This window comes from Octopus sinensis, linkage group LG14 (genome assembly GCF_006345805.1).
Source record: "Octopus sinensis linkage group LG14, ASM634580v1, whole genome shotgun sequence".
Taxonomy (NCBI): Eukaryota; Metazoa; Mollusca; class Cephalopoda; order Octopoda; family Octopodidae; genus Octopus; species Octopus sinensis.
In genome coordinates, this window is record NC_043010.1 from 38,457,290 (window position 1) to 38,596,631 (window position 139,342).

General features: G+C 37.3%; 3 protein-coding genes across 4 annotated transcripts; all 3 read left to right on the top strand.

Moving 5' to 3' along the window:
* The first annotated feature begins 1,026 nt into the window (after nucleotides 1–1,026).
* On the top strand, nucleotides 1,027–29,224 carry LOC115218809 (succinate--CoA ligase [ADP/GDP-forming] subunit alpha, mitochondrial). The gene is made up of 9 exons (XM_029788747.2): nucleotides 1,027–1,183; nucleotides 17,006–17,130; nucleotides 20,475–20,591; nucleotides 21,882–22,094; nucleotides 23,687–23,744; nucleotides 24,479–24,640; nucleotides 25,733–25,806; nucleotides 26,629–26,817; nucleotides 29,008–29,224. The coding sequence occupies exons 1-9, from the start codon at nucleotides 1,150–1,152 to the stop codon at nucleotides 29,026–29,028; spliced, it is 993 nt and encodes a 330-aa protein (XP_029644607.1). The 5' UTR covers nucleotides 1,027–1,149; the 3' UTR covers nucleotides 29,029–29,224.
* A 17,095-nt stretch (nucleotides 29,225–46,319) lies between these two features.
* Nucleotides 46,320–96,122, top strand: LOC115219111 (kinesin-like protein KIF11-B). Of its 2 annotated transcripts, XM_029789185.2 has the most exons (26): nucleotides 46,320–46,476; nucleotides 53,020–53,247; nucleotides 55,281–55,422; nucleotides 55,994–56,101; nucleotides 57,688–57,815; nucleotides 58,449–58,539; nucleotides 59,552–59,618; nucleotides 59,867–59,945; nucleotides 61,701–61,797; nucleotides 64,789–64,884; nucleotides 67,017–67,105; nucleotides 68,225–68,312; nucleotides 69,493–69,681; nucleotides 70,541–70,748; nucleotides 72,630–72,802; nucleotides 74,792–74,917; nucleotides 77,090–77,257; nucleotides 78,027–78,101; nucleotides 78,270–78,325; nucleotides 79,987–80,086; nucleotides 82,055–82,138; nucleotides 83,200–83,295; nucleotides 84,699–84,918; nucleotides 85,459–85,613; nucleotides 90,575–90,649; nucleotides 94,266–96,122. In XM_029789185.2, exons 1-26 carry the CDS (start codon nucleotides 46,424–46,426, stop codon nucleotides 94,395–94,397), a joined length of 3,123 nt encoding a protein of 1,040 aa, XP_029645045.1. In that variant the 5' UTR covers nucleotides 46,320–46,423; the 3' UTR covers nucleotides 94,398–96,122. The 2 variants fall into 2 exon arrangements, with proteins under 2 accessions (XP_029645045.1, XP_029645046.1); XM_029789186.2 differs by lacking the exon at nucleotides 90,575–90,649.
* A 7,557-nt stretch (nucleotides 96,123–103,679) lies between these two features.
* On the top strand, nucleotides 103,680–118,217 carry LOC115219055 (3'-5' exoribonuclease 1). Its single transcript, XM_029789108.2, has 6 exons — nucleotides 103,680–103,959; nucleotides 107,076–107,212; nucleotides 110,272–110,482; nucleotides 113,262–113,345; nucleotides 116,161–116,294; nucleotides 117,500–118,217. The coding sequence occupies exons 1-6, from the start codon at nucleotides 103,819–103,821 to the stop codon at nucleotides 117,903–117,905; spliced, it is 1,113 nt and encodes a 370-aa protein (XP_029644968.1). The 5' UTR covers nucleotides 103,680–103,818; the 3' UTR covers nucleotides 117,906–118,217.
* Nucleotides 118,218–139,342: the final 21,125 nt, after the last annotated feature.

A 139,342-nucleotide genomic window follows, 5' to 3' on the forward strand; every position in this document is an offset into this window, starting at 1 on the left:
TGGGTGGATATGCTTCCTGTATATAAAAGAAAAGAACACGAGTATATAATTTGGGTAACTACTAGTTGCATCTATAGTGTGATTTCGCGTGTGTGTGTGTGTGTGCGCGCGTCTGTGTGTGACCCCCACTTAACCTTTGTTGGTTTGTTTATTGGCAAAGGAGCCTGATAGAATAAGTAACGGGCCTTTAAAAAATCAGTACTAGGGTCGATTTGTTCAATTAAATCCATTGACAGAAACAATATGTATGTATGTATGTATGTGTGTGTGTGTGTGTGTGTGTAATGGATTCCCATCGATTTCGACGGTGAGAATTCAGTTCGATTAACTTAAACTACCTGCTCGAACTGAATTAGCGTAAATGACGGAACATTGTTTAGATAGGTGGGCTGTGCCTATCCTAGGATAGCCTACGGGTACCCTTAACATAAATTCCACGTAAAAAATCAACCTAAGTCTGTGACAAGATTGGACAGGCACAATCCAACAGAATAATTCTCGTATAGTTTCCGTCTTCCTAATTTCGTTCACCGTCTTTTAATATATTCTCTCTCTCTTTATGTGTGTCTATCTATTTCCTTTTATTAATTCTCTCCATTTCTGTCTCATATCTTATTGTATTTCATTTATTTTCTGCCTTTTCTCTTCCTTTTTCATAATTAAACGAATACCTTTTTTCTGTCCTCATCATTCATTAATTTTTTATCGTTATACCTTTCTGATTTTCTCTCTCTCTTTCGGTCTATTCTTTTCTAATTCTCTTTTATTCTTTCTTTCTTCTACCTATTTTCACCGGTTTATTGCGGTCTACTACCCTCCCTTTACCACCAGCCCTGCTATTGTTATCCCTCACTAACGTCCTTTATTTTTTCTTCCTCTCTCACCCTCTCTCTATTTCTCTATCTCTATTCCTTTCTAACATTCTTTTCCGATCTCTCTATCTAACACACTCTATCTCCTTTCTCACGGCTCATCGCCTCTTTACTCCCCCTCTCATCCCTCTTCTATTGATATCCTCTCTCACTCCTTCTCTTCCTTTCTTCTCTGTTACTCTTTCACTCATTCTCTCCCTCCCCCTCTCTCTATTTACCTAATAGTCATGGACTTGTTGCCATCATTTGATTGGTCGCTTCATCACATGTAACAACCATGGCTGTGTGCAGGTCTGTCGCAAGACTTCTCGGTACGTATCAAACAATTAGACGGACAACCATTTCATTTATTACTTTACAATTACCCATTTTCTGCCATGTTGCTACCTTTAACTAATTTTTTTTTTTTATATATATATCTCTATATATATATATGAGTATTATCCAAATCAGTGCCTCCATGTCACGTTGTTTTTCCCTCACATCATCGAAGCCACTACACAATCAATCATTAACTCGTGTTAATTTTACCCTGATTTACCTTTCTGTTATACGTTTGAACTAGTATGTATATATTTATATATGTAATCCATTTATTTTATTCTCTCTCAACTTAACTGTAGTTTCAATGTGATCGAATTTATATCGAGCCATTGAGGGTGTCCCTTGTACGGTTGCTGGACTCGTTAAGAAATTGTAGCTAAATCTTCCTGAAATCTTACATCTAAAAAAGGAAGAGTACATTTGAAGGTGTTCTCTGTGGACACAGACTCAGTACGTCCGAAACAATAACAAAATACGAGATGGCCACTTCTGGAACGTCTTTTATCATAGGTCTCCTCGTTCAGGCCTGACGTGGGAATCAGTGACTACGTGAAACGTTTTGATAGTCATTGATTCCGATGTTGGCATAAGACCACTGATTAAAAAGGTTGACGGAATGTTTTCGAATGAATCCCACTTCAGTATATGTTTGTCTAGTATTTCTTTATTTAATGGACTATGGAAAGATTGAATGAAAATGAGAGACAACCTCCGGCGAAATTTAAACTCGTAACTTAGTAAGATAAAATAGTAGGCGCTTACTAATTATTGTCCTTACCCTGTCATTTAAATAATCATTATAGCACCTTATAGCAGTTTTTGATTTAAGGTACAAGATCAATAGTTTTGAAAAGAGTATATTTGTCGATACCATAGATCCCCAGCACTTGACTGGTACTTTATTTTATCGAACTCGGTGGGATGAAAGGCAAAGTTGACCTCGACTGGCTTTGAACTCAGAACTATTTGTACCCTCTAACGATGTAATTAGTTACAGGTGAACGTTGGAACATTCGGACGACATGTACGCGCATACGTTTTTAGGTACAAATTAGAAATTAGTGGAGTATTTGTTTATGTGGTAGCGGTTAATGAAGAGTCAAGAAGATTCTTCCGAATGCATATGATGTATGTGATGAGAGAAACTACAGGACAAATGATGTCTCAAATTCCCTTAGAATGTAAAAACCCGAATACAGCATATATATCTAATTTCTTTCTTGCTGGACCAAGTCCCAGTTTACGTTACAAAACCCTACCTCATTTTAAACGTTGTATACGTTAGAGAAAAAAGTATTATTTTTTATTCTAGATTTAACTATAACAAAATTATTTTTATTGATATATAAAGCTTTATTACTATAAACGTCTCTGTCCGGATGACTATTTGCTATCATTTTTGTTGGCTCCGTATGAATAAATAATTTGTTTACTGTTTTGCCCTTGACCCTTGAGTTTTTGCTTTATTTCTTCATCTTTCCACTCAAATGTCTGCAACTAGACTAAACCACAACATTCACATAAACTGCTTTATTTATATATATATGGGGGAACTGTTTATTGGTCACTTCCTTTACTTCGGACTATCCCACCAGCTAATTCGGGCACCAGTTTGTTTATAATTCCGATTCGGAATCTTAGCGGAGTTGACATTGTTTTACGTCCTTCCACGTAAAAACGAAAAGGTAGGGGAGATGGAGGTCGATAAACTACAAATCTAATCAAATGTTATGTAGGAGGCGATAGACTGTCAGTATTCTTCCTCCCCCAAAACATGTGGCCTTGAGCCAATGTTAGAAATAATTAACAACTTTACTTTTTAAATCCATGCCTTGTTATCTTCTTTCAGACTATGTAGAGGTAGGACCTCATATAATAAATAGCCGTTAGCTTATCTGGAATCAACATGACCGACTACATTTATTTATCCTCTAAATCTGTGGTGTTAAAAGCAGTTTCTACTGCCATTAATAACCGGTCTCTTAAAGGTTGTATCTTTCTACTCAAATGACCTTGTCTTTCAAATTGTATCGTCCTTTTTTTTTTTTTTTACCCCCTCTCTATCTCTATTATAACTCTGGGTGTCATTGAAATCGTATTTCTCTCTCTATATGTTTGTTTGTATGTACTGATCGTATTGTTTACACTTAAAAATATTCGTCAGCTGTATGTATGGCATACTGCTTGATATATATATATATTGTGTGTGCTATGTGTACATGTAATATGTGCGTGTATAAGTAAACACATGCAACGTTTTCCCCCTTCCTTGCCATTACCTCGTCCCGGTTATTGACCGACATATTTTCCTGGGGCTTTCGTTTTTTTTTTAATTTCTTTGCACCATCGTTTTCTCTCGTTATATATATAATATATATATATATATATATATATAATGTGTGTATAACTCGACGCTAGGTCAGCGTAGATGCTTGAACTGTATAGTCAGTATCATTAATGGTTAGCCTCATGTCACGCACTTAAGCAGGTCTATGTGATCAAATACATTCCGGCGCTACCATCCCTAATGTCCAAGAGACTATGATGCCCACTATATCCTTCTTATTCTTTTTAAGACTGAAATGGAGGATATATGATTTAAGGGGCGTGAGGTTTATTGCTACGTCTAGTATGTTCAACGTCCGCGTATATTGATTTTACCGATTCTGAATTCCACTAATCAATTAATATATTGCAGCGGTCTTAAAGCGACGAAAATATTTTGACAAATTAAACTTAAATGTTGAAGTGAATCGAACGGCTTTTGTGTGTTCTTAAATGGCTTACAAACACCTTCCACGCTGCAATTGTTTTCGTATCAGCACCCGATCTCGGATCAAATCACTTGCTATGCAAGTGCATCTCCGTAATTAATATATTTTTTCACACCTACGCTTACGTGAACTGCCCGTGATCTTCAGTTCTCACATTCAACATAGAAATAGCATTTATATCTCCCCCCAAATCACATTATACCTTTAAAAAATAACGAAAGTAAACATTGTGTAATGTTATTCTGGATTTTCTAAAAGAAAATGGGACAGTCAAGGCTGGAATGTCTGTGGTCATACGCCGCGCAGCTTGACCTGAGGTTAAATAACAGTATTCTCTCTTTCACACTGTAATTATTCATTATGGTTCTTCAGTTTCTGACTGCTCTAATCATTGAAATGATGGCTAAAAAATGATTTAACGTATTTTACGAAATTGTTTCGAGCCGACGAAGTAAATTCTACATGGCTGCAGTGCTAGAAATAGCAGCCAAATCTCCATGACATAACGTCGTAAATAATGAAGTGTACATTATTATATACTGTGTGTAGTCCTAAATGCACAATGTCTGGCGGGGAGTGGAAAGTGGGGATATTCACAGCTGCTTTCAATTCTAGATTTCGACCACAGACCGAACTACAACAATAATATACGGTGTTCGCTCTAATCAGCTTTTTTTTTTTTTAACTAATCATGTGTTACTTCTTTGTATAACTGTATTTTAGCTAAAGATGCTCCAGCTTTGACTATCCCATTTTAGATAAGCTTCTTTACAAACGATATGTAAGTTTTTTTATTTCCTTCGTTGTCGGTGTCACCTCACCAAGAAACAAAACAAAACCGCGGAATGTTATAGGTTCGCTCTCACAGATAATGTCTAAGCAAAAACCATTAATTATTAAGGATGTGAGCTTGTGGGTAGAGTAAATTTGTGTAATGTTCGTTTTTAGCTCACTGGATATTTAAATTAAATCATTTAGCGTAGCACATTGTTTCGTCCCTTGGGGTTCGATAAAAAGTGCTATTATTCACCGGAACAGTTGGATCGACTATTATGGGTTCCTCGTCGGCCCCGACGATGAGCATTCAGTTTTCAACCACCTGAATTCCTTCTTGTGAAATTAATTAAGGTGTTGTAAGTGTTAGAATGTTCTGTAATAGACGCGTGTACTTTTAATGTAATTCTCAAGTACAAACAGCGTGGCACACAGCATGATAAAGCCGGCATTTAAAATAGCATTTACTAAGATTGAAGAAAAAGAATCGATCCTAATACTACTAGACTTGTACTTTATTTATCTTCCCCCGAAATGATGATGTGCAAAATTTGACTTCTACGGGATTTGAACTCAAGTTCATATTCACGCCTACAAAAAGTTGGCTTTGTACCACACACACACACCTTATGCTATAATTTCACATGTGGCCACTTGCCACACCCTCTAAGGTGTTTTTAGTTGGTTTTAACAATAAAAATTGCGGGCTTTAACAGTAAAATTTATTGTGGTTTATAATATTAGAACCGTGAATCGTTAGAAAGCCATACGAAAAGGCTTGCGTGCCTTTTCGTTCCGAGTGGGAATCCTGCCGAGAAAGACTTTGCATTTCACCCTCTCGGCTGATAAAATACAAGCTGTCGAGTGTATATGCGGGATCGTCTAGGTCAAAGGTCACCAACCACCTGGCAGTACAGAAAGAATAATTTTTTTTAATTTTATATTTTCGCATTATGTATGTATGTATCGCGTGTGTTTTATATGTAATAATTAAATTATATGTTATGCTCTTTATTGTGTTTCGAGTCGACGAAATAAATTCTATATGACCGCTATGTAGAAATAGCCATGACATCACGCCGTAAATAATAAAGTGTACATAATATAGGATAGTCCTAAATACACAATGTCTTGTGATGATCACCCGGTCCGTGGCAAAATTGTCATGCGTGAAACCGGTCCGTTTGTACCGCTGATTTAGGTTACTGTATTCCCCTGCTAACATATATACCTTCACATTGAAATGTGTGACCTTGTGGAGGCGTTTTCTGAAGCTCCCTACCAGTTTCATGTCCCTATCACTCGTGTTACTAATGCCCTTGAGAACAATCAAGAATGTTTGTACAGATTTTTCTCTCGTTCCTTCCCTGCTTCCCATGCATCCGGATTAGTGGTGGGTAGCGTTGGTAAAGCTAGTACCGGTGATATATTAGTAGTATGGAGTCGATCGCCTCCTCTTCCTATCTCTCATGTACATTTATATGACCTTGTGCTGCCGGGGAAAATCCTTACCTAGCACTTGCTAACCTTGCATATCTTATCCGTTAATTCATTTTTTGGCAGCGAGAGTTATTTTTCTTTAATTTCGTTTCTTCACTCGTTCTTCACTATTCTTTTATCAGTTTCGCTGATTGTAGTGCGGCCATGCTGGGGCACTACCTGCAATGTTTCGGTCGATCGTGTTGACCTCTGTGCTTATTTTATTTATCTATTTCGCGAACAGCTAAGTTACCAGTGCAACACGAGATAAATATAAACATGCACGCACACAGAGCGAACTGTGTGTGTGTATGTGTGAGTGTGTATGACGTGTTTCTGCAGAGATTCCGTCTACCAAATTCCACCTCGCAAAGAGTATTGCTACAGTCCGAAGCTAGAAAAGAAAACATTTGCCCCCAGTGTTCCGTACAGTGGAAGTAAATACTGATCAAGTATAAATTACATTGATATATTGTTTTAAAATACACCACTTGCACCTGATATATATATACATATCCATTTGTATTTATAAACGGTATTCATTCATTTAGATATGAAACTTTCGTCTGTTACTTGCTACTCCGAGTTCGGTGTTTGTTTTCCTCAAACGGAAAATATTTGTGCACCAGTGTTTGACCCACGAAAGAAAATATATTTGGCTGAATTGGATTTGGTTTTTGCTTTCACGAAATTGTTTGAACACTAATTTTTTGAATATGTCGTTGACTGTGTGGCTATCACCTATTTCTTGAAGAAAGGAATGTCTTTAGTATGTCACTGTCTCCAGTTGGCAGTTTGCCCACGTCGTGTAGGTCAACTATCAAAGCCATTCCAGCCGGGATTTCAAATCTGGGACAGCATTCTCTGGTGTGCCTTAGTATATTTTAAATGCGGTGTGGTTTGAAGGTGATTTCACTGCTATTTCTAGCGGATTGAAATCTCACATAGTAGCTGCCTCCGTAGTTTGTACAACTGCTGTGGTAATAATAATCTGTGGATCGGGTTTCGAATTACCCTCAGTAATTTCCCCAGTAAATGTTTTTGAATCTACTGCTTTGTTGCTTGGAATATTACAAAATGCCTCGCTGTGTGAATCGTTAGTTTAATGGGTAGATGGCAGATTAAAAAATAATCAGTGAGACTAGTGCTAGTTTGTGTTGTCATAAAATGCATTTATCTATATAATAGTGTCAGCTCGTATGTTTTTAGAAGATGAGTTACCGCCGTTTCTCCGTCCGTCACCCATGAGAGCGCAGGCGCTTCGTCCATTTCTTGAGTTGTAGCGCACCTCAGCATTGTATGAGATATCGTTTATCGAAGGAAATTTAGCTGTTACATATGAGTAAGGTCCAAGCAATTATATAGCAGTGATCGTCGTGTTATCACCTGTAGGCGGTCACTGATAGAAACGATTTATGGCGAAGTTCTGGCAATCTTTCTTATCAAATTTTTTTAAAAAACAATAAACTAAAGTTCTTGGACACTCTTGTGGAGGCATGCCAAAAATATTTCTCCAGAATATAATCAATGAGTTTTTGGATTTGTTTTGCTAGATTCTTTATCTGAGTTCGTGTGTTGAAGCATATTTTGTTCTGGGGAGAGTCATTCTCTTTTAGTGCCTTATTATTTAACTCACTCACCGGTAAAGATTCCTCTAATTTATTATTATTTTTATTTAGATAAAGTAAATGAGTGGAAACTTTACCGGTGAATGTTAAATAATAAGGCACTAAAAGAGAATGACTCTCCCCAGACACAACAAAATAATTGATGAGGTTAACTCTTCGCCATGTTAAACATTAATCACCTGGAAGATACTGTTCGCACACTGGTGTTACAGGAATCACTATCTTTAGCCATTGGTTTGCATTTCACTATAAGCAAAATATGAAAAAGAATTAGGATGGGTGGGGGTGGTTTTTGTTTAATTTCATTGTTCTGGCAGAATCCTTAGCACGCCGGGCGAAATATTTACCGATATTTCGTCTGCCGCTGTGTTCCGAGTTCAAATTCCGCCGAGGTCGACTTTGCCTTTCATCCTTTCGGGGTCGATTAAATAAGTACCAGTTACGCACTGGAGTCGATATAATCGACTTAATCCGTTTGTCTGTCCTTGTTTGTCCCTTCTGTGTTTAGCACCTTGTGGGTAGTAAAGAAATAGGTATTTCGTCTGCCGCTGTGTTTTCCTAGTTCAAATTTCGCCTAGGTCGACTTCGCCTTTCATCCTTTCGGGGACGAGTAATCAACTAGTCCCCACCCCCACCCCACTAAATTTCAGGCTTTGTACCTATAATAGAAAAGATTATTTATTTTATACACGACATCGTGGCCAAACCCTACTTCTTCTTTGTCTTCGGCCCTTGTGGCCAATAACAAAAACATTATTCTGTAGTTTAGTGTCTGTATATGCTTGCATATAGGTGTAACCGTGTTGTATGCAAAAGCTACCTGTTGTAAGTCATAGACGAACACACATTCATTCAATCTTGTTCACGCATTGATGACTCCGTTCGTTTTGCAGGATTTTTATATTATTTCGTCCTTAGTCACTACCACTTTCATATCATCCCGTGTCCTATTTTTTTCTTATTTTTTCAACCACTCCAGTCCAAGTTACCTTGGTTTCGATAAACCATTTGAATGTTGGTATATACGTTTGTTTCTGTATTTATTCATTTATCCCCCCATCTCTTCATATCGTTTACTTCTGCTTCAGGTTACCTCTTAGCTGCTCATCAGATCACTGTCTTAAAAATAATTGTTTCTGATTTTTATAATTATAGTTGTTTATGGTTGAAAATGATAATGGTGGGGAAATGACTTCGTCGGTACATATCTTATAAATAAATGCACCTCATAAACACACGTTTGGATTACAGGGAGGTGCAAAAGTAGGTATACAGTTATGAAAAAAGGAACCACGTACAATACTAATTTTTATCGAAAAAATTAAAAGTTACGATAAAAGTATTATAGTTATATGTATTATTATGATTAATAACACTGGAAATATTAACAAAAAACAATGAGGCTAACTCATTTAATGTGCTAATAATTTTAATGAATTATTATAACATTGATGTGATTTGCTTCATCTGTATACAATTAAAAGGGTGCTCGAAACAATTGTTAATCAGATACCTCCACTTTGAATGAATATACGTTGTGTCTGTGCATCTTAGCAATCTATTTATCATTGCATATGCAATTATATTCTGAGGAGGAAAAAAAGATGAAAGCAGCCATTAAATGTTATTGATAGAAGATAAGGCGCAGCACATTAAGAACCACAATTCATCATTGCTACTGAAAAATATAGAGATCTAAGTAACTTGTAATATTTGAGAGGAAAATAGGGCAAGATGGCAGATTGATTAGAAGAATTAAGCAATCTTGTTGTTTGTCTTTATTCCTATTCAATTCAGGCCTAGAATTACTGTCGATAGTGGTGTGGGAGTGTGGTATTTTTGGCATTTACCCTTCCTAAGTTGAAATTAGTACAGGTCAAATACCAAGATCAATTCATTTATATGGGTAATTTACTTCAATTGACAGCAGCTTTGCAAAATTTTATAACCTTGTAAGAAATTATTAGAGGTAAAACAAATCTCTCGGATCGCTTTGACCGGCAGATTTTTTAAATAATTTCTTTGTAACTAAACACTTTTAAACTTCGTATACTGGTGGAATGTGTTTATAAAACATCTTTTTCTCTTGGCTTTCTTGAGAAAATTCTGTAGTTTGTAAGCTGTTTGTTGTTGAATTTCTTGCATTTCGGCAATTTCAACCAATCAATGACATCTATTGAGGTGAATACAATCTCTCCGAATCTTTGGCAGACTACTTTGGATGTGTAGATATAGATGGTGATTCTGGTACTGTTAAAATAGTTGTCGTTTTAAAAGGGTGGGTATTTTATTTCTTTGTACTGGTAATTTGTTCTTCATGGTTGATTACACATGCGATTGTCCATTCAATGCTCAGACACATATACTCACACACACACACACACACACATATATATATACATACATATGCATATACTCGTATGCATATAAGTTCACATATGCCCATGTGTGCATATACACACAAACACACATATATATATGTATTATGTGGGTACTTTCATGCATTGTAAACTTGCAGACAGGCACCCTTATGTATACATATAGATACTGCTAATGATATTTTATGACATAATGGCAAGCTGGCAGAATCGTTAGCATGACAGATATAATGTTTAGCAGCATTTCATCCTTTATGTCTTGAGTTCAAATGCCACCGAGGTCGACTCTACCTTTCATCTTTTCAGGCTCAGTAATAAAATGAATACTAGTTGAGCACTGGGGTCTGTGTAATAAACTGACACCCTCCTGCAAAAGTGCTGGCCTTGAGTACTATGACATTTCTGTATCGGTTATTGCTAACAATCATTCTGCTTTCACAACAGACACTTTTTCTTTTTATCTATTTGTGGTATCTTCACTTCTGATAAATAGATTAGTAACGTTAATAATACAATGATTTCTAACATAGGCACAAGGTCACTTTTTTTTTCATTCTTTTTCGAATGGTATAACCAATTAAATTGAACCAGTATTTTGACTGATACTTTTATTTTTAATAACTTCCTTCCCTTCTCTGAAAGGAAGCATAAAGATAAAAATTAATAGCTATTCATACTTTAAAATTTAGCTATAGAATTTAGCATACTTTTCTCACAAAGCGTAAAACTGAAATAAACTATTGTTTGCTTTTATTTTTTATATTTAACATTGGTACAAAAATACAAATATGTAGGGCAGGAATTGTAACCAATGAATTAACATCAGTGAATTACTGGTACTTTATTTGGTGACTCTATGGCAAAGGGTCTCGACTAGGGTCCATACAACCCTTGGAGGTCCACATAAAATTTTGCTATTAAAATTTATTTGCAATAAATTGGTTGTACTTTTACAATACACAAAATATTGAAAGAAAAAAAAATTTATACAGTTCCTAATAATATTTAATCATAAAAATATAGAGAAATTATTATTTCTAAATCTCTCAATGAGAGATTCAGTAACAGTACTCTAAAGTAAAGATTATTTGTCAACATAATGTGGCAGTCCCAGTTGGGACAAATATTACTGTTATTTAGCCCCAGGAAACATTGTCTCCAGCTGGCTGCCAAGCAATTATTCTGTGCTGACGAAGAGAAATAACCCAGAAACTGCGGTATGCAAATATTGCTTTGTGCTGAATTGTTTGAAAATATAAGGACACAGTGTGTTGTCTAGCCAGCTGGAGACGGTTTCCTGGGGCTAAATAACAGTAACATTTGTCCCAACTGTGACTGCCACATTATGTTGGCAAATAATCTTTACTTTAGAGTACTGTTACTGAATGTCTTTCGTTGAGAGATTTAGAAATAATTTTTCTGTTTATTAGATCAGTGATGGTGTGTCACTTTGAAAATTACATATTCAAACAGGAATTTATCAGCACCATCTCTAGCCAAGCAGTTATTCTGTGCTGATGAAAGGAAATAGAAACCACGGTACGCAGATATTGCTTTGTGCTGAGTGGTGATGCTAAAACTCCCTTGTTCGAAAATATAAGGACACAGATAGTGTGTTGTATAGCCAGCTGGAGACAATGTTTCATGGGGCTAAATGACAGTAATATTCGTCCCAACTGGGATTGCCATATTATATTGGCAAATAATCTTCATAAAAATATAATGGTCTTTTAAACACTGAATGGCTAGGAGGGTCTACCCTGAGTAAAATAGGAATCAAATGGGGTCCATAGGCAAAACGTGGTTAAGAAACACTCTTAAAGTGTTAACAACAAAGGCAAGTCAACACACTTGCAACCAGCCCTTTGCACTCTTCTGCTCTGTGTATTCAACAATTAATTTTAAAACCTTTATTTTATGACGGCTAGAGTGTGGTCCAAAAAGCCTGTGATTGTTTATGTTTAGAATCCTGTTCTAGGATTGGTGTGAGAGGCTGGATCTGGCCAATCTGAACATAAAATAGGTTGTTTGACCCTTTAGCATTCAGATTACTTTGTCAAAGGTAAAGCTTATTTGTTCACGTTGTTTTTGAATTAAGCATGTATTATCTCATAGCTTCAATATTTCAATGATGATATTGTGCATTTTTAGAATGATATTTTAGGATCTGTGCGAGAAGCCAAATCTGGCCAATTTGAACATAAACCCAGTAGAATATTTTGGCCAGCGAGCCAAGGCGGCTAGCTGGCAGAAACATTAGCATGCCAGGTGAAATGCTTAGCGGTATTTCGTCTGCCATTGCATTCTGAGTTCAATTTCCGCCAAGGTCGACTTTGCCTTTCATCCTTTCAGGATCGATTAAATAAGTACCAGTTACACACTGGGGTCAATATAATCGACTTAATCCGTTTGTCTGTCCTATGTGTTTCACCCCTTGTGGGTAGTAAAGAAATAGGTATTTTATCTGCCATTACATTCTGAGTTCAAATTCCGCCAAGGTTGACTTTGTCTATCCTTGTTTGTCCCCTTTTATGTTTAGCCCCTTGTGGGCAGTAAAGAAATAAGAATATTTTGGCCAGATATGGCTGCTTTAAATGCTAAAGGGTTAAATCAGCAAAGAGTTACTCTGCCTTTTGGTGATTTTCAATTTTGCTTTACATTTATCTTAGACATCAAATCTGCTTTCCTATAAATGTGTATTACTTCCTGCATTTCAGAGTATTTTTAACCCCTTTGATGCCAACCTGCCTGGATTGCCCTTGTCCTAGGATACAAATATCCTGGTTTAAAGTGAACTAAAAATTAAAACCTTCTGTAAAAATTTTGTGTTATGTTCCGAACACCAACTTCATAATGAGTTATTTTATGAAATTCTTCATTATTTTCACAATTAATTGTAACACATGAAGTGTATTCCAACAGAGGCATGGTAATGAAGGGGTCAAGGACCATTGCCAAACTTCTCTTTTATGGTATTTATTGCATCATCAACATTATTTCATGTCTATTTTGTTCCCCTATGTGTAGAATAAAGTTTAAAGTTGTCTGCTCAGAAATATCTAATAAAGTGGATGCCTAAATGATATTGTTGTAGTCAGTCTCATACTGGACGTGTATGAAGTTCTGCACATCATCATTTAATGTCCGTTTTCCATGCTGGCATGGGTTGGACGGTTTGACTGAGGTTTGGAAAGCCAGTGGCTGCACCAAGATCCAATCTGATCCGGGTGCTTTTTATATGCCACCTGCACAGGAGCCAGTCAGGTGAGCCTGGCATTGATCATGTTCGGATAGTGCTTTTTACGTGCCACCAGCACGGGAGCCGATCATTCTTATATTCTTTTCTACTCTAGGCACAAGGCCCGAAATTTTGGGGGAGCAGGGCAGCAGTCAATTAGATCGACCCCTATAGGATGAAAGGCAAAGTCGACCTCGGCGAAATTTGAACTAAGAACGTAAAGACAGACAAAATACTGCTAAGCATTTCACCTGGCATGCTAACATTTCTGCCACCTCACCACCTTCCAATCTGATTTATATTTTAAGAAGAATGACTGGAAAAAGTCATCAAAAATGTATTGATTCTTTTACAAAGATATACAGCTAGCTGGAAGTTTAGGATCTTTTTGGTTTGCAGTGAATAATTATACACATTTTACTGCAGCTTATGAACATTCAGCACTGCCCTTACACTCCCAGGGTTTCTTTAACTGCTAGAGTGAGAACTGCTATATATTGGAGAACTGCAGTGTGGTCCTGCGATGGAGTAGAAGTTGAAATACTATATCTCTAACGAATCTGTTGACCATATCAGATCACTCAACAAACTACATTCGCGACAAATGTGTTGGATTATTTCTGACTTTGGGCTGAGCAACATACACTGAACCTGTTTAATTCCCACCCTTGCTAATATTCCCATTTTTTTTTTTTCAGTTGTCTTTTGCCATCTAATGACAACAACCACTGCCTTAACTTTGAGATCTTTGCTTCTTGAACTACCAACAAACTCTGTGGTAACCACAGTTACATCTCTCCTGGTTCTCTTGTTGATGTAGATCGTCCATAATCTATATATGGAATTTTTAATTTGTTTTTTACTTTAGATAGTTAAGTCCATAAGTCAGTGAAATGATAAGTTGTAACACTAGTGGATAAATGTCTGTAATCTGATAACAGTTCACTGCTAAGTAGGTTATACTAATGTAGAGTTTATTGTCTTCTTCAGTGGAGCTAGTTATTGTGTGTGTATGTCTGTGTGTAAAAGTATGTGTGGTGTTGTTATTTCATGTATTTTCTTGGTTTCAAGCTTCTTGTCTGTAAACATGGATGCCTGCAGCAGTCAGTGTATGAAGATGAATGTGTGTGTTTAAAGAGAGCAAGATGTGTGTATGAGTATATATGTGTGTGTGTGTGTGTGTGTGTAAATTGTGTGAGGCAACTGCTATCTCTGTGTGTTATCATTTACCTATGAACCCTCTCAATCCTTTTCAGTGTTGAATGAAAGGGAAAAACTAGGTTAATCTAGAAATGAGTTGAATTTTTAGTTTAGGTTTTAGTGATAGAAGTATTTTCATGAAATGGACTTTTTAATAGCATTGTAAGCTTCGGATCTTTTCGGGTTTGAACGGCAGTTTTTTCTAGCGGTGTCATATGAAATTGTCACCCATAATTATGACTCTAGTATCGATCTATTGTATTTCAATCTATTTTAGGGTTAGGATTAGGGGTGGGGGAAGGGTATCTTTTTTTCTTCACAAATGTAAATAAACCCAATCTGTTTCTTAAACGGGGGACATATTCATACGGCACAGAATGTTGTTTACCTCAATGGACATCAGTGATTTGTTGAAATTGCAGGAATTTAAGAAAAAAACAACAAATATCTTACAAACTATAGAATTTTCTCAATAAAGCCAAGAGAAAAAGATGTTTTGTAAACACATTCTACCAGTATACGAAGTTTAAAATTTTTTAGTTACCTAGAAATTATGTTAAAAACTGCCATTCAAACCAAAAAGATCCTAAACTTCCAGCTAGTTGTATATCTCTGTAAAAGAATCAATACATTTTTGATGACTTTTTCCAGTCATTCTTCTTAAAATATAAACCAGATTGGAAGGCGGCGAGCTAGCAGAAACGTTAGCATGCCAGGCGAAATGTTTAGTGGTATTTTGTCTGCGTTACGTTCTTAGTTCAAATTTCGCCGAGGTCGACTTTGCCTTTCATCCTTTTGGGGTCGATAAATTAAGTACCAGCGGCATATTAGGGTCAATCTAATTGACTGCTGCCCAACTCCCCCAAAATTTTGGGCCTTGTGCCTAGAGTAGAAAAGAATACAAACCAGGTTGGGATATGGGAGCGCAGAAAATTTGCTGATTATAGGTATTTTAGTTAATTTAACCCTCTTGTTACTATATATCTGCTAAGATACTGTGCATCTCTTGATTAATTTTAAAAATGATGAAAGGCTTAAAATAACTTCATCTTGGTGTTAGGTTTTTGGTTTAAATTGCTTTAAAACATCTGCATCACAGAGCTACAGACAATTGTAGTTAGGTTGGTACCCAAAGGGTTAAAAGGTGCTGAACCATCAGTCAGTGGCATTGGACAGAAATTTTTGTGGTGTTTGTTCTGGCTTTCTACATTTTGCGTTCAAGTCCTAAGAACAACTTAACACTTTGTCCTTTTCGGGAGTTCAATAAAGTACCAGTCTAGAATATGGATTAACAGCATTGTTAGAACTTTGGCTATTGGTGTTTTGGGTTGTTTTTTTTTTTTTGATAAGAAATTTAATGAAAATACTTAACAACATTGATAAAGAACAATAAAAATTGAGTTATGTAATATTCTTTTCTACTCTAAGCACAAGGCCCGAAATTTTTGGAGAGGTGGCCAGTTGATTAGATTGACCCCAGTAAGCAACTGGCACTTAATTTATTGATCCTGAAAGGATGAAAGACAAAGTCGACCTCAGCTGAATTTGAACTCAGAACGTAAAGACAGATGAAATACTGCTAAGCATTTCGCCCTGCATGCTAACATTTCTGCCAGCTCACTGCCTTTGAGTTCTATAATATTGATATAGTCGGAAGATTAAAGTGAAATGAGTTTAGGGGCTACTAGGTATTGCATCAATGTTTGGCTGGAAATTAGTTTTTGCCTCAGATTACCATGCTCTTCCTGATTCAGTTTGCTAATAATTCAGTTCCTTTAACACTCCCAATGATTTGAGGTGTATATCAGCCCCTTGGGTGACATACACCCCCCAGGAGTCAATATTGACCACTCTACCAACTTTTACCTTAGACACTAAAATGATTCTACCAATCCACTACTCCAGATACTCTCTCTCTTTTACTTGTTTCAGTCATTTGACTGTGGCCATGCTGGAGTACCGCCTTTAGTTGAGCAAATCGACCCCAGGACTTATTCTTTGTAAGCCTTGTACTTATTGACCTTACATACCTAAATCAGAAATGATTCATATTCTTTTCTACTCTAGGCACAAGGCCCGAAATTTTGGGGGAGGTTTGGGCCAGTTGATTAGGTCAACTCCAGTATGTGACTGGTACTTAATTTATCGACCTTGAAAAGATGAAAGGCAAAGCCAACCTCAGCCGAAATTGAACTCTGAATGTAGAGACAGACGAAATATCGCTAAGCATTTTGCCTGCCATGGTAAAACTCCTGCCAGCTCACTGCCTTAGAAATGATTCATATTAAAGTATTATGTGTGTTGAAAGCTAATCTCAATCAATTCTTGTTTGTTTCAGTTCCCAAAAATGTCGGGATCCCGCAGTGCTTCAATTCAGTCCGAACAAACTACTCTGGTACTCGTCCCCACTTAATGATTGGTAATGACACTAAATTGATCTGTCAGGGTTTAACTGGAAAACAGGTAATATTTCATTTTACTTTTCACTCTTTTCAAAAATTCTTTCTGTTTTTTTTTTCATTGTAATAGCTTTATTCACTTACGTACATATCATTGCAAATGTTGACAATACAAACCAACAAATAAAACTTTATTTACATGAAGAGTCAACGTCAAGGACACATTTGATTATGTAGTTCTTGATGTAAGAATAAAAAATGGGATCATAGCAGCTAGAACACATTCTACGATAGGCCTGTAGAATCAGGGATAACCTAGTAGATAGGAGTGAACAAATGCAGTTGTCAGGTTCACTCAATACCACATGGTTGGAAACGCAATTTAATTCATAATCTATTTAAGGTGAATTGACAGTCATTAGAGCACAGGACAAATGACTTGTATTTTTTTCCTCCAACTCTCTGAGTTCAAAGGTCAATTTTTCCATCCATCCTTTTTGGTCCGACAGAATTACTGTATTTTAACATATATAAGGAACCCCCTAATTTTGGGGGCTTAAAATTTGGAAAAAGGGTTTTGCAAGGGATTATAATACTATCCATATATAAAAATCTCCCGTATTTTTTTAACCTAATTCTTGACAAAAAAGGGTTCTTTATACACATTAAAATACAGTGATTACCAATCAAGGGAAATGGTTTGCTGGAATTATCAGCACATCAAACAAGGTGCCTTTTGGTATTTGTTGCAGCTCTTTGATCTCTTAGTTTCTGAGTAGTAGGACTTAATCCATTCCTCGGTGTAACACCAACACTTGGTCCATGGCTATCTTTAGAAGAGTTTACATTTTGTTGCAAGTGTTCAGGCTAAGTGTCTGCTTTGAGCATAACTTTTTTCCTTCCAATCAATGTCCCCAGAAATGACCAAGGGTTACAGGTGCTCTCTTCCTTTGCTGACCTACTGGTACAAAACTAAAAAGAGGCACTTGAGAAAGAAAAAAACATCATAACAATATTGGGGTCTCACTGAATTAAAAATCCTTAGTACTAATTCTTGACAAAAAAAAGGGTTCCTTATACACATTAAAATGCAGTGAGTACCAATCAAGGGAAATGGTTTGCTGGAATTATCAGGGCATCAGACAAGGTGCTTTTTGGTATTTGTTGCAGCTCTTTGATCTCTTAGTTTCAGAGTAGTAGGACTTAATCCATTTGCAGGAGGGGGCTCGTTGATTACATCAGCCTCAGTGTTCAACTGGTACTTAATTTATTGACCTCCAAAACAATAAAAGGCAAAGTTGACCATGGCAGCATTTGAACTCAGAGTGTAAAGACAGATGGAATGTTGCTGTGCATTTTGTCCGGTGTGCTAATGATTCTGCCAGTTCACTGCCTTGACCAAACTGAAGTTATATCTGGTTTAGCTGAGGTTGACTTTGCCTTTCATCCTCTTGGGCTCAGTAAAATTAGTACCAGTCAGAGACATGGGGCCTGATGTAATCAGCTTACCCGCTCTTCTGAAATTGTTGGCCTTGTGCCGAAATTTGAAAATATCATCTGATTTAGGTAAAGTAAAATATGCCAGGTTTGTTATGCTCAGGTAAGAATCTTCTAGTTCAATTAACAAGCAGTCACTTTTCTCTCTTTTTTCTGAGAAAACCCACCGGTAGCCAAGTTAATAGACAACCAATTGTGTTTTATATCCATGACAAAGACATGTCTGCCTAACCCGATTCCAGGCAGTGACTTGAATAATAATAATAATAATAACATCGAAAAATACTTTAGGAATGAGAACCCAGGATCAAAATTTCCCCAAGACACCTGATGAAAGCTGGAGGGTATATAAGCTGAAACATGTTTACAACAAACAAGATGAGGACAAATATCCGTCAAATGTAAATAATGTACATTATTGCATCCTAAATTAGTAAGGTGTGATTTCAGATTGATTAGTCATTGTTTTTAACTGGTCAATTAACTACATATAGGTTCTTTTGACTCTCCTTACTTAGGAGGTTGTTAACCCCAGGGTTAGTCTTTTTTATTTGAGTAATAGTTTCATAATAAAAGGTAGCCCAATCTTTATTCAGACATAGTGTATCTAGACGTACATTTTTTTTCTTTTCTTTTTAAAGATAGTAAGGTGTAGTTTATAAAAGAACGAATTCCTTTCTTGGCTCCTTTTATGTAGGAAATAATCATAGGTTTTATTATTCAGCATTATAAATAGTCCTTGCCATTTCATGGGCTCATAATTCTTTGATGGAGTTGTAGCAGAGCAGTAGAATTACTTTGCCCCAGCATATCAGTACAGTGGTGCTGCATTCCTCTGCTCTTTAAAGCTAGCGGTGGAGTAATACACTTGACGACTTCCGCCCAGAGTAACGATGCGGATTTTTCAAGAGCATTTATTCAGTCACTGTCTAAATGTCGGAACGTTAACACCTAGTTCCCTTTTGTTGCTGTTTGCTTTATTCCATTCGGATAGACACTAAACTATCCACAAGCTTGTAGCTCGTCTAGCTCGACACACTATGGATCCTCTAAGAGTTGCTGCTGAGGTATTGAATGGGGTACAACATAATTGGCCAGTCTGTCAGTGGTCTTCCTCCGCTCTTTAACCCGTTCGTTACCGTATTTATTTTGAGATGCTCTGTGTTTCATTCAATTAATTTTAATTATAACATGGAATTTAGTAAAAGAACTTAGTTATCATTAGGCTAGTGTTGGGAACATAAATTGTGACTAAGGTTTGGTGGAAGATTTTAATTCAATACTTATGAAAGTAAGACATTTGTACTACAGAGCCAGAGGCGGTTTTGGCCGGGTTGGTATCAAAAGGGTTAAAAGCTTGCAGTGGAGGAACACAGCACCACTGTGCTGCTATGCTGGGGCGGAGTAATTCTATTGCCCTGCTACAGAGTCATAGAGGCACTGTCTTGATATATATGTCTAAGGCAGTTTTAAACCTGATCAAACCCATCCCCATCCAGATCTGGCCAGAGTTGATTCCTTTCGATAGGAGAGAAGCACGAAAATAATAATAAAGAGGATTAACTCCAGTATAGAACTGTTGCTTTGCTTTTCATCCTTTCAATGTTGATAAATTCAGCATCAGCATGATTTGAATTCATATTGGCAAGTACAGGAGACCAGAAAACCATAGACTTCACCATACTTACCAAAACAATTAAACCACATTATTGAGCATAATGTCTTTTCCTCAACACAGTTCTTAAATTTTTTGTGTTCACTACATATGTTAAAACTAACTTATCAATTATTTTCATGCAGATGGCGTTCCTAAGTTCCTTTTTATCTCAAATATCAATTTTAGTTACCTGTTGTCCTGTAACCTTATTTTTCTTGAACTGTAGGCCTACATGTTTTACTCCTCTTTTACAGGGTACGTTCCACAGTGAACAATGTATTAGTTATGGAACACAAATGGTGGGAGGTGTGTCACCTGCCAAAGCTGGCACCACACATCTAGGTTTACCTGTATTTGCTTCTGTCAAGGAGGTGAGTGTAACGGATTAAACTCAGTTTGATGTCTTTATTTTATTTATTGTGATGTAGACACGGAATTTATTTTATCCTCTCCTGCACGAGATGAGAGATGGAAAGAGAGAGAGATCCTTCCCAAGTCATATAGGCTCATAGGGCAAGTTTCTGTGGCACATATACTGCCCACTGGATGGAATGCCAGTCTGCTGCAGGGTTACTGATTTTTGCCAGCTGAGTGGACTGGAGTGACATGAAATAAAGTGTTTTGATCAAGAACATAATGTATTGCTCTGTCCTGGAATCAAAACCATAATCTTAGGATCAGGACTCTAACACCCTAACTACTAAGCCATGTGCCTCCTACACAAGGTAAAAATACAAACTATACTTCTTTCAGTCTATATGGCTGGCAGCAGAACCTTCATTTCATCATCATCATCATTTAACGTCCGTTCTCCATGCTAGCATGGGTTGGACGGTTCGACCGGGGATCTGGGAAGCCAGAAGGCTGCACCAGGCTCCAGTCTGATCTGGCAGTGTTTCTACAGCTGGATGCCCTTCCTAACGCCAACCACTCCATGAGTGTAGTGGGTGCTTTTTACGTGCCACTGGCACAGGTGCCAGGCGAGGCTGGCAATGGCCACGATCGGATTGGTGCTTTTTACATGCCACTGGCACAGAAGCCAGTCAAGGCGGCACTGGCTTCGGCCACGTTTATGCCCAATAATGTCATTTCAAAAAATGCATAGCTGTGATGAGCAAGACGCAATGGCTTGATGATTAAGATATTTTGTTTTGTAATAATTTAATCACGAAAGGAGGTGCAAGATACCTATGCCCTTTACAAACCTGTCCAGACCTATGCACTTTATAGACCTTACTATAGTAAGATTGGTGTTATAGGTGCTTAGCCTAAATACATGTAACTAGAGAGTGACTATTTTTTTTATGGCTCATCGTATTGCAATCTGACCTCCTCCTGGGTCAGATACGCAATTCTGTTGTGAAAGGTGTCAGTTTCTCAACCATTCTTCTCTAAGATGTCTTGAATGAATCCTTAATAAGATTATAATATTTCTCCTCATTTGCCTGATTTTTTTAACAAAAGATTGTTTCCTTTTAATTTTGCTTTCAGTAAAGTTTTTGCTTGGAATCCAGCAAGAAACTTTACTTGTACCATGCACACATTCAGGAATAAAAGACCTGATAATAATGAGAGATTAGATTGAAAACAATCTCCTCTGTCCAAAGATTCTAATTTTAACGACTTTTCTTCATTCTCTCTTTACTCCCTGTGAATTGCAGGCCGTAAACAAGACGGGAGCAAACGCTACTGTGATATTCGTACCGCCTCCAGCGGCAGCTAAAGCAATAGATGAAGCTATCGATGCAGAAATTCCTCTCGTTGTGTGCATTACTGAAGGAATTCCACAGCAGGACATGGTGAAGGTGAAGCACAAACTAGTCCGACAGAGCAAGACCAGGTTAATTGGTCCAAACTGTCCTGGAATTATCAAGGTAAGTGTTGAGCGAGTGCTGAAGGAAAGCACAGGTTCTGTGGTGCTTTCTTTGTTGCATAATTTTTTTTTTTACTCCTGTTATTTAATGAGTTTTTATTATCACTAATGAGAGATTAGGGCAGTGAGTTGGCAGAACCATCAGTGTGTCAAACAAAATTCTTTTAGCCATTTCTTCCGGCTCTTTACATTCTAAGTTCAAATTATGCCGAGGTCAAATTTACCTTTCATCCTTTTGCGGTGGGGGGTGGGGATAAATAAGTACCAGTTAAGTACGGGAGGAAATCCATGTATCTCACTAGCTCCTTCCCCCAAAATTTCAGGCCTTGATCCTTTGGTTGAAAAAATTATTATTACTGATGAAATTTGAGAATGATGGATTGTTATTTTGTCTGACACTGTAACAAAATACCTTGTGCTATTTCTTCCAGCATTCTTTAAATTCTGCCAAGATCAACTCCACCTTTGATCCCTCCAGGTTGATAAGAAATAAATTACAAGTCAAGTACTGAGGTTGATGTAATCAACTAACCCTAACTACCCCAGCTTTCAAAATTCCTGCCCTTGTGCCTAAATTTTATATTATTTCTGATGGAATAGCAGTGGAATGGTTGATGACAAATAGGAGGGAATTGGACTAAATGGTTTTGCAGTATTTAGTTACGTCCCTTTACATCAAGAGTTTTGCTTTTCGTCCATCCATCAAAAAAGGTCAATAGAATAAATATTAGTTGAAGATTTCCTGATTTTCTCCAAAATTGCATGGTCATGTGCCATAGATTTTGGTCAGTTACACACTGGGGTCGATGTAATCGACTTAATCCCTTTGTATGTCCTTGTTTGTCCCCTCTATGTTTAGCTCCTTGTGTGCAATATTCAAATTGATTAGATGTTCACTCCTATTATAGACATCAGCAAAGTGTACAAGAGAAACAATTATAGTGATGTACATAGATGATATAACTGAAGCTAAATGCTGAGTGAAATGATGTCTTAGTGAACTTCATTGAAGAAATAATGAGGTCAAATTTAAGGGTTCAGCTAGACCTCATAAAAAAAATTGTTGAAAGACTGCAGTTAGCTGTAAAATAGAACTGATGCCCATGGCAGCATAAAAATGCAAATTTCAAAGCAATTGTGTTTGTCCCTAATGTTGTTATCATCATGATCATCATTAAGGGGATGAATTGGCAGAATTGTTACTGAAGTAATAAATGCCTTTTTATATATGTTCCAGTGTAGGTCTTTACCCTCTGAGATCAAATTCTGCCATGGTCAACTTTACCCTTCATCCTTTTGGAGCCAATAAAGTACCAGTCATGTACTAGGGTCGATATAATCAACTTGTCCCTCCACTCAAAATTTTATGTAGTTTGTTACCCGTGTTTGTTACATTTCTTCTGTTTCTTTACATTCTGAATTCAAATCCTACTGACATCTACTATGCTTTTCATCTCTTTGGGGTTGTTAAAATAAAGTACCAGTCAAGGACTGAACTCAGTGTAATTGACCTTAAAAAACTCCCCTTAAATTCACTATTCTTGTGTCAAAACATTAAATCATTATTTATTTATTTATTTATTTATTTTAAAGCCTGGAGAATGTAAAATTGGTATTATGCCAGGACATATTCACCAACAAGGTAACATTGGTAAGTATATCGCCCTTAACTATATTATATAATTTAAATTGGTGTACATTTAAGCTACACTAGGTGTTTGCACTTCAAATTTGAAGAACAGTGTAATGTTGCAGCAATACTATGACCATTTTTCTTTTTATTGCATCATGCATCAAAAGTGGCATGAATAATTACAGCATCATTATATTAATGTAGATAGACATCTTGGTAAAAAAATACTCTTGTGACAACATGTATTGTGCCAAGTGATATTTGGATGGCAGTGGTTATTTTTAGCACCAGCTCAGCCCTGATCAAACACACTTAAAAATATACTTCAGACTTACAATTTCATTTGTTTTTGTTTTTTCTCAACAATAATATTTCAAGGAATAATTTTACTTGTTTTGCTTTCTGTGATTAAAGTGGCCCACAATATAATTCGAGTTGGCCAGTCCTGGTCTAAGGAATATCATCTGTAATAGAGACTAGCATCCTATCCAAGAAAAATATTTCTCTGTTTCATGCCATGGAATTGGTGCTAAACACTGGCCCTCAAAGGCTTTTGAGTGTTTTGGAGATATTTACATTTTGCATGTTAGCATTTGTTATAGTTAATTACTTGCAGGTATGATAAACTGTCAGATTTCCTAATGAATAGATTGAGAAAAACTGATCAACGAATTCAGCATTCCCATCTAATTTTCTGTATGTTTCTATTTCTTTATTTTTTTCCTCCTTTATGAAACACTGTTACTATCAAGGAATCGTTTCACGTTCCGGCACTCTAACATACGAAGCTGTGCATCAGACAACTGCTGTAGGCCTTGGACAGACATTGTGTGTTGGTATTGGAGGGGATCCTTTCAACGGAACAGATTTCATTGATTGTTTGGAAGTCTTCATCCAAGACCCTAAAACAAAAGGTAAAAATTATTTTGTAAATGTTTCTGTTCATACTGGCATGGGTGATGCATTTATTTATTTTCAAAGATCAGGTTAATCTATAAATGTGTGGGAGTACTAAACAACTACCAGAAATCTACATTATTTACATTTGATGGATATTTGTCCTCATCTTGTTTGTTGTTAACACAATGTTTTGGCTGATATACCCTCCAGCCTTTATCGGGTGTCTTAGGAAACTTTCGAACCTGGGTTCTCATTCCTAAGGTATTTTTTTATATTATTATTATTATTATTATGCCATGGGCATATGGCGTAGTGGTTAAGAGCGCAGGCTACTAACCCCAAGATTCTGAGTTCGATTCCAGGCAGTGACCTGAATAATAATAATAATAACATCTCCAGCTTACCACCTCCACTCAAACTGTCTAACCCATACCAGATTGGAAAACCGACATTAAAGAATGATGATGATGATGGAAGGGAATAGAATGAGTGCTCAAACTCAGTACCCAGTGCAAACATTGAGCGCATAAAACTTGCTCTAAGATTTCTGGGAAACTGAGAAAACATAGATTAAAAAGTACTCGATCTAAAGGAACCAGTATCTTATGGCTTTTGAAGTTAAAGTCTATAGTTTTTCTTACCTATATACCCTAATTAGTATTGGAAAAGAAGTAGGAGTTTGGAGGTCAAATATCTACAGCAAGAAAGTTATAGAAGTTCAGGAAGCTGTTACAAGAACTGCAGAGTGAACTATTGCAATACTGATAGAGAAATGTCTGGCAAGATCTGCTGGGATTTGATCTGAGAATGTTGTGGGGTGGTTTTGAGATTAGATGACAAAGGATAGAAGTGAATGAGAGATATGTGGTACAACTGATGGCTTTTTCCAAACCGAGGGATTGGTAGTATTTCGTCTCTTCTGTAAATTTAGTCTGAGTATAAATGGCTGTATGCATGATGATTTTGCAGGGACCTGAAGATGGTGAGAGAAGGGAGGAAGAAGCTATTAATACATCTCTTGTAAAACATTGTCTTGTAATGCATTTAAGAAATCATTGTGTAAATGTACTTCATTCATTTGTTGGGTTTTGTTTTATCAATTTCAGGAATTGTTTTGATTGGTGAGATTGGTGGCCAGGCTGAGGAAAATGCTGCTGAATATTTAAAGGCGCACAATAAGGTGAGCCTGTTTATATTGTAAATGTTTTTCTTGTCATATTTTCTTTCTTGTTAAGTAAAGTAATTGCTTAGTTAATAAGGTACCAGGAAATAACCATCCAAAAGGTTGACTGTTTTTAGTTTACCAGTGTTGTTTGATGTAGCTAAGAAAATTAACATTCAAATGAATCTGTTTTGAGATCACCTAAACAAAATAGATGGCTGGGTTAAGGAGGTACCAGAAAATCTCCATCTGACCAAAAGATCAGCAGTTTTATATCTTAACATTGTTATGTTTGAACTAGCCAAAATCATTAACATTTGCTTGACACTCTATTTTGAGTCCACCTAGCTGTAAGTAAGCCTTACAGAGTAGGAACAATTGTTACTTTGGCTTGTTGTACTGAATTAATTTCTCTACAGGCATGGCTGTGTTCTCTACTTCTGCTCTTTTACAGACAGTGTGCCAGTAAGTGGTGCAATGTTTAGTAAGTCTGCTTGATACAGACTTTGTTGTTGAGGATTGTATTGTTATGGTTTTCTTGCTGGTGGCAATGGTTGTGATGGACTTTGTTGTTGACGGCAACGGTTATGGTCCCTGTTGCTGGTAGCAACGGTTGTTATGGTCTCTGTTGCTAGGGACAACAGTTATAGATATTGTTGCCAATGACAATGATTGTAACAGTCTCTATTGCTGGTAGCAACACTGTTAAAAGTTTGTTGCTAATGATAATAGTTGTTTCCAACTCTGCAAGATGCCACAGTGTATCTAACTGATATTACAGCTGCCACCGTACATCTATGTATATATATGTATATTTATGATTGTTCTCTTGTTTTTTAGGGTCCCAATGCAAAGCCTGTTGTGTCTTTTATTGCTGGCTTGACTGCTCCGCCTGGTCGACGTATGGGCCACGCTGGTGCCATCATTGCTGGCGGTAAGGGAGGTGCTAATGAGAAAATAGAAGCTTTACGGGAAGCTGGTGTTCATGTGACTGATTCTCCTGCTCAGATGGGTTCCACTATGGTTAAGGTAAGTGCAAAGTATCATAACCATCACTATATTTTGTCCTTTCGTTTTTTTAACCCTTTGATGTTAACTGTAATGCTTATTTGTTTACATTATTTTGAACTATTCAAGTTCAAGAGGGGTGACCATAATATTTACTTGGAACACATATTTATATACACAACAGGCCTCTTTGTTTTTGCCTATAAGATCCACTCGCAGGGCTCTGGTCGGCCTGAGGCTATAGTATGACACTTGCCCAAGGTGCCATGCAGTAGGATCAAACCTAGAACCATATTGTTGGTAAGCAATCTTCTTATAACACAGCCACACTTAAACATTTTGGAATACTTTGTTACATCCCTTTATACTCTTCAAATTTCTGTCGCGGAACTTTTTTCCTTTTTCTTTTTCTCCACATCATCGTTCAAGCGGACGTTAAACGTTTAACATCCGCTTGAACGATAATGATGATGTGGAGAAAAGGAAAAAGAAAAATGTTCCACAACATTTCTGCTAGGCGTAGAAGTGGCTGTGTGGTAAGTATGTTGCTTACTAACCACATGGTTCCGGGTTCAGTCCCACTGCGTGGCACCTTGGGCAAGTGTCTTCTACTATAGCTTCGAGCCGACCAAAGCTTTGTGAGTGGATTTGGTAGACAGAAACTGAAAGAAGCCCGTCGTATATATATATGTCTGGCACATGTGCAGGTGGCACGTAAAAAACACCCACTACACTCGCAGAGTGGTTGGCGTTAGGAAGGGCATCCAGCCGTAGAAACACTGCCAAATCTGACTGGGCCTGATGAAGCCTTCCGGCTTCACAGACCCCAGTTAAACCGTCCAACCCATGCTAGCATGGAAAACGGATGCTAAATGATGATGATGATGATATATGTGTGTGTGTGTGTGTGTTTACGTCCCTGTAACTTAGCGGTTCGGCAAAAGAGACTGATAGAATAAGTACTAGGCTTACAAAAAATAAGTCCTGGGGTCAATTCACTCGACTAAAGGCGGTGCTCCAGCATGGCCACTGTCAAATGACTGAAACAAGTAAAAGAGTAAAAGAACAGAAATTTGAAGATTATAAAGGGATGTAACAAAGTATTGAAAAATTTTTAGGTGTGGCTGTGTGGTAAGAAGATTGCTTCCCGACAATATGGTTCTATTTAACGAAATATATACTTGTGAACTATTTGAATCACTTTCATCCAAATTAACACACACATAATGAGACCTAATGTTCGAAGCACAACCTTCGAACATTAGGTCTCACCGAGGCAATGAGTAGTGACCAAGACCATTGGAAGTATGCTGTGCGTGAGAAGATCCCGCAGGACAAGTGAGGCCATAACCTGTGGCCTCTACCTGGGATATGTAGCCAGCCAACTTATGCATACCTTTCCTTCTTGGGACACAAAACTCTGCTTGCGAAAACCTGTTGAGGCAAGTGAATTGGAATCGCTCAAAATCAATGGAAATTGTAGTTGTGATACCAGTGCCAGTGGCACGTAAAAGAACCATCCAAACATGGCCATTGCCAGCCTCGCCTGGCAACGTGCCGGTGGCACGTAAAAAGCACCCACTACATTCACGGAGTGGTTGGCTTTATGAAGGGCATCCAGCTGTAGAAACACTGCCAGATCAGACTGGGCCTGGTGCAACCTCCTGGCCCCAGTCGAACCGTCCAGCCCATGCTAGCATGGTAAGTGGACGTTAAACGATGATGATGATGATGATATATATACTCTTTTACTTGTTTCAGTCATTTGACTGCGGCCATGCTGGAGCACCGCCTTTAGTCGGGCAAATCGCCCCCGGGACTTATTCTTTGTAAGCCCAGTACTTATTCTATCGGTCTCTTTTGCCGAACGATGGGAACGTAAACACACCAGCATCGGTTGTCAAGCAATGCTAGGGGGACAAACACAGACACACAAACACACACACACATATATATATACATATACGACAGGCTTCTTTCAGTTTCTGTCTACCAAATCCACTCGTAAGGCATTGGTCGGCCCGGGGCTATAGCAGAAGACACTTGCCCAAGATGCCACGCAGTGGGACTGAACCCGCAACCATGTGGTTGGTTAGCAAGCTACTTAACACACAGCCACTCCTGCGCCTATAATTTATAATTATAATTTGTAATTTATAATAAATATAATTTATTTTCTTTAGTAATCTTTTCTTTGTATATTTATTGCAGGCCATGCAAATGCGTTCTTGAAATACCAGATACATGCCATCTTTTGCTGCCATTTGAATCATGTGCTGTCTCTGTTGATGGGAGTGTGTATTTCCAGCAGTGGTTAGCAGCTATCAGTGATCCAGCAAATTAAAATTTCTTTTTTCCTATCCATCCTATCGTGGATCAGTGTTTTTCGTTTTGTTTTTTTTTAATACAAAATATTGATGATGATGATGATGGTGCTTTTTCTTCTTTTTTTTGTTTGTTTAATTTAAACAATGTGTTTTTTTGTTTGTCCAATGATCACAATGAAGCTAAGGAGAGAATAACTAACACAAATATATATATATATATATATATATATATATATACAGACATATATATATGTATATACACCCACACAAAAAAAATAATGTTAAAAGTATTATTGCTGTCGATTTAATTTAAGCCAATATTAATTTAGTAAAAGAAGGCAGCAAGCTGGCAAACTGGTTAGCGTGTTGAACAAAATACTTTGCGGTATTTTGTCTGTCTTCACATTCTGAGGTCGACTTTGCCTTTCATCCTTTCAGGATTGATAAAATAAGTACCAGTTAAGCTTTGAGGGTCGATGTAATCAGCTTACCCACTTCCCCTGAAGTTGCTGGCCTTTTTCCGAAATTTGAAACCAATATTAGTTTAGTAAAAGACTAACCTGCTTTGTACTGAACATAAATTTGGGTGATTGGATTGGAGAGAGAAGAGAGAGGGAGCAGGAAGAAACTTAAGCCAAACAACCATAAACTTTTTAAGATTTGTTATGAAAGCCTCATGTAACAGAGACAATCAGAACCTAAAACGTCAGGTTAATAGTAATCAACTGTTGTTGATTGGAAAATGTGCAGGAAGAAACATCATTTATTTCATTGACCATTTATTGTTTGAAGGGAAAAACAATCAATAAAAAATGTATTGATGATGCTTAATAGGATATTTATGTGTTGTGTGTCTGTGTTGGCTTTCTGTCACAACCAGAACTTGGAATCATTTGTTTCTTTCTGTTTCTCTTTCAGTACTGACTCACATTCAAGTTGCCAGTCAATATAGAAAGATCAAGGCTGTAGTAAATTGGCAGAACTATTAGACTGGTGAATACAACACCTTGCTGTGTTTTAATTCCAGCTCTTTATGCTCTGGGTTCAAATCCTGCCATGGTCAATTTTACCTTTCATTCTTTCACTGTCTATTTAAGTACATGTCAAGTACTGCAGCCAGTTCTCTCTCTCTCTCTCTCCTCTCTCTGAATGGTACCTGTAATTCAAAAGATCCAGGCTTATCATATTATGTCACACCTGTGCCAGTGTAACAGTTATGTTAAGTATATTTGTGTCGGAGGTGTACTTACCTGCTTATGCTTTCATTCATTTCATGTGTAGGAATTCTGTTGGGCAAAATAATTAAACGCTCGTCATTAACACTAATGAAGAAACCACCACCATGTAATAAAGATCTCTTTTTTTTTTTTTTTTTAAATTTTCTTTTCCCACTTGAGTAACTGGAGTAGCAACTCGAAACAGTCACTAAATCCTTTTATATATATTTCTATCTATATATAAATATATATATAATATATATATATATATATATACAGACATATATATATGTATATACACCCACACAAAAAAAATAATGTTAAAAGTATTATTGCTGTCGATTTAATTTAAGCCAATATTAATTTAGTAAAAGAAGGCAGCAAGCTGGCAAACTGGTTAGCGTGTTGAACAAAATACTTTGCGGTATTTTGTCTGTCTTCACATTCTGAGTTCAAATTCTTCTGAGGTCGACTTTGCCTTTCATCCTTTCAGGATTGATAAAATAAGTACCAGTTAAGCTTTGAGGGTCGATGTAATCAGCTTACCCACTTCCATTGAAGTTGCTGGCCTTTTTCTGAAATTTGAAACCAATATTAGTTTAGTAAAAGACTAACCTGCTTTGTACTGAACATAAATTTGGGTGATTGGATTGGAGAGAGAAGAGAGAGGGAGCAGGAAGAAACTTAAGCCAAACAACCATAAACTTTTTAAGATTTGTTATGAAAGCCTCATGTAACAGAGACAATCAGAACCTAAAACGTCAGGTTAATAGTAATCAACTGTTGTTGATTGGAAAATGTGCAGGAAGAAACATCATTTATTTCATTGACCATTTATTGTTTGAAGGGAAAAACAATCAATAAAAAATGTATTGATGATGCTTAATAGGATATTTATGTGTTGTGTGTCTGTGTTGGCTTTCTGTCACAACCAGAACTTGGAATCATTTGTTTCTTTCTGTTTCTCTTTCAGTACTGACTCACATTCAAGTTGCCAGTCAATATAGAAAGATCAAGGCTGTAGTAAATTGGCAGAACTATTAGACTGGTGAATACAACACCTTGCTGTGTTTTAATTCCAGCTCTTTATGCTCTGGGTTCAAATCCTGCCATGGTCAATTTTACCTTTCATTCTTTCACTGTCTATTTAAGTACATGTCAAGTACTGCAGCCAGTTCTCTCTCTCTCTCTCTCTCTCCTCTCTCTGAATGGTACCTGTAATTCAAAAGATCCAGGCTTATCATATTATGTCACACCTGTGCCAGTGTAACAGTTATGTTAAATATATTTGTGTCGGAGGTGTACTTACCTGCTTATGCTTTCATTCATTTCATGTGTAGGAATTCTGTTGGGCAAAATAATTAAACGCTCGTCATTAACACTAATGAAGAAACCACCACCATGTAATAAAGATCTCTTTTTTTTTTTTTTTTAAATTTTCTTTTCCCACTTGAGTAACTGGAGTAGCAACTCGAAACAGTCACTAAATCCTTTTATATATATTTCTATCTATATATAAATATATATATATATATATATTTTTAAAGCTCTTCCCTGTTGAGATCTCTCTCTTCCCCCCTCCCCCACCTTTCTCTGCTATCAAAAGAAAAAGTGATTTCAAAGTCTTCTGTAAAAATAGACACTTAACATTAGCAATAATAATAATAATAATAATTTGGTACATTTTTAATTCCATGTTTTATGGTGACTCAGCTCCTCTTCCTCCTACACTCCCCATAAGGAAGGAAACCAATCCCACACCCCCACTATATAATATCAAGTCTTTCATGATGCAGATTCTCTGTAGCTGCCTTTCCTTCTCCCTGTCTCCAAAATATGCTTGATGCATTTATTACAAATGGTAGCTACACTTTTTTTTTTTTTTTTTAATTAACTCTTCTTTGTGGTGCATTCTCTAACTTCTTTTAATTTGATGTCATGCTTCTTAGCATTTTTTTTTTTTTTTACAAAAGAATTTGCTGAATTAATTCAATATCAAAACTAGTTGAAAATGTAGTCGAGTATTCTCACCCCCAACTTCTCCATTCACTCTCTCTCGCTCGCTCTCTCTATCTCTTCATGTCCCTCAGTTTGTTTCGGGAATTGGGAATGAATTTGACTGTAGTTTGACTGCAACACTGTCTAAATAGAGGCAGTTGTAATATTTTCAGAAATAATTATGTATTGGAAAAATATAAATAAAAAAAATATATTATGTATACATATATATAAAATTTTCTCATATTTTCTTTTTTTTTTTTTATTGTAAATCGTGGTAATTAATCATGATGGTTCTGATTGAAAATGGATTTTTTTTTTTTTTTCAAATATTATTTTGGCATTAGAAAGGACATCCAGCCATAGAAATACATGCCAAAGCAGACACTAGAGTTCAGTACAGCCCTTTGGTTCACCAGATCCTATCACAGTCCAACCCATGCCAGCACAGAAAACAGACATTAAGTGATGATTTTGCTAATGTAGTTTCAGCATTTTATTTGTTTTCTTTAGTTTTCAACTTGCAATAGTGATGAAGATAATTTCTAGCATTGTGAGATCATACATTTTAAAAAGAGGATGAGTCATTCAGTACATTGACCCTGTGCCTCCCTGCTTTCCTCTCACATACTGTTAATACTCAGTTTTAACTTTCTTCTTTTGTTGACCACAGAAGGATAAAAATAAATATCCAAGCATAAAGCAGTGTAATTTTATATGCTACAGTGCATTTTCTCTTTTGTTTAGAATGAGAACAGTACTCCAGCATGGCCTTGATCGTACTGGCTAAAACAAACTAAAGATCTACAACTTTTGATGCTGCAATAATTACTTACATTGGCATGGAGCCACAGGTTTGAAGGTCACCACGTAGTAAATTTTGTAGTCGGTGTGTAGTAAATTGAATTAATTCCAGTACATAAAAAGTTCTTATTTTATCAACCTCAGTTTGATGGAAAGTAAAGTCAGTTATAACAGGATTTGATCCCAGATTGTTGAGGATTGACACTATTGTAAGATATTTACTCTGGTACTATATTATTTTAGAGACAATATTGGCTACTTGCTTAGCTACCTGATTACAAATTAGAACGAGGAGTGCTGGTGTCACATAAAAAGCAGTTAGGAAGAGCATCTGGCCACAGAAACTGTACCAAAAAGGATAAGGCAACTTCCTGGTTGGCCAACTCCAATCAAACTATCCACCTCATACCAGTATGGACATTAAATAAGGAGGAGGATGAATGGGGTAATACTGGGATTTGTAAATTGTTTATCATAAAGGGGAGTTGCATGGATTAAAAGGGGGACAGGTAAATTGCCATGCTTAATAAAATTCTTCATTGCAATATGTTAAAATATAATGCCATTGTTTCTATGGATTTTGTGAAATTATCTTTATTAAAATGGGGTTTGGACCATAAATAAAAATAGCATTTTGATGGAAATGTTTTAATTCAGATAACTTTAAAAATAAGTTTGTATCATAGAACTGAGGTCATTTCAACGGGTTGGTATTAAAATGAGTTTCCAATTTTTCAGTTAACCCTCTCGGCACTGGGCCCATGTGTCTAACTTTATCCTCCGCTTGGGCTCCTGAGCAAAATAATAAATAGTTGCCTATACAGCTCAAGGGTAATAACTGCATGCAAACTAATTGACAGAATCGGTTGCGTTTTTTTCTATGCTTGTTGTTCATTACCACTTAACTGGAAATCCAGTGTGATGGTATTAAACCTATTCCTGCTATAGGAGGAACATGGTGTGACAGGGTTAAAATAGAATTTTGATGGAAGGTTTTAATTTAGATTCTGTTGAAACAAGAAATATCATAAAACAGATGGGTTGACATCCAGTTACAATGGTTTCCAAAGTTTTAAACTTTCCCAACACTGAAGAAAGAAAAATTATATTAGATCAAAAAGGGTGGTGGGGTGGAAGAATCTTCAGTGTTACGCAGCATGCATTGTGGTATTTGTTCAAATTCTTTACTTTCTGAGTTCAAATCCTTCCAAGGTCAGCTATGCTTTATCCATCATTACAGAGTTTGATGAAGTATAGTACCATTCAAGTACTGGAGTTGATGGTATCAGTTAGCTTCCCCCCACAGTTTCTGAATTGTTTAATAAGAAAGGAACCAAACATTTTCATTAATATTTTATGTGAAAGGTAAGGTGGCAAACTGATTAACAGTTTTCCATCAGTCTAAATTCTGAGTTAAAATATCACCGGTGACGACTTTGCATTTCATTCTTCCTGAGTCAATAAAATAATTACCAGTTGGACACTGGAGTCAATGGAATCGACTTCCTCCTTCCTCTGAAATTACTGGCCTTGTGCCAAAATCTGATGGGTAAGGTGCCATTTGGTAGTTGTGGGTGGGTATTAAATTAGACAATAAATAAATAAAAAAAATTTTGTTTTTGTCAAGAATGTAAGTAGGAAAACAGTGTTATGAAGGATGTTGTTAGCACTTGAACCAAAAATAATGTCCAACCCTGTTGGTTTCATTCTCTGCTTGAAATTCATTTCGCTTTTGTCTTCAGAGATGAAACATTTGACAATATTAGCATCTCTCTTATATTTCAAGCACCTTGATCTCAACATTTATTTCTTTATTGCCCACAAGGGGCTAAGCATAGAGGGAACAAACAAGGAATTAAGTGGATTACATTGACCTCAGTGTGTAACTGGTTCTTATTTAATCAACCCCAAAAGGATGAAAGGCTAAGTCAACCTCGGCGGAATTTGAACTTAGAACGTAGCAACAGACGAAATATCACTAAACATTTCACCAGGAGTGCTAATGTTTCTGCCAGCTCGCCACCTTATTTAATCTCAACAGTCACTTATTTCTTGGTGTGAATATAGTGTCAGACTACATTTGAACAAGAATTTTTATTGTATCCACAAATGTCAATGGTTTAACAGTTTAGAACAGTGATTGCCAATCGTTTTTTGCCTATGGACCGCTTTGATTCTTGTTTTGTTCTACTGGACCCCATGTTAAAAATAATCATTATATTTTCATGATTAAATATTAAGAATTGAATAAAGAATTGTTAAAATATTTCTTGTATCATAGAAGTATCACTGATTTATTGCTCATAAACTCTGACAACAAATTCTTATATGGACCCTGGTTTAGAGCATTACTAAATTATATGCAATTTTATTAAGGAATATAATTTCTTGGACTAGTAATGTTTTTAGAGAGAAGGAAATTTTCAATATTTATGTCAACACAAAGCTTAGAATGGTTTGATATCTGATCATTATTGAGTGTCATATTCCTTGGACCCTTAGCTCCTGATAAAGTCATGAGTTGCTCTTGTGACATGCAGTGTCTTGTACATTTTTAGATCTGGTAGAGCCATTCTGTTTCCAAGTTTGACCACAGATGGGATTTTTTTCTGTAAAGAGAGAGAAGTATTGACTTGTCCCCCCACCCCTAACATGGGACTGCTATTTAATCAATTGACTCCCCACTGCTACTACCAAAGAATGAATGGAAAATTTGAGCTCAGAGTGCAAAGACCTGGAATAATATACTCCAATGCTCTTATCAGCTCAACCAATTTGCCACACATATATTGTACCAGAATGGATTCAAACTTCTTTGTTCCGTCAGATTAACAATCAGCCCCTGGGGATTTACTCATCAAATTCCACATGTTTGTCATGGAATCATAGGTGGATTCAAAGATGGTCTTGTGTGTGCTGCTGTCCTTTGCATATATTTTTTCAAAAAGATTAACCATCTTTTTTTGGCTAGATAAAGATTAGTTTGCCATTCCTGCCAGGGTATTCAGAAAGTAAAAAACCAGAACAAATACTGCAAAGCATTTTGTCCAACATTGACTTTGGAATGCCAAGAACCAGAATAAATGCTACAAGATTTTTGATCTAACATCATGGACCGATACTTTATTTTTGTGTCACCCCTAGATGGATGAAAGGTAAATTTGACCCCCATGGGATTTAAACTTAGAATGCAAAGAGCTAGAATAAATATTGTAGGGTATTTGTCTAATGCCCCAACAATTCTTCCAATCTGCTTCACTAGGTTCAAACAAGCAACCTTTCCTTTCTGCATATGTACAATTAATGTTATGTTATTTGTAAAAGCAGAATTGTCATCATGTCAGGCAAAATGCTTAGTGGTGTTTTGTCCATCTTTATGTCCTGAGTTCAAATTCCACCAAGGTTGACTCTGCCTTTCATCCTTTCAGAGTTATTAAAATGCATCAATTCCAGTGTTCAACTGAAGTCAATATAATTAACTTACCCATTCTTCCGAAGTTGCTGGCCTTGTCCCAAAATATGAAGCCATTATTCTTTTCTACTCTTGGCACAAGGCCTGAAATTTTGGTGAGAAGGGCCAGTTGATTAGATCGACTCCAGTATGCAACTGGCACTTAATTTATCGACCCTGAAAGGATGAAAGGCAAGGTTGAACTCAGAACATAAAGACATGAAATACTGCTCAGCATTTCACCTGGCATGCTAACATTTCTGCCAGATCACCACCTTAAATTTGAAGAAAGCACATAGTTTCAGGTTTAGTCTCACTGCGTTGCACCTTGAGCATATGTCATCTATTATAAACCCAGGCTGGCCTAAGCATAATGATTGAATTTGGTTGATGGAAACTGAAAGAAGCCCATTATATGTGTGTATTTGTATCTCTGTCTTAACATCAGATGGTAGTTGTAAATCAGCATCATCACCATACAAATGGTATCAATTGTTTCCAGTTTTTGAAAACATGTCAAGCTATCGGAAAATAGTACCTTGCTTGCAAACACGTGATGGGTGGCAACAGGAAGAGCATCCAGCCATAGAAAATCTGCCTTAGAAAATTCTGTCCAGCCCATGCAAGCATAGAAAAGTTTCCATAGATATTGGAACTGTCATGATGAAATAAAAGAATTCAATTTAGTATTATGTACACCAAGGGCTACAACATCGGATGATGACCATAAGAGATGGATCCAATCAAATGTAATGTAGACAAAAACATTTAGCTGTTTCATCTCTGAATATGAGGTTAATCATCTGAAATATAATCATATTAACAACAAACAGTCCTAGTCACTTTACTGTACTTATGCCTGTAAGAAAGACATGCACATCATGACATCCATTTCCTTTAAATCAAAATAAAGGATCTTTTCTGCTCAATCAAAAAATGAAATATTAATTTCTTTTTGGGAGGTTTTTTTTTTTTTTTTAATGAGAGAGAGACATTATGGAGGCTCAAAATCTATGAACGTAAGATTAATCTACTGCTCCATTGACTGAATCAAACTTGATAACAGATTTTTTAGAAGCATAATTACATATGGCAAAGAGCGTGAGTATGCCTGTGTGGTAAGAAGTTTGCTTCCCAACCACATGGTTTTGAGTTCAGTTCCACTACATGGCACTGTGAGCAAGTGCTTTTTTTTTTTTACTATAGCCCCAGGCCAACCAAATCTATAGGAATAAATTTAATAGATGGGAACTAGAAGAAGTCTGTCATATTATCTACTATATATTTGTGAAAAGGGTGTACGTTGTCTCACAAGCAAAAGTGTTAGTAAATATGATCGGATTGACCTGAAAATTTGCACACCTGTGTTAAAAGTGCTGGGGAGTTTGCATGGCAACTTTGAGTTTGCTCAATTGAAAAGTGTGGCCTCTAGGGTAAAATTCCTCATCTTTAAAATGTGGCCCGAGTAGACCCGAATGAAATCGGGTTATAATACTAGTATATATATGTGTGTGTATGTGTCACAATATCACTTGACAACCAGTGTTGCTTTGTTTATATCCCCATAACTTAGCAGTTCAGTAGAAAGTGACTGATAGAATAAGTACCAAGTTGATTTGTTTAACTATGCCCTTCAAGACGGTTCCCATAGCATGGCTGCACTCCTAGGACCGAAGTAAGTAAAAAGTAAAAGATATGGCATTAAGACTTCCAGAAAGAACCTATATTATTAAAACATTTCAAGTTGGAAGAAACTGAAAAAATATTGTAATTATTTTTATTTAGTTAGAGAAAGAAGAATGACATCCATGGAATTTGAAGATTGATGAGATGATGCGATGTGGTGAACGTTTTTGGCGGTCTTCTGAAAAATCGTGAGTTGGCTGTTATTTCTAGCATGTGGAGAGACCTCTTAGACTTAACTCTGTGCTGGTTGAAAATCACCTAAAAAAGATTCTAGGGTCGATACATTCGATTAAAACTTCTTGAGGGTAGGTGCCCCAGCATGGCTGCAGTCTTATGACTGCAAAAGTAAAACAAAACAAAAAAAAAGAAAGGAAAATATTACAGAAGTGGTTTTGATCAGGCTTTAAAAAAAATTCTGGGTTCCATAAAACCATCTAAAAATTCTTCAAGGTGATGCCCCAGCATGGCCGGCCGCAGTCTAATAACTGCAACAAGTAAGAAAAAAAAACAATTCTGGGATCGATACGTTCAACTAAAAATTCTTCAAGGCGGTACCCCAGCATGACTACAATCAAGTAAAAGGTGAAAGAAACGAAAAATATAACCGTGTGGCTTTTGTCCACTTACACACTTTAACTATGGGGCTTTTGTCCGAATCCCCATTCTAGCAGTGAGTAGGGAGTCTAGTAGGCCCACATTATCCGAATCTTTGTTTTTTAAGATGGAAGTATATGATTTGAGTAATATTTGGCTGCTGATTCTAACATGTTGTACGATGGAGGTTCGCTTATCGGTTCGTCTGTGAGTGATTGCGATATCTGAGGATGTTTGGGCGTGTAATAAAAACATCAGCACCAACCCAAATATCCCCAGAGTAAGACAGCAAATCTTTATATATAAAAGAGAGGTTGTGTGCTGTCTGTCTCCTACGATTTAGATTCCTAACTACTCCCACATTTTGCGGTGCAGTTTAACCAAAACCGGGTATCTTATAGTCGTGGTTCATATCGAGCCCTTCTGGGTATTAGCGCGCGTCTACGATGAGTCTACGATTTAAAAAAAAATTTACCATCAATTTTCCCATTTTTAATGCATTTTTGGCATATATAAGGGAAGTAACTCTCTAAAAATTTATTATTAAATCTCAGAACGTAAAAAGCTACAGTAACACCCGCCCCCCTTTGTGGTTAGCCATATTGAGATGGCTATTATACTTTACATCTCTAAAAATGCTTATATAGTTATTTCCCTTACAAACCGGAGCAACGCCGGGCGATACTGCTAGTAAATAATGTTTAGCCTCAGGCCAGCCTGGGAGAAAGCATTTATGATCAAAAACGTTCCAGGCGTGACCCTCTATGTTTTTGTACATTGTTCAATGTATGTGTGTGTGGTCTTTTTCGTTCATGGGGTCCAATTTCTTTCAGATTTTCTACACTCATGTAAATTTGCATGCTAATTGCGAAAATCACATTCATTTTTGTCACAAATTATTAAGTTGTGATTTTGGTGATTTAGCTGTTATTTCTAGCATGTTGATCGGCTCCCGTGTTGACTAAGTCAGTTGTACAAAAGAACCATTACAGATGTCGTCGGCAATAGTCGAACTAGAAGTATATAGTAAATAGATATGGGTTTGTACATTAGGAAGGCTGCATCTACCATCACTGTTGGGTGCTGGAGATGAGAAGGAAGAGAGGAGAGCAGAAAACAATGAAATGTTTGTCTTCACCATAGCAATTAAACGTTAAAATTTCGTCCGTTTTCAACCGCCGATCACAGAAATATTACCAGCATGAAGGGAATCAGCTCAGGCACAGCTATGTGTTTAAGCCGTTCGCTTTGCAACCACATGGTTTCGTATTCAATCCCACCGTGCGGCACTTTGAGTAGGTGTCTTCTACTATAACCCCAGGTTGATGAAAGCCTTTTGAGCGAATTTGGTAGACAGAAATTTAAAGAAGCTCGTTATATATATATATACATATATATGTATATATGTATATGTTTAACAATGAAGTCAAACCAAGTAATGATATCTTGAAAGCATTTATTACGCATGTTTCAGATCATTGCGTAATAGATAATAGAAACTTCAACTTTGAAGACTTTCCTCAGTAAAGACATATCAAAATATAAACCAAAACAGGTAATTTATTCTATTCATGGCCGGGGCAGTTGAAGTCAGCTACTATATGAGGAGGGTGGAAGGGTATGTATAGAGGGAGAAGAAAGAGAGGATGAAAGAGATAGTAAAAAGAAGTGACAGGTAGGAATGAGAGAAAAGGAATTGGTAGTGTAGGTTGTGTGAACAGACAAAACTTGAAGAGTAAGGGACTATAAGGTAGGGTGATGTGGGGGAGAATTGAAAGTGTCACTAACAATATAGGCGAAATAAAATATGACTGAAGGCAAGTGCAAAAGAACAACAATAATAAGGATTTATTATTATTATTATTATTCACTTAAATATTTTGATAAACAAACTGAATATTGACTATTATATAAAGACCAACTACGAATTCTTACATTCTCTAGATTTTCTGTAGTTCAGACCACCTGATGGTCCGAGCTGACAAAATGGAAACGGCGTTGTCTCGGAGGATGGCGAGGAAGTTGTGCTGGAACATCCGCTCTGACTTACGGGACTCACGTTTGCGGATAACCATCTCTGTTCCGATAGCAGTGGGCAGGGATATAGTCCGGGGACCGAGAACGCCAGAGGTTTTCACTGTTACAGGCTCGACCATAAACCTGTCAGAGAGCGAACAATACTTTGATAGTTTGCCTTTCTCATCCTGACGAGCAGCGGAACCTGAAATGGTAGCTGAACACGCCAAGTTGCCACTGGAGAAGGTCTCACAATATGTGACATCCCAGATAAGGGGTCTATTACCACGGAACAGGAAAACTGTTACACCGTCCCTTCAGTCTAACCCCGTTGGTTAGAGCTGGAAAGGGAAGACTGGAATCTCGATCATGCTTTATAAATTTGTTAAGGGCGGCATGGAGAAGAAGTCGGCCAACACTATAATGGCATGGAAATAGGTGGAGGCCGAAACAACTCACAGTGGGCCCGCAGCGGCATTTGTGAGGCTCACAGATTTGGAGGCCAAGCCTTAGGGAAATGCCGATGCGTAGACAGTCGCTATCAAGCAGAGTGCCATTCAGGAGCGATGGCACCGCATTGAACCAGGTTCTACTGTTAGGCTCGGAGACTGAGCGGGAACATGGCAGACAGTGCTCATCATCACCATCACCATCATCATCATCGCCGTCGTTGTTGTTATTTTGCTTTTGCTTTCATTCATTGCATTTATTCACTTAGTTGACCATTCAGTTATCTTCCCTCAATATAGTATCGTTTTCTATTTCCATATACCAACATTACCAGTCCCCTTTCTTTTTCTCTCATTCCTTCTTCCCCTCTCTATCTCTTTCCCTTTCTGTCCACCTTTCTTCCTACTCCCTCTCTATACACACACCTTTCTCCCTGATATAGTTGCTGACTTCAACCGTCCTGATAATATATATAAAAATTTTCATTTGGTTTATATTTTGAAATATCCTGAGGAAGATCTCACGCAAGGGATGAATTCTTTATTATCTATTATGTAATGACTTGAGACGTGCGTACTAAATACTTTCAACCTATAAATATTTGACTTGACTTTATCACACACACACACGTCAAACCAAAGGCGTATGACCTTGTGGCTATGGTGTTGCCCTCATGACCGCTAGATCATAGGTCTAATTCCAGGACAGGGCGGCACGTTGTGTTCTTAAGCAAAACACGTCATTTCACATCACTCATGTTCACTGAGCTGTGAATTGGTAACCCTAGGACAGAATAAGCTTTCGATCAGGGTGACTGTTGGCCTGCTCCCCTAGCCAGCCGGGTGGCATCATTCAAAGGCGAAGAGCATTGTGACTCGAGATGTATAACATCTGATAGTCTGGTCAATACCTTAATATCATGATACGACTGCTTCTCTTGTTTAAAGTTCCACGTAGGTTTTCATAATTTAGTTATGAATTACAGAGCACGATGTATGAGAGAGAAAGGGAGAGAGAGAGAGAGAGAGAGAGAGAGAGAGAGAGAGAAGCCAAGCACAGGCTTATGTGACAGTTCTTACGCACATTTCCCTATTATTGTTACGTGAAGCTCTACAATTGGTGTTCCAAATGTCCAACTACAACGGATCACCAGGGAACACAGACGCACGTGTATATCTATGTGTATTTGTGTTCGGGCTCCACCACCGCTCGACAACCAGTGATGGTTTGTTTACGACCGCGTAACTTAGCGATTCGGTTAAAAGAAAGTCTGGTAGAATAAGTACCAGACTTTAAAATAAGTATTGGGATTGATGTGTTCAGCGAAATCCTTCAAGGTATGGCTCTAGTATGTCCGCAGTCCGAGAAAGTCTATGTGGTTGCTGCTTGCTTGAGCTCTCACAAATCGCAAGGCATTCGTGTAGTATAGAGTCAGGAATTATGCGCGCCAAAGGCTGTCATTTCTTATGTACTTTTTAAGTATCGTAGATAAATAGAAAAAAAAATATCACCTTTCTTTTCCTGTAATTTTTCAGTTTTGACACCTTTTTTCTTCCTAGATTTATGTTTTAAACATTTGAGGTTATGATTCCAGAAAATTATACTTAACTTGTAGCCAATAAAAATTTTCGAAAGAAGTCAAAACTGAAAATTTATGGAAAAAGCTAGCGTGGAAACTTTATGCCTCACTCCGCCGTTTTTTCAATACAGATTCGTAATCTATGATTTTTATAACACACAGACCGAAGAAATTACAGATTTTGTCCGACACTGTTTTATAGGAAAGCCCATATATGATAAATTAGTCCAGATACTCAGTCTGAAGAAAAAAGACGACGGGATGGTCACGGCTGGAACAGATTTGATCATAAGTCTACTTGATAAGGCAACAAGCAGGTTAAATCACATTAACATGAACAAAACAAGAGGGCCTCTACAACAGCCTGGACAAAAATACCTATGCCTGCTCCACAAGATCACTCAACTTACCAGAAATAGCAGCCAAACTCATTCAACTCAAACCCTGTCATCTTAGCACATACTGAACAATAAGGTCATAGATACACAAAAAAAGGCGGGATGGTCAACAGCAACTCAGGTCTTCTCAATGTGACCTGATCAGGTCCTAAACTTTAAACAACAAAACGCGTAAGTCTGCTGTCACGACTGACTTGGAAGTAAACAACCACTATATGAGCAAATAAGGGTGCAGATGTCTCGACATCGCCAACTCGAGTTACTAGAAATAGCAGTCAAATCTAACTCAAATCACACCGAATTGTCTTTAAATAAAAAGGACCACAATTCGATAATCCAGGTCCGAGATATACTCTGAAGGAATATAAAAAAGGTTATGCCCTCTCCGTCACGGTTGACTTGCACGGAGTAAACAACCACTGCAGGAGCCAACAAACGACGGATATATAAGTCTCGACATAAGATAGCCAGCAGCGGCATACCTACCCAACTGTATCTGCCCTACGACTTTGTTTCCTTACAACTTTCAGAAAAATACATATATCTTTAGTGAATGTTTCTACAAACACCTTACAAACGATGTAGATCACTATTATATTCAGAATTTGATGCGAAAAATATTTCGGAAGGGGCAGATCCAGAAGAGTTTTGGATAATTCACACGAATCAATTTTGTTTTGTCCTAGCCTTTCAGATAGTGTGGATTATAATTATATAGAAATTTAATGTTAAAAAAAAAAAATAATAATAATAATAATTAGCGGGCTGAGTGTACAGACACATACTGACATACAAAATGAGATTATTATAAGCGTCTGTGGTCAATTAACGTACTAGCAATACAAACAAAATTCGATTGTATTAATAAAGAGGAAGAATTCACTGGATAATTTATCAAGTCTTAATTACCATTAATTAATTTAAAAAAGAAACAAAAATTAACAGGCGTAGGTGGCGTGACTGTGTGGTAAGAAGTTTGTTTCTCAACCACATGGTTTTGCGTTCAGTCCCATTGCGTAGAGTCTTGGACAAGTGTCTCCTACTATATACTCGGGCCGCTTAAAGCCTTGTGAGTGGATTCTGTAGCCGGAAACTGAAAGAAGCCTGTCATAACAATGATGTGACGGGGGTGGGGTACAATTACGATTTTTTAATAAGATTTTGAGTTTGAGGAAAAAAATTTACGTGGTACCTTGAGCAAGTGTCTTCTATAGCCTCGGGCCTTGTGAGTGGATTTGGTAGACGGAAACTGAAAGAAGCCCGTCGTATGTGTGTGTGTATATATATATATATATATATATATATGCGTGTTTGTGTGTCTGTGTTTGTCCCCCTAGCATTGATTGACAACCGATACTGGTGTTTTTATGTCCTCGTTACCTAGCGGTTCGGCAAAAGAAACCGATAGAATAAGTACTGGGCTTACAAAAGAATAAGTCCCGGGGTCGAGTTGCTCGACTAAAGGCGGTGCTCCAGCATGGCCGCAGTCAAATGACTGAAACAAGTAAAAGAGTAAATGTTCACTACCTTACAAAAACTATATCAGCTAAGCAAATGTCCTTCTCCAAATGCATTTAAAACATTATTTCAGAATAATTATTGAGTAATTCCCCAGAATTACATTTGAAAACAGGCTCATATACATCAATATCCATCCTTAGATATCAGAAAGATCAGAAATGTATCAAAAACTTAAAACATGAAAGAGAATCATGGAAAAATGGTATATGATATGAAATTAACGAAACTCCATTAAGTCAAAAAGTTCGACTTTAAATATTCTCAAAAACTTTTTCACAATCTTCTGGAGTGGCTTTCTTTTCGGTATATATACGCAATATTCAATTAAAGAGAGAAATTATTGAAATTAGTCATGACTCATTTTACCCCATTTTAGGCATCGTTTTTGAAACTTGATAAATGATCAAATTAGATATAAGTGTGGAGAAAAAGTGACTTGAACTTCAAAAGAGAAAAGAATGTTGATTGTCAAACACCAAAAATTATCCAGATATTTTATTAACAACCTCAGTTACAATCGGGTTAAAGTTGAGAAGAAATTTCTTGAAAAAAAAGTACCTGTCACCTATGTTTCAAACTCTTAAATTCATGAATTTTTATTCCTAGAGTTACTGTAATAGTACAAAACAACGATGGCAAGCTTGCAATGTAATGATTTAAAACAGACAGGTAGAAATTAGAGAGAAATCAGAAATTACTAATTTTGCCCCAGTTACTAATTTTAATCACCCCCTCCCCCCATCATGTGTGTGTGTGTTTGTATCTGTGTTTGTCCTGCACTACCGCCTGACGATTGATGCTGGTTTGTTTACGTCCCCGTAACAGCCGTTCAGCAAAAGACCGATAAAATAAGTATCAGGCTTAAAAAAAATCAAATAAGTAGGTACTACTTGAGAACAGTGGTCCCGGTGCGCTCTTGCGCATCCGCGCCAGCTAGTCATGACTAGTCGATCCTTATTTTGTGTTATTTACTTTGTTTAAAAAAATTATTTACTTTGTGTTTTGGTATTTTATTTACTTTGTTTAACAAAAGTTATTTACTTTGTGTAAAAAAATCATTTATTTTGTGTTTTATTTACTTTGCGAGGGAGTCGTTGTAGGATCGACTACTTACGACAAGCTAGCGCGGATGCGCGACTACGCGTGTGCGCGCACCTGGACCACTGTTCGCTAGTAGTACCAAATAAGTATTGGGGTCGATTCGTTCGACTAAAATTCTTCAAGGCAGTGGTCCAGCACGACTGTAGTCTAATGAACGAAACGTAGTTTAATAATACAAAACAAAATAAGATAACCCCACTCCACGCACATTGTCACCTAGCTTCTCCAGAAAAACGTTTTATTTGACATTTTAGCTAGTCTGAAAGATTAACTCCCCTTGATTTCTCCCTCGTGCAATAATAATAATTCGAACGGCAACATCGAAATTCAGCCAATCAGCAATCGCCTTGATTCTGATTGGCTTAATTTGAAATTGTACCAAATACGAAAAATTTAAATCCAACAAGGCGAACTGGTCTTACTGTTATTGTACGTGTGTGTGATTGTTTGTTGAAAGTTATTTACTGTACGACAGTAGTGAAAAAATGGCACCCAAGAAAAATGGTAATCAGAATATTAAGGTGGCGGTACGATGCAGGTGAGTTGGATGTTTTGCCTTTTAAAAAATTGTCTTTATTTTCCCACTGTCATGTATTTCTCGCGAGCACTTTCTTATAATTTGTTTTTCGAGAAGGGAAAATAATGATAAGCATATGATTTTGGTTTACATAAGCTGTTGCGCATAATTTATACCTTCTAATACTATATTTATTGCTGCTTCTAATACTGTATTTATTATGTTCTTATATACACTGACATTTTGTTACTATACTTTGTCAATACCAGTTGCTATCATCAGTCTAACTCGAGTCGTGATAGCTATAACAAACTTACTCTTGACCATATATATTTCTTGAGGATATTCGTTAATTAACTTCATTTTAGTAAATCAACTTCTTCCTCAAACTACGTCAAGCACCCTTATATCTCCTCGAATTCAAACTTAACATGTATTTACAAACACACTCACACATAATAGCTAATTCTTGTTATTTGGATTCTTCGTTTTCGCCGGAATTGACAAACCTTTTGCAGCACATACTTCAAAATGATGGAAAGCCCTTTAATATAGAAAAATACTTTGAAAATCCTTAAGGTTTTTTTTAGATGTCATCACTCCTGTAGCATCACTACACTCCCATACGTTCACGACATCCCCCAAATTTTAAATGTTTATTTTAAACATCGCCCCCCTTCCTCCTAAAAAAACCAGTACTCACCACTAAAATGATTTTTTTGTTCGTTCGTTAATTTTTGCCTGAAGCATTCGGAATTCACATTTTAAACAAAGCAAACATTCTTACACCCCTCTTCACCATTTCTGTTTACATGATTTTACTTTTGCTTTAATCTTGCCATACTTTTTTTCTTTAAAAAAAATCTCTTTTCTTTACGACATAAAAATTAAATCAGGAGGGAAACAAACACTGTTTACACTTATTTACTCTGACAATTCCCATCAAATTTAATTATGCTATTTCTTTTTCAAAAATAAACGGAAATAAATATAAGATGCAGCTGTGACACACTTTTGCTATTTGATGGAGAAAATAGATGTTTTTTGGTTTCGTTAGTCTTGAATTAAAAAATATTTTCTACTCTTTAAACGACTGAAATTATTGTTGAATATTTCAAAATTCTAATTTCGGTTTTTCACGCACCAACTTACGTTTGATCGTTTTGCTTCTAATTGTGAAAGGTGCTATGAAGATAGGGCTTAGGAATTTAAATTTTAAATGTGAATACCAAATATTTCGGAATGTGGAATATAATATATTGACTAAAACTGAGGAAAAGAAAAGGGGAAAATCATTTGAAAAATCGGCAACATCGCCGAAAAATCTTAGCAAAAAAAGGAGAAAATCCATCTTTGGTGGGTGAGCTATTCCGAAACTCCATCTATATGAACTTGTGGTTTATATAGATACTTGTGCTTTGTGGTTGAAAATAAAGGGGAAGTGTTACCTTGAGTGATCAAGGTGTTCGCTTTGCAACCACGTGATTAGGGGTTCGATACTACTACTACTTATCGCCAAGTATCCTCTGTCATAGCCACTACTTAACTAATACTTTATAGGTGGAGTTCACTTGAGGAAATATAACCGTTGTACTTTTTTTTTCTAAATGCCAATCCGAATTACATTCTTGTGGCTAAATGTATACACCCAAATTAAGAAATATAGCTTTTTAGAACGAAATTTAACAATCTGCTTCTGTTACATATAATTTTGTTTACAAATTTCAAACCGATAAAAATACTGGTACTTGTTTCGAAGAATCAAGAAAACTGGCATGGTTATGACCTATCAGGCGTGAATTTAAATAAAATAAATGTAAAATGTTAGTTTGGAAAGACTGAGAAAAAAATTGCTTATAAAGACAATTCATTCTGCTTATTCATTTGAAAGAACTTTTACATCCAAAGATTTTTACCAGAACTAGAGAAGTTTCAGGTGTGGAAACAAGGTCTAAAATTGAAGGGCCTTAGAGTTAACCTAGCAAAAACCAATCTTAGTAAGTTGGAAAGCAGACAAACCAGAAATCCCATCAGATAGATGGCCCTGCTCAATCTGGATGCATAAGAGGCGCAGTAATATCAGAGAGAGGTTAACTGGGAAAATAGGTCCTGTGTGTGGAAGTGCACAGGTACAATAAATACTAAAAATGTACAGAAAATAGATTCTAACAAATGCCAGTGGGGTAAGCTAGAGGTGGTTGATAGCTTCCGTTTTCTAGGTGATCAAGTCAGTAGCAGTGGTGGATGTTCCGAGAGTGTAGCTGTAAGAATAAGAATAGGCTGGGCAAAGTTCAGAGAGCTCCTACCTCTGTTGGTGACACAGAGCCTCTCCCTTGGAGTGAAAGGCAGACTGTATGATGCCTGTGTGTGAACAGCTGTGAAACATGGGTTGTGATTACTGAGTACATGTGTAAGTTGGAAAGAAATGAAGCTAGCATGCTTCGCTGGATGTGCAATGTCAGTGTGCATGTATGCTTGAGTGTAAGAGTCTTGAGAAAAGTTGGGTATAGGAGGCATCAGATGTGGTGCACAAGAGAGATAACTGCACTGGTATAGTCATGTGATGCACATGGATGAGGACAGCTGTATAAAGAAGTACTGATCACTAACTGTGGAGGTAGTCTGAGGAAAAGGTAGACATGGGATGAGGTGGTGAAGTATGATCTTCAAATGTTGGGCCTCATGGAGGCAGTGACTAGTGACTGAGACTTTTGGCAATCTGCTGTGCTTGAGAAGACTTTTCAAGTTAATTGAAATAGTAGTTGTGATCAGTGCTGGTGTCACATACCTGATACCCATGTCAGTGGCACATAAAAAGCACCTGTTGACCATTGGACCACACGAAGACAATGTGGTTGTTGCTAGTGGAATACAATTGGCAGTGGCACATAAAAAGCACCTTTTAAGTGTTGGGCTTCATGGAGGTAATGTGGCTGATGCCAGTGCCGCATAACTGGCACTTGTGCCAGTCGTCATCATCATCATCATCGTTTAGCGTCCGTTTTCCATGCTAGCATGGGTTGGACGGTTCTACTGGGGTCTGTGAAGCCAGAAGGCTTCATCAGGCCCAGTCAAATCTGGCAATGTTTCTACGGCTGGATGCCCTTCCTAACGCCAACCACTCCGAGAGTGTAGTGGGTGCTTTTTACGTGCCACCCGCACAGGTGCCAGACAGAGCTGGCAAACGGCCACGAACGGATGGTGCTTTTTATGTGCCACCGTCACGAGGGCCAGGACGTGTAAAAAGCATCTTTTGAGCATTGGGCCTCATGGAGGCAATGACAAATGACTGAGACCATTGGCAATATGCCGTGCTTAAAAAAACCCATCAAGCCAAGTGAAATTATAGTCGTGGCAGATACTGGTGTCATGCAAGTGCACCCATTACACTCTAGGAGCGGTTGGCGTTAGGAAGGACATCCAGCTGTAGAAACCATGCCAAATCAGACTGGAGTCTGGTGCATCTGCTCAGCTTAACATCCTTGGTCAAACTGTCCAACCTATGCTAGCATGGACAGCGGACATTAAAAGATGATGATGATGTAATCCATGCCACATATGTAGCCAAATGCCCTTACATACCACGCTATTTTCTAGTTAACAATTTGGTTTGTTTTTATTTATAAAGCCCTTCTTTTGTGTGATTCTTTTAGGAACCCTAAAGAGTTGATTGATGTAGAGTGCTGAAAACTTTTTCTTAAATCATTAAGATCTAATTTAGTCTTTAAAAGCTTAAGAACTGTTGGATAGTTGGTGGTGAAGGGATATGAGCATGACGACTGCAGAGATGCTATGACATGCATTATGTATATGTGTGGGGGGCTGTGATTTTGGGTTCAATCCTGTTATGTGACGCCTTGGGTAAATGTCTTTACTCTAGACTCTGGCCAACCAAAGCTTTCTGAATGTATTTGGTAGATGGAGCTTTCTGAGTGTATTTGGTAGATGGAAACTGAAAGCAGCCCATCACATACATGTGTTTCTGTTTCCTTCTCTTGGTAGTTGTAGTTGTAAATGTGCATTGCTGTTGTATAATTACAATCTTCCACGAAAACATGTCCGGCTTTGGAAACTGGTGATGATTAGCGTGAAGGGCATGACTTTAAGGAAATCTGTCTCGACAAATTCTGTCTAACTCATGCAAGCATGGAAAAGTATATGTTAAAATGATATGAATGTTTGATGGGCCCATGCAGTCTGTCAAATTTCACTCACAAGGCATTGGACAATCTAAGGCTATAGTAGAAGAAATTTGATGATGTTGGGCATTGGGATCGAACTCAGACACAAGGGATTGCCAAATAAACTTTTTAGCTACTTGCACAATGTTTGAACTTTTTTAAATAATATATTTGTATAGTTGACATTTCAATGCAGAGAGGCTGTGCAGCCTTTAAATTCTTGCATATAAATGACTAAACTTTTTATATTTTTTTTTATTTAAGTGGTTTAATGGCTGTGAGGTTACAAATCCCTGTATTAAAGTGATCTATATTAAAACTGCCATGCTAATTTGTATTTCCAACATCAGCTTAATGACAGTTATTTTAATAAATTTCTCATTATTTTTCTAATTAGCCGAAATTAAAGCAATGTATTTCAACAGAAATATGGTAATAAAATAATTAAGATGATAGGCTTTGATTTTAGATTTGGTTGTTATTTCTAGTAGGTCTATATGAGCTTCCTAAGTGCAGTACTTAATTAGTTTAAAGTGTTGGGCTGCTGACAAACATTGCTGCAAGTGTAACTAAGTTGTGTCCTTATGCAAGGCACAACCTCAAGTTGGTCTCGTTTTTCTGACATGAAAAGAAATAAATCTACTCTTTGTGTCAGACTTGAATGGTTAGCAGTAGGAAAGGCAACCAACTGCAATTGGCATGATAAATTTGGTGATGTGATCTAATTGATGAATATAGAGGATGTGTAAAGGCTGCAGAACACGTTGGTACCATGAAACAGGGTTGCCTTGAACAGTTTTAGACTTCTTATTGCAATAATTTTGTAACCATTTTTGCAATCTTAACTAAATTTGACTATGTTGGGAGCTCTAAATAGATAAACTGATATATGAAAAAAAAAAAAGAAAATTGCAGTCAATATTTGATTATATATTTTTTTTTATAATTGTCACTGTTCAAAGTAACTCCTGATTTGGGGGTCACTTTAGGTGGTAGTTCTCTCTGCCAACTGGTATAATTCTGACCAAGTATGACCAGATATGCTACAGTATATCCCCCCCCCCCCCAAAAAAAAATATAATGGCAGGAATGTCTTTACTCAGGCACATGTCTGCTTGGTCAGGACTGGTATGAGCTAAACATGATTATGATTTCAAAATCTTTATAATTCTATAAACTCTTTGGTAGTGTCTCTGCACAAAGAAGACATTTAACTGTTTAGCATTTGTAAATGTAAAGCTTATTCATATTGTTTAGAATTAATCATATATTGTCTCATAGCTTTCAGATTTTGATGATGTGATTGTCTATTTTTAAAATGACATTGTAGAGTAAGTGTGAGAGGTTAGATCAGGCCACTTTGAATATAAAATAGGAAGTATATTTGGGCCAGATGCGGCCGGTTTAAATGCTAAAGGGTTAATTTTACTGTTTGACTCTCATCTTGCTTGTATGTGAAGAAGGTTCTATATTCATCTTTAGAATGAATGGTTTGTCATAAGAAGTGGATCTGTTTGGGAAAACAATTGCTTCAATATGAAAATGTTCAAGCAAAGACAAAGCATATTATTGGCTCAGGAGCGGCTGTGTGGCAAGTATCTTGCTTACCAACCACATGGTTCTGGGTTCAGTCCCACTGCGTGGCACCTTGGACAAGTGTCTTCTAGTATAGCATCAGGCCGACCAAAGCCTTGTGAGTGGATTTGGTAGTCGGAAACTGAAAGAAACCTGTTGTGTGTGTTTATGTCTGTGTTTGCCCCCCAACCCCCTCATCACTTGACAACCGATGGTGTTGTGTTTATGTCCCTGTAACTTAGCGGTTCGGCAAAGGAAACCAATAGAATAAGTATAAGGCTTATAAAGAATAAGTCCTGGGGTCGATTTGCTCGACTAAAGGCGGTGCTCCAGCATGGCCGCAGTCAAATGACTGGAGCAAGTAAAAGAGTAACTACTTATGAATGTGATATATGGAGCAAGGGATCCAAATGGAACTGGATTAGTTGCTGTCGTTTAGCCCTTGGTCAGCCTTCATCCAACAGATCAGACCTATGATTACAGGTGTTCAAGTTAATTGTTTTCTTAATATTGTTCAGACCTAGTGTGCCTTGAAATACATCATCTAAATGTGCTGTTTTTAAGATGGTTGTGCATGATTTGAGGAAGATTTTTGTTATTATTTCTAGGAGGAAGTGTGACCACCACCACTGACCCTATTATTGACTGGGGATTGAATTTATTATTTTTTTTTTTTTTACAGGTGGTTTATAACATTTGTTATATATTTCAATGCTGCTGTTAGGAAAATGGATTTTGTCTTGCACCACTTTTAGATGCTGAAATAAATAAATAGATAAATTGTCTTTTCTCTCTCTCTCTCTGTCAGGCCTTTGACATCACAAGAAAAAAAGTCTGGTTCACATGCTGTTGTGAACATTTCTCCGGAAAAAAAAGAAGTGAGCGTGCGCGAAAAGATGGGCATAGTAACGCAGATGAAAACATTTGGATTTGACTATGTATTTCCTCCGGATGCCAAGCAGATCGACATATACAAAGCAGTGGTTATCCCAATTATTGACGAGGTGCTGCTTGGTTACAATTGTACCATTTTTGCGTAAGTAATTTTTGGTAAATTTTTACTATGCACCCATCTTATTTTGAAGGTGAGGGTTTACCTAAAGAACAAGTGATTTCTGATGGTCAGATTTGTTCAAAAACCATAAAAAATATATAAATTTCATCTTCTAAATGAAATTAAAAGATTTTTGTTTCTATTACAGTGGATTCAAAGTGAAATCAGTGTAATAGTAAAAACTTCACTTTTTATTTTATTTTCCCTTGCACTTAAATTTTTTTAGAATTCAGTATATTTTTAATCCACCCCATTTTTTTTTTTTTACTGAGGTTTTTTTTTTTTTTTGCATATATTGTTTTGCTTTTAGGTTCTAGTTTCATTTTTGCCTTGGAAATGTTATGTAACAGATGAGGCTTGTGTTGGAATTTAGGGAATCAAATTCACAAACATTGTTTGTAATGTAGTGGGTGGGAGCATTGGAAATGCTGGCAGTAACCCTTTAGCCTTCATGTTGCTCTGTCAAAAGCAATACTTATTTTAATTAATCATGCATTATCTTATAACTTTGAGATTTGTAGGGTAGGTGTGAGAGACCAGATCTGGCTAGTCTGATTATACAGCACATAAAAATTGGGCCAGATATGGCTAATTTAAATGTTAAATGATTAATGGTTTATACGTTCATTCACAACTTGAACTAAGGTATATTAATGCCAAATCCTCCTCTCATCATTCTTGTGAAACCCTCCAGGCTCTGGACTAATTGCTATGATCAATTCTTTTGTCCAGAATATTGGCCCTCTGGAATTTCCTCCCTGTTCATATCTTTCTTGCAGATGTTAGGAATGGTAATGTCATCATTCTCACTGGTCTAAGAGGGCCTCCAAAGGCCATGGACACAACCCCTTTTTCAAGGTCTCTGCAAGTAAAAAACACAAAACAAAACTGAGGAATGCATTGTATACATAAAAAGAAAAACAATCTTGACAGTTTATTAGATTCTAGGACTAATCTCGAGAGCATTTAGCAAGTTTGACGGAATTTTTCTGGTGAGACTTTTAAGAATGGTGTTTCTAACAAAATGCACTGATTTTGAAAATAATCATGTGCTTAGAATGGTTTAGTAAAACGACTTAGCTATCAAGCTGGTTTTTAGAACATAGCTTAGCGAAAGGTTGAAAGGGTCTTAATATAATAAAATACGACAGGTTTTAATTTAACCATTTAGCATATCTGGCCCAAATATTCTACCTGGTTATAATTTCAAACCATCTAGATTTGGCCTCATGCCTACCCTACAGTGTCATTCTAAAAATAATCCATCATCAGATTCCCAAAGCTACATGATAATATATGAATAATTTCAAAATTGCATTTGACAACAGAATAATCTGAAAGCAAAAGGGTTAAAATAATTTTTTGTGTTGGGCCTCATGCAGGCAATGACAAGCAACTGAGACCTTTGGCGATATATCGTCGTGCTTGAGAAGACCTGTCAAGCCAAGTGAGATTGTGGTCGTGGATGATGCCGGTGTTGCATAACTGGCCTGTTAAAAGCACCCTTGAAACGTTGGGCGATACGCTGTGCTCGTGAAGCCCTGTCAAGCTGAGTGAAACCACAGTTGTGGCCGATGCCAGTTCTGGTGGTATGTAAAAAGCACCATTCATGTGTTTGGCCTTATAGCGAGTGACAGGTGACCGAGACCTTTGGTGAAATACTATGCTTGTGCAGACCTCTCAAGCCAAGTGAGACCGTAGTTGTGGCCAATGTTGGTGTCCGGTCAATGGCATATAAAAAGCACCCACTACACTCTTGGTATGGGTGGCATTAGGAAGGACATCCAGCTATAGAAACCTTGCCAAATCAGATCGGAACCTGGTGCAACTCCCTGGCTTAGCAGTTTTCAGTCAAACTGTCCAATCCATGCCAGCATGGAAAACACGTTAAATGATGATGATGACAGGACCGGAAGCATGTTGGTCTTGAAAGAAATGAAATTGCAGTAGTTTGTTTAAATGACTTTTGCCAGCTTTCAAGGAACAGTATAATGAATTCAGTTTACATTTTGTAGCTATGGACAAACAGGGACGGGAAAGACCTTCACAATGGAAGGCGAGCGGAGTGAAGATGTGAACTGTAGTTGGGAAGATGATCCGCTGGCTGGTGTCATTCCAAGAAGTATGAATCACATTTTTGATGAGTTGAAGAAGCAGGTTAGTGTCCATCAATTATATTAGTTTGTGTTGTTTTTGTTGTTTACAACCACCAGTCGCGATCAGGCAGGTCAGGTTGTGATTCTTTTTTTAACTAGATTTAGTTTATCTAGGATTACATCATCAAATGTTTTTAAGGCAGTACGCTGTGTTCTAATAGCAATTTGGCTGCTATTTCTTGTCATTCAGGTACAAATTAATTTTTTCTATCACCATCAGAACTGTTCATGTCTAGACCACTCATGTGGTTTTTAATTTTGCTTATATTTTTGCTAAATTAAAATGAAATTATTTGGAATTTTTTTAGTTTAGATGATTTGAAATCTAAAGTGTTTATCATAGAAGCAAGGACAGTGTTGGTGGATTGGTATAAAAAAAGATTAAAACATCAGCAACAGAGCTGGCATTGATGTATTTTGTATCATAGAGTAAATAAAAATATTGTCCATAGTCAAAGTATGATGTAAATTAATTGCAAGGCAGTGGTCAAGCATGGCTGCAGTCCAGGGACTAAAACAAATGAAGGCTGTTTTTTTAACTGTCATTTATACTTTTTGTTTTCGTGTTTTAGGATGTTGAATTTTCCATCCGAGTTTCTTTTATTGAATTGTACAATGAAGAATTATTTGATCTACTGGGGAATACTAGTAACTTAAGGATGTTTGAAGACCCAAAACGAGTAAGAAAACTTTTTTCTATTTTTCTATGAAACTTTTTCTAAATTTTTTTTTTCAGAGATATTTATATCATTACTTTATCAAATTATTTCCGCATAACGTAAATAATTTAATATGACAATGACTATAAGATATACTTGATGTATGAAATATCTGGATGGAAAATTTATTGAAATGTATCAACTTACATTATTTACATCTTGTTTATTGTTAACACAACATTTTGGCTGATATACCCTCCAGCCTTCATCAGGTGTCTTGAGGAACTTTCGAACCTGGGTTCTCATTCCCAAGGTATTTTTTGATGTCATTATTATTATTATCATCATCATTCAGGTCACTGCCTGGAATCAAACTCGGAATCTTGGGGTTAGTAGCCTGCGCTATGGGCATATGGTGTAGTGGTTAAGAGCACCGGCTACTAATCCCAAGATTCCGAGTTCAATTCCAGGCACTGACCTGAATAATAATAATAGTAACATCAAAAAGTACCTTAGGAATGAGAACCCAGGGCCAAAATTTCCCCAAGACACCTGATGAAGGCTGGAGGATATATCAGCTGAAACATTGTGTTAACAACAAACAAGATGGGGACAAATATCCATCAAATGTAAAGAATGTACATAATTCCTCATCTTTTCAATATAGAACTGCATCAACTTACATAGATTTGTGTAAAATTGATTGAAATGTTTGAAGAATTTGTGTTAAAATATGAGATTAGCTTTTGAAATTTGAGTTAATTTCTGTATTTCACTTTTTTATTTGATCTAAAATTAATCATTTATCTTGTTTAAACTCAAAGTTTTGAACTATTGCCTAAGAAGAGGCTTAGGAATCAACAATATGATGTTAACAACATACAATTCTTGTATGTTCAAATTCCATGGGTAGCTTTTGACTTTTTCCATCCAAATGGTTTTTTTTAACCTGATATTTACTCACTGTTGTTTATAGCTTTATTTGCTTCAAGATCTACCATTCCAAAAAAGAATTATTTCATGTTCTCTGAAATTTTTTTTGTGACATCAATAATTTAAAAAAATGTTTTTATGTCGTTATTAAGTTAAACTGTCATATGTCCAAATCTGGTCTAATGCATTTTTTTTTTCAATGTTTATTTCTGCTTACAATAGCCGGTTCTTTTGGTCAAACTATCATATCTCCAGCTGTTTCAGATGCCGAGATATCAAAAATTGTCAAAGTGTAGTGCAACGGTTTTGCTATGGAATGGTGAAACTATTTTTTCATTTTCTGAAAAAGCAACGTTTTTGGACTTATGACACTTTTGCATAATAGCAACAATGTGCAGTCATTTCCCCTGTAAGACCACTTGAAATGCTGAAATCCCTTCGGTTGTTGGGTGGAGTGGAGTTCTAGAGTTGATGCTTCAGTGTGAAGGGTGTTTTGATGCATAGGTAAATGTAGAGAAGAGACGGTTGGAAGGAGTGAACGAGATATTGTAAAAGTATTGAAGGTAAAAGGAACTGGTTTTCATGGATGGAAATGACATGCACACAGATATTTGTTGAAACCTATAATCATTTATATTTAGTTTCTTAATAAGCATTTGACTTCCTTTTTCTAGCAAGGGTCTCTTATTATCCATGGAATGGAAGAAATTACAGTCAACTTCAAAGACGAGATTTATCAAGTTCTTGAGCGTGGAGCCTCTCGCAGACAGACTGCTTCTACTTTGATGAATGCTACTTCCAGGTGAGACTTGAGAAGGCGTTGCACACTTCATTTTATCATTATTAAGGCGGTGAGCTGGCAGAATCGTTAACATGCTGGGCAAAATGCCTTGCGGCACTTTGTCCGTTTTTACGTTCTGAGTTGAAATTCTACCATGGTTGACTTTGCCTTTCATCCTTTCTGGGTCAATAAAATAAATACCAATTGTGTACTGGGGTCGATGTTATTGTCTATTCCCCTTCCCCAAATTTCAGGCCTTGTGCCTATAATAGAAAGGATCATCATCATCATTATTATTTTTTTTTTTATGATATACGCTGTATTTCTGCGGTGAGCTGGCAAAATTGTTAGCATGCTGGGCAAAATGCCTTGCGGCACTTTGTCCATCTTTACGTTCTCGGTTCAAATTCCACCAAGGTTGACTTTGCCTTTCATCTTTTCGGGGTCAATAAAATAATGACCTGTTGTGTACTGGGGTCGATGTAATTGACTATCCCCTTTCCCCAAATTTCAGGCCTTGTGCCTATAATAGAAAGGATTATCGTCATTATTATTATTATTTTTGTTTTTGATGATATACGCTGTATTTCTATCTGAGGAATGCACCGGTTGGAATTGAACAAATGTTTCTAATTCATTTATCTTTGATTTCAGTCGTTCCCATTCAGTGTTTAGTGTGACCATCCATACAAAAGATACAACAATAACCGGTGAAGAGTTGTTAAAGACAGGCAAACTGTATTTGGTAAGTGTGCTGTTTCTGATCAGATGGCATTTGTCTCGGTTTTTTTTAATTAAAAAAATTTTTTTTTTTTAACTTTTATTAACCCTTTTGATACCAAACTAAATTCTTTGTTATATTTAAAATAATTGAAGGAGACACAGAGTATCTCAACAGAAATATGGTAACAAACCGGTTAAAATATATGATAGAGAAACTATTCCTAACCCTTTTGATTCCAAACCGATTCTGGCTCTGTAGTACAAAGGTCTTGTTTTCATAAGTTTTGAATTAAAATCTTCCACTAAACGTTAGTCACAATTTATGTTCCTAACACTAGCTTAATGATTTATTTTACTAAATTCTTTGTTTTGTTTAAAATTAATTGAAAGAAACACAGAGCATCTCAAAATAAAAACGGTAATGAAAGGGTTAAGGACAGTTGCCATTTCTCACTCTTGTGAGTGGGAGTGTCACAGCTCACCTCCATTTCTCCAACCTACACAATGTAGAGAATATGACATAGCATTCTCACACTCTGACCTTACCTGATAAGCAAGGTGTGAAACAACAAGGTGAGCATAAAGGAGCTTTTCATTAAAAGATGACATTGCACATAAGCAGGGTCAAGTCTCATTCCGTAATTGCTTACCAACAGTGGAGATAAAAATCGTAATAGCATGCTGTGATCAGTTCTGGGGTATATTTTTTTAATGTTTTCTGAGTTAAATCAATCCTATCAGCCCTATTATATTTTCTTTTCCATAACATGATGATTATTTTACTGATTTACAGTTTTAGGTGGACTTAATCACACATAAGCATGGACACAGTTACACACACATTTGCCTGTCTGTATATGTTATATATTTCGCAGAGTGCCACAATGGCTCTGAAGTGTACTTGGTCTATACTGGTCTCATGGTTATAGGTTCAAAATTTTGTCTTTCAGCAAGGCAAGACACATTGGCTTTTGTTTGCTCCAGAAATACGTATTGAACTTAAGTACTAATTCTTTTTGTTCTTAAAAATTCAGGTTGATCTGGCCGGCAGCGAAAACATAGGACGTTCTGGAGCTGTAGACAAACGTGCTCGGGAAGCAGGTAAAATTATAAAATTAATTTAATCCTTATGACCTTTTGGTACCAACACCTTCCTCAGGCTACCTCTTCTCTGATATTGATTTCCTGTTTAAAGCAATCTAAATTAAAACTTTCTGTTAAGATCTCATGTTCCAAACATTTTAATAATAGCAAAGTTATTTTATTAAATCTTTCATTATTTTCAAGATTGACACAATGATGGTGTATTATAACAGAAATATATTATCAAAATATATTTTCTTCCCCAGGTAACATCAACCAGAGTCTGTTAACCCTTGGACGAGTCATTACTGCCCTTGTAGAACATGCTCCTCATGTTCCTTACAGGTAAGGATTTTTGTTTTTGTTTTTTTTTTGTTCAAGTAATTTTCTAATCAAACTTGACTCTACCTGTTATTAATTAGTTGCCCTATTTATTCATTTAGATTTAAGAGTTGCTAGGAACACATTGTTAATGGTCTTGTTTCACAATATGACAAAGTATGATTTACTGTTTCACATTCCACCCTCTTCATCTGAACATGGAATGGGACTTAAAAAGAAAAGGTTTTGTTAGTTCTGGACTTGTTATTGACAACAATAGTTAATTAACTTGTCACAGCAGTCATTTATTCCTCTGAACAAGCTACATAACTCTTCGCGTTCCAATATTTCTGACCTATAATAATACACTTGAGAGACTAGCATTAGGAAAGGCATGTGACTGAAAAACAGAAAAAAATTTCTGTAGCAGAATGTGCAATGGCCACTTTACCTATGGCATGGTTGTGAAATAGAAATTATTCAAATATCTAAATGAGGCTGCAATTTTTCAGTCTATTAACCAAATTTTAAAATAGTAAATCTATGCTATTCACTGATTAATTTGACTACTGCCCATCATAAGGTGTTGTTTTATCCCTAGATATATACATAGTTCCTTGTTCAGTACATAGAGAAATAAAGTACATGACTGGACTGCAGACCAATTGAAATGTGTAGTTGTAAATATCGAGATGTCTTCATCTCTGAGGATGAGATTAATATCCAAACAATAACAACCAGGTATTATTCTCCCACTCCATTTTGAATGCTTAAACTGTTGTCATGTAGGCAGACTGAGTTGAATGGAGTTAGGTACTTTATTCCAGAGCACTGTACAATGGTTCTCTTACTCCAACACCATAGATTAGCTAACAGGAAGACACGGTGCCCATTGACACTGGTGAAAGAGTAGATACAATGTCAGAGAAAGATTATGCAGAGATTACCAGCCAAAATTATTGGTTGTTCATAATCTGTCAACTATAGTTATATATGTATGTCAGGTAGTGAGACCTAGTTTTTAAATAGGTATTATGTGATGTTAGATTTTCAATGTTAAGATGAAATCCCTTATTGGGTGTCAACTGGAAAGTGATGGTTCCATCATCATCATCGTTTAACGTCCGCTTTCCATGCTAGCATGGGTTGGACGATTTGACTGAGGACTGGCAAACCAGATGGCTGCACCAGGCTCCAATTTTGATCTGACAGAGTTTCTACAGCTGGATGTCCTTCCTAACGCCAGCCACTCCTAGAGTGTAGTGGGTGCTTTTACATGCCACCGACACGAGGGCCAGTCAGGTGGTACTGGCAATGGTTAATACAAAACAGAAATAGATGCAGGCATGGGTGTATGTTTAAGGTGTTTGTTTCCCAACCACATGGGTTCTGTTTCAGTCCCACTGTGCTACACCTTGGTCTTGGAAACAAGGCAAAAAACCCTTTGTGTGCATATGTCTGTTTACATTTTTAATTGCTTGTATGGAAGTGTGACATGTGGTGGTGGTGTTTGTTTTTCTGATCTGTAAATCATCTGGGCACTTGACGTTTTGAAGCCCTATGGAGTATAGAGATCTTTTACTTGAAAATCTGGAAAAGGTTAGTGTAATGAAGGGCATACTCATCCAACCCATGTAACCATGAAAAAAAAACAGATGTAAAACAAAGTTTGTATTCATACAAGAAATGACATTTACATGTGCATGCTAACACACGCATACAATAACAATTACAATAATATTTGTAGAAGCTTATTTATTTTTCTCTATTCTCTTCCAGAGAGAGCAAACTAACAAGACTGCTGCAAGATTCTTTGGGGGGTAAAACAAAAACGTGCATCATAGCTACTATAGCACCGTCCCTCTGTAACGTTGAGGTAAGTTATTCCTTTTTCAGTTTCACTGTTAATGTGTGTGTGTATATAAATATATATATATATAATACAAATAAGAAAATGGAGAAACAGATATTATAATGTTGGATTATTCATTTTACAAATGAGAACATCAAAAGCATACAAAAATATTATATAAATCAAGAGATAAGATAATGATACAAATACAGATTTTAAAAGTCATAGTATAAATTAATGAAGTCCTAAAAATTACTTCTTACAGCTGTTTCAGCCTATGGTCAAAAGTAAATCTAATTTTCATTGCCTATAGATGTCAACATACTAAGGTTGTAGATATATATATATATATATATGTGCATGCTGTTTCTTAATAAGCATGATTCTTTTCTTTCTCTAAAATAAAAAAAATCTTTAGTTTCTCTTACCTGTTTTAGCTTGTCATTTGTGGCCTTGCTGGGGCATATTTCATTATCTTTAATTTGTTTTTTCTCAGTTTAATATTGAACATGTTGATCATTGATCATAAAAAAAATTCAGTTTTTTAGTAATTTTTATAGCTTGATATTGATTGTGCAGTAGGGTTTCTGAAGCTCTGTATCATTGTAAAATTAAAATATAACTAAAGAACATTGAATATATGTAGTATAGTAGCAAGGTTATAAAAGTAATAAAATAAATTTTGTCTGTCTTATGTATGTATAAATTTGTGTATACCTTATTATTTACTGGTTTCATCCATTTGGCAATGTATCTACAAGAGACCTCTTTCAGTGTTGCAACTTTTATTCTATTATTATTTTGTCGACTTAAATAAAAAGTAGTGATCGAATCCAGGCTCCTGTGCCGGTGGCATGCAAAAAGTATCCACTACACTCTCAGAGTGGTTGGTGTTAGGAAGGGCATCCGGCTGTAGAAACATTGCCAGATCAGATTGGAGCCTGGTGCAGCTGCTGGCTCTCCAGACCTCACTCAAACCATCCAACTCATGCCAGCATGGAAAACGGATGTTAAATGATGGTGATGATTTATGATGGAAGAGGATTGAGTTTAAACTCAAAGAATAATGTGACATAATGATCAAAAACTGGTTTACTGATTCTGTCATCCTCTTTCACTCTGTTTTGGCACACAATTTTTTATCATACATCAACCTTTACTTTATGGTCAAAGACGATCCCACTATGACCATTCCATCATGTTTATCCAAATAGATCAGGGGCTACTTTATCCGATGTGTCCTTCATGTTTTTTAAGCCAGCAAGTGTGAGTTTTGGGAGATTCAGCTGCTATTTCTAGGTGGTTGAACAGATAACTATTTGGCTTGTTATTAGTTCATGGATGTATGAGCATCCTGTTCAAGCTACTGGACATGTACTTTGAATTATCATGCAAAGTGGCTGAGTATTCTACAGACACATGTGGACAAGTAGAATTTGTCTAACACGTTATGACAAAGCTAGAGTTTTGAATTGCAAAACCAAGCCCATCTTTTGGACTTCCATACACTTTCTATTTTACTAAAATACACTCATAAAGCTTAATCCAAGATGCCATGTATTGTATTGAACCCAGGGCCTCATGATTGCAAAGTGAACTTAACCACTCAGCTATATCTGCATCTATGTGTATGTGTTATCTGGATGCTTTTTGCACTGAATCCACTCTCTAAAGTGGTTGGCATTAGGAAGGGTATCCAGTTGTAAAAACCATGCCAAAACGGACAGCGGGGTCCCTTGGCTTGTCAGCCCTTGACAAACCGTCCAACCCATGCCAACATTGAATGATGAGGATGAGGGTTCTATATTAGTGATAGAAGCATGTCTTTATAACAAATATTAACGTGCTCATCCAACTTAAACTTGGATGTGTTGTTTTAAATCATCTCGTAGGAGTGGCTGTGTGGTAAGTAGCTTGCTTACCAACCACATGGTTCCGGGTTCAGTCCCACTGCGTGGCATCTTGGGCAAGTGTCTTCTGCTATAGCCTCGGGCCGACCAATGCCTTGTGAGTGGATTTGGTAGACGGAAACTGAAAGGAGCCCGTCGTATATATGTATGTGTTTGTCCCCCCACCATCGCTTGACAACCGATGCTGGTGTTTATGTCCCCGTCACTTAGTGGTTCGGCAAAAAGAGACCGATAGAATAAGTCCCGGGGTCGATTTGCTCGACTAAAGGTGGTGCTCCAGCATGGCCGCAGTTAAATGACTGAAACAAGTAAAAGAGTAAAAGATGTTTGAAAAGATTTTGGTCTGGCATTCAGTGACTGGATGTCTATTTCTGTCAAAGTTGAAATTAGGTCAAAATTGTGTGGCACAATAGCCCAATCTGTTGACACTGTTGATCTCTCAATGTAATCTGTGATATTTGATACTAAGCATCTATACAAGGTAATTTCTCTAGGATGATTACTGCTGCTTATGGTGTTTAAAATAACTCTACCAAATTGAGATGTGCAAATTATATATACAGGGCGAGCCAAAATTCATGACTCACTTATTAACCCTTTCATTACCAACCCGGCTGAAACCGGCCCTGACTCTGAGTACAAATGTCTTGTTTTCATAATTTTTGAATTAAAATCTTCCACCAAACCTTAGTCACAATTTATGTTCCTAACACTAGCTGAATGATAACTAAGTTATTTTACTAAATTCTTTGTTATATTTAAAGTAATTGAAAGAAACAGAGCATCTCAAAATAAATACAGTAACGAAAGGGTTAATAATATTTCTTAATATGCTTATTTTATTGTTATAGTATCGTTTAAATTTATTATTTTATTTCTTAATATGTGTATTAATAAATATAACTAACAAATGAGTCATGAATTCTGGCCCACCCTGTACATAATGTAGGGAAGTTTTTTTTCCCCACCTTAGCTCTTAAAAGATCGATAAAATATGTATGGTATATTGGAATTTATGCAATTGGTTATAATCGTATCTTTTAAATGTTAGCCTTTTGTTGCCAGAATTATTTTGATTCTTCAGGTTTTAAATTGTATATTGTAGGAAACTCTAAGCACATTGGACTATGCCCATAGGGCCAAAAACATTCAGAACAGGCCTGAGATTAATCAGAAACTAACAAAGAAAGCTCTTCTTAAAGTAAGTACAAAGTAACATTTTCTATTATATACATATACTTCTATCACCAGACATCTCTCACTCCTCCCTCATTCTACATTTGCCTGCCCCCTCATGCTTTTGCAGTCTATCCACCCACACCTGATCTTCTTTTCTCACATCTGTCTCCTCTCTACTACTATTTTGTTGCTCTTCACACCCACGCTGCCAGTCAGCACATACTCTCTCTGACTTTCTCTCAAACTTGTGTATCATCAAAAACATCCTCAATATTGATCCACCAGTTACTACAATCAGCTCTTTAATCCTACCTAATCTCTGGTCATCGTCTCTCTTATCTTCCCTCCCACTCATATTTATCATTGCCCCCATCTGCTCAACCTTTGTTCATCAAACCGAATACCAAGATATAATACAGCATTAAAAGATCACGCACACACTGATATATAAATGGTGCTTGTATAGATGTTCTATTACAATATTTACCTTTCATCTGAGGGAGAAATTGTTTTTTACTTTTCCTTCTTTTGATAAAGAAACTATGACTGTTGTCATAGAAGGGGTTAGCTCTCAAATGTCAACCTTTTTCTAATTATTTGACACTTTGTCTGAAGTATTTCTAATAGGGAATATCTTACATGTTTCTCCTACAGGTACAGTTTTGTAACTTGTGTTAGCACACGAAACATGTAATGGTTAATAAATGCAAAAACATTTTTTCCAATCTCTTGTTTTGATACATATAATCATCTTCATTTAATGGCTGTCTCCCATTCTGGCATGTGTTGGATGGTTTGAAAAGAGCTGGCAGGCCAGAAGATTGCGCTAAGCACCACTCTGTTTTAGTATGGGTTTTACTGCTGGATGCTCTTCCTAATGTCAATCACTTTACAGAGTGGACATTTATATAGATACACATGTATACCGTAAATCCTCGAGTGTAATCCACATTTTTTCCCCAAAATTTAAAGGTCAAAATCCCTAGTGCGTACTATATACGAGGTTAAAAATGAAAATTATTTTCTAAGCAATATTCGAGTCTTTATTTGCTGTCTGGCTATGTTTATTCAGACGCAATTTGTGATGTCGGGCGCGAAAATACCTTAAGCTAAGCCTGAAAGCAATGAAGTCATAAAAGAATCATCCATAACTTACAGTAAGCAACATTTATTAAACGTTATTACTGTTATTTCTTAATTTTCTGCAAACAAAATGCCGGAGCCTCGTGGAGCTTAGGTGTTTTCGTTCAATAAACACACACAACCACAATCCTCCGACCGCAAGTCCGCTGCCCTAACCACTGGGTCATTGCACCTCCGCACACACAGACACACATATATATAAATAACTACTTGTATTCTTATCTTATATGCCTTGAATTTTATACTGTATATATGTATGTTATTATGGTTGGATCCACAACCTGTAACTTACTTGGGTGGTGTATATATATATATGCCCCGACTGGCCTCTGTGCCGGTGGCACGTAAAAAGCACCATCCGTTCGTGGCTGTTGCTAGCCTCGCGTGGCATGTAAAAAGCACCATCCGTCCGTGGCCATTTGCCAGTCCCGTCTGGCACGTAAAAAGCACCCACTACACTCACGGAGTGGTTGGTGTTAGGAAGGGCATCCGGCCGTAGAAACACTGCCAGATCAGCCTGGGCCTGATGCAGCCTTCTGGCTTCCCAGACCCCAGTTGAACCGTCCAACCCATGCTAGCATGGAAAGCGGACGCTAAATGATGATGATATGTATGTATGACTATGTAAGTATATATGCATGTATATACACTAATGTGAAGGCACATGGCTCAGTGGTTGGAGCATCAGGCTTACAGTCATTAGGTAGTGAGTTTGATTCCAGGACTGGGCTGTGTGTTGTGTTCTTGAGCAACAGAGTTTACTTCAAGTTGCTCCAGTTCACTCAGCTGTAAAAATGAGTTGTGACGTCACTGGTGTGGAGAAGGGAGGTTGGTATAGATGGACAACTGTTGGACTTGTGCCTCAGAGTGGACCTTTCTTGGTGCAATCCCATGGTTATTCATGGTCAAGAGGGGTCTTTACCTTATATGCACTAATGTATTCATAAGGTGTAGCATTCTTTCCTTCCCTAGTTTATTTGTTAGTAATGATGGGAATATCTTTTACTACAGGAATACACCAATGAGATTGAAACGCTAAAGAAAGATTTGCTTGCAGCTCGGGAGAAAAACGGCATATTCTTGGCTGAAGAAAACTACAAGTATGTGGCTTTAACTTCCATTTCAGTATCTCTTAACCCTTTAGTGTTTAAACCGGCCATATCTGGCCCAGATATTCTACATGTTTTACATTCAAACGGGCGATATCTAGCCTCTCACACCTAACCTACATTGATATTCTAAAAACAAACAATCACATCATTGAAACCTCAAAGCTATAAGATAATGTATGATTAATTCAAATCAATTTGAGTGAAAAATTATTACATTTAACAGAGTAATCTGAACACTAAAGGGTTAAATTTTATTCCAATAATTTTTTTTGTTTTAGAATTCTTTTTATACTCCCATTTTGCAAATGATCAACATGTCACAGTAAATAGCAGACACAGCAACACATCAATGATGTCTAAACAACACCATTGTCTCTCTCAGAGTGGCGTGCTATTTTATGTAACTCCAAGGTTGTTGGTCATTTCAATGGTGTGTATGTGTCTGGAGCTTCAACATAGCTTGTATTTATGGTGGGACACTGATGAGGGGAAATGTACGATTACATACTGTTTCTGCTTTTATTAGGTAATCATTTTGGCATATGGTTGAAACACGTGTATGTCCTATAAAGCATATTTTCATTTCTATTATTTGGCTCATATTCTGCTCTCTAGCCTGTCCAGAATTTGATGCTCCACATTGTATTACGCCGGATTCTGGAGTGGATTGTGGTGTCTACTATTGAGCCTGATTTTGTTTATGCACTTTATTGTACCTCCTTTTATTGATATTTGTGTATAGATATATATTCTCTCTCTCTCTCTCTATATATATATATATACATACATATGTAGTTGACCCAGTAGAATGACATGCAAAATTACTACTGGCAAGGCTAATTAAGAATGTAGAGAGTGAAGATTAATTAGCGTAAACCATTTAGTTAGGTGCTTTACTATTTCTATAATTTTTCCATTATGTACAAGGAAATAGCAGTAATATTTCCAAGCAAGAATAAAATATTGAAGATAAAATTTGATTATATCATCAAGGATTATCAAAAATAGAAGGAAAAAATAGAATTCCTCTCTCTCTCTCTCTCTCTCTTTCTTGTCTTGTGCGTCTCTTGGCTTTCTTTTTAATTTGATATCCTTTATAATCTGCAGTTCCATGGTTACAAAAATTGCTCAGCAAGAAACAATGACGAAAGAAATGGAAGATCGAATTACAGCATTGATAGAAGAGAAAGACAAAGTGAGTCATTGCTAGTATTTATACTAATATTCCAGGAGCCTGTTGTTTCATCCACTTCACCTGGCTGTTTTCTAAAGTACCTTTTGGTACCAACCAGCCCTAGACAACTCTTGGCTCTGTTGTAATACAAACTTCTTGTTTTAATGTGGTCTAAATTAAAACCTTCCATTAAAATTTCAACTTACTTTATTCCAAATGTCAACTTAAAATGACAGTTGTGTTATTGTGTTTTGCATTATTTTCAAGATTAATTGAAAGAAAAGCAATTTTAATTTCAAGAAAAATATCGCAATGGAAAAGTTAAGTGTTAGACAGAATTGTTTGTGCTGATCAAAAATTAATGGAAATAGTAGTTGTGATACCAGTGCCGGTGGCACATAAAAGAACCATCCGAACGTGGCCGTTGCCAGCGCCGCTTCGACTGGCCTCCGTGCCGGTGGCACGTAAAAAGCACGCACCCACTACACTCGTGGAGTGGTTGGCGTTAGGAAGGGCATCCAGCTGTAGACTCACTGCCAGATCAGACTGGGTCTGGTGCAGCCTTCTGGCTACCAGACCCCAGTCGAACCGTCCAACCCATGCTAACATGGAAAGCGGACGTTAAATGATGTTGATGTTTAGTCACAGATATTTGTGCTCTGAATTCGAATCTTACTGTGGTCAAGTTGTCCTTTAATCTTGCTATGGTTGATTTAAAATAAGAAAAAAAAGTGCCAATCAAGTGCAGAGCTTGAATTAACCATTTTGTTACCATATTTTTGCTAAGATATACTTTCTTCATTTCAACTAATTTTGAAAATAATGAAAAATCTATGAAAGTAACTTTGTCAATATTGACCTGGTTTTTTGGAACAAAAGTTGAAATTTTGAAGGAAAGTTTTAACTGGAATCATTCTAAAGGAGGAAATTTGTATTATAGAACCATGGACGTTCTTGGTCAAGTTGCCATCAAAATGGGTTATTATTACTATAAAATCATCTCAAATGTGAACGAAATTTTAATATGGTTAAATTGCCTTTGTGTTTATTAAAAAAATGTCTTGTACTGTTTATGATCAGCTTGAAGGAACATGTAGCCTGTGAGTTGTTACAGATGATGGCTATTTATTGCTAGCTGTTGTAAGGAACTTTTTTATATTTAGTTCAATATCAACTTGGTTTTTATTTTTCCTATGCACAGATACAAGAGCTATTTGAGAAGGTTGATCGCCAATTGGAAGATACAACAGAAACCTTGAGTGTCACACAGAGCCAATTAAGTGATACCATGCGCAACCTTACGAACAAAACTAATGAATGTGACGAACAGAAGTTCCTGGTGACGGAACACGCGAAGACTGAATCTGAGCTCTATTCTCGTGCTGAGAAGGTAGACAATACCATTTTTTTTCTTTTCTTATCAATATCTTGTTCTGATTTTCTTTGAGAAGTTGATAACTCTCACTTGCAATAAAATATTCTTTCTTAGTCTGAGCGGAAAGAGAAATGTATGTGGCATTATTGTAGTACATGGAAGACTCTGAAAGAATTTACTTGTGATTACCAAGAATTGACACAGGACAACTCCTACACTCTCTCTTAATGTCTCTTTGTCTCTCTGTATTTTTTCTCTCATATATCTAACAAAAAAAAACTGTTTGGCATTTCTTCTACTTCTTAACTGATTTTACCATCCGTGTGCTGAATAAGAATAATAATGAAAGCGGAGTTGTAAGAGTGGCTATGAAGTGGAGAAGCTTGCTTCCAAACCATGTATATTCAGGTTCAGTCCCATTGCATGGCATCTTGGACAAGTCTCTTGGCCAATCAATGCTTTGAGAGTGAATTTGGTAGATATAAACTGAAAGCTCATTGGTCATATACATGTGTGAGTGTTTGTGTCCTACATGTGTGATAGTTGTAAATGAGTGCCAGTCATACAACTGAGGTTGTTTTCAGTCTAATTTGGGAACCATGTCGGGCCTATCACGAAATATATGATGACTAAAGTCATCACTGGGATACTGTCATGTGTTGTTTGCTTGTTTCTACTAGTTTCCATATTATCAAGGGGGCAGAGAGAGAGAGAGATAAACAGATGGTGATAATGTATTTAGTAGGAACGGAAAATGAAGGGGAAAAAAACATAGATGTGTGTTGGGTGTGATGTTTTGCTTTTTGTTTCCTCTCGTTTCGGTTTTTTTAACTATTACTTTCTCACTCCATTTCCGAATGCAACAATATTGCAGCTGTTATCCACAGCAGATGACTCCACATCGGATGTGTATGGCCTACACGCGAAGCTGGACCGCAAGAAGGCGGTGGAGAGCTGCAACAACAAACAAATGACAGACTTCCAGCAAAAGTTCCAAGCTTCTCTTGAAGGCATGCATCATATAACTAATGATATGATGGGTTTTGTATCTAAATTCCATGATAACAACACTGCTCAGCTGAGTAAGTTGCATTTTAGCATTGTACAAGTCTTTCTCACTCAACTTGCCCGTCTCTTCATGCCATCTCCCCTCTCCATGCCACAACTTCACGACACCCCTCTCCTCGTCATGACCTCGTAAATCCCCTCTCTCCTCACCATGACATTGTAACCACCTCTCCTTGCCATGACCTTGTGACCACCTCTCCTCGCCACGACCTCGTGACTCCCTCTCCTCGCCATGACCTTGTGACTCCCTCTCCTCGCCACAACCTCATGATCCCCTCTCCTCACCACAGCCCCCCCTCCATCTCCTTGCCATGATTTTGCTACCCTACCCTACCTCTCCTCGCCACGACCTTAACCCTTTCGTTACTATATTTCTGACCAAAATACACCCCTCATGAGTTTCAATTAAATTCTAAAATAATCATGAATTTAGGCTTGTTTCATTAAATAACTGCAACTTTTTTACTTATCAACATATTAATATGATATTTGGAACATAATTAAAGAAAGGGTTCTTAATCAATTCTATTACATAACTTTTGTCTCAAAGTGACTTTAATTACAGGTAAATCCAGGTAAATTGAGCAAAAGGTAAAAATATTAAAAGTTTGTTTAAACATCACCATAGAAAATGAATCATCAGCTAATATTCAAATGGGTATGCAACAAAATTTTGATAAAGAAGAATTGTGCACATCACTAGATCATCAGTTGAATTTAATGCACAACAAGTGTACCATAAAGGTGGAATAAACTGAAATCCACTGCAAGTTTGACCAAACTAAAGAAATCGGTCAAAAAATAATAAACGGCTCTGGTTATGGTATAGAAGTGATAAATTCTAGACCACATCATTCCCTAGGCCATGCTGACTAACAATAATTTTTCCTGTATAAAAACTAAATCCACGCAGTACCCAGTATTTGCTTCACAAATTTTCCGAACTTTGATCCCCCATTTTGTGTTTGCGTAAATTTGTTTCCGCATTGATCACTTCAAACAATAACTTCCAGACCACATCGTTCCCTAAGCCATGCTGACTAACATTAGTTTCCCCTGTATAAAAACTAAATCCACACTACCCAGTATTTGCTTCACAAATTTTCCAAACTTTGATCCCCGATTTTGCGTTTGTTTACAATCTGCGTAACAGTTTGCTTCCACAGTGATCGCTCCAAACAAGCACACTGAAAAAATAAAGTCTAATGGTTTCGCTTCCTAAGAAAGACTATAGATAAACTATCTCCTCAGAAAAATTGCTAATAAAAACATTTTTAAAGTTTTTTACTTCATTCCGATGTAAAATTGTCTTTGCTGTCGCCGCTTTGTTTCTTCAGAATCGCTGCTTCCAGTTTCGGATACAGAAATATCCCATTCATTCTCAAACAGCATGTGCTTTTGTACCTCATTCATTCTTTTTCTCGATATCTCCCTATTTTCCGTTGAAAAAGCTTTAAATTTGGAATCAATGCTTGATAACATGAAACTCCTATCCATTTTCAAAGTTGAAAAAAAATCGATGTGGAAAAAAATCTCCCAAAATTCACTGAGTTCAGATATCACTTCAAGCAATGTCGGATACTATAAGTCAACTATTTACAAAGTGAAATCACATGTTTTAACGAATGTACCAACGAGATTTGGGTTCAAATTTACATTTAAATAACAATAGGTTCTCTCGGCCGGGTTGGTATTATGAACCTATAAATTTTTCAGCCGGGTTGATATTATGAACCTATAAATTTTTCGGCCGGGTTAGTAACGGAAGGGTTAAAAGAAAATATTGATACTGAATTTGCAGTCAGACAGGCAGCAAAATGCCAAATATTTTTATATTGTTTTGGAGCCATGAAGATTTATTCCATTTATAACTGCTTTTCTTATTGTTCTTTTAGATGGTCTACAAGAAGTTCTGGCAACCCATTCTGGCAGCATGTTAAAGTCCTGGTCCAATGTAGTAGAGAATGTAAAGAAGCACACAGACCAAATGAAATCTAATAAACGGAACGAGTTTGAAGAGACAAACACCTTTTTGAATGAGACTACCACAGAAGTCACAAACATGCAGGTATGGTGTTTGCTCAAGAAATAGTAAAAGATCTTTTTATTCCAGAAAAATTCAGGAGTGGCTGTGTGGTAAGTAGCTTGCTTACCAACCACATGGTTCCGGGTTCAGTCCCACTGTGTGGCACCTTCGGCAAGTGTTTTTCTACTATACCCTCAGGCCGACCAAATCCTTGTGAGTGGATTTGGTAGATGGAAACTGAAAGAAGCCCGTCGTATGTATGTATGTGTGTGTGTGTGTGTATATATATATATGTATGTATGTTTATGTGTCTGAGTTTGTCCCCACCAACTTAGCAGTTCAGCAAAAGAGACCGATAGAATAAGTACTAGGCTTACACAGAATAAGTCATGGGGTCGATTTGCTTGACTAAAGGCAGTGCTCCAGCATGGCCACAGTTAAAATGACTGAAGCAAGTAAAAGTACAAAAGAGTAACCACAAAACTAATGGAGGGATAGTTGACAAGGAGATATCAGCAAACTTGCCCAGTTGCAGCCAAACTGCAGCTGTGATGACATTGTCCATACCTGTAGCTCAGTGTCATTTTTGTAAACACTCACACTACACACATTTGCACATGTGTGTGTAGATTTGGCTTTGTGGTCAAGAAGGTTGCTTCCCAACTATGTGTCCTTGGGTTCAATCCCACTGTCACTTTAGGCAAGTGTCTTCTACTATAACCCTAGGTCAACCAAAGCCTTTTGAGTCAATTTGTAAGGCAGAAGGAAATTGAAAGAAGCCTGTCTTGTATGTGTGTACCCTTGTTTCATCATTATGTGATGACAGTAAGCAAGCATCACCATCATCCAAGCAATGCTGTTCTTCGTCAGTCTCCTGTGAAAGACATGTCTGATCATGAAAAATATTCCCTTGCTTAGAAATGGATGAGGTTAGTGACAGGAAGGCATCAAGCCAACGGAAAGCTGTCTCAACAAATTCCATCTGACCCATGCAGGCATGTAAAAGTGGACTTTAAAATGATGTTATGTGTCATTAAATACAGAATTTATGAGGTTAGCTACTTCAAGTTACACACTTGTAAAGTACAGTATGTGGGTGTACTTATATAAGGCAGTAAATTATAGTGAGGTCGGTTTTGTCTTTCATCCTTTAAGAGTTGATGAAATAAGTACCAGTTGAGCACTGGGGTCAGTGTAATTGACTGGTCTCCTCTTACTAAATTGTCCGCTTTCCATGCTAGCATGGGTTGGACGATTTGACTGAGGACTGGCGAACCTGATGGCTGCACTAGGCTCCAATCTTGAGCTGGCAGAGTTTCTATAGCTGGATGCCCTTCCTAATGGCAACCACTCCGAGAGTGTAGTGGATGCTTTTACCTGCCACTGGCACGAGGGCCAGTCAGGCGGTACTGGCAACGGCCACGCTCAAATGGCGTTTTTTTACGTGCCATCTGCACAGGAGACAGTCCAGTGACACTAGAAAGGATTGCTATTATTGAGGTTGGGACTTGGCAGAATTGTTGACATGTTGCAGAAAATGCTTAATAACATAACTTCCTGTCAATTTTGCCTTTCATTATCTTGGGTTCGATAAAATAAAATACCTGTCAAGTGCTGGGGTCAATATCATCATCCAGTGTTTTAAGTCTGGGTTTTGTCTACATTAACGGGGGTGGCTGGATCTACCTCAATGCCATAGCAACCAAGGTAGGCAGGTGCAGCCCACTCCAACCTTTGGGCTGGCTGGTGCCCATTCTCCTTTGCTATCATGAGGCTTTTTTGGAGCTGGATTTTCTACAGGGAGCATTCCCTTGCTTACCCCCAACCTCAGTTTCTAGACATGAGTGGTCCCGTGACCAAGGCCTCTACCACAATTTTAAGAAATGTGATGAAAAACTACTTCAGGAAGGCAGGTATGCTACCCCCTTTGAAGCCCCCCCCCTATCCAATATATTCAACTAATTCCCTCCCACTAGAATTGCTGACCTTGTGCGAAAATTTGAAATAATTATTGCTTTTGTTGTTCATTAGGAAAACAGCGTTGACCACTTGAAAGCTATTGATTCCGAACTAGTGTCCAGTCTGCAGTCACAGATGAATGCTCTCCAGTCGATACAGACACTGAGGTTGCAGGTTAAGCAGCAGTTGGAGAAGCAGGTAAGATGAATATTTTCTTTAACTTTATAGCTTTTAAACTGACCAGTTCCGGTACTTCAGCATTTCTATTTACCGGATTTTACTTGCAAACTTTAGGCGGCGAGCTGGCAGAAACGTTAGCACGCCGGGCGAAATTCTTAGTGGTATTTCGTCTGCCTTTACGTTCTGAGTTCAAATTCCGCCGAGGTTAACTTTGCCTTTCATCCTTTCGGGGTCGATAAATTAAGTATCAGTTACGCACTGGGGTCGATGTAATCGACTTAACCCCTTTGTTTGTCCTTGCTTGTAACCTCTATGTTTAGCCCCTTGTGGGCAATAAAGAATTAAGAAACGTTAGCACACCAGGGGAAATGCTTAGCGGTATTTCGTCTGTCTTTACGTTCTGAGTTCAAATTCCGCCGAGGTTAACTTTACCTTTCAACCTTTCGAGGTCGATTAAATAAGTACCAGTTACGCACTGGGGTTGATATAATCGACTTAATCTGTTTGTCTATCCTTGTTTGTCCTCTCTGTGTTTAGCCCCTTGTGGGCAATAAACAAATAAACGTTAGTACACCGGACGAAATGCTTAGTGGTATTTTGTCTGCCATTACGTTCTGAGTTCAAATTCTGTCGAGGTTGACTTTGCCTCTCATCCTTTCAGGGTCGATAAATTAAGTACCAGTTACGCACTGAGGTCGATCTAATCGACTTAATCCCTTTGTCTATCCTTGTTTGTCACCTCTATGTTTAGCCTCTTGTGGGCAATAAAGAAATAAGATTGTACTTGCAAACTATTTGGTTAACCTGGAACCATAGTGTTGTTGCCAAGCAACGCTCTTAACCATCCATGTAATTTTTGGGTTGACCAATACCTCTTGAGTTGAATTAGATTGGGGTGGGTGGGGGTCCAGAATCCAGTTGTGCATGTACATTTGTCTTGCTTTTGTGTTTGCACCACTATAAAATGCAGTGTAGCTGTTCATGCTGAAGGTGGTGCTCCAGCATGGCTGCAGTCTATTGACTGATGCAAAAATGTTGAAAGAGTAGTCTGAAGTGGGAGAGTAATTCCTGCGACTTATGCAAGACCTACAAGACTTATTGGAAAAATGAAGATATCTTTGGATTTGGAATGCTTGCAGGAGAGTGCACTGTGCTAAAAGCCATTCTACAATGTAATGGTGGCAGTGGTGGTAGTAAACTGTGCATTAGTTTAAGTCTTACACCCAAGAAACTTGGCCTCAATGTTTGCAATAGATTGTATGGTGCTAAAGGTACCCAATGACCTGGTGGTGGTGGTGGTGGTGGTGTTGAGCTGGGTATTGGATTAGGTCTTACACTGCAGAACAAACACAATCTATCCGAACAGGTTCCCATAACATTTCTGTTTCCTGTTTCTTTGGTAAGGCTTGGGGTGGTACAAGACTATGGTAAAAGACACAGAAGGTACTACAGAATAGGACTGAACTGAGAACCACTACATTGCAAAACAAATTTTGTCAGTACTTAGTCACTTCTAACCATAATGGAATAGATATGGATGTGGAGTTGTTAAGCATAGGAGTGGCTGTGTGGTAAGTAGCTTGCTTACCAACCACATGGTTTTGGGTTCAGTCCCACTGCATGGCACCTTGGGCAAGTGTCTTCTACTATATCCTCGGGCTGACTAAAGCCTTGTGAGTGGACTTGTAGACGGAAACTGAAAGAAGCCCGTCGTATATATGTATATGTATCTATGTGTGTGTCTGTGTCCCCCCCCCCCCCCAACATCGCTTGACAACTGATGCTGGTGTGTTTACATAGCCGTAACTTAGCGGTTCGGCAAAAGAGACCGATAGAATAAGTACTAGGTTTACAAAGAATAAGTCCGGGGGTCGATTTGCTCGACTATAAAGGCGATGCTCCAGCATGGCCACAGTCAAATGACTGTAACACGTTAAAGAGTAAAGTAAGCAGCAACTGAGGGAATCATTTGAGATAGCTGTAGGCTTTGGTCTATGGGATGTGAGGACTTGTCTTGGTTTTACTCTGTTCCTACTCCTGTCTGTTTTACTTTCGTCAGTCAAGCAGATTTATGTTACATGCCTGTCTGAAGAGCAGATGGTACAGCAGATTGGTTATGAGTCTTTCTAAATTTCAGCTATTTTAAGTCTTGGAATTTTTATTTATTTATTTATTCGTTTTTCATTTCAGAAATCTGAATTTGAGCAATTCATGCAGCAGCTGTCTAAAGGATTAACAGCACAACTGTCTTCACTCTCAGCACTTGTCACTGACCACGTTAACTGGCAGCAGGACCAGACTCAACAGATGCAACAGAATATCGAAGAATCCAATTCCTGTAATTCGAATCTTGAAAAAGTAAGTGATACCATGTTAGTTTATACATTATTCTCAGTCTTGGATATTATTTTCCAATAGGTGACATTTGTTTCAATTAATTTTTTAAATAATGAAGAATTTAGTGAAATAGATTTGTCTTTATTATTCGAATGTTTTGAATTTAAATCAACGCATTTCCACGGTTAGCACAGGGCCTGAAATTTTGTGGGAGGTGTTAGTTGATTTGCATTGACTCCTGTATGCTACTGGTACTTATTTCATTGACCCTGAAAGGAGGAACGGCAATGTTGACCTTGGTGGAATTTGAACTTAGAATATAGATGGATGAAATGCCACAAACATTTTCTTTGACATGGTAATGGTTCTGCCAAGCTGTTGCCTTAACCCTTTCATTACCAACCCAGCTGAAACCACCTCTGGCTCTTTTTAGTACAAATGTCTTGTATTCGTAAGTTTTGAATTATAATCGTCACAATTTATGTTCCTAACACCAGCTTAATGATAACCAAGTTATTTTACTAAATACTTTGTTGTATTTAAAATAATTGAAAGAAACACAGAGCATCCCGAAATAAATATGGTACCAAAAGTGTTAATAATGGTAATAATAACTTTTTTTAAATTGTAGCTGTTATAGATGATATTTATAAGAGGAGGCAGTTGAGGTAGCCAAGATAATAGTGCCCCAGATATTTAGTTGGATGTATACTCTTCCACTGAGATACTGTTGTTTTAAAATACTTGATTATGCCATGACTTAAAAATTTCCATTATCTTTTATTCCTAGTACTTAACTCAGGCAATGGATTGTATCAAGTTGGCACAGAAAGAACGAGAGAATTCTTCAGGTGTGAATGAAAGAGTAAGTATTGATATTTTCTTTGTATATTTTACTTCTTTCGGAATTAAAACAAAAAAAAAAAATTTGTATTTTCATTTGTACATGCATCCTACATGTGTGTTTGTCTGTGTCTCTCATTTTAATAAATAATCCTCGAATGATAAACGTGTTTTGTATTTCTTATTACAGATTGGCAAGCTAGTCACTGCTCAGAAGGAGAACAAGAAGTTCGAGAATCTACAAAGGTAAGGATCAAATTTTTCTTTGATTATTCCTAAAATAAAAGGTTGACTACCTGAAATTGGGCTTTGTGCCTTGATGATAGAATTATTTGCCAAACCAGATTAGTTCTTTTTCTATGTCATATTTTTGTTAAACTAGGTCAGGTTTTTGTTAGAATTTTAACATTTATTTCACTTAAGGCAGCATGCTATCAGAATCGTTAGCATGTCGGGCAAAATGCTTCTTAGCATTTTGTCCATCTTTATGTTCTAAGTTCAAATTTCACTGAGGTCAACTTTGCCTTTCATCTTTTCAAAGTCAACAAAATATGTACCACTTAAGCAATAGGGTCAATGTTACCGCCCCCAGAATTCCTGGCCTTGTGGCAAAATTTTAAACCAATATTTATTTCACTTATTTGCCATTACGTAGTTGACTTTTGATCCTTCTGGACTATATTACTAATGAATACACTTGTTGTCATCTTTAATGTCAACTTTTCCATGCTTGTCTGCATGCAACACACACACGACTGGCTTCTTCCAGTTTTTGTCTGTCAAATCCACTCACGAGGTTTTGATTGGCTTGTGGGTATAATAAGGTGCTGCACTGTGAGATGGAGCCTGAAATGAAATGGTTTGGAAGTCAGCCTTTTAACCATAGAAACATGTCAATACCTGTTTCTGTGTGTTTAAATTTGACATAATTATGTATTTGGGGAAAATTTGTAAAAAGGTAATTAAAATAATTAGTTCTATTTCATCAGTCTAATTATGGGACATAATTTGATAAGGTTCTTAAAATATAACGGAAAGCTTTTAATTTAAATATTGCACCGTTAAAATCAGTTTTTGTATCCTAGAGCTAAATGCATTTGCAGCAAGATTGGTATTAAAAGTCTTACACTCATCCTGTAAATAGTTTTATCATTATCGTCAATGTATTGAGTGATATAAGATGGCAATCTGCCAAAATAGGTAAAGTGTTGAAAAATTCCTGTGGAATTTGCCCCAGCTTGTTATGTCCCGAGTTCAAACCTTGCTGAGGTGAGTATTGCCATTCATCAATCCGGAATCAGTGAAATAAAGTACCTGTCAAATATAAGTGTGTCTAACTAAATGACTAATTGTATCCCTGCAAACTTGCTGCATTTATGTCTAAATTAGAAACCACTGTGATGGAGAAATGCCATGGCCTTGTAAGGTACAATCAGTTAATGGTAGACTGTTATATAATAAAAGCCTATTTTTGAAGTCTGCGTTGTGTTGACAAACTTGCACTTGAAATTCCCACATTTTTAATCACCATAGTTACTATGGTGGCAACACTACTTATGTCATTCATACACACATTATCTCTCTCAATAATAACTTTTCTCTTTTCCTTCTTCCCTCCTATATATGTTATGATGGACAGAAAGATGGAGGCCAGCTTGACTTTTAAACTGTAAGATCATCATCATCAATGATCAGCTGTCTTGATTTATTATTAGGTATTTCAATTGTGAAGCCCCAGCACTCATCAGGTCTTCTGGAATCTTTCTCTGTCACTGTTCAGTTATCTTCTATTGCATGCACTCATTTTCTTAGAAATAATTAAATAAATTAAAACTTTCAGAGAATGTTAATTTGAAATTCTATGCCAATGGCACAGTAATTATTTTTATTTATTATTTCTTTTATAGTGAAATAAAAACAAGCCAGGAATATATTGGCCAACAATCAGATAAGGTTTTGGAACATGCCAAACTTGGAATTGATTCCTGTATTGAAACTGTGCAAAAGGTACTTTCTGACTTTGTTTTTGTAATAATATAGCTCTAAAGATTTTTTTTTGTTTTCAAAGAGAGAGAGAGGGAGAGGCTATTACTTGTTGCCCAGCTCAACACTACCATCACCAGGGTGCATTTAGCACTATCCATTCTGTTGGTGTTTTTGAATTTTAATTAAATTGAAATCCCCTTCACGGCAGTCCTCATTCATAGGTTCAGGCATGGTCATATGGTTGAGAAGCTTGCTTACCAACCATGTGAAATTGGGATCAATCCCACTGTATCACCTTGGGTAATTGTTTTCTACCTTTGTACCCAGACCAACCAAAGCCTTGTGTGTAGATTTGCTAAACAGGAACTAAAAGAAGCACACCATGTGTCTTGTCTTGACATGCTACAGTTGTAAATGAGCAGCCTTGTACATTATTTACATTTGATGGATATTTGTCCTCATCTTGTTTGTTGTTAACACATTTCGGCTGATATACTCTCCAGCCTTCATCAGATTTCTTGGGGAAATTTCGAACCTGGGTTCTCATTCCTAAGGTAGAAAGAATTATTATTTCAGATTCCGCCATGGTCGACTTTGCCTTTCATTCTTTCAGGGTTGATTAAATAAGCACCAGTTATGCACTGGGGTCGATGTAATTGACCTAATCCCTTCTTCCAAATTTGAGGCCTTGTGCTTCCAGCAGAAAGGATTATTATTATTCCTCCGAGGTCGACTTTGCTTTTCATCCTTTTGGGGTCGATAAAGTACCAGTTGCATACTGGCCCCCTACCCCCAAATTTGTGGCCTTGTGTCTCCAGTAGAAATGATTATTATTATTAAAGGCAGTGAGTCAGCAGAATCCTTAGTGTGTAGGACTTGGTAACGTTTCTTCCTGCTCTTTACCATTCTGAGCTCAGATTCTGCCAGTGTCACTTTGTTTTTCATCCTTCCAGGGTTGATAAAATAAATACCAGTCCAAGTGCTGTGGTCAATGAAATCAGCTAAACCACCTCCTAAATTTGCTGGCCTTGTACTAAAATTTGAAACCATTAATATTCTTTTCTACTCTAGGCACAGGGCCTTAACTTTTGTGGGGTTGGGAAGGTGGCCAGTCAATTAGCTCGACCCAAGTACGCAACTGGTACTTAATTTATCGACCCAGAAAGGATGAAAGGTAAAGACTGATGAAATACCGTGAAACCATTAATATTATAGAAATAATACATTTCTAAATCTCCCAGAGATTTATATAGTAGCAGCACGATAAAGTGATAGTATGTTGTCAACTTAATGTAACAGTCACATGAAAGGGAAGAATGCTACTGCTGTTTAGCCCTAGGAAACAGCGTTTCCTGTGTCCTTATGTTTTCAAAGGGGAGATAAGCAATGACTCTGAAACAAGTCTGATGAGCAATGACTCTGAAACTAGTCTCTGGATGCTGGCTTTGCTGGGTAGAGGTGCTTATCTCCCCTTTGAAAACATAAGGACGTAGGAAATGTGTTAAGGCCAACAAGAAACTGTGTTTCCTAGGGCTAAATAGCAGTAGCATTCTTCCCTTTCATGGGACTGTCACATTAAGTTGACAACATAGTACCATTAATATTATCATTACTATTATTACCCTTATCATCATATAAGGGGTGTGAATAACTGATTTTCAAACCATAGCTAACCAAATGCCCTCACAGTATTCACTTGGATTGCTTTACAGTCTAAATATTGCAAATTTAAAAAAAATTTTGATACTAGTTTAACCCTTTTCTTACCATATTTCTGTGAGGAATTTCATAAAATAAATTTTGTTGTTACTGTTTGGAACAAAATAAATATGAAATTTGATGGAAGATTTTTTTCTCCAGATCACTGTAAATATTTGTGTCACATTACATAGGGTGTTCTCGGGTAGATTGGCAGCAAATGTACCCTGGCATGGCCATGAGGTACTGGCTAAATTTATTGATGGAATAAAAGAATTTGTTTCTTCACAGGTTGAAAATGAAGTTGATGATGCTCAACAGAAGTGTACCGCAACAAAAACTGCATTTAACGAGCACTTCCAGAAAGCCACACAGGTTAGACATCTTCTTTTTTTATTGAATTTTCCTCCCTCTTCAGTCCTGTATTCAAATGTAATTACTAAAGTTCCACCTTTGAGGTGACATGTAGTAATTGAAGTGTTTTGTATTGTTGTGAATCAGTCCTTCATTGTAGAGGAAGAGAATAGAGCATATATGTATGTGTGCTGGTATGACTATTATATTAGAATACAGTTTATATATTAAGGTAAATGACAGGTCATCTCTTTTATTTTTATTTCTTTTTTTTCAATCAATGTATATATAAGGTTACATTATTCTAATGTGTCTCTTTTTTTGGTTTTTAAAATGACACTAATTCGGGGCAAGTAAGCTCCCTTGATGCCTTCCTGTTAAGGAACGAGGATCTTTTCGGTTTGAACGGTAGTTTTTAACATAATTTGTAGGTAATTAAAAAATGTTAAACTTCGTATACTGGTAGAATGTGTTTATAAAACATCTTTTTCTCTTGCCTTTATTGAGAAAATTCTATAGTTTGTAAGATATTTGTCGTTTTTTTTCTGCAATTTCAACCAATCAGTGACGTCTATTGAGTTAAAAAGCATTCTGTGCCGTATGAATATGTCCCTCGTTTAAGAAACAGATTGGGTTTATTTACATTTGTGAAGAAAAAAAGATACCCTTCCCCTTAACCCTAACCCTAAAAGAGATTGAAATGCAATAGATCGATTCTAGGGTCATAATTATGGGTGACAATTTCACATGACACCGCTAGAAAAAACTGCCGTTTAAACCGAAAAGATCCAGGAACGATAGCATTTCAGTTGCTATCTCTTGTGACAAGGTGATAGGATATAGAAGGCAAAATGCACTGATGTTAAAACCTGTTTTTTTCTGCAAACTCTTTCTCCTAGAACTTCGATTTTCTATGAAACACTTCTAGTGATGTTCTTATTTTTAGATATGAATATTTTCAAATCCTATGCTTTTAAGCAAAAACCAAAACTCCTTGATACCTGTTTTGTTGCATTTATAAATTGATCTGTTCTATTCACTACTAACAATGTTTCTACTTTCATCCTCTTTTTCCTTCCTAGAACTGGGATAATTGTTTGTCAATTGTTACTGAGAAACTGAATTCTTATCAAACAGACGCTAATACCAGCATAAATATTTTGATAAACCAAACAGAGGTAAGGTGCAATGAATCCACTAAAAACAATGTTTTTGATAAAATTTTGAAAAAATAATCTTGATTCCGATTTCTTGAGAACATATCCTTTCATGACTATATTTCTGTTTGTGATTCAATGAATTTGAAAACTATTTGGGGGGGGATGTAGTAAAATAACTGTGTTTGGAATATAGTTCAACAGAAGATTTTTTACAGAAAATGAAATGAAAAAATTTTAATCTCTGTATGAACAAGCATTTTTTGTAAGATATAGGCAGGTTGATATCAAAAGAATTAAGCCCAAACAATGATTGATTCCATGATGGTTAAATATTCGCATAAGAGTTTTTAAATTTGGAAGATGTTGCTTGGTTAAGATAAGATTAAATCTGATCCCTTGTCAAAGGAATGATCTACAGGATGTGTGTGAAGGTTGCGTACTATAACAAGAAATTAATTTTTAAAAATTTAATTTCGAATCATAGAATATTTAAAATTGAGGAACCAAGAATTTAAAATATAATGAAATAAATTTGTTTGTGGATTGGTTTTTATACCCTAAATCCTTAAATCACCCAAGGAATATTCATTCACAAAATACCTTCAAGAAGTGTAAGGTGATCTGTTAGTAGTTTATTAACTCTTTCAAGTGGACAGACAATTTGAACAATATTCTTTGTGCTAAAATCAAGGTGATCAGTTTTTCCCTTTAATTTTTCAGAGCATATAAATGCAAAAATTTTGCTCTCTAACTCATTTGCTGATTTTAGTCATTGAAATGTGAGCATGTTAGTATATCACTTTTGAGACATTTTAGTCAATTATATCAACTCCAGTAATTTGACCTGCTTTGGAAGTAGAAAAATCCAAGTTGACTTGTGTGTAAACAAATTCCATGGGTATTTTTATTTCATCCTTCAACCAACCTATGGTTGGTCAGAACTCCATCGACAATCCCTTTCCACACTATACAGTCCTGCATTGCTGTGTTTAGATCTCTAATATCCAACCGAGATATAGTATCTGGAAATGTCAGTTTCCTGGAGAAAACACTTCCAGAGGGATACCATAAGAACAGGGATGAGATAACCTCTTTCTCTGCTCAGTAACAGTGGCCAGCAAATTGTAGCCATTTCTTCTTTAGTTTGGGATGCATTTTTATTTCAAACACACATCTGATAGTCATTCATTGAATTTGTCCCTTCTCAATTTTCTTCTCAAGGCTTTGTCTCATCTGAGACTTTGGTAGAAGATACTTATCCAAGTTATTGTGCTGATGGGTGAAGCTCAGAATCCTCCAGTTATAGAACAATTGGCTGGACCTATGGTCATGCAGGCCTCTACTTTATAAATTAGGTTACATGTAAATATAAGAAATATATTGAGCCTTTAATATGAATTCATTTCCTTTATACATTTTAGAAATTAGACTCACTAACTGTGTCTGCCATGGAGAAAGCCACTACTTTAACAGAGAGATCTAATGAGTCAACATCAACACATCTGAACAGTCTACTCGAATGTGGAAAATCTCAGTTTGATAACATGTCACAAGATGTTGAATTATTGAAAGTAAAGTTGACCTCTCAACAAAATGATGTGGATGGTTTCATTGCTGAGTTTGCTCAGGATTTACCTACAGGTATGTTGAACTTATAAAAAATATCATAAATGTACATTTTCTCGTTTTTATGTTGTGTCTTGTGATCCATATAGTTTAGTTAAATAGCCATTGGCCATGAGTGCTTATGTATGATGTAGCTTAACCCTTTAGCATTCAAACTGGCCATATCTAGCTTAAATGGTCTACGTGTTTCATGTTCAAACTAGCTAGATCTGGCCTCTCATACCTACCCAACAATGTCCTAAAAATAAGCAGTTGCATAATGAGAGTCTCAGAGGTGCAAGATGATGCATGATTAATTCAAAACAATGTGAATAAATAAGCAGTACATTTGACAGAATAATCTAAATGCTAAAGGGTTAACATGGAATGGAATTTTGAGACTTGGCCATCACATATACACCTTTTACTCAAAACATACTCTTTGGTACAAATGTGAACAATGAATTAAAAAGCTGTTTGTTAACCAGTGACAGTTACAAAGTACTGTTGACAACCTACATACTTCTTCGGGATTCTAAACGTTTGTGTATTTTTAAAAAATTTCTTTTCTCTCAGGTGAAACACCAAAACGTCGTCAGTTTAGTTATCCAAATGATTTACCTCAAACTGAAGATCATGATGAATTAATTACACAATACAGGAAGAGCAGGAAAGATCAGTTTTTGGTAGAAAGAAACAGTGTGGAAAGCACACCTGTAAAAGCTTCACAGGTAGGTGTTTTTTTATTCATTTCTAATTAAATGTAATATAGGTGCAGGCATAGCGGTCTGGTTAAGAAGTTTGCTTCCCAACCATGTGGTTCTGGGTTCATTCCCACTGCATGGTTCTTTGGGCAAGTGTTTAGTATTATATCCATGGACTGACCAAATACTTGTGAATGGATTTGGTGCATGGAAACTGTGAAGCTCATTGTGCTTGTGTGTGCTGTAAATGAGTGTCACCGTCATATAAGTGGTGTCCTTTATTTCTTGTCAAAATAAAAACGGATCTTTATCTTTTGACCTACAGACTTAAAAATTAATTTTTTGTAACTAAACACTTTCAAACTTCAGACACTGGTAGAATGTGTCATATAAAGCATATTTTACTCTTAGCATTTTTGAGAAAAACTTATATTTCCGAAGCTATTTCACCTTAAAGTTATTGTATTTTGGTAATTTCAACCAATTAATGACGTGCATTCAGCTGAATAAAATTACTGCCATTGTTTGTCAACAAGAACTTCCGGCGTTGTATTTTTCGTTTGTCACTGTTATTTATGACAGCCCTAACCTTAACCCAAAAACCTTAAAGCTAAAACCAGTACAAACGCATGAACGATGTCATAAATAACAGCGACAAACGAAAAATACACCGCCGATAGTTGTTGTTGACAAACAATGGCAGTAATTTTAGTCAGCTGAATACACGTCATTGATTGGTTGAAATTACCGAAATCGGCCTACTTTGACGTGAAATTATTTTGTAAATATAAGTTTTTCTCAAAAATGCTAAGAGTAAAACATGTTTTATATGACACATTCTACCAGTGTCCGAATTTTGAAAGTGTTTAGTTACAAAAAATTATTTTAAAAATCTGTACGTCAAAAGGTAAAGATCCAAAAAAACTGTTAGGCCTAAAACTATTACCTTGCTTGGAAACAGCTGAGTGTAGGCAACAAGAAGGCCATCCAGGTGTTGATCTGCTTCACCAAATTCCATCTGATGCATGCAAGCAAGGAAAAGTGCATGTTAAAATGATAATGATGGATTACTAATCTCTTTCTGGGATTTGGTGAATAAAATTCAAAGTATCTTCTATTTAATACATAGTCTGAGCTTGTGTTAATGTTTTGCTGATAAGGGTCTAATAAGACCGAAACATGACCAGTTTCCACTGTACTACTAAAGGTCATACCTGTTTTACAGTGCAATTTATATCTAATTTCCAGAATTCTCCTTTGCATGCCCTGATCTCATTCAGTATTTGTATACTGCTTTCAACTAAAACTCCATGCAGCAGGTGTCTCAGGGCATTTTCCCTTAGTTATTCTTAAATATCTTTCATAGTTTATCTTATTCTAAGGATTATGCAGTCCTATCAGACCTTAAAGGACCCTATACATGAATGTGGAACATATATTTCGTTTATGAGCCTTACAGAAATACTAATGATTCAAATCAAAAGGATGTTTTCCATAGAAATATTTAATATGAAATCTTAAGTATTTCAGCAAAACTCCAGTAAGATTAAAATTTGAGTGTGTATGCATGTTTAGTATCATTGCTCTATGTGACAAAAGAATGCCACACATACACACACATCTTTTATATTTTCATGAATCACTTATCATCATCATCGTCGTTTATCGTCTGTTTTCCATGCTAGCATGGGTTTGATAGTTCGACCGGGGTCTAGGAAGCCAGGAGGCTGCACCAGGCTCCAGTCTGATCTAGGTGCTTTTCACATGCCAGCATGGAAAACCGACATTAAGTGATGATGATGATGATGATCAGGCACTGGTGCTTTTGGAGTCAATTTTAAGCCATATTTGGTCATATGGTAAAATAATAAATTCTCTCCAAGAAGTTTTTAAATTTCAGTTAGGAACTGTTATCGTAAAAATAAAAAACATGATTGTGATGATAAACTGTATGCTTAGCTCCCTTAAGGGAACTAATTGTTAATTTAGTTGAGGATGAGAATTGGTACAAATGTGATGAGAGAAAAACTTTGTAAGAGGAATGAGACGTTGCGTTCAAAAAAGAAGACTACACTGGACATATGAACATGTGAAGTGTACAGATGGGGACAGCAGTATAAAGAATTGCTGTAAGCTTAATGTGTCTGATACCTGTTGTAGATGTAGACCCAGGAAGACATGGGTTGAAGTGGTGAAAGCTAACCTCGGGATCTCTGGTAATATGAGGTTCTGCAAAAGACTTACCCTCCTCAGCAAAATAGGGAGTTCTGGAAGAGCCGTGCTTTTGGTTCTTCACCCGTTACAGTAACCCCACCTCCCACTTCGTGCATCATGCCTGCCTCTTCCCTCTCCTCCAAGCTCCACAGATTACCCAACCAGACGATATTTTGCTTCCCCACCCCCATCCCTCATGACTATCCTCTTTACTATTCCTGCTGCTCACTGCATCCCTCTATCTTGCCCGGCTCCTGGTTCTTGTTTCATCCACTCTTCAGCCCTACCCAACTCTGGCACTTTGTCTCCCCACCCCTCATTCACCTTCCCATACCATCTTGCAAACTACCCACCCATCTACACACTTCCACTCAGTTTGTGCCTTGTGCTGCCACCTGTGCACCTTATTACCATTGTCTATGTCTTGCAGTTTTTACTGATCATTTTCTCTCCCCACCCTATTTCCTCCCTGTTAGATGTAACTGCACAGACCCTTCTGCAAGAAACTGCTCAGCCTCCCCTCCCTCATAATACCCTTGTCCTCTAACATGAACCCCACCTCCTCCAACTCTTCCAGGGCTCTTGTGAGCTGCAGGGTAACATCAATAATGCAGATTGTTCAAAAAGAGAGCCCCCGGTTCATACTGTAAAAGCAGTTGGTATTAGGAAGGGATCCAGCTGTAAAAACCTTGCCTAAGCAAAAATTGGCGAGTGAGGTCGATTTGTGTTTTAATGTCAGCCTCACCTTGACCTGTAGCTGTAATGATGGCGCCAAGGTATTTGAAACTCTCAACCTCTTCAAGAATATCACCATTGAAGATAATGGGTGTTTTGTCTGGTGAGGCAAAACCGGCTGTGAGGATTTTGGTCGTCGAGGCATTGACTGTCATACCAATCTGCGATGCAACACGCTGGAGCTCATTGATAGCAAACTGGACATCAGCAAATGTTTCGCCAAGTAGCGCAATATCATCTGCGTAGTCTAGATCCTTGACGGAAAAGTTGTGACCAACTGTGATACCGGGTAACTCCCTTAATGCATTTGTGGTGATCCAGTCGATGGCGTAATTGAAAAGAGTTGGCGAAAGAACACATCCTTGCTGAACGCCAGACCGTATTTTGAAGGGTTCCGATAATTCACCATACACGCGTACGCGGGATCTTGTTGAGCTGTAATAAGCTTTGATAAGATTGCGAAGTTTAGGTGGGATACCATCTGCCTGCATGACCTTCCAGAGGGTGTCACGATCGACGGAGTCGAATGCAGCAGCAAAATCAACAAAGCAGATGACTGTTTTTGGCTGAAAGCACCAACGGTGTTCGAGGATTCGTCTTAGGGTGAAGATTTGATCGGTGCAGCCTCGATTTGGACGGAAACCACATTAGTTTGGTCTTGTTCTAGAGTCACGTTCTGATTGGAATCGTCTCAGAAGAATAGATGCAAATATTTTGGCAGAAACGTCAATCAGACTGAAGCCACGATAGTTGCTGCAGCAGCGTTTATCACCTTTCTTAGAGAAAGGTACCAGTATTGCGTCGCTCCAGTCTTGGGGGAGGGTTTCCGTATCCCAAACCCGGGTGATAACTTGGTGAATCATGGGTCCCAGTATATTTGCACTATGCTTGAGGATCTCGGCAGGAATGTTATCTCTGCCGGCAGCTTTGTTATTTTTGAGCTTTCTGATAACAGCGAGGACCTCTTCAAGCGAAAGCGATGTGTTGGATAACGAAAAACCTGGCTGGATGACAGTCAAGGCTGATCTGGAACCCAACCTAAGCCCCCACATCTATGGCGTTTGCCGCTGGAATAAGGAGTGGTTGGAGATCACGCGGTCGTTAGCCTCAAATTGCCAGGCCTGGTCGGCGTTTGTGAGAGATGCAGCACTGAGGATGAATGAAGCCGGCTCAACCCACCCCGGGTGAATGCTGTCAAGTCAAATCAAGTCTAAGCAAAAATTGGAACTCAATGCAGTCCTTGTATGTACTGGATCCTGTCAAACTGTGCAACCTGGACATGGAACATGGGCATTAAAAGGTGATGGTAATGATTGGTCTCATGAAACACACTGGTCAGAATGTTTTTGCCTGGAGGCCACGTTGGGGTGTGTGTGCAGGAGAGTGATATTTTGAAGATTATCTCTAGAGATCCTTAATAATAATAATAACGAGCACTCAAGAGAGCACAGGCCTCCACCAAGGCAACACCAACGTCCCCTCAGCGATTAGTCAGAGATGATTTTTAAGATGAGAATATCTTAAATAAATTTGACTGCTCTCAAAAACGAGAATGCTAAAAATGAACCCGGCTGCTCTCAAAAAGTAATCCTTGTCTGGTACCGGATCGATTCCAAAATCTAATCAGTTTGTGCCAGTTACGAGGCCAAACATTCCTGAAAGCTTCATCTGAATCCATCCAGAGGTTCTTGAGATATCTTGTCCACGGACAAACAAACAAACACGACTGAAAACAATACCTCTGCCTTCGCTAAGGCAGAGGTGACAAGCTAAGTATGGTTGCCTTAGTTGATGGTATTATGTAGTATAGCAATACATTGTTGTGTGATAGCCGAATGTGTATTTTGGTGTCTGGCAGTTTGTACGAAAAAGCATTTGCCAAATTATAGCTTTGTTAAAGTGAGTTTATACTGCTTGCTTACTTGTGCTGTGTAGTGCAGTGTGTATGAGAGCACCTGAATGCGTAGATTAAATAGTAGTCTGTGCAAGAGGTGTCAATGAACCTTTTGTCATATTTCTGTTTTACGGCTTTCCACCAGGTCAATATTGATGCGGAGAATTCTGACAATGCTAGTGAAGCTAGCTTCAGCTCGACCAATTCCGATATCAGCAAAGTATGTGAGACATTGCTGTTTATTATTATTATTATTATTATTATTATTATTATTATTATTTTCCATTCTGCTTTTTACTGCTTCTGTTTCATCATATTCATACACTTACAGATTGATTCACACCACATCTTGCTTTCTATTACGTTCCACTTGCCTCCCTTAACTCTTCCTCTCATTAGACTTTAATTGTTTCTCTTGTCATTTAACCTACGGTCTGTTCGATGAAGACTCACCTGAGCTAAAGGTCACCTACCTGTGACTACTAATGCTGTCTCTTATTTCAAACAGTGTATTTAGGACTACATTATCCTGTGTATCTTCACGTTTTTTTTATGACAGTATATTTTATGACAGGCCGACTGGCCTCCGTGCTGTGGGCGCGTAACAAACACCATCCGATCGTGGCCGTTCGCCAGCCTCATCTGGCACCTGTGTCGGTGGCACATAAAAACACCATCCGAAGACCCGGCAAGACTAGTCAGGCCATAACCTGTGGCCCCTACCTGGGACGTAGTCAGTCCACCTGTGCATACCTTCCTTCTTGTGACACTTGTGAAGATCTGTTGAGGCAAGTGAAAATCAAATCAAAACAAATCAAAATAGATGAACATCAATGGAATTTGTATCTTTGTGGCACGTGGCACACAAGAAAACCATCCGAACGTGGCTGTAGCCAGTACCGCATCGACTGGCCTCCGTGCTGTGGGCACGTAACAAACACCATCCGATCGTGGCTGTTTGCCAGCCTCATCTGGCACCTGTGTCGGTGGCACATAAAAACACCATCCGAGCGTGGCCGTCTGCCAGCCTCGTCTGGCACCTGTGTCGGTGGCACATAAAAAACACCATCCGAGCGTGGCCGTTTGCCAGCCTCGTCTGGCACCTGTGTCGATGGCACATAAAATCACCCACTACACTCTCGGAGTGGTTGGCGTTAGGAAGGGCATCCAGCTGTAGAAACACTGCCAGATCTGACTGGACTGGTGCAGCTTTCGGGCTCCCCAGACCCCAGTTGAACCGTCCAACCCATGCTAGCATGGAAAGCGGACGTTAAATGATGATGATGATGATGATGATATTCTTTGATGGCAACTCATGTGGCATTTCTAGTCTGGCAACTACGGAGAGGCTCATAGCACTGGAAATGGTGGTGGGTCAAGATACCCTATGTGCATTGCATAAATGTAATTAAATTGTTGCCAAATTGATTTGGTACTCCCTGGAGAGGAGGTGAATATCTCTCCTGGATAGGGCATAGGTCGATTGCAGGTTGATTTTCCTGTCGTATGAATTGAACTTGGTTCTGCAATAAGCTAGTATAAAACACTTGTGTCAATTCAATGATTGCCTCTGCTTAAAATGGAGTGCTTCATTGAGCTAGTTTTAACAAAGCTAGCTCAGTGAAGGACTCACATGAAGCTAAATGAGCTGGATGTGTCCAAATTCCTGACCTTGGCAATAGTGTTCAGTATTGGTGAACAGGATCACATCATGAGCTGATATTCCTTACTTGACAGTCCAGCAGTTCAGCATTGCAGTAAAACATAATTTGAACTTCTTGTATTGATTATGAAGGGCATTAGTGGAGTACACAAACGGTCGCATTGGTTAAGGTGCTGAATTACTGACCGTGCACAGACTGTTAAAAGAAAAAAAAACTCAACCGAGTATGCAAATGCTCAAATATGTACCCACCTCTCTACTTGCTCTTGAAAAAAATATGTAAAGCCGAGACCATAAGTTTTTTGTATTTAAACTGGCCATATTTGGCCAAAATATTAAATTGGCCATGTCTGGCCTTTCACACCAACTTTACAATATCATTCTAAAAATTAAGTTGCATCATCAAAATCTTGAAGCTGCAAGATGATGCATAATTAACTCAAAGCAGTGTGAATAAATAAGCATTTGACAGGGAAATCTGAATGCTAAAGGGTTAAACTAGTAAAAAGTAATCCTTGTTGGTTGATACCTACTAGGGTAGTGCAGCTTCTTAATGGGCAGTATCAGACCTTTAATTGGATTAAGGTGAGTGAGATCAGTAACAGTTTCAATGACTACATCAGGAAATCACCATTTTGAAATTTGTAATTATACATTGATACTGTACCAGCTCTGTAATATTATTAGACTTCTCAGCAACTAGTGGAGTTGCAACCCTCATGCAGTACTGCACCCTCAATCAGTTATGGGTCTTGTCTTGCAGATGAATTGGTGACCTCACTAGTGTTGGTGTCATGCAAAAAAAGCACCCAGTATACTCTGTAAAGGGCTTTCAGTTGTAGGAAGCCTACCAATGCAGTCATTAGATGTCAACACTCTTCTGGCTCATTGGATCCTGTCAAACCATCCAACCTACATCAGTTATGAAGACGGACATTAACCCTTTTGTTACCAACCCAGCTGAAACCAGCTCTGGCTCTGTAGTACAAATGTCATATTTTCATAAGTTTTGAATTAAAATCTACCACCAAACCTTCGTCACAATTTATGTTCCTAACACTAGCTTAATGATAACTAAGTTATTTTACTAAATTCTTTATTATATCGTAAATAATTGAAGGAAACATAGAGCATCTCAGCAGAAAAATGGTAACAAACCAGTTAAAATATAAAACAGAGAAACAATTCTTAACCCTTTTGATACCAACCTGGCTGAAACTGCCTCTGGCTCTGTAGTACAAATGTCGTTTCCATAAGTTTGGAATTAAAATCTTCCATCAAACCTTAGTCACAATTTATGTTCCTAACACTAGCTTAATGATAACTAAATTATTTTACTAAATTCTTAGTCATATTTAAAATAACTGAGAGAAAAACAGAGCTTCTCAAAATAAATATGGTAACAAAAGGGTTAAATTTCAATGGAATATCCCGGAATCCTTTTTTCTTTTCTATTTCATTTGCTTTTTGCACATTCATTTGTTTCAGGTTTCATGTAATTTTGTTTTTGTTGTTCAGTTATATGTTTGTTTAGTTTTTTTGGTTTTTTTACTCTTAACTTTTTCTTTCCAACACCTGCTTTCATCAAATCAAACAGTTCACCAATTTATATACCCCAAGTCTTTCTCTTTTTTATTTTTCCATTTTTCTCTATTTCCATTTGAGCATTGCTGGTGGTGGTGTTGGTGGTATTGGGTTGTAAAACACAATTGATGGTAACCTCTTTGTGTGTGTGTGTGTGTTTGTGTCATATATATATATATATATATATATATGTGTGTGTGTGTTGAAAAATATCATTATAGGTATAAATATACCATAAACTATTATAGAAAAACGGAGGAGAAAAAGATGTTCAATCAAAATTAGATTTAATACAAAATAGGATTTAAATGTAATTTTGATTGAACATCTTTTTCTCCTCCATTTTTCTATAATTGTTCATGGTATATTTATACCTATAATGATATTTTTCAACTACTATCAGTAAATTATGATTTAAATTTAACATATTCCCCTCTCAGATTCACACTCTCATTGCAAAGCCCTGTAAAAAGAAAAAGATTATAAATATTCAAAAATGACAAAAAAAAACCCAACAAAAACCCAGATTTTTACCAAACTCCTTTCTCATTTCTCTTGTTTTATATATTGCTTATTTTACTAATTTCAGATTTTGGAATCTAAAGAGAACCGGCCCCAGATGCCACCTCCACTTTCAGCGAAGAAAGGGAAGCGTTCAGTGAAAAGAACCGACTCAAGTGGTTCCCGCAGTCGGGTGCCTCTTCGAATGAATAACCAGTGATTCGATGTGGAATTAGGATTTTGTGGGAATTAGGTTTTTTTAATCGTTAGGAGCAGGCAGTGGATAAAAACGTAGTTAAGGAAAATCTAGAGATGAATTTTTAATCTTTATTAAAAATTTATTTATTTTTTTGCAAAGGATCTTTCTCACTGTAAAATGGAGATGGTGGGAGGTGGGTGAAAAAAAAAGGAAAAAGCAAGGAAAAGTTCTTGATAAGTCTACAGTGTTGTCAGATTTAATTAAATCTTTTTTTTTTTTCTCCCAGCTGCATCTCACCATAATATTGTCATCTGCTGTAAAGGACGGTTCTGTTTACTTTCCAAACACACTGGCTCAATAAATGTAGAATAAGGGGGAGATACAAATAGTAGAAAGAAACAAACCAGTGTTGGTCTATTTCTTTATTGACTGTTGTTACAAAATTTTTTTTTTTTTTTTTTGTGTTTTGAATTGTTTTGTTTCTGCTTTGCTTATCCCTCATGGCACAACTTGGATTTGCTCTTTGCATTTATTTCTGAATCAGTGCTTTTTTTTTTTTTTTTTTTTTTTTGTTATTAGTGAGGGTAAGGAAAGAATACACACACTGCCAGTTCTAATTTTAAAATGAAACGGGGAATTAAAAATAATAAATGAACAGGAACCAGAGTTATTTACAAACAAGAACTGCATGAGCTGATTTTAACTTGGGCAGAAAATACTCTGCTGTTTTTATTTTAAAAAATGTTTAATTACATTGTATATGTACATTTTCAATTTTACATTTCATATTTTGCTGTATAAATCATTACCATTTGATGTCTATTTCTCTCTCTCTCTCTCTCTCTCTGTCGTTCTGTTTGTCTGTCTTTTTTGCTCTCACCTTCTTTTTGTCCTTCTTGCATTCACTTTTCTACATTAACCTCTCTCACATACACTTTCTTTCTCCCACATGCTCTCTCTCTCTCTCTCTCTCTCATGCTTTCTCTTGCTCTCAGCTTCTTAAAAACTTCTTTCCACATACATTGCAAACACATTTTCCATATATTTCTACTTCTCCCTTCTCTTCATTTACTGTTACTACTACTACTACTACTTTCTTTAAATTCTGTTTTTCTATCCCTTTTTTCCATTCCATTCATTCAATAAATCTCCACTTCAACATATTGTATTTTATATCTACACACACACACACATGTACATGTATATATATTATGCACATACTGTTATATATACTCATCTACACACATTATTTCTCATCTCCTCTGACTTATCTTAATAAATCACAAGCGATATTTTCTTTGTTAGCAATTGTTTTCTTCCCATTTATTGTAATAATACACTTCAAAATCTCCATTAATTGTTCTGACCTCTCTAGGTCACTATCAATATGAATTTAACAACTAAAGCACTGAGCCGGCAGATTTGTTAGCAAGCCAGGTAGAATGCTTTAGCAACATCACATCTGTCTTTATATTCTGAGTTCAAATTCTGCTGAGGTCGACTTTGCCTTTTGTCCTTTCAAGGTTGATAAAGTAAGTACCAGTTGAACACTGGTGGTCGATGTAATTGACTTATCCTTCCCTTGAAATTACTGGCCTTGTGCCAAAATTTGAAAACTACTCGTTAGTTAACCAAAATTGTCAGGTCATTTGGAGAAGGAATGAACATTGCCACATTACAATTCATTTTTTCTATAAGCTGAGATATTATATTTAATTGTTGGAGAAGATGAAATAAAATGAAAAAAATCAATATTATGATTATTCGCCTCATGAATTCCGTTACTGTTTCTAGAGACAGTCATGATTGCTGCTACATCTCATTGTCATTTGTCTGTTAATAAAATTTATAAAATTTTTCACTTTTAGAAAATCATAAACAATCTGTGCGGAGGAAAAGTACAGAACTTGTTATTTAAACAATTCAAAATTGATATGGTGCTTATTTAAGTGTAAACTTATTGCATTTTTAAATTATGAACTGAACAATTAAAATTTTTCTTTATCGTCTAAATGTCTTTCATCTTTGCTTATTAAAAGTTTCATAAAATAAACCTTATTGTACCACATACTTAATGTATGTGTTTCATCCAAACATTTTGCTGGCTGACGTATTTCGTCCTGGGGAGAGTCCTTTTAAAACATGGAATGTTAAAAACAAAACACTGTCTCAAAACCAAATCAAATGAATCACCCCTGTAGGTGAATGAGAATCGTAGATATATATATACTCTTTTACTTGTTTCAGTCATTTAACTGAGGCTATGCTGGGGCACCGCATTTAGTCGAGCAAATCGCCCCAGGACTTATTCTCTGGAAGCCTAGTACTTATTCTATCGGTCTCTTTGTCGAACCGCTAAGTTACGGGGACGTTAACACACCAGTATCGGTTGTCAAGCGATGGTAGTGGTGGTGACAAATATACATACATGGAAAACGGACGTTAGACGATGATAATGATATAAATATATATATATACACAAACGATGGGCTTCTTTCAGTTTCTGTCTACCAAATCCACTCATGGCTTCGGTCGGCCCGAGGCTATAGTGGAAGACGCTTGCCCAAGGTGCCACGCAGTGGGAATGAACCCATAACTATGTGGTTGGTAAGCAAGCTACTTACGACGCAGCCACTCCTGTGCCATACTTGATTAAACAAAGTACCAAACTTCTATTGGAGTAGATGGTATTGGCTCATCCCCTTGTGCACCTAATTTCAGTTCCTTATACCTATAAATGTACAGGGACAAGTAACCTATTTTGAAAATGTATTTTCCTTTCCAGTTCTGCAGTCGATCTTGGTTTGTTTCTGTCCCCTTAACATAGCAGAGCAGCAGAAGAGTTTGATAGTATCTCTTTTTGTTTTGTTTTCTTAAAGTTTGGTATTTATTCTATGGTCGATTGAAGGTGGTGCCCCAGTGTGGCCACAGTCCAATGACTGAAGCAAAAGAAAGATAAAAACCTTCAGCTGATCAATGCCTTGAGTGCAATTTGGACGGCGGAAAATATGCAGAAAGCCATAGTGTATGTATGTGCATAACGTGGAGCGAAAGTATGTAGTGTTTATTCCATCCGAGTTACATAGATACTCCCTTAATACTCCTGATTGCCATCAGAAATACTGTGAATTAATAATAATTGGGTTGTTTATATAATCATTGAAGTTATTCTTAGAATATATATACTCTTTTTCAGTCATTTGACTGTGGCCATGCTGGAGCACCGCCTTTAGTCGAGTAAATCAACCCCAGGACTTATTCTTTGTAAGCCTAGTACTTATTCTATCGGTCTCTTTTGCCGAACTGCATCAATGATATGTGATGTTAGGGGTGGGGGACAAACATATATATATATATATATACATATATTACATATATACGATGGGCTTCTTTCAGTTTCCATCTACCAAATCCATTCACAAGTCTTTGGTCGGCCCGAGGCTATAGCAGAAGACACCCAACGTGGCACACAGTGGGACTGAATCCAGAATCATGTGGTTGTTAAGCAAGCTACTTACCACACGGCCACTCCTATGCCTATGTAATATATTAGATTAAATTGCTTTGTGTATGCTTTGAAGTATAGAGCTCTTCATTTGGGGAAAGAAGAATATGTGATCTATAATGGGATTGATGGGTCTAAAGAATATTGGTGGAACTTAATAATTAAAATAGGCACCACGTTAAAACACAACCAGCCAGATGTATGGGACCGCAAGTAAAAAGCATGTTCTATTGAACTTAGCTGCCCTCAGGACACCATTGTGCTTAGAAAAATACAAGAGAAAGAAAACATCTATGGACCATTGATTTTGCAAAGTGTCTAAGATACAGTTTCACATATATTATTCTTTTCTACTCTAGGCACAGGGCCTGAAATTTTTTGAGAGGAGGCGGGGCAGCTGATTAGATCGACTCCAGCACGCAACTGGTACTTAATCTATCGACCCCAAAAAGATGAAAGGCAAAGTCGATCTTGGTGGAATTTGAACACAGAACGTAAAGACCGACGAAATACCTATTTCTTTACTACCCACAAGGGGCTAAACACAGAGGGACAAACAAAGACAGACAAACGTAACTGGTATTTATTTAATCGACCCCGAAAGGATGAAAGGCAAAGTCGACCTCGGCGGAATTTGAACTCAGAACGTAACGGCAGACAAAATACCGCCTAGCATTTAGCCCGGCGTGCTAAAGTTTCTTATTTCTTTATTGCCCACAAACATAGAGGGGACAAACAAGGACAGACAAACGGATTAAGTAGATTACATCGACCCAGTGCGTAACTGGTACTTATTTAAACGACCCCGAAAGGATGAAAGGCAAAGTCGACCTCGGCGGAATTTGAACTCAGAACGTAGCGGCAGACGAAATACCGCTAAGCATTTAGCCCGGCGTGTTAAAGTTTCTGTCAGCTCGCCGCCTACTGGAGGAACAGAATATGTATCAGCTACCCGGGCAAAGTACATCTTAACCTGGGTTTATGGTGAAAGAATGCAGCTCAATTCATTCATTACAAATGATCAGAACATCTGGAACAATGAAAATCTGTAAAGCCTTGAAATTTAAAGGACCAGATGGTAATTGGGGTCGATGTAATCAACTTACCTACCCTCGCAGAAATTACTGGCCTTGTGCTAAAATTTGAAGCCAATAATTACCTAGACTTTCGGGTATCAAAAAGACATTTTAACTTAATTTCTTTTACCATTTTTTAAAAAAGTCTCACCTAGGTTGGTAATGATTCTGGATAATTCTTATAAGCAATGATAAATACATATTTTTACATCTCAGAAAAGACTCGTCTCATTCTTTTATAGAATATCTCAGTATTTTCTCATCAACAACTACGACTTCCAAAAATCTGTTCTACATTTGTAAACCAAAACATGATACTGATTGCACATGCGTACATAGGCCTATACAGAGACAATGGTGGAGGAAATGGCTTCTCACTTGCTACTCCAAAATGCACAATAAATGTCCAGTTATTGTAATGGCCAATCCAAGTAGTCAACTTCATTTTTGTACTCCTTGTACCAATTGTGAATAACAAGCTGTGTGAATCGGTGCATTATCATCCGAGAAAATTGCGCTACCATCAAGGACCAATGTTTGTACTCTAAGATGGACATAATTTAGCTAGAATACTCAGATAACCCTTGGCGTTAACACTAACATGTAGAACAACTAAAGACCAAGATAATTCCCTAACATGGCTACTCGAATCATCTCGGAGTTGCCTCCATGCTTCACAAAAGGGACCAACCAGCCATGGTTGTGTGTCACTTTGGGTTGCCTCCACACTTAAACTAGTCCTGAAATGGGGACTGAGATATTAATCATTTTTGATGGGGGAGACATCAATGTTGAGGGAGGGCAGGAGAGGCTTGGCATCCAACTTTATGGAGCTTCTGCCGGAAAGTTTTGGTTGATACAGGGTTGGCAAAGTGGTTTAATTTTAATGTCACTTTTGCTACCATAATTTAATAGTTTTTAGACACAATGCTTTACATTATTCTGCAGTTTCCCTGTTTGAGCGTTGTATAAAGTCAACATAACGTGACAGACACGTAGCTATATAGCCCTAGGAAGCATCGACGCTCCCTGTCGGCTTTGACACATTTTCTGTGTCCTTATATTTGCAAAGGGGAGGCAAGCACCCCCACCAGCTAGGACTAGCAACCTGAAGACATGCATGTTTCTGGGTCTTGTACGTCATCAGTCCAGGGTAGCGAGTCCCTACTAGCGGTGATACTTGCCAAGCCTTCTCAAATATATCCATTTACAGTGAAATCTATTCACTGAGCCAAACAAAAAGTGGTGTTCCCTTTATTTTGTCCGATTCCTGTATGTATACATACAAACCAGTTACTTGATTGACTATTTCAATTAATACAGAAAGCAGACATATGTGCCCAACACAATGCGATACAACCAGTCTAATCTGAGGTATAATACCACAAAGTAGTCGATAAATATATAGAAATCTGTTAAAATGTTTAGAGCTGCAATACGAGTCTGTGATCAAAGAAGCGGAATCAAGGTCAGATGGCGGTAACAGTTTAGCGATGTCTTGAACTATGAGGTCGCAGTAACTCCAGCAGTAATTTGAAGGACTTGCACAAGTACCTGTGATCCTCTAAGTTGATAATCCAACTATCAATGATGAAATACTGGTAGATGTAAAATTGATGAATACCGACAAAGCTCCCAGGAAACGTTGATATCGTTACTGAACTGGTTCAGAAAGGTGATAAGATACTGGGGTTTTTATCTGCTGTATTTCACAGTCAGGTCAAAGACGAAACTCTACAAGAGTTAAACTATAGGCGTAGGAGTGGCTGTCTGGTAAGTAGCTTGCTTACGAACCACATGGCTCCGGGTTCAATTCCCCTGCGTGCCACCTTGGGTGTCTTCTACTATAGCCTCGGGCCGATCAAAGCCTTGTGAGTGGATTTGGTAGATGGAAACTGAAAGAAGTCCGTCGTATATATGTATATATACATACATACATACACATATATATATATATATGTATGTGTGTGTATACGTTTGTGTGTCTGTGTTTGTCCCCCCAACATCGCTTGACAACCGATGCTGGTGTGTTTACGTCCCTGTAAATTAGGGTTCGGCAAAAGACCGATAGAATAAGTACTAAGCTTACAAAGAATAATGCCTGGGGTCGATTTGCTCGACTAAGGGCGGTGCTCCAGCATGGCCGCAGTCAAATGACTGTTTCAGCCATGCGGCTGTGGTCATGCTGGAGCACCACCATGGTCTTTCTGACTTCCTCAGTCTTGGTGTTTCACATCACCACTCCTGTATGTGCCTGTTTCCTAGCTGTTGGTACATTTAATGTATAAGGAGAGTTTGATTCCGCAACCCTCATCTGTACCTCATGTCGGGCTGTTAGTTCATCCGGTACTGTGGAGAGGAGAATGTCTAATTCCTTTTTGAAGACATCTACTTCCACCTTATGCAAATTTCTTAATTTTTTGTGGCAGGGCTTTGAAAAGCTGTGAGCCTATTGCAATACCTAGTCCTGAATTTAGATGGAGTAAACGGTACCTTTTGTACAATGCAATGGCAGCCAGTTCTGGCGTTTGTATAACGCTCAATGCCAAAGTTAGGTAGTAGCCCTTCTAGGATTTTCCATATATATATTATTGCACATCTCTCACGCCTTTGCTCCAAAGAGTAGAGTTGTAGTTTTCTCAACCTATCCTTGTAGCTCATCCACTGCACTGTTTCAATCTTTTTAGTGTAGTAGCGTTGGACTGATTCAAGCTCCGCTGTTAGTTTGGCACTATGTGGTAACCATAACTGGGAACAGTAGTCCAGGCAGACGTGAACAAAAGTTCTCTACAGGGTCAACATACTTTCTTGGTTTCTTGTCTTGAAAGACCTCAGTATCCATCCTGCCAGTTGTCTGCATTTTGCTGCCATCTTGCTTATGTGCATATGAAATGATGCGTCATTGCACATACTGATCCCCAAGTCTTTCACTGCCTGTGACTCTGGGATTGTAGTGCCTTCGGGTCTTATAAATGTACATTGTACTGTATTTGTACTGAGTTTATATTGCAGTGCTTGAAAATTTCCAGCATTAAACTGCATGTTGTTTATTTCGACCCACTTGTATACTGAGTTCAGGTCCCGCTGTAAGCTTGTAACATCTACTTGGTTTTTTACTGCCTGTGATAATTTTGTGTCATCGGCATAGCTAGTGACAGTGGCTGTGGGCATATCTAAGAGGGCTATTATGAACAGTAATGACCCCAGAACAGTTCCCTGGAAGACACCACTTACAATTTCAGTTTCCTCAAGAAGGGTGCCATTGGCTGCAACTACCTGACTTCTGTTTTCAAGGAAGTCATGCAGCCACTTTCCCAGTTTATCAGCGATGCCGAGGTCTCGTAGCTTATGACTTATCATGCCATGATCTACCTTATCAAATGGCTTTGCAAAGTCAAGGTATATCACACTGACATCTGAATGGTCAAGCAGCTGTTTCAAAACCCAGTCATATTGCTGTAGGAGTTGTGCGAGACACCTTGTTCCTGGTCGGAAGCCATGCTGTGTATTGTTCAGTAGGTCATTTTCTTCTAAAACATTATCAACTTCTTTCTTACGATTCACTCCATGACTTTACTGATATGTGAAGTCAGAGATATTGACCTGCAGTTTTTGGCCTCTGCTCTGCTTCCACCTTTGTGGATAGGGCATAAAATACTTTCTTTCAGATTTTTAAGAAGTATACCACTTGCAAGGAAACTTTGGAAAAGTATCTGAAGTGCTTTCGCTAAAGTCTGCTCACATGACTTTAGGAGAATAGTTGGGAAGCCAGCAGGACTAGTGGCGGAGCATGATCTCATTTCATCTATGGCCGTTGTTACATCTGTTCCCTCAATGTTGATGTAATCGATGGCTGGCCTTCACTACATATTTTCTAGTTAGCGCTATATATATATATATATATATATATATATATATAGCGCTAACTAGAAAATATGTAGCGAAGACCTATTTTTTTTTTTTGGTGCAGGGGAGACAACTCTGGACATATCTTGCTATTTAACCCCCCCCCCCTCATTCACCTAAATTATTATAAAAATGACTAAGATTTTTCCTTTCTGTCGGCGTGTAATTTATTTCTAGATGGCTTTTTCAAACAAGCATAATCGCACCCAACAGTTTTTTTTTTAGAAAAAAAAACAAAAAACCTAATACGAACTTAACTAGTGTTCTTTTCCCAGCGTATTGATTTGTAACAGTAGTACTTCGACAGTTATACTGTAGAAATTTTGTAATGCTGTAAGCGGTTACAACCACGCTTGCCTAATAAATATAATGTGAAGGGCCGTAGATGGAGCACTATAGAATAACAGCACAAAAAAAAAAAGAAAGAAAAAAGAAAAAAAATGAGATCATTATAATTTTAAAATGCAAATAACTAAATATATATTTATATATATTTAAATATCTATATATTTATCAGAGGATGACATAATTATATAAACAGTTTGACTTTCGAATGCTGTAAGCGGGCTAATTTTGGTCGTGAAATTAAAATCCAAAATGTAATTAAAAGAAACTGAGAAAGCAAACGTATAAATATATTATATACACAATACTATATATATTATATTATATATAGATATAATTACACCTTTATATACAGTTGTATATTTATAATTACGCATCTACAAATAACTGTATATATCCATATATATATATATTTATATATGAATATATATATCTATATACGCACAATTACATATGTATACACATAGAATGTAATTACAGGTCTACACAGATGTGTATATAATTGTGTGTATACACATATGTATTTATACAGATTTATATCTTAACTTGCATTTGTATATATATAAGCGTATTCAGTTTATATTTTGGTTGCTTGTTCGGCCTTATTATCATGGCATCGGCTTCAGCCTCGTCGAAGCCCTCCACAGAAACTAATTCTGTTGCTCCAGCTGACAAAGAAGAATCGACGGCATCAGACAAAGAAAGCGAACAAGATCAATCCCAAAACACAGAATCCAATGAAAATCATCAAGTTAGTAAAAAAAAAATATATATATTTATACCTCTTTCAGTAAAACTTAAAAAGTTCGGCTTAAAAGAAAATCTAAGAGCTTAACACAACGTAATAAATAAATAAATAAATGAAAAAGGCGGCTAAATTCTTTGGACTTGAATCAGGTTTAGAGCTGTTAATAAATAAGAATGCATTTTTGTACTGAAATATATTTTGTTAAAATTATTAATTAACAATTACTAAACATCGAAAAGAAATTATAAGGTGACTTAAAAGAGTGGGGGGGAAAAGGTGTAAAAAGTTTTCTGTTGTTGTTTTTTTCAATCTTTCAAAGTAGAATTAAGTTGCTTAAAGGATTATCTAATTATTGGAAAATTGTATAAAAAATTCTAAATTATATTATTATTAATTTTTTTTGAGAACTCCACATCTCAGGTTTTGTATATCAAACTTAAGAATTACCGTTCACGATTTTCTGCCTTCTCACGTATTTCACAAAACATTTATTAAAAACAGATGTTTTAGTAATTTTTCAAGCTTTATGACATCAAGCCTTAAAAATGTAGTATATACACATGCCAACATTTTAAGAAATGTAACCAGATTAACGCCCCATGCTTGTATGGTTGGTTTATACGTCATACCTATACAAATGTGCCCCTTTCATCAACTTTATAATTGGAATTTACACAACCTGAGGCGTATTTGTAGAAAATTTAATTAAAAAAATATCAATTTTCATGAAAGTTATGTAGAATCAAAGTCGGGGGCGGGGACACATTTGTATCGGTATGTCGTTTACTCTTTTACTCTTTTCAGTCATTTGACTGCGGCTATGCTGGAGCACCGCCTTTAATCGAGCAACTCGACCCCGGGACTTATTCTTTTGTAAGCTCAGTACTTATTCTATCGGTCTCTTTTGCCGAACCGCTAAGTTACAGGGATGTAAATACACCATCATCGGTTGTCAAGCGATAGTGGGGGGACAAACACAGACACACAAACACACACACGCATATATATATATATATATATACACATATATACGACGGGCTTCTTTCAGTTTCCATCTACCAAATCCACTCACAAGGCTTTGGTCGGCCCGAGGCTATAGTAGAAGACACTTGCCCAAGGTGCCACGCAGTGGGACTGAACCCGGAACCATGTGGTTGGTAAACAAGCTACTTACCACATAGCCACTCCTACGCCTATTTTGTACATAAATTTTTAAAATTGAAAGTATAAATAAGAAAGAAGAGAAACCATTATGGGTTAAACTAATACACTGTCAGTCAGTCGCCTTTTTAGAAATACCAGTTAAATCTTCCTCGTATTTCACTATTTTTAATTAAGAAATCAATAAATGGATATTCTGAACCAGCCATAAGCAGACTTGAGCACGCAAGACTTTCTCAATGGTATGCCAACGAAAAATAACTTTGAATTTTAATTTTTTTTTAGTAGTGTGGCCCGCCTAATGATGAGTCAAATCTTGTGCGACCCGTTTCTTGAAAAAGGTTGCGTTATGCTTGTTCTTGACCCTGGTATTCAAAAAGACAGAATGGTCAAGCTTAGAACACCTTGATCATATATTTGCTGGGCTAAACTTCGACAATTGATAACCGAAGCATGCATAACCGTCATATTAAATAAAATGAGGAAAAACACTAAATGGAAATTGTTGGCAGAATTTTGGTTTAAGCACTCCATATAACCCCTAATAATATTTTTTTGGGGGGAATTTTCAGTAAAGTTTTAGGAATTTCATAATTATGAATTTCATATGATTATGCAAAACACCTAGGGCAAGTGTCTTCAACTATAGCCTCGGGCCGACCAAAGCCTTGTGAGTGGATTTTGGTAGACGGAAAGTGAAAGAGCCCGCCCTATATATGTATATATATATATGTGTGTGTGTGTATGTTTGTGAGTCTGTGTTTTTCCCCCCCCAACATCGCCTGATAACTGATGCTGGTGTGTTTACGTCCCCGTAACTTAGCGGTTCGGCAAAAGAGACCGATAGAATAAGTACTAAGCTTCCAAAGAATAAGTCCTGGGGTTGTTTGCTCGACTAAAGGCAGTGCTCCAGCATGGCCACAGTCAAATGACTGAAACTAGTAAAAGAGTAAATTCCTCCACTTAAGTCCTAAAATTTCCACTCTTTTTCGAACTTTTCTTTAAAAAATCAGAGTTTGAAATACGTACAGTTCGAATTTTTGCTTAAATCCCAGCAACGGAGGAAGTTCAGTCTTATATATATATATATATATATATACACGAGCAAAACGCCCCCCCGTCCAATGGACGGTGCTGAATTCTAACATTTAAACCAAATTTTCTCAGAACAACTTGTCTGACTGTCCCATAAGCCTCCCCTTTGAGAAACACTGATTTAACCTAAATTTGAGACACCAGCAAAATAAGAAAAAAGATTGACTTTTTTCTATTTCAAGAAAAACGATTTTACGTGAGACCATAACCCATGGCCTCAGTCCACTTATGCATACCTTTCCTTCTTGGGACACAAAACTCTACTTGTGAAGACCTGTTGAGGCAAGTGAAAATCAAAATCAAAATCGATCAACATCAACATCAATCATTCCCACCTACTTAACAATTATATTTCTAGCTCTGCCTTGAAGGAAGCTTTACTTTTTTTGACTCACGTTTTTGTGTTCAACGATGTTGTTAAACCTCCGTTAACAGCACTGTATGCAGGTCCTTTCCGTTTTCTTTCATGTATGGAAAAATTTTTCACTATAGACCTTAATGGTCGTAAAGACACTATATCAGTGGATAGACTGAAAAAGGCCTTCATAGAGAAAACGGTCCCTGTTCCCACTGCAGACAACACACACACAACATTAGAAACATGGCCCGCACACCCACCTTCACATTCCATGACTGGATTATTTTTCCTGTTTTTTTACTTAATTTTTGAGAGCGGTCAGGTTCACTTTTTTAGTATTCTCATTTGTGAGAGCAGTTAAGTTTATTTCAGATATTCTCACTTTAAAAATCATCTCTGGCTAGTCGTTGAGGGGACATTGGTATTGCTTTGGTGAAGGTCTGTGCTCTCTGAGTGCTTTTATTATTATTGTTAATATTATTATTTTTTTTCCCCAATATTTCAGAAAAGCCGATCAAAACAAGCTGATTCGACATTTCCTGAACATGTATTCAAAAGGCTGTCTCGGATCAATGGGGCTATAAACAAAATGACCAAATCTGAGCTTCTGAAGAAGGTCCATGACTTACAATTGGATTCAAGGTAAGTTGAAAGTTGCAGAATACAAAGGAATGGGTATTTAGTATTGATTTTTGCCCTTCTAAGGTGGTGAACTGGCAGAATCGTTAGCACATCAGGTAAAACAGCTACCAGCTTATTATATCCTTAGGTTTTGGATATAGACTACACTATAACCATGTTATAATACCACAAAAACTAAATCAGTAACAAACACATAACAAACTTATATCTCTTCTCAATGACTTCTACGACTGCCTTCACAATAGCGACTGCACACCCCACACTGTACGTCACACAGTTAGTACGCATGTGCCTTTATAAGGTTTAGGACTGTTCACTTGCTATCCCACAGGGGTGTCAGGATTTCACAGCAACGCAGTTGAACAACAGGGTTGATATAATTGACTTACCACCTTACCTGAAATTGCTGGCCTTGTGCTTAAATTTGAACGTATTAATTAGATTTATCTGGGATAGAGATGGTGTATTCTCTGGGAAAATTGGTAGTGCCACAGAGAAAATTGCAGTATTTTGTTCAGTCTTTTATTCTGGTTTTCTGTCACAGTAAGAAATTGTAAGGATTTTGGGTTGACACAGTTGTTAGAGTGGTATTTCTTTATGCTTTTTACATGTTGAGTTCAAATCCTTCTGAGGTCAACTTTGCTTTTCATTTTTTTTTTGAGTTGATAGAATAAAGTACCAGTCAAATACCATGGTTGATGTTATTGTCTAACTCCTTTCCTTCAAAATTGCTGGCCTTGTGTCGCAATCAGAATTAATTTATTTTGAGAGTTGGCCGTGGGGACATATTACCTTGCTTGGAAACAAGTGATGGTTGGTACCGGGAAAGTTGTCCACCTATAGAAAAAAAAATCTACCTCAGCAAATTGTCTGACCCATGCAAGCATGGAAAAGTGGACATTAATACAACAATGTGGATAATGATGATGTTCCAAGTTTGGTTGTTTTAGTCATGTTTGGGTCATAGTAGACTTAGGTCTTCTTCAGGTGCTGGTCTTATGGGATAACGTTGTAAGTCTTTTGAATCGAACCCTTTATTAAATCAATTGGGCATAAATTTCATTCCATAATATACATTCCATTATCCTTACCAGAGATATTCTCTTATTTAGTTGTTCAGCAACTGTTATTAAAATTATAATTTTCCTGATTGACAACCCTGGCCTTTAGAATCTATCTTACAATATTTAACCCACACTGTCATCCAACCCATGTCACTGTTCAACCCATGCCAGCATGGACAAAGGATGATTGGTGATGATGATGATGATGACCATGTGTCAGTTTACTATCTTTGTCATACCTTAGTTTTCCTATTTACCTGCATAGTCACAAACCGTTTTTGGAATGAGGAACATGTATATGTACACTCACCACTGGCTTAGTGGTTAAGGGCTGTACTATCCTTTCTTTTTGAAATTGACGCTCCTAGATTGAACCCATGTTTACATCACCATCATTTAATGTCTGTTTTCCATGCTAGCATGGGTTGGACGGTTTGACCGGGGTCTGGGAAGCCAGGAGGTTGCACCAGGCTTCAGTCTGATCTGGCAGTGTTTCTACAGCTGGATGCCCTTCCTAATGCCAACCACTCTGTGAGTGTTGTGGGTGCTTTTTATGTGCCACTGGCATAGGTGCCAGGGAAGGTTGGCAACAGCCACGATCGGTTGATGATTTTTACATGCTACCGGCACGGAAGCCAAAGACAATTAAAACATTGTGTTGATATATAGGACAAAGTTCCTTCTGAGTAACTAGCCCTTTGGGTCTTAGACTCAGAGGGCCAATTTCCTGGATTCTGTGGTGTATATATTCTCCTGGACAGGACACAAGTCCATCACAGGAATACTCATTTATGCTAACTGAGTGGACTGGAGCAACGTGAAATGGAGTGTTTTGTTCAAGAACACAATGTGTCACCTGGTCCTGGAATCGAAACCACAATCTTACGATCATAAGTCCAACACCCTAATCACTAAGCCACGCACCTCCACAGTATAGATATAAATACTGTAAATATACACTCTAAAGATGTGGTTAAATAGTTTAGTTTCAATATTTATAAATTAAAGATTGACCTTCAAGAGTCCTGTTCTGGGTCCACATGAAAAGTACTTCTGGTAGTGTTATGTAAAAGTGCCTGTGTGGTGTCTTGTAAAAGCACCCATGAGGTGCCACTTAAAAGCGCCTGGTGTAGTGTCACGTAAAAGCACCCAGCACATTCTGTAAAGCGGTTGGTGTTAGGAAGGGCATCCACCCGTAGAAGCCATACCAGATCAGACTGGAGTCTTGTGCAGCTTGCCAGTTCTGGTCAAACTGCTCAATCTATGCCAGCATGGACAACAGATGTTAACCCTTTCGTTACTGTATTTATTTTGAGATGCTCTGTGATTCTTTCAATGACTTTAAATATAACCAAGAATTTAGTAAAATAACTTAGTTATCATTAAGCTTGTGTTAGGAACATAAATTGTGACTAAGGTTTGATGGAAGATTTTAATTCCAAACTTATGGAAATGAGATTTATACTCAGAGCCAGAGCTGGTTTCAGCTGGGTTGGTGTCAAAAGGGTTAAGAATTGTTTCTCTATTATATATTTTAACTGGTTTGTTACCATATTTCTGTTGAGATGTTCTGTATTTCCTTCAATTATTTAAGATATAACAAAGAATTTAATAAAATAACTTAGTTATCATTCAGCTATTGTTAGGAACATAAATTGTGACTAAGGTTTGGTGGAAGATTTTAATTCAAAACTTATGGAAACAAGATATTTGTACTCAGAGCCAGAGCCGGTTTCAGCCGGGTTGGTAACGAAAGGGTTAAATAATGACAATGATGATGATGATAAATATCATATTTTAAAATGGTTCTGACTCATACCGAATGCAGTGTTACTGTAACATAGAAAAAGAATTAACATATACATCTAACAGCAAGTGACAATGATGTAGGGTGGGCTTGAATACCCCACCATCATAACACCACATTCCATTACTACTCCTGTAGTGTGGCTAACAAATCAGAGGGGTTTCATGTGTTTTCTCTTCTTGTTCCAGAGGCAATAAGGGTGTGTTACAGAAACGTTTGAAGATGTACTACAAGAAGCACCGGTTACGGGCAGTCAACAGCAGTTTGGTGAAAGAAACTGGTTTTGAATTTCTAATAGTCATTGACTTTGAGGCTACCTGTACACCTTACAATGTCAACTTTAAACATGAAATCATTGAGTTCCCCATCATCCTTATTGATGTGCAGCAGAAGAAGATAGTAAGTAATAGTCTAGACTCTCTCTCTTTCCATCCATCCTTCTATAGATACATCATCATCATCATCATCGTTTAACGTCCGCTTTCTGCGCTAGCACGGGTTGGACGGTTCGACCGGGTCTGGGAAGCCAGGGGCCGCTCCAGGCTCCAGTCTGAATCTGGCAGAGTTTCTACGGCTGGATGCCCTTCCTAACGCCAACCACTCCGTGAGTGGATTGGGTGCTTTTTACGTGCCACCTGCACAGGGGCCGGAGGGTCCGGCATCGGTCACGATCGGTTCGAGCTTTTAACGTGTCAGCGGCACGGGGGCAACGAGGTCCGGGGTACTTTGGGGATCGGGGTACTTTGGGGATCCGGGTACTTAGAATGGGTAGGGGGTATGTGGAATTGCTGCAGAAAGCAGCCCGGGTCTTTGTAGTCACAGCATATCTCCAGAGATCTCGGTCCTTCGCCATTGCCTCAGTGAGGCCCAATGCTCTGAGGTCATGCTTGACTACCTCATCCCATGTCTTCCTGGGTCTACCTCTCCCCCTGATACCTTCAACTGTTTGGGAGTGGCACTTTTTCACACATCTCTCTTCATCCATCCGCAGCACATGACCATACCATCGCAAGCGTCGCTCTTGCACACCACATCTGATGCTTCTTATATCCAGCATTTCTCTCAGGATGCTTACACTCTGTCTTGCGTGCACACTGACACTACACATCCAGCGGATCATGCTAGCTTCATTTCTTTCAAGTCTACGCATGTCTTCTGCAGTCACAGCCCATGTTTCATTACCGTGAAGCATGGCAGTTCGCACACATGCATCATACAATCTACCTTTTGCTCTGAGGGAGAGACCTTTTGTTGCCAGTAGGGGTAGGAGCTTTCTGAACTTTGCCCAGGCTATTCGTATTCTAGTGGTGATACTCTCTGTGCATCCACCTCCGCTACTAACTTGGTCACCCAGGTAGCGGAAACTATCAACTACTTCTAGTTTCTCTCCCTGGAGTGTGATGGAATCTGTTTCCTGAGTGTCTGTTGTGTCTATTGTCCCTGTGCATCTGCCGCACATGAAAGCTATCTTATCTGTTAATTCCCTTTAATGTTGCTGCACCTCTTATGTGTCCATAACTTACATTGGGTGCATCTTATGGAGTTTCTACCTGTACCTTTCCTACAGGTTGAGCAGGGCCACCTACCCGAGGGGGTGTGTGCTGAGTACCTCTTGCTGCTTACTAATACTTTGGTCTTTGCTACATTTATTCTAAGGCCCTTTGATTCCAACCCTTGCTTCCACACCTGAATTTCTCTTCTAGTTCCGGTAGTGATTCTGCTATGAGAGCTAGGTCATCGGCATAGAGGAGCTCCCAGGGGCATCCCGTTTTGAATTCCTCTGTTATTGCCTGAAGGACTATGATGAATAAAAGGGGATTGAGGGCTGAGCCCTGGTGCACACCTACTTCTACCCGGAATTCTTCACTATATTCGTTGCCAATCCTAACCTTGCTGACAGCCTCTCTGTATAGAGCCTGTACAGCCCTTATTAGCCATTCTTCAATCTCCAGTTTCCGCATCGACCACCAGATAAGGGAACGGGGAACCCTGTCATATATATATATATGGCTGATGAATACGGGACACTTGTATTTGCTGCAATTTTTGCAGCTTTTAATAAATCTGTTCTTCGTATGAAACAATTGTACTGAACAACTAATCCATTCTTGTTGCTTTTTTCTTGTATATGTATGTATGTATATATATATATATATATATATATATATATAATATATATATATATATATATATAATGTATGTATATATATGTATGTATATATAGGTATGTATGTATATGTATGCATGTATATGTATATATATGTATGTATATATATATGTATATATATGTATGTATATATATATGTATGTATATGTATATATATATATATGGCGGTGCCCCCAGCATGGCCACAGCTCATAAGCTGAAACTAGAATCAATCAATCAATCATATGTATGTATATGTATATATATATATGTATATATATGTGTATGTATATATATAATATATATGTATATATATGTGTGTATATATTATGTATATATATATAATATATATATATATATATATATAATATATATATGCACACACACATGCATATATATCATCGTCATCAATCGTCTGCAGATAAAACTATAACATAAATCATTCTCTGTCTCCAACAGCCCTTGTCCCCCATCAAGATTTTTATTTCAGAATCAGTTTATCCTTGTGCCTATCTGAGCACTTTTAGAAAGACCTTCATTTCTGCTCCTGTGTACCACCTACCTCCTGATGGTGAGCAAAATAAAAGCTTAGAAATGGGTCGCTGTCCAGCTCTGACCCAGCAAAGTGTAATCTTTTCTGCCGAATGGTGTCTGACAGCTGTGGCAGGCCTTGGTATATACATATATATCTCTGTTGGTTATAAGATCTCTCCAGCTAATACTAAAAGTTCTTCTCAGTATATTAATATATTATCCATTTATTTTTTATTTCTATATTTTGTGTTAAAATCCAAGATTCTGAGTTGTGTGTAGCAGAATGCTTTCTACCCATGTGCTCTGAAAATTTTAAGTTTTAGTTTTCTGTCCATGTTAGACTTCCATATTTTGTCAAGCTTATTTATTTTGGCCTATGTCAGTCTTTGCCTTACATTGTGTTTGTGGGTGGTTTTTAAAAAAATTTTTATGATATTCATGCTACATTGATCTCAAACTGCATATCTGATGCTTGTTGTCTTTTCTTTCTTGTTTCAGGTGGATAAATTCCATGCTTACTGTAAACCCACAATCAATCCACAGCTTACAAAGTTTTGTATAGAATTAACAGGTATCACCCAGGTGAGAATATTATTATTATTATTATTATTAAGGCAGATGCTTTGTGGCATTTCTTCCAACTTCACATTCTGAGGTTGACTTTGCCTTTCATCTTTTCAGGCTCGATAAATTAAGTACTAGTGAAATACTGGGGTCAATATAATCCACTTGCCCCCTCCCCCAAAATTTCAGCCCTTGTTGCCTACAGTAGAAAGGATTATTCATCATCGTTTAGCGTCCGCTTTCCATGCTAGCATGGGATTATTATATATTACAGCAGTGAGCTAGCAGAATTGTTAATATGCTGAGCAAAATATGTTGCAGTATATCATGCATCTTTATGTTCTGAGTTCAAATTCTGCCGAGGTTGACTTTGCCTTTCATCCCTTTGGAGTCAATAAAATAAGTACCAGTTAAAAACTGGGTAATGTTGATGTAATCAACTTGCCCCCTCTCTTGAACTTACTGGACTTCTTCGAAAGTTTGAAATCATAATTATTATTATTATTAAGGTAACTGGCAGGTAGATTTGTCAGAGCATTGGATAAGAATACCTTGCAGTATTTATGTTAATGCTGCTTCTATTGTAAGTTTGAAGCCCTCTGAAGTCATCTTTGCCTTTCGTCTTTTTTGGGGTCAATAATATAAAATACCAGTCAAATCCCGATGTTTAGATTGTCTCCCTTCAAAATTGCTGGCCTTGTGCCTAAATTAGAACTCATTATTAGGGTGTTAGATTGACAGTATTGTTAGAGTATTGTGAAAAATGCCTTATGGTATTTGTTCAAACTTTTTACATTTTGAGTTCACGTCTTGTCTTTCTGTCATCTTCCATACTTGGAAACAAGTGATGGTTGATGACAGGAAGGGCTTCGGGCCATGGAAAATCTGCATCAGTGAATTTCATCTAACCCATGCAAGCATGGAAAAGTGAATGTTAAAATCATGCTCATCATCAACATCATTTAACGTCTGTAGTCCATGCTGGCAAGGGTTGGACAGTTTGACCAAGAGCAGGCAAGCTGGGGAGCTACACCAGACTCCAGTCTGCTTTGGTGTGGTTTGTATGGCTGGATGCCTTTCCTAACACCAACCAATTTACAGTGTGTGCTTGGCACATTTTTGTGGCACTGCACAAGGCGCAGGAGTAGCTGTGTGGTAAGTAGTTTGCTTACCAACCACATGGTTTTGGGTTCAGTTCCACTGCGTGGTATCTTGGGCAAGCGTCTTCTACTATAGCCTCAGGCCGACCAAAGCCTTGTGAGTGGGTTTGGTAGACGGAAACTGAAAGAAGCCCATCATCTATATGTATATATATAGGCGCAAGAGTGGTTGTGTGGTAAGTAGCTTGCTTACCAACCACATGGTTTCGGGTTCAGTCCCACTGCGTGGTACCTCGGGCAAGTGTCTTCTACTATAGCTTCAAGCCGACCAAAGCCTTGTGGGTGGATTTGGTAGACGGAAACTAAAAGAAGCCCGTTGTATATATGTATGTATATATATGTATATATATTTGTGTGTCTGAGTTTGTCCCCCTGACATCGCTTGACAACAGATGCTGATGTGTTTACGTCCCTGTAACTTAGCAGTTCGGTAAAAGAGACCGATAGAATAAGTGCCAGGTTTACAAAGAATCAGTCTTGGGTTTGATATGCTCGACTAAAGGTGGTGCTCCAGCACGGCCACAGTTAAATGACTGAAACAAGTAAAAGAATAAAAGAGTAAAGAGTGTTTTTATTGGCACTGTGTGAACACTTTTACATGGTTGCTTTTATGTGGCATCACTATGAGAGTTTTTCACCACCAGGGGGACCAATTTTAACATTTCTACTGTGGTAGTAATTTTATCAAGAAATCTACAGCCTCCCCATCACTCCAGACAAGAAGGAGTATATTTTAATATATATTAACGAGCTTCCATTTATTAATCTGAAGGAAATTCCTATGATAGTTTGTCTTATATATCTACAAACAATACAAGCAAATTTTGTGTAACGTGTGACAAAATTGCATGTGAAATACATGCTAAAAAAAAAAAAATTAATGAGTAGGCACAGGAGTGGCTGTGTGGTATGTAGCTTGCTTACCAATCACATGGTTCCGGGTTCAGTCATACTGTGTGGCACCTTGCGCAAGTGTCTTCTACTATAGCCTCAGGCTGACCAAAGCCTTGTGAGTGGATTTGATAGATGGAAACTGAAAGAAGCCTGTCGTATATATGTATATGCATATATATATATATATGGTATATGTATATATATGTTGTATATGTATATGTATATGTATATATATATATGTATATGTATATATATATATATATGTATATATATATGTATATGTATATATATATATATATATATGTATAATATATATTATATATATATGTATATATATATGTATATATATATATATGTATATATATATATATATGTATATATTATATATATATGTATATATATATATATGTAATATATGTATGTATATATATGTATGTATATATGTGTGTGTTTATGTGTCTGTGTTTGTCCCCCACAACATTGCTTGACAACCGATGCTGGTGTGTTTATGTCCCCGTAACTTAGCGGTTCGGCAAAAGAGACTGATAGAATAAGTACTAGGCTTATAAAGAATAAGTCCTGGGGGGTCGATTTGCTCAACTAGAGGCGGTGTTCCAGCATGGCCACAGTCAAATTACTGAAACAAGTAAAAGAGTAAAAAGAGCAATGGGTTTTATGAAATAGAAGAGTATTTTTAAATGTATTTATTTTATTTTCTATGAAACATAACTGTAATTTTAAATGAATTTGAATTTTATGTGTGGCCATTATTGTTTCAGGAAACTGTCAACAATGCGCAAACATTTCCTCTGGTTATGTCACAAGCTCTACAATGGCTTTTATCAAAAGGTTTACTGACCTCTGTCTCAAACAGTTCACATCGAAGAAATAAATTTGCTATTGTGACTGATGGGTAAGAAAATGCCTCTTTGATAATTTCACCTTTTCGCATTTAAACCTGTCACATCCACCCAAAATATTCTATCTGTTTTATGTTCAAACTGTCCAGATTTAGCTTCTCTCACTTACCCTACAATGTCCATTCTAAAAATAAACTATCACATCCATTGAAATCTCAAAGCTACGAAATAATGCATGATTAGTTCAAAACGATCTGAATAAATAAACAATACATTTGACAGAGGAATTTGAATGCTAAAGGGTTAAAAACACAAAAAATAATTTGTTTGTTTGTGTGGGTAAGGTGTTGGTTTATGGACCTCATTGTCATTGTACAGCAGCAAGTGTGTTAATTCATTTTTTAAAATGGTTTAAATCATAAGAAGGGAAGAACCTTTGATCCCTTTTCAAGGAACTGGTGAGAGAAATGGAGGAAGTTATCCTTACCCAGGAAACTTGGCTCAAATGCTTTTAGCAGAGAGGGTGGGGTGGGGGTGGGACATGCATACACACACCTTTTTTTTTAAAGGTACTCAATAACCAGGTGTTAGCATTCGACTAAAAGATGGATTAAATTAACTACTGAGAACAAGAATAATTCCTTCAGTAGGCTTCGACACAGTTTCCATCAACCAAATTTCACTCACAAGGCTTTGGGTTGACCTGTTACGATATATAAATATATATATATATATATCTTAGGTTAGGAGCACTCCATCGGTTACGACAATGAAGGTCCCAGCTGATATGATCAACGGAACAGCTTGCTCATGAAATTAACGTGCAAGTGGCTGAGCTCTCCACAGACACGTGTACCCCTAACCTAGTTCTCAGGGAGATTCAGTGTGACACAGAGTGTGACGAGGCTGGCCCGTTTTGAATTACAGGTACCACTCATTTTTGCCAGCTGAGTGAACTGGAGCTACAAGAAATAAAGTGTCTTGCTCAAGGACACAATGTATCGCCGGGAATTGAACTCATGACCTTACAATCGTGAGCCAAATACCCTAACCACTAAGCCACACACATGCCATCAGATAAGATACATTATCATGAGTGAGTATCAAACACAGCAGTGTTTTTGCATGAGAAAAAAGAAAGATATCGTGTGTGTGTGCACTTGCTTTCATTTTCATTCTATCTGTATGCGTATGTACCTGAAAACTTGTCACGGTAATTCCAGCTCATGTTAATGCATTTTTCCATTATATTTTTCAGACCCTGGGACATGGGACGTTTTCTTTACTACCAGTGCCAGTACAGTGGGGTGCAGTTTCCACGATGGGCCCGTCGCTGGATCAACATACGACGGCGCTATGAGAGTTTCTACAGTTGCAAGAAAGTAGGTGGTCTGAAAGGCATGCTGGAAATGATGGGGATGTCTTTCGAAGGCCAGCTGCACTGCGGACTTGATGATGCGTACAACATTGCCAGGATTGCATTGCGACTGATGGCCGACGGATGCTGTTTGAAGATAAATGAATATCTCAATGCACCAATTGTGGATGTATCATCATCATCATCGTCAACAACAGCAGCAGCAGAAGGATCGACATCGGTATCTGCTGCGCAAAGCAATTCAGAAGACAGCGATTCCCTGATGACAACACCAATGGCAAAATAAAATCAGTCACAGTTTCAGCCAGAAAGACTTCAGCGCCGACTCACTCGGTAGACATTGATGTAGCGAAAGAAATGAGCAAACTAAGTGTTGACTAACCCTTAGGTTTATGGTTCTTCCACCTCGATGAAGACATATTGGGAATTGTCCTTTTACCATCGACTGTGATTCGCACTTCTCAGATTCTGTGATTTCAAATGATTGTCTTTCAGTTTGGTGTCTCAACAATCAAGGTCAAGTTGTTTCCAGCCATTATTGGAAGAAGCTTTAAAGACTTGAATTGCATACATTAAATTCTTTTTTTATTTATATTCATTGCTGGTTTTCTTTCCCATTTTTGTTTCATCTTTTAAAAAATTCTATTTTAATTTCTTCTAATTTTTCTTCTCATTGTTATTGTTGTTACCATCACTGTCCTCTCCTTCCTGCTCCTCCTCCTCTTACCATTTTTTTGTCGACATACTCTGCCTTTATAACCTCCACCTTACCATAAGCAGAGGTATTGTATTCAGTTACGTTTGTTTGTTACTGTGGGCAAGATATCTCAAGAACCGCTGGATGAATTCGTATGAAACTTTCAGGGATGTTTGGCCTTCTAACTGGCACAAACTGATTAGATTTTGGGATCAATCTGCTTCCAGACAAGGATTCTGGATTATTTTTCTGTTCTTTTTTACTTAATTTTTTAGAGCAGTCAGCTTCATTTTTAGTATCCTCGTTTGTGAGAGCAGTTGAGTTTATTTCAGATATTCTTATTTTAAAAATCATCTCTGGCTAATTGTTGAGAGGACGTTGGTGTTGCCTTGGTCTAGGTTTGCACTCTCTGAGTGCTCTTGTTATAATTAATATAAAAAATAATGGCAATGTTATTAAAATAACTTCATTATTAACACTGTATCTAACTTTACCTTCCACCTGGGCTCCTGTGCAACAGTAATGATTGCAGGTAAAATTAATGGACAGAATCACAAAAAAATTCAGGTGAATAACAATAATAGGCCTATCTCTTAACTACCATATTTGTTCATTGCAGGCAAACTAATGGACAGAATCACAGAGCGGGGCTGGGGGATTCCCAGGAGAATAACAGTAATAGGTCTATCTTTCAACTACTGTATTTGTTCACCTGAATTGCCACTTTCACCAGTTGGTAAAAAAAGAGACGGAGTGGTCAAGGGTGTACCGCCTTTGATTGTGGGTCTGTTTGATCAAGGCTAAAGAGTAAAAGAATAACAACAGATGTTTGCACGAGTCATTGAAGAGTCCTTAGAAGCCGCTTGACTTGTTTGAAATAACAGCTAAATTCTTGAATCACACTGGATGATATTGTCTTGGAATAATAATAAAAAAGAGGATGGTTATAGTTGGAACACCAATGATCGTAAGTCTGGTTGATCAGGGCTAACGTGGGACTAAACAGCAACAGTATCAACAACAATAATAATGTTGTTGTAGCCGTCCAAGAATTTGGACCTGGAGATCTCCATTTCCAGTGACTTCGAGGGCCACCTTCTAGTGGTGTCGGGCGTCAACGAAGAACCCTGGACTACAACAAGACGACCCAAAGTTTTTTTTTTTTTCCAAGGTCTGGGGTCTTCTGCCCCTAAGCCCTAGACCATCACCTAATCACCCTTACCCGTCTTGTTGCTTAACAACAACAACAACAGCAGCAGCAGTGATTACTTGAAAAAGAAAAGGAACATTACGTAACTGCACTTAATGGATTTTGTGTTGTGAAAGAGGAAGACAATTTATTTAACAACATTGACAGCGATTATGGCAATTGTTTCATTAATTCATGCACATAACTGGATAAAGTAGTTCTAGCCATTTAAGCATAACAGCAGAAGTTTATGGGGCAGTTGCTAGCAGGGGGTCATCCATCTGTTCTGTTTGGAGAGAATGTAGGAATTCATAGAAATAGTATTCAAACTTGCGTTGAATCAAGCAAAATTGATTAGAGGAGGTGAAAGGATGAAATCAAGGGACATGGGGTTAACAATTAGTTTGATTCAGCCATTGCAAAGAAGCCGTTTGTTGTCAGGTGTTGCTTGGACAGCGAATAGTGCAAACTTTTGAGCTATTACTTGTCTGAACTAGCACTCATGTATTTGTTGCATTTGGAAGATTTGCAGATTGAGAAAGTTGGGCTCTACTGGCGAACCACTTCCAATGTACCCTCTACCAAACAGTGGAACTGTGTAGCATGAAACGGTGCATCAAAGCGAATTATCCTGTGTCTGCACCAGACTCAGGATAATTCACTATTTTGATCCCAGCGCCGCCTTGACTGGCTTCCGTACCGGTGGCACGTAAAAAGCACCAACCGATCGTGTACCGTTGCCAGCCTCTCCTGGCACCTGTGCCGATGGCACGTTAAAAGCACCATCTGTACGTGGCCGATGCCAGCCCCACCTTGTCTGGCTTCCGTGCTGGTAGCACTTAAAAAGCACCAACCGTTCGTGGCCGTTGCCAGCCTCCCCTGGCACCTGTGCCGATGGCACGTAAAAAGCACCATCTGTACGTGGCCGATGCCAGCGCTGCCTTGACTGGCTTCCGTGCCGGTGGCACGTAAAAAGCACCAACCGTTCGTGGCCGTTGCCAGCCTCCCCTGGCACCTGTGCCGGTGGCACGTAAAAAGCACCCACTACACTCACGGAGTGGTTGGCGTTAGGAAGGGCATCCAGCTGTAGAAACTCTGCCAGATCAGACTGGAGCCTGGTGCAGCCACCTGGCTTTCCAGACCCCGGTCGAACCGTCCAACCCATGCTAGCTTGGAAAACGGACGTTAAGCGATGATGATGATGATGATGATGATTGTTTCATGCTTACCTCTTTACAAAGTTTACTCCCTTGAGTTACATAGTCTAAGGGAAATAACTCCAGAACTAGCATTATTTTTAAATAGTTAATATTCAAAATGAACGTGAACGCGTTCGGTGTTGTTGGATAAGGGTGTATTTTTTTTTTTATCTCTCAATTATATTATCGTGAGTTCAATTCTTTGACCGGATGGTGCGTTGTGACCTTGGACAAGGCAATCCATTTCATGTTGCTGCAGCCCTGCCGACTGTTGGATCAGTTCTTTCGTCCTCCAGCTGTCATCCTGGAAGTGCTGCTGGGTAAAAACGGAAGGTGTCTATATTTCTGCTTATGACTTCACGGGCACCCAAAACAATTAATAAAAGCATGATGCTTATTACCAAGCCGTACTCGCTCACCCGTGGCGGCTGGATTTTAGCAATACATTAAGAAATTGTAACTGCATGATGTGCAAATCAGTTGAGATTGATTAAACATCGGAGTATTTAAACCAGCCACGGGTAAACTGCGACCCGCGGGTCCTTCTGAATGGCACGCTTAAGGAAAAATTACTTTGAATGTATTAGAGATAGTGCGGTTCGCCTGATGATGAGCCATTTCTAATACGGCCCGCTTCTCCAAGAAGCGTTGTCCATGCCTGATACTGAGTTCATTATTTTGAGTTACGTAGACTTTTAAACACGATGCCAAATATTGTTGCTGCAGTCGATAAAGTCGATTCCTGTACGAGACTGGTACTTATCTTATCGGCCCTGAAAAGATTAAAGATTAAGTTGAACCCGATAGGATGCGAACTCGCGGCGTAACCGAATGCCAACAAAGCATTTGGTTTCATACGCATCGATTTTACAACCTCACCGTTGTGATGATATAAATACTGCTTATAGTATTATATATACACATATATATATTATATATATATATATATATATATATATATATAATATATATATATATATTACACACAAATAATATATATATATATATAATATCTATATACACAACACACATATATATATATATTATATATATTATATATATATACACCACACACACATATAATATATATCTATATATATATATATACACACAATATTTATATATACACACATATATATATATATATATATATAATATAAGTAATTAAGGGTTTAGCAACGAATTGCCTTCACCAACACACCGAATTTAGAAATAGCAGTCAAAAGAGATATAGCTATGTGTAATTATATATATATATATAATATATATATGATATGATATATATGTGTATATATATATATATATATATATATGTGGTATATATATATATGTGTGTATATTTATATATGTGTGTGTATATATATATATATGTATATATATATATATATGGTGTATATATTATAGTGTGTGTAATATATATATATGTCTATATATATATATGTGTGTGTATTATATATATATATATATAATATATATATATATATATATACACACACACACATATATATATATATATATATATACACCATATATAATATATATATATATATATATATATATATATATATATATATATATATTATGTGAAATAGAAAGATGAATAATCTTGTAGATTAATCAAAAGCTCAACCGATACTTAGTAGCAAAAATCACAGCAGTAAACAGCACGGTTGGAGGTACAACCATATGGTGTTGCAACCGTGGTTGGTGCGGATAATTGAAATTAAAATATTATTGGTGAATTGAAGAAATGGAGCTGAACGCAGATTGAACAGAAATCGTTTTATTTCATTCTACACGTGTTCGAAAGGCACAATTTACCAAAATCCGATGAATAATGGGACCATATTGTGTCTTTCTCTTCAGGAAGAAAATAGGAAAATCCGTTGGAAAAAACAAAAAAACAGAACAGGCGGAGCAAAAACAAATCGAACTAGGCTCCTAAGAGCCCATGGCGAAACTGTTTATCAGTGTATGTTGAGAACCGGTGGCTGAAGAATTTAGCGGTTCAGGCATCGGTCAATCATGTGGGTGAGGGTGGTGTAGATGTTCTTTGTGACCGAGAATAAAGTTCTGACTATTTAAGGAATATTGGATGTTTTATAAGGGGCGAGAAAAAATCTACTTAGAGACGTGAGTGTGTATACTGTTCTATATATATATATATATATATATATATATAAAATATTAGTTATCGCCATACTAATATGGCATTCTTATAAAAATAAGAATAAAGCTGACCGCTTATTAGCTCCATGCGCATCGCCTTAAGTTAGCTATTTGATACACAAACTGTATCCATATACCTTTGAAAAAAGGGAGGTCAGTCGCTCCACACTTGCCGGCAGCTACAGACGCGTTTCGGGGTATTGCCCTTTTCAATGCAGCGTAGCCAAACCAGTAGGTGTCGCTTCCGACAATCTCTGTTCAAAGGTTTTATTTACCTAGCTTCGGTGGAATACATCCACTTGTTTTCAATAATAGAAATATTAAAATTACTAAGTCTCTCTAAAGAGAACAACGGCAGCGTTCCCGGAAAATATTAGTTATCGCCATTGAAAAGGGGCAATACCCGAAACGCGTCTGTAGCTGCCGGCAAAGTAGTGTGAGCGACTGACCTCCCTGTTCAAAGGTTATATGGATACAGTTTGGTTATCAAATAGCTAACTTAAGGCGATGGCCTCATGGAGCTAAAAGCGGTCAGCTTTATTCTTATTTTTATAAGAATGCCATATTAGTATGGCGATAACTAATATTTTCCGGGAACGCTGCCGTTGTTCTCTTTTAGAGAGACTTAGTAATTTTAATATTTCTATTATATTATATATATATAATATATATATAATATATATTATATATATATATATTGATCAGTGGGTGTTTGTGCACACACATACATGATGGCGGTCCACTCGTGACCGAGGAAGACCATTGCTGACCTTCAGGAACATTGTGCGCTCTAGGACTAACTTATATTTTGCATTTGCGGCTCCGTTGGTGGCTAATGAGCCCTGCTCTTGACAAGCATACACAATTGCAAACATTGCAAACCAAGCTTTCCCCATTCACTACACCAGGAATGCGCTTTCGAGCAGCACGCTTAAGTTCTTCATGCAGAATACGTTCTCTCACAAAGGTGTCGACTCCCTCCCTCCATACATGCATGCATGCATGCATGGACGCCAGATAGCCGATTGGTTGAAAAATTTGCCTCACAGTCGCGAGGTCTCAGGTTCAATTCCACTGCATGACACCATGGGCAAGTATTTTTTCCCTTTTACTGTATTTTCGGGTTGACTCAAAGTGGGTTAACGGAAACTATGTAGCATCCCGTCGGATGGATGATACATGTGGTGTACAGATCCGTCCTTCTCACATATTAAGTCATCTTGATCCTGTTTGTGAATTTCATTAAGAATATACGTATCTGTGAAGGTGGCGAGCTGGGCGAAATGCTTAGCGGTATTTCGTTTGTCTTTATGTTCTGAGTTCAAATTCCGCCGTGGTCAACTTTGCCTTTCACTCTTTCGGGGTCGATAAGTTAAGTACCAGTTGCGTACTGGGGTCGATCTAATCGACTGACCTCCTTCTCAAAAATTTCGGGCCTTGTGCCTAGAGTAGAAAAGAATATACGTGTCTGTGGAATGGTCAGTCACTTTACACGCTAATTCTGTAAAATGATCGAATAAGTTGATTCCTATCGTCGAAACCGACGGGGATCCATTTTTCATTACCATTATATCTGATGTTGTGAACTATGGCTAACCACATTGATCGGCTCAATGTTGGATCTAGGGCAACAAACTTCAGCTTAGGCGCTCACAATCCGTAGACAGTTCAAATTAATTAAAAAGGCATATTTTTTAGTATCTATGATCTGGAGAACTTTTTTTAATAAGAGTCTTCTGAAATTTATATAGTTTCGGGTCTTACGTGTCTAAAATCAGCACCAAATAAGGTCAACATTTTATATTCCAATGGACAGTTGTAAGTTTTAATTATACTGGACATTTAGCCGTAAATATATAAAACAAGGGAGCACAGTTTGTTCCTTTGCCATGAGTAATGGAAATTTGTGGAATTGGCACATTTCTTCAGTTACTTTCCATTTGTTTTCCATTAAGTGGAATTCCGTAGCAGAATGGATCCCATTGTGGTGGTAAAGTTAGCGACGTTAAGTAGCAGGAGCACTCTTTAAGTAACGTGTGTTTAAATTTCACTGCTGGTAATTTTATTTACTGCTCAATTTAGAGTAATTAACATTTTAGAAAGTGGAGGCACATGGCCTAGTAGTGAGAGCAGTGGACTCGCGGGTTCGAATCTCAGACCGGGCGATGTGTATGTTTATGAGCGAAACACCTAAGCTCTACGCGGCTCCGGCAGAAGGTAATGTCGAACTTCTGCCGACTCTTTCGCCACTCTTTCCTCCTGCATCTTGCAGCTCTCCTGCGACGGACCGGCGTCCCGTCCAGTTGGGGAACCTATACGCCAAGGAAACCGGGAAACTGGCCCTTATGAGCAAGGCATGGCTCGAGAAGGAACAAACAATAGTTTAGAAGGAGTTGAGCTCTGTAGTGTCCCACAGAGCTCTCTAATGAATATGCTAATGTAACCGATCAAATTAGGTATTGGTGGGGCATGTGCCATTGCTGCACGTCAGTGCGTTCACCATTTGTCAGTATTTGGTCGGATCGTTGCGGGCAACCCTGCGAACGGTGTCCCAATCAGTCCTCATCTTTGCGAGACACTTCCTCATCCCGCGTGACTATGAGGCATGTGGCCGACCGGTACGAGCTGTCTCTCTAGCCGGATCTTCAGAGATGAGAACACGATACGCAGGATTCAACTCGGGAGATCGAGTAACGTGACTTATCAATCTGAGCTGACACATTCCCGAATCATACAAGAAATAAGACGCATCTGAGTTTCTGAGTTTAGTCGTTGCTTGGATACGAAATCCGACTAACGGTTATCCATAATCCTGTGAAGCGTCCTGGTACCAAAGAAGTTCAGGCGGCTCCTAAGGGCCCCGGATATTGTCCAAGTTTCGCATCTATGGAGCAAGCCGGGGAAGACCAGAGACCTCTCTAATTATATTATTTACGTTTGATGGATATTTGTCCTCATCTTGTTTATTGTTAACACAACATTTCAGCTGATATACCCTCCAGCCTTCTTCAGGTGTCCTGGGGAAATTTCGAACCTGGGTTCTCATTCCTAAGGTATTTTTCAATGTTGTTGTTGTTGTTATTATTATTATAACCTTGAAAAATACCTCAGGAACGAGAACATAGGTTCGAAATTTCCCCAGGACACCTGAAGAAGGCTGGAGGTTATATAAGCCGAAACGGTGTGTTAATAACAAAAATGAAGACAAATATCCGTCAAATGTAAATAATGTAAATAATTCCTCATCTCTTAAATATAGAACTGTATCTGTTAATTAATTATGCAATACAATCGCCAGTTTTCCCGACTGTCCTATGAACTTTATTTGCCCTTGTCAAACGTGTTTGCATTCATTTTGATCTGTGCTTACTGCAACTGGGAGCGAAATACTGAGCAAAGGATTTAGGCCAAGGATGCGAGCAAAATTGTTCGCATTTGTCCCTGGTGATATTACAGATCTGCTAAAATCTGTACGATTTTAGGAAATCAGCGTTGCTCGGCATTCACAGTTCTCAACTAAGCTGTGCAATGCAGTCGGTAGAACTCCAACCCTTGCATTCTATACAAGGTCAATGAAAGGGTGTGCCTTTAAACCTTCATCTCACGTAAAACATCGTTGAGAGACAGTTGAATGTGGGCTTGGTGTTTGTAGGACGTTGAACAATTTAAACCAAGAGAAAATATCCAATGGAGTCGACCATCTCTACCCGTCAGCCGTCCTAGGCGTAGCTGCTTTTGGACGCCGAATTATTGCATTATACAACAGCATATATTTTGGTGCCGAAAATAAATTATCATTTATTGGGACCGGTTGACTTCATGTGGTCAGTCCATCAATGGTAGCCTCATTTACGGATTTTGTACATTTTAGTTTTTGAGAAATTGTGGAAGTTTTACATACTGAGATTCAGAAAGATAGTGTCTATATATGCAAGTGGTGTCTCTGAATTTGAGCGTGGATATGCACTAATAAAATGTTGGGGTAAAAAGAGAATAACCTTCGAGGAAAAGACGATGGGTTTATAATTTGGAGTGGGAAGTCCATCTCGATCAGCATTTGTTGATGGACCAAAGGTTTAATGTAAGTGTTCAAGGTCTGATTTGATCCACATCTCATCGTGAATAAGGATTACGATAAAGTGGCGATCAGAACGGTTAATATAATTCAATTTTATGTAGGAAGCCTCTGTAAGGACGTTTGGTCTACTAGAAATAACAACCAAATCTTTCCTAGTTCTCGCCACATTTGTCTTAAATTAATGAAGGAAACCTTGGATAAATACGAGTCGCAGTTATAATGCAGCGGCTTTGATTATGGATCTGCTCATCATGGCTGATATAGTACTCCTCCTCCTCCTCCTCCTCAACACCACCACCACCACCACCACGGAAATGGGTTCAGAAGCTTCTTCGATTCAATTCATAAGGATCGATGGAGGTAACGGATGTATAGTGTATTAGCGCCTGATAACCGCGCGGATATAGATCTGTTATATATCAGTCTAAACCAGATGAATTTCCTCTTTCGATTCTTGAGGTGTCTTTAGTCTGTTTCCAATATCAATTCATGGCAAGTATCGAAATATCGTATTTGATTTGCGTTCTGACTTCAAATCTCTGTGATCTGTGTGTATACAGTGAACTAGTACTGATGCAATTGAGTCTACACATGTACATTTGTATATACGAGGATGCTGCGTATGATGTGACGATCCAACCAAGATGTGCTTCTGAAATGAAAACAAGTTGGGAAGTGGTGAATTTATGATCTCGATGTAGCGTAGTCTGTTCTGTTTAGGACAGTGCGTGCAGGAGATATATACTTCAAGAAGCATCATGTCTAGGAATTCTGTCGTGTTGACGACATCATGTGCATAAAAAGTGGTAATTTGAAGCAGCATCATGTACAATCAGCAATATTTTCTGTGCAGCAACACATGTAATAGGGCCGTGTTGACCGGCAGCCTGCAATGGCTGAGAAACTGCGAAATACCCAGGGGTTAAGTCAATGACGTCGAACCTTATACTCAAGTGGTACTTTTTTTTGTCGACCCCAAAAGGATGAAAGGTAAGTTCGACTCTAGTGGAATTTGAACTTAAAACTTAAGTACGGATGAAATGCTGTTAAGCATTTCGTCCGGTGTGCCAGCGATTCTGCCAGTTCACTGCCTAAAAGACATTAATTATTAAGATTTAGTTTAACTTGGTGAAAAGAGAAAGACTGCATTCTATATTGGCGAAAGAAAAAAATTACCAAAATTTTCGTGGTCATTGAGAAGCTGAAAATTTATTGTACATAAGCGTAGGAGTGGCTGTGTGGTAAGTAGCTTGCTTACCAACCACATAGTTCCGGGCTCAGTCCCACTGCGTGGCACCTTGGGCAAGTGTCTTCTACTATAGCCTCGGGCCGACCAAAGCCTTGTGAGTGGATTTGGTAGACGGAAACTGAAAGAAGCTCGTCGTATATATGTTTGTGTGTCTGTGTTTGTCCAGCCATCATCGCTTGACAACCGATGCTAGTGTGTTAACGTCCCCGTAACTTAGCGGTTCGGGAAAAGAGACCAATAGAAAAAGTACTAGGCTTACAAAGAATAAGTCCTGGGGTCGATTTGCTCGACTAAAGGCGGTGCTCCAGCATGGCCACAGGTAAATGACTGAAACAAGTAAAAGAGTAAAAGAGACGAATATATATATATATATATATATATATTCAAGAATATAAAAAAAATCTGACGTAGTTTTCTTTAAAAAACTTTTTTTTGTTTGAAAACAAGCAAATGAGCAATTCTGAAATTAAAAACAAAACAAAACAATGAAATAATACAAAGTTTCGAATATAATTCATATAACTTTTTATCGCGTAGCAGAAATTCTTGCAAAACGGAATGCAGTCAATAATATAAGAGAACCACTTGTTTTGCTGGTGTACGGTTTGATTGCTTGAACAATGATTGGCAGTGAAGTTGAATGAGAAAATGCCAAAATTGTTTTGTCTAATAATTGAGTCCAAAGAATAATAATTGAAATGTCTTCTAACATCAAAGGGCAGGTTTCAATTGAAGCATAGAAATTCAATTTTGCTTCGATTGAATTTAGTCAATTCAGTCTTGAAATTGACGAGTGAAGCGGTATATTAAGCGTCAAAGAATCGAAGAATTTCTTTAGTTTATTATGGGAAATGAACTTGCAAACTTAGTTTTATACTTGAGAAATCATTTCACGACACAGCAGAATTAAAAATATAGTCGATGATTTGGTTGCATGTTAAAGAAAAAAAAAAAAAAAAAAAAAAAGAAAGAAGTAAAAGATAATTAGATCTTTCATGGAGATAAACTTTCAACAAATAGTATTCCGTCTTTGATAGGAGATATCAAAGATTTTGGTTTTACTAGCCCCCTTGAAAAAAAGCTATTTATAGGATATGCACTCAATGCTTTTGTATAGACAGGTTCTTATTGGGAAAATTACCAGAATCTGGTCATACCAATAGTCAGTCTGGTGAAACTAATACTTTCTAAGAAGGTAAGACTTGCTCAAACAGCAAGAACGACTTGCTCAAGCAGCCTTCCAAAGCCCTGGATTCTCATCGTAGGTTTTAATTATGTAATAATTAAAGAGTTGATGATGTTTGTATTAAAATCATGCTAACAGATGTAGAGCAAAATAAATGAAAATTTGAAATATCATTGAAAGCTTTTGTTTTCTCTTCTTGTAAATATTTTGCCCAAACACTCGTCGTTGCCAGTTTGAATTTTATGTAAATTATGATAAGGTTATGGGAATAAAGTTTTAATATGCAGGAATTTAACGTTGCGTTATAAGAACTAAACACTTGTATTTGTGGATATATATACTTACAGTCCTTAAGCACTCAACCAAAATATCACACACACACACTCACACACACACACATTTGAACATAGTATGTGGACAGGGGTATGATCCAAGCTATGTCTTCTTGAAGCATATCTGCTTATTCTGGTACTTCAACAATGTATGTAGATGTTATAGTGGTGCCAAGTATTCAGAAGAGTTGAAAAATACCGCTAAATAGTTTTCAAGAGCAGTTACATAACAATACAGGAAATTGTGGGAAATGAGACACGTGTAATGGTAAATAAATAATACCAAATATATGTATGTATATATATATACTTATGTGGAGGCGCAATGGCCTAGTGGTTAGGGCAGCGAACTCGCGATCGAAGGATCACGGTTTCGATTCCCAGACCGGGCGTTGTGTGTGTTTATTGAGCGAAAACACCTAAAGCTCCACGAGGCTCCGGCAGGGGGGTGGGTGGCAACCCCTGTTGTACTCTTTCGCCCCAACTTTGTCTCACTCTTTCTTCCTGTTTCTTGGGTAACGATGCGATGTACTGGCGTCCTGTCCAGCTGGGGGGAACACATACGCCACAGAAACCGGGAAACCGGGCCCATGAGCCTGGTTGGGCTTGAAAAGGGCGCAAAAAAAGTATACTAAAGCAAATATGTATATATATTCAAATATATAAGTGTATATATTGTTAAGTTGTATATATATATATATATATATATATATATATATATATATATATAAAACTTAACTATATCTACGTGTGTGTAAGTATAAACAAAGTAACATTTGTTTCATTTGAAGCATTGAAATATTTTTGTCGAACGCAGAATTGCCGTTAAAATCAGCAGAAATACTGGGTAACCTACCCTTACAAAACGAAAAAATTGTCAATAAACAGCCAAAGGACTCGAACTCACATCCATCAAGAGTCCGGCTGAGTATTTTAATAGTAAGCTCAGCTGCCTGCTGACTAATTTTTAACCACCGATTTAGACGGCAAATAGCTCATTGAACAACACGTGTATATAAAGACAAATAAACTAATATTTGTTTTATTCGGCACGTCGAAATGTGTATTGTACAATTCAAACAAGAAGATATAATGATATGTAATTGTAAGATTCAAGGACCTAGGTTTAGAAAGTTAATATACTTCGAGCAGTCCGAAATATGTGACCGCGTGTGTACCGTTGGCGATTTTTTTCCTCCGTCTTCCCTTCTTTCGATCTTTCCTTTTCCTATGTTTCTGACGAAGAGCTCCGCTCGAAACGCTAAACCCTCCTTCTTTCCTGAGCGTCCAATAATACTATACTTGTTCCACGTCCTCGCGTTGTTGTGTTTTCTCCTCGTGTTTCCATGTTTGGATTAACTACATATATATATATATAGGGATCTAATGCGCTTGGCTTAGATTTCCCTTGGGGGCTGCCCAGGTCGGAGCAATCTCAAGATTAATCAGCCGAAATCGCGAAGATGATCCGGTTCTTGACTGATGACTGAGGCTTCGAATGTCCCGTCCTGTGTTTCTTTTGTCGTCTCCTAGGTGTTTTACGTTTTGTCCCAATTTGTATATATTTTACTTTTTACATATATATATATATAATATATATATATATATATATTATATATATATATATATATTATATCATATATAATATATATATATATATATATAAACACAACTTTCAGGAACAATAATAGTTTATTGGCGCAGAAGGCTTTCCCATAGGTTTGTTGCAGGTTTTTCCCATATCGAAGTTAGTTCGATAATCTGAAAAAGTTTTTTTTTATTGTTTACTGTTAGCATCTAGTATTGCTATGAATGCGAATAAAAATCCAACTTCAGGGAATGGAGCAGGTAAAATTCAGGCTACATATGTTTCTTATCTAGCAAAACCTCGGAAATAATAATTACTCAATGAGGGGTGTTACACTAGCGACTCATCAGGTCGCAGATGCCTTAGTTAAATGGAGGTTAAATTGTCGGCAAGCGATTCCAAGTTAACACGCAGGAGATGTGATTTAAAATGACTGCATCGATTAGTATTTAACGTCTATGACTACTATATATATATATATATTGTATTTATATCTATTTATATTTATATCTATTTGTATTTATATCTATTTATATTTATTTATTATATCCTCTTGTAATGATTATGCCTATTGTATTGTATTACTCATTCATGTACGCTGTTTTGTTTAACCTTAATGTTCTTATGTAGTGGTTCAATAAAGTATGTGATTGTGTATTATCTGATAGTTGATTAATGATTTAGATGGATTTCTCCATTTTCTGATTTTGTATATATATATATATATAATATAATATATATATATTATATATATATATGTGGTGGGTGTGTGTGTGTGTGTGAGAGTGGTGTGTGTTTATAAGTATGTGTGTGTGTGTGATTAATCTATACATACATTATATATATATGCGCACACACCACATATGTGTTGTTTGTGTGTGTGTGGAAGTGTATGTGTGTATATGTGTTGTTTATATATGCATATATATATATGTATACACAATATATATCTATATATCTATATCTATCTATCTATCTATCTATCTATCTATCTATCTATCTATCTATCTATCTATCTATCTTCTCTCTCTATATATATTATAATAATATATATATATATATATATATATATATATATATATATATATATATATATATATATAATATATATATATATATATATATATATATATATATATAATATTATATATATATATATATATATATATATATATATAATATATTATATATATATATATAATATATATATATTATATATATACATAGACACATATACAGGGCGTGGTGAAAAACTGTCGTCGTCTAAATTACACAAAAATTAAAATAACACTATCTCATTTTAACAGATATATTTAAATTTACCAAAATTACATAAAAATATCTTGAAATACTAAAGAGTAAGTTTATTCAATAAAATCGCCATTGGCTTCAACTACGGCTTCCAGACAACTTTGGAATCTCCTGCAATTCTTCTGGACGATCTCCTTGTTTAAGTTGGTGAATGCTGCCATAATCCTTGTCTACAGTTCCTCTTAGGTGTTACAGGGAGTTTTGTTGGTCTCTCGCTCAACTGCACCTCACCCAAAATAATCAAGGGGGTTGCCGTCTGGGGAGGTAGGTGGGCAAATGTTAAGGGTGATGTGGTCGCAGAAATTGTCTGACAGCCGTCACTGGGTTCTCCTGCTTGTGTGGTATGATGCAGAGTCCTGTTGCCAGACGCTGTGTCTTCCAGCAGCCACCCTCTTGACCCAGGGCAGCATTACCTCTTCCAGACACTTGATGTAGGTCTCCGTGTCGAGTCTGAGAACGTGTGGGAAGATGAATGGGGCCATAACGTCGCCATCACTAGTGATCACTCTAAACACCATGATGTTGACTGGATGTTTGATTTTTATCACTCTCGGTACATGTCCTCAGATTGATATCCAAACACTCTGAAATGTTTGTATTGGAGCTTCCTGCGCGAATGCCAAGAAGTGCAGCATGTCGTTTCCAAGTTTCTGGCAGAGTGAAATGCGTCCAACGACCCTCCTTCTTTGTTTTCATTCGGTTTCCCTGTGTCTTCACTGTCCCGTTTTTGTTTCCAGCTTTGACCGTCCATAAATTCTAAATTTTATTTTGGTATTTATGGGAGCAACTGTCTACGAAGACTCATATTGTCGTTGAATGCTCGAAATGAGGAGTAGATAGACAGCCGACAACTGATGAAGGGTCGTTCTTTGCGTTACTTGTCCTATTTTCCATTCTTTTCTCTCGGTTGCGTATTTAACTCATTCGTTTTCGTATTCATGTTGTTTACTGTTGGTAACGTCTTATATCCATATATATATATATATATTATATAATATATAGATATATATGCATCTATCTATCTATCTATCTATCTATCTATCTATCTATCTATCTATCTATCTATCTATCTATCTATCTATCTATCTATCTATCTATCTATCTATCTATCTATTTATTTATTTATTTATTTATCTATCTATCTATCTGTATATGTAAACAGCCAGACTATACAAAATGAAATAAGAAATACTAATTTAGAAATATTTTAATTAAAAACACGTTTTCTGAAAAAATTGCTTCTGTATGAGTTTTTTAATGCAACTAAATCTGATATATTTTTTTGAAATAAAACCTAAAATAGCAAATATTTAATTTTTCATTTGTTGCACTTAATTTGAATTTGCTAATAGGTAAAAATTAAAATTAGATTTGCACTTATTTTCTGATGCAACGAAATTTAAACACATACATACAAACATATACAAACACAAACATTGATACACACACATATAAATGTATATGAGTATATATTTATATAGCATATGTATGCATCTGTATGTGCATATACACACACACACGCACACACACACACGCACGCACACACACACACACACACACATATATATATGTATGTGTATATATATATATATGTATATATATATGTATATGTATATATATATATGTATATATATATGTATATGTATATATATGTATGTATGTATGTATGTATGTATGTATGTATGTATGTACATTTATATTCATACGCACATATGTAGATGTACATACACACACATATGCAAGTGTGGCTGTGTGGTAAGGAGCTTATTTCACAACCGCAAGGTTCCGGGTTCAGTCCCATTGCGTGGCACCTTGGGCAAGTGTCTTCTATTATAGCCACGGGCTGACCATAGCTTTGTGAGTGGAAATAGTAGACGGAAACTGAAAGAAGCTCGTCGTGTATATCTATCTATCTATCTATCTATCTATCTATCTATCTATCTATCTATCTATCTATCTATCTATCTATCTATCTATCTATCTATATATATATATATATAATATATATATATATATATATATATATATATATATATATATATATACAGGGTGATTGAAAAGTAACTCCCTATTTTAAAATACTTACAATTTATTTATTAACTATAATTTTTAGAAAAAACGAATATGTAAAGAAAGTGTATTGCATGGAAATTTATTTAAAATTTGATTTAGGCACCAGCATTCACCACCAGCTTCTGAAGCTTCCAGAATGCGAACGATTCTACCAGCTCACCACCTCAAAAGCAGCAAGAACATATGAAATAGTAATGTTCATTTGCCAACAGAATGTGGCGGTCCTATAAAACAAAGGTTCTCAACCTATTTTGGCCAAAGGCTCCCATTTGACCTTTGGAGTTACAAATGCCACCCCCACCAGAAAATATTTCCTTTAATCAATATTCTACTTATTGTGATATCAGCAGGTGATGGTTAAAAAAATAAAGGACGTCGTTTTACATATGTGAAAAGAGAAACGAAATGAATTGAAAGATTCGCAGTTTATTTCAACCATACGACACTTATGAAATCAACGTTTTGTCTATCGAAAGAGTGCTCTTTGGTACAAGAGAGCCCTTTGCTCCAAAACGCCCCCTTCGAGCTCAAAATGGTCACCGGATAGCCATATGGCCCCCGTTTAGAACCTTCACTATAAAGGACGATGTTAATGTAGTTTGAACTGCCACATTCTGTTGGCAAATAAACTTTACTATTCACTACTGTTACTGTATTTCTCCCGCTGAGAGATTTAAAACAAATATATTAAATACTTTTATAGAAAATATTTTCATTCTAAATTTTCATCGTTCTCTTAAATTTAAATGTGTTTTTTTAATTAAAGGAAAAAGAAAAGAAGCATTGTGTGTTTGTTTTCGAAAGAAATATATTGTCAATAAATATTTTTTATATGTTTTTGATCCAACTAAATTTGACTTTTATTTTTTTAAAACCAAAAATAGCAGACATTTAAGTTTTTCATTGTTACATTTAATTCTAATTTGCAAATAGATAAAAACTTAGAATTTGGTTTGTACGTGTTTTCTGATTCAGCTAAAATATTAACTTTACTTTTCAATATATAAACATTTATATATTTTCAATGTTTTTTCCCTGAATTTTCAGTTAAAAATTAATAAAGAAAGTAATTATGCAGCAGAAAAAGACAAAATGTCTGCCTGTCATATGACAGAAACAGATGAGAAATTATTTCTATGATACGCACGAAGCCACACATTTCTCGTGAAGGCACATGGCTTAGTGGTTAGGGGCATTTCGGCTTACGATCGTAACGTCGTGAGCTCAATTCCCGGTGACGTGTTATGTCCTTGAGCAAGACACTTTATTTCACGTTGCTCCAGTCCACTCAGCTGGCAAAAACGACTAGTATCTGTAATTCAAAGGGCTAGCCTTGACATACTCTGTGTCACGCTGAATCTCTATGAGAGCTACGTTAAGGGTACACGTGTCTGTGGAATGCTCAGCCACTTGCACGTTAATTTCACGAATAAGCTGTTCCGTTGATCGTATCAGCTGGGCTACTCGTCGTCGTAACCGACGGAATACTTCCTTTTAACATATTTCTCTCTCTCTCAGTATATATATATATTCTTTTACTCTTTTATTTTTTTACTTGTTTCAGTCATTTGACTGTGGCCATGCTGGAGCACCGCCTTTAATTAAATATCATCACTGGTGGGTATTATATATATATATATATATATATATAATATATATATATATATATATATTATATTATATATATATAAGAAGAAATAAGTATTCAGTAATCTGGATGGTTTATATTTACAGATTTTTATTAATATGTCACATGTTTTTATAAATCATATATTAGCGCTTGCATCCACTCTAGTGGATTCTTCAGATTTCTGAGTACCTTATTTCTTCTTACATATAATGCCTTTACATCACCTCCAAACTTCTGATATATATATGAAAAATTGATATAGACAGTCGTGTGCAATGTGTTAACAAAAAGGAAAACTATAATTATCACTAAATACGACTAGGGTGTTAGAACACCTACATTGCTAGAAGAGCTAATAGCTCTATGTATACAATTATGTGCTTTAACTACAGCATCAGAACTTTTAAGCTCTTATTTTTAGCGATGCAGGTGCTTTATCATCCTAATCATATCTAATGACAGTTATATATATATATATATATATATATATATATATATATACACACACACACACACACACACACACACACACACACATACGCACACACACACATATATATATATACACACGCACACTCTTTTACTTGTTTCAGTCATTTGACTGCGGCCTTGCTGGAGCACCGCCTTTGGTCGAATTAATCGACTCCAGGACTTATTCTTCGTAAGCCTGGTATTTATTCCATCAGTCTCTTTTGCCGAACTGCTAAGTTACGGGGAGGTAAACTCATCAACATCGATTGTCAAGTGATGGTGGGAGGTGGGGACAAACACAGACACTTATTTATATGCATACATACATACATACATACATAGGCGCAGGAGTGGCTGTGAGGTAAGTAGCTTGCTAACCAACCACATGGTTCCGGGTTCAGTCCCACTGCGTGGCATCTTGGACAAGTGTCTTCTGCTATAGCCTCGGGCCGACCAAAGCCTTGTGAGTGGATTTGGTAGACGGAAACTGAAAGAAGCCTGTCGTATATATGTATATATATATGTGTGTGTGTGTATGTGTGTGTTTGTCCCCCTAGCATTGCTTGACAACCGATGCTGGTGTGTTTACGTCCCCGTCACTTAGCGGTTCGGCAAAAGAGACCGATAGAATAAGTATTGGGCTTACAAAAGAATAAGTCCTGGGGTCGATTTGCTCGACTAAAAGGCGGTGCTCCAGCATGGCCGCAGTCAAATGACTGAAACAAGTAAAAGAGTAAAAGACACACACACACACCACACACACACACACACACACACATACACACACATTTTTGGTTGGTGCATAATTATTGTGGCTTTTTTCAATAAATTCTATTCAACAAAAAATTTAAACAAAACGCTAAGCAGAAATTGAAGCAGATTGTGAATATGCTCCGGAACAATAATTTAAAGATGTTTTTGTTAAATAGTTATTGTTTTTGTTGAATAAATTGATTGAAAGAAAAAGCTGCAATAATTATGCACCAACCTAATATATATATATATAATATATATAATTATATATATTATATAGTATATATATATATATATGTATATATATATATATATATATATATATATATATATATATATATATATATATATATATATATATATATATAAATATATAATGTTATATAATCTCTGACTTGTTTCAATCATTAGAATGTGGCCATGTTGGGGCACCGCCTTGAAATATTTAGTCCCGTGGTTCACAACTAGGGTCCATATGACCCTTTAGGGTCCTATGAGACTTTGTTGTTAAAATTTATGTTTAATAAATAGCTTATATTTCTGCAATAAACAAGATATTAAAATTTTTGTTATGCAATTCCTAATAATGTTTAATTATGAAAGATACAGTTGGATCTTTTTTTATATAGGCGCAGGAGTGGCTGTGTGGTAAGTAGCTTGCTTACACATCACATGGTTCCGGGTTCAGTACCATCGCGTGGCGCCTTGGGCAAGTGTCTTCCACTATAGCCTCGGGCCGACCAAAGCCTTGTGATTGGGAGGTAAACTCATCAACATCGATTGTCAAGTGATGGTGGGAGGTGGGGACAAACACAGACACTTATTTATATGCATACATACATACATACATACATACATAGGCGCAGGAGTGGCTGTGAGGTAAGTAGCTTGCTAACCAACCACATGGTTCCGGGTTCAGTCCCACTGCGTGGCATCTTGGACAAGTGTCTTCTGCTATAGCCTCGGGCCGACCAATGCCTTGTGATTGGATTTGGTAGACGGAAACTGAAAGAAGCTTGTCGTATATAAATATATATATATATATGTGTGTGTGTGCGTGCGTGTGTGTGTGTGTGTGTGTGTTTGTGTGTCTGTGTTTGTCTCCGCAACATCGCTTGACAACCGATGCTGGTTTGTTTGAGTTCCCGTAGCTTAGCGGTTCGGCAAAAGAGACCGATAGAGTAAGTACTAGGCTTGCAAGAAATACGTCCTGGGGTCGATTTGCCCCACTAAAGTCGGTGCTCCAGTATGGCCGCAGTAAATGACTGAAACAAATAAAAGAATAAAAGAAAATGCAGTGAATGGCTATGGAGGTCCAGTAAAACAGGAATCAAAGGGATCTATAGGGGCAAAAATAAAAGAAAAAAATGGTCGAGAATCACAAATCGACTCATGGACGTCTGTTTTAAAGCCTGGTATTTATTCAATTTCTTTTGACGAACCTCCAGGTTACTGGGCCGTAAATAACCAACACTGGTTGCCAGGTGTTGGTGAGGGACAGATACAAACACAAAGACACACACACACAGAACAGGCTTCTTTCAGCTTCCGTCTACCAAATCCGCTCACAAGACTTTGGCAGGTCCGGGGTTATGTAGAAGAAACTTGCTCAAGGGGTCCACGCAATGGGACTGAATCCGGAACCATGTTCTTGGGAAGCAAACATCTTACCATACATCGTTACCACGCAACCGCTCTAGGAACGGTAAATCTCGAAGCAAATTAAGCTATAAATAGGAGTGTGTAAATTTTGGGCTGAAAAACTATTTGAATAGAAAATGTTGAACGCTGCCATAGG

Excerpts from the sequence above, each read along its gene's own strand:
- LOC115218809 (XM_029788747.2), top strand. The coding sequence starts at position 1,150 with ATGGCTGTGTGCAGGTCTGTCGCAAGACTTCTCG. Across the intron at positions 17,131-20,474 it reads AGGGTTTAACTGGAAAACAG|GGTACGTTCCACAGTGAACA; the intron begins GTAATATTTCAT and ends CCTCTTTTACAG. Across the intron at positions 26,818-29,007 it reads TGGGTTCCACTATGGTTAAG|GCCATGCAAATGCGTTCTTG; the intron begins GTAAGTGCAAAG and ends TATTTATTGCAG.
- LOC115219111 (XM_029789185.2), top strand. The coding sequence starts at position 46,424 with ATGGCACCCAAGAAAAATGGTAATCAGAATATTAAGGTGGCGGTACGA. Across the intron at positions 55,423-55,993 it reads TTGATGAGTTGAAGAAGCAG|GATGTTGAATTTTCCATCCG; the intron begins GTTAGTGTCCAT and ends TTCGTGTTTTAG. Across the intron at positions 59,619-59,866 it reads CAAACGTGCTCGGGAAGCAG|GTAACATCAACCAGAGTCTG; the intron begins GTAAAATTATAA and ends TTTCTTCCCCAG.
- LOC115219055 (XM_029789108.2), top strand. The coding sequence starts at position 103,819 with ATGGCATCGGCTTCAGCCTCGTCGAAGCCCTCCACAGAAACTAATTCT. Across the intron at positions 107,213-110,271 it reads GACTTACAATTGGATTCAAG|AGGCAATAAGGGTGTGTTAC; the intron begins GTAAGTTGAAAG and ends TTCTTGTTCCAG. Across the intron at positions 110,483-113,261 it reads ATGTGCAGCAGAAGAAGATA|GTGGATAAATTCCATGCTTA; the intron begins GTAAGTAATAGT and ends TTCTTGTTTCAG.